Source organism: Vigna umbellata, chromosome 1 (assembly GCF_029865625.1).
Source record: "Vigna umbellata cultivar VRB3 chromosome 1, Vumbellata_1.0, whole genome shotgun sequence".
In the NCBI taxonomy this organism is placed as follows: Eukaryota; Viridiplantae; Streptophyta; class Magnoliopsida; order Fabales; family Fabaceae; genus Vigna; species Vigna umbellata.
This window is the reverse complement of record NC_142165.1, coordinates 106,555,150-106,670,672: the sequence shown is the minus strand read 5'-3', so window position 1 is coordinate 106,670,672 and position 115,523 is coordinate 106,555,150. Positions and strand designations below refer to the sequence as shown.

Sequence of the window (115,523 nt, the reverse complement as noted above, 5' to 3'; positions counted from 1 at the left end):
CTACTGAGTATATCACTAGAAGACGCCAGTGAGCTAGTCACTTGGCCGCCCGGGACTGCTAGTGAGCTGACCACTACAAGACCATGGTTAAGCATCTTCGCATGGCCGCTCGGGATCGCTAGTGAGTGGATCACTAGAAGGTGCAAGTGAACTGGTCACTTGGTCGCCCGGGGTTTCTAGTGAGCTGGTCATTACGAGACCATGGTTGAACGTAAGTCTGGACCTTCCTACGCAAGATATTTTTACTCACAAAAATATGTGTTAAGTAAACACTTCAATATATTATAAGTTATAATAAAAAGTCACTAGAACCTGATAAGGTTGAACGTAGGACTGAATCTTCTTATGCAGTATATTTTTACTTACAAAAATATGACTTAAACAAATATATTATAATTTATAAATTATAATGAAAAGTGGAACCTCTCAACGAATAACAGGACAGAATATTTTTACTCACAAAAATATGAGTTAAACAAATATATTATAATTTATAAATTATAATGAAAAGTTGAACCTGTCAAGGTTGAATGTAGGACTGAACCTGTGCAGAATATTTTTACTTACAAAAGTATGAGTTAAACAAATATATTATAATTTATAAATTATAATGAAAAGTGGAACCTCTCAAGGTTGAACGTAGGACTGAACCTTCGTGTCACAAAATATTTTTACTCACAAAAATATGAGTTAAACAAATATATTATAATTTATAAATTATAATCAAAAGTGGAACTTGTCAAGGTTGAAAGTAGCACTCAATCTTCCTGTGTAGATATTTTTAGTCACAAAAATATGAGTTAAACAAATATATTATAACTTATAAATTATAATGAAAAGTGTAACCTGTCAAGGTTGAACGTAGGACTCAACCTTCTTGTACACAATATTTTTACTCACAAAAGTATGAGTTAAACAAATATATTATAATTTATAAATTATAATCAAAAGTGGAACCGGTTAAGGTTGAATGTAGGACTGAGCCTTCCTAGATATTTTTACTCACAAAAATATGAGTTAAACAAATATATTATAATTTATAAATTATAATGAAAAGTGGAACCTGCAACGTTGAACATAGGACTGAACCTTCTTGTGCAGGATATTTTTACTCACAAAAATATGAGTTAAATAAATATATTATAATTTATAGATTATAATCAGAAGTGAACCTGTCAAGGTGGAACGTAGGACAACGTTCCTGAAAGTTCTTAAAACAAAAGACATGCCTTTAAAAATTATTACAGAATATTTTACTTTTGTTGCAAAACCTGTTATTGATCTAAAGTAGCAATGTCGAGGCCGAGCGCATGTCTACACGTTTGGTTCCTCGTGGTTTCATGGGGATGTCGTTCGGCCCCACGGTGGGCGCCAAAATGTTTCGGTTGAATTGGTCCGAGGGTCATTCGTCCTTCTTTGCTCTACTCTTTTTTGATCTTCAATCATCTCCGAGAATGTGATCCACTCCAATGGGTGGTTGACCTGCATAAGACACTGATGCTCAAGTCAGGTATGTTTAATCATGAGGTCTATATTTTATCATAATAAATTAAGATAGAAAATGCAGTATAAATATACCTGCCAATCATTCATAATTATAATATATATGCATATGATACGATGATTATTCACATTAATTACCCATCAATGCCCTTCAATGTGTTTATCAGGCCGACTGGTACTTTCGTCCAGATGACCGATATACTGTCATCACGTATTTGATCGATCGTCTATGTTCAGTCTCTTATCGGCGGATCTGTATAATTAATGTAATAACTCAGATAAATACAATCTTATTATAACCATGTGAGTAACTTATAAAGCTTATTTAGCACACTCAAGTCAAAAATTATATATCACTATACTTCCAAAATTACTACTTTTGAGTTAAAAACAACATAACATCATCATAATTTAAATTAATCCAACTGTATAGGATTCAAATCAATTTAACTAAAGTACTGATTATATTCTCTTTACAACCTTCATAACTACTTCAAATACGTTATTAATCATATATCATATGTCTAAAATTATTATAAATTCATATATACTCTTTTAAAAGTCTAATATAATTTTATTTAGATTTGAAATATTAAAAACAAGATATAATGATAAAAGTTTGTTTTTTCACTCTATAAAAATCGTTCACTTTAAAAAAAAATCATCGACAAATGATTCATTGAAATCATTTCATCAATATTGGAAATGATAAAATGCTTAGATTAAAATCTAACTATAGACTGTATCCGTGACCTTTGACCAAACCCTATCTCCAATACTATATAAATTTATTATTGTAATAAATAGTAGATATTTCTAGAATATATTATAAAAATTTGAAATTTGGGCAAAATTAAATAAAGTTATAAGATTTCTTTAGCTAAACTCGTCTATAAATCTAATATCAACGAAATGAAACTTCCCATATCATAACTAAAAAAAAAAATACAACAATTAAAATAGTTGTATTGTAACCCAATATGTGCGAGTTCTGTTGTAACAGTAGAATCCTTTTAAATGGTTTGTTTTGAAAACCAAACCTTACAAGAGGACCTAAAAGAAAACCTAAAACCACACTCACTTTACAAGCACCTGCAATGGTTCAAGAGCGATCCGAGAAACCAATGGAGGCGAAAAAGACCATGGAGTTCGAGCGGTTCGACAGTGTTGAGGACGACACAGACCATCATTTTCGAGATTCAAACGGTGGGAAGGGCTTCAACGATTCAAGGAGTGCACTTTACAAAACCATCATGAAAGAGTGGAAGATTCTCCAGAACAACTTGCCGGAATCAATCTACGTGAGGGTGTACGAGCGACGCATTGACCTAATGAGGGCTGTGATCGTAGGCGCCGAGGGCACACCGTACCACGATGGTCTCTTCTTCTTCGACATCGTGTTCCCGTCGGATTACCCGAACCACCCACCCAAGCTGTATTACTACTCCTTCGGATACAGACTAAACCCTAATCTGTACAGGAACGGAACGGTGTGCCTGAGCCTGCTCAACACGTGGCACGGTAAAAAGGAGGAGACGTGGAACCCACGCAAGTCCTCGATCCTGCAAGTTTTGCTGTCGATCCAAGCGTTGGTTCTGAACGAGAAACCCTACTTCAACGAACCTGGTGTGGAGGGTTTGTCGTTTTTCATGATAAACGTGGAGAAGAAATCGTGCGTATACAATGAGACCGCGTATTTTCGCACTTGCAAAACCTCGTATCAACTGCTTCGGAGGCCACCTCGGAACTTCGAAGGGTTCGTGAGTTCCCACTTTCGCGAGCGAGAGGATCGCATAATCAAGGCGGGCAGGGAGTACATGAGTGGGCGCGTGAGGATCGGGTATTACTCGTGCAAGTCGGCTCCGTCTTCTTCGTCGGCGGTGCATGTTTCGCGGGATTTCAAGCGCTGGATGAAGGAGTTTTCCCCTGACTTTGTTGAAGCGCTTCGACTGAACGGTGGTTCAGCTTCGAACGGGGCTGGTTTAACGATTATGAGGAGTTACTTTTATGTCCGGTCCGATAACGCCGATGAAGATCGCATCGATCCCGAGGAATCCCCAAGCAAAGGCGGCGGATTATTCAAATCGGTCATGGGTAAGATAAAAAAAGTCTTTGGGATTGGAAAAAATAATTAAGTGAAGGGGATGGTATAGTTTGTAGGTAGTCTTCAAATTCAAATTAAGGGCTTCGAAATAAACTATGTATGGTTATGGTTCTTCATAATCTTTAGCTTTTAATGATTCAATCATTGTCAATTGATTATAAACTTTGATGCTATTTTGGAATTATAAAAAGGAAACAGAACATTTGTTTTAAGGTATGTTACACGAATACCCCATTTTTTATTCTACACTCATCCAACGTCAACAAAATAACTTTTTTTTTCTCTCAATTTATAAGTCTATTTTTTAAAATAAAAACTTAATCATTTGTTGTAATATGGTTATGAAATCATATTAATAAATAGATTTTAAATCTAATTTAATTCAATAAAATCTGAACAAGAGCATGACATATATTATAATCCATGTATAATAATTTGATGTGTTTTTGAAAGTTTTTTTTTTATACAAATGTTATCCTCGTATTTTTAATTTTATTAAATATTTTTTAAATTATTTTTAAATTAACTCTAACTATATTGTTATTGGATTCTATTTAAACAAATCATTTTTAAATAAGTTTTTGTTAATTAAAAAGTTGAGATTTTAGATATAAAATAGCTAAATATATATTTTCGAAATTTGGAGGAAGAAATTCGAAACTTTAAGTTCAAGAAAAAAAGGTTTGAAAACAAATTGTTCCATTTTAATTAATAAATACTTTTATTAATTAATAAAAATGTTTGTAAATATGATTTATAAATATTATTATATTTATTAACTAAATTTAAGTTTCAAGAGTAAGTAAGTATTAAAAACTATTATATTATTAATTCATATTTTTTATAAGATAAAAAGTAGTTTACGGAAATAGAATCTAATAATATCTTAGAGTTGTTTTAAAAATATTTCAAAAGTATTTAATAAAAATGTTAATTTTGATAAAATATCAATATAATGTTTGTAGAGAATATAAATTTGGTCATGATTTATAAGGAAATCATTAGTCTATTTAAAAAAACATGACTGAATTGAATCAAAGAATAAATATATGGACTTAAATTAACACATGATATGTATTTAACATAGTTGGTATAATACTAATAGAAATTACCTAATTACATCATTTCATTTAAACAAACTACTTATGAGACAAAAAAAAATTACCTACTTGAATTATTTAACCACCAAACTACTAATTTAACTAATAATTTAAAATGAACTAGGAAAATTAAAAAAAAAAATTATTAAGTGTTGAAAAGATATTTTCATATTGAGTGATGTATATCAAAAAATTTCCTTTTTTTAATTTGAACTCCTTGATTTCTTCTGTATATCTTGATTTCTTCTATGACCTGTTGAGTGTGTGCTAGTTCATTCATGAAAGGTTTTTGTGGTTAAACTAATTAGAAGTGAAAAAGTTTCAACATCAACTTTCCAGTTGAAAATATCTCTCTCCCAAAAGTAGCCGGAAAAAGGTTTAAAATATCTTAGCATGAATCAATCACTCTAAATTTATTTTAATAAGAATCAATTTCGTAAACTCAAATTGTTTATATTGTAAAAATGGCATCAATTAAGAAAAAAATTTTAAATATGAGAAGAGCCTCATAAATTAAAGTTGACATTTATTATGAGTCATTACTAACACATATCTATTAGTTGTATTTTGAACCAATCAAGCTTTTAAAGTTTTTGGAGCGAGATGGATATTTTAATTTTTTTTTATAAAATACGTCATACTTTGAATAAATAGTCAAACATAAAATTAAATATAATTAAAAAATAAACATAAATAAACAAGAGCAAGAATTAAATATTATAATTCTTGGTTTAGTTATTATCTGTGTTCACACCTCGTATGTTCTTTTATGTTTTTAAAAGAAAATAAACATAAATGTGTTCATAATTTTTTTTCTCATTTTTTATTTTATTGATTACTTAATTTATCTTACCTTTTTAACTTTTCCTATCCATACATTTACAATATAAAAATCATATTTTGAAATCAAAATTATCAAAACAAGAGTGGTTTTTTTATAGTCACAGTGGTACTAAATTATGTGTTCTTTTTATTATTTTAGTAATAATGATTAAATACATAAATTTTTATAATAGCATTTTGGATCCTTCGGTATTAATAATCTCAAAATCCGTGATTGCTTGAAAATATAAAAAGTTTAATTTTTATTCATGAAAATTTTCAAAAATATGATACTGAAAAATACGTTTTACATTTAGTTATGCTTTACAACCAATTTAAAAACTCTCTACATTTTTATTATCCAAATTTGAAACTCTCACGCATCATTCATACATTAGTTACCTATATTTTATAGTTCATTAATTGATGCAGAAATTTTTTAAAATAATGTAGTATAAAAACTTTATAAAGTAGTGAAGTGAATTTGCAAACTCTGAAATAAAGAAAATAATTCTCGTAATAAGTTAACTCAAACAATTTAGGATGTTTAGTATATCATAATATCACATAATATATATATATATATATATATATGGTTTGCTTGTATCAAATTTTAATTGACAAAAATACACTCATATATTATTAATTTTAATTTTTAAGATTAACGATATTTTTGAATAATTTTTAATTTTTATTTTATTTTTTATTTTAAATAAAAATAAAAAATACTAAAATACCTTTGTTTTTAAAGTATGTCTTTATTTTATAATAAGATATGTTTATCAACTAAAATTTGGCACATAAGTTAACAAACTATATATATATATATATATATATATAGATATATAATATTTATTTTTTTTAATTATATTAATTATCTATAAAAAGATTATCAATATTAATTAGAAACAATTGAGATCAATTTTTTAATTATAAAAATATAACATCCATTCCCATAGATAAAATCCCATTAAAAACATATTAATCCTAAAAATAATATATATATATATAATAGTCATTCATAAATAAAAACAAGTAGTATGAGAAGAGAAAGAAAGCGAAATCCCATGTGGAATTCGTGCTACATGTTCAAATAAAAGACAAAAATTTGATGTAAATTTCATTTCATCTTAAACAGTTCACTAAACATAATGATAACTACAAGTCAATTTACATCTAATCCTTGTTTAAGTGTTGGCATCAAACTTATGTTGTAGATAGAGCGACAAAGGCAAGTGCGTCTTTGTCCTTTTTATATATATATATATATATATATATATATATATATATATATATATATATATATATCATGATATGTCCACTGCCTTATACTACTACGAGAAACCATAACTTCTTATTTTTGTCCCAATTAAATGAAAACTTTTTTTTCTTTGAATAAACAGACTTAATGATTAAAACAAAACAAGGAAAAATTCTAAATACACAATTATATCATTATATTGTATAAGGAATACAACATTTTTTACAATTGTTAGTACAACTTTTAATTACACAATTTTACTTTCTATTAAAATAATTGTATTTAATAAAATAAAATACATAACCATATTATCTTTTATTTCTTAACCAAGTCAATAATCACTTATAGTTCATCAAATTTTATCTTTATAAAGTTATTCATATTTTATTTCTTAAAGTATGTTTTTTTTCATGCATAAATGCGGATGCACATGACATCAACTTAAACTAAGGTGATAGACAACGTTACACTTATAAAATCCAACAGTTAGTCAGTCATAAATATAGATACTAATTACTAATTAGTAGTTGATTGTTAGTTAATCAGGTTTCTATTGTACCTAACACTGTTATAAACTAAATCACTGAATATTGAATTTCTTTTATATTAAATTTACGAGAATTCGATTTTCTCTCCAATAATCTATTCTCTCTATACAAAGATAGGTAATCTTCATAATAGTTATCCTAAAAATCATATAAAAAAATACATTGAATAAACTCATAAATTAATGACAACAGAATTATTTAATTAGTATTTTAATAGTTAATTTACTTTATACAAGACAAAGCCAAACTCTAAAAAGTTTAAAAAGAAATTACACATGAACTTTCGTTAAACACATTTATTGATGAAAAATAAAATAATAAATTATTTTTCTAAAAATGATAAAAGGAAAAATACATATAAAGATGAAAAGAGAACAAAATCAAAATCTTTACCTATTTCGAAACACGAGGTTAAGAATTTTATTATTCAATTAGAGGAGCTCTTACAATTCAACAAATTACAAGTGATAAATTTCATAGTAATTCTTTGTAATGTGATTCATGAAAACTTATTTAAACATGAAATGTCTAATGAGTCAAATTGATAAAATTAGAAGAGTTTCTTTAAAATTAAATTAATATAAAAAACAATCTCCTCGTGAGAAATATGTAAGAAGACATAATTGAAAATTTTAGTTTTGATTTAACTAATGATGAATTAAAAATTTTGAAAAAATGAAGGATAATTTTTTAGACGTGTATGATTTTTTTATATTTATAGTTCTATTAAATTATGTGTTTATTTTTGTTGTTTAATAATAGTGACTAAATATACAACTTTTGAGTATTCCAAAATTATTAGTCAATGTTTTTCAATTGTTGGAAGTCTACATCAACTATAAATAAGGTCAAATTATCTTACAAACCAGTTTTGCGAGATTGACTTAAACTTTAAAAATCACTTTTTAAAGAACATTCATCAACTCTCACACTAGTACAAAAACAGCGTATAACGTCATGCGTTTAACGTTCAACCACTGAATAACCAACTTCAATGATCGATGACATTTTTGTAAATAAATGCAATTATTAAACGTTGTTTAAAATTGTAATTCGATGTAAAATGATATAAAACGTCGAAGGCCCTAACGTTAGACGTCAAAAAGGTTAGTGAATTCAATAAAAAATTAAGTGAGAGATTAAAAATTCATTCACTTTATCGTAGCACGCGAGACCATTTTCTCTTCTCAAACTTTTTTCGAACGAAGTTTGACGACTATCACATGTAATCTTTCATTCATTTGATTCAAATGCATTTTATGTATGATTTTCGTTTGTTTTGACTGATAATTTTCGCGCTTTTGTCCTTCACAGGCGCATTCTGTTTTCTTTGTCATCGGTGAAAACACTTTATTCCAACGAACCCACCTTTTAAAGGTTAGTTTTTGTTTTTGTTTTGAATAACTTATTTGTTGAACTTGTTTTTGTTTTGAAGAACTTATTTGTTGAACTTGTTTGTTATAGTTTGGTTGAACTTGTTTGTTATTGTTTGGTAACTTGTTTGTTATTGTTTGGTTGAACTTGTTTGTTATTATTTGGTTGAACTTGTTTGTTGTTGGATATTGTTGTTTGTTCTTGATACCATATTCATAGTTCTTGCTTTATAAACTTGTTCGTTATTGTTGTTTGTTCTTGTACTAACGTCGTATATTAACAAAATTCGACGTATATTGACAAAATTTGACATTAACTTAACGTCGAAATTTTTAAATTCGACGTCAATTTAACGTCTTCTAATATGACGTTGTTCGCAAATTCGCTGTTAAAAGCCCAAAAATTCGACGTTGTACGCGATTTTTGTACTAGTGTGATCACCTAATATATTTTTTATAGTTGAATCCAGCATTAATAAAGAGAAATGAAGATTTTTATAAAAACAATCTAAATAATTAATTTTTTTATTTATGAATTAAGCCAAAAAAATCAAAAATACAAATTATAAGTGAATTCATAGGAAGGACATAGCTAAAATTAAATGTAAATTTTTATGTAAAATTTGAATATTTTCTTATTAAAATATTAAATTATTTTAGTAATGAATTATCTATCTATCTATATATATATATATATATATATATATATATATATATATATATATATATATATATATATATATATATATATATATATATATATATATATATATATATATATAATACAATGCTTATTTTTGTATTAACTTTTATCACCTCTTGTATCTTGAAATTTATTGTTATTGATATGATATGTTAGTTGGGATATTATAATAAATATATTTACCATTAAAAGACATTCCAACAAACAGCATATTATTATTACCGCCACACCATCTATTAAATAAAGGTGTTTCTTTCATTCACTGCATTTACTCTCATTAGTTTATTCTTTAATGTGTTCTATTTGGTTGGATTAAGAAGTAGAAAATAAAAAATTGAAAAATGCTAAGGGAAATGGTTCATATTAAAAAGGAAAAAAAAAATTAAAAGTGTAAAGAAACGAATAATGGTATTTTTAACGTGATAAAAAAAAGTGATTATAAATTCATATATTTAAGAAATGATTAATGAGATATGATTAAATGTTAAGAAAGATTTAAATTGTTACTGCTTGCCTCGATTAAAACTTTATTCCATTACAAATCGCTATCCATTTGTTATTTGATATTTATATAAATTAATATATAATTTAAATTATTTTTAAAAAGAAAATAATATATTTTTAATATATTTTATATATTTGATGTTTAAAATTATATATATATATATATATATATATATATAAATATTTTGATATTCTTAAAATATTTGTTTAAGATTCGCAACTGCAAATACATGTAATATTGTAAAATAATTTAATGTAAAAAATAAAGTTTAAAAACATTTTTCCTATATCTCTTTATCATTATTTAAAAAATATAACAGTTAAGATTTTTTTTTGTGTTTTTAAAGTTTTTATTCTTTTCTTTTTCAAATTTTATTGCATCTCTTTCATGTATGCGTATTCGCGTCTTAATGCAAGACATAAAGATTAATGGACGTGAACTAAATTAATTATAGTCGTATAAACTTTAACGGTAAAAGTAAAAATAGCAATTTTTGATACATTTTTAGTAAAGTTCTTTATTTGCTGGGCTAAAATTTTGTTAAAAGATTTAAGAAAAGTCACAGGTGAGACTCGTCAAATTAAAAAGTAAACAATTTTATAATTTATAATGAAATTAAATTAATAATAAAAATGTATTATTGATATCTCTTAAATTAAACAATTGTATTTTCCTGAATTCAACAAAATGGACGGGGATGTTCACATTCAGCAACAGTTGGCAGGTCGTGCCTCTAGGCAAAAATAAAAGTCAAACGAATTGAAATGCCAAAAGTATAAGTACAAGGACGAAAGAGCAATAACTAAAAAACAAATCCAAAACTTTTACAGCCCGAAAAGTAATATATATTTTCATTTGATTTTAATTGAAAAGTGATAATTAAATTGCAAATGGAGTTTGTAAATAGTATATCTTTCATTGAAAAGGACTTGTATGAACTTTAAACACTGTTTGAGATAAAAATAAAATTAAAAAAAATAGAAAATAAAAAAAATGAGAAGGAAAATTGTGGAGAAGACACGAAAGTAAAGGGTGTTTGTCCCAACCCAACTAAAGTATGGAATTTGGTTTTATGAAAAAGGAAAAAAAGGAAAGGCATTGAAAATAACATCAGCAAACAGAGTCTTCCCCACACCATCTCTCCCACAAGAGAATGAGCCCGTTGATGTTCCTCTACAACCGAACACACCCCGCCACCACCCAAGGCTAACGTACGCCCCCTCCTTACCCTGCGCCTCACCACCCCGTCTTTTTTTTCCCCATTTTCCTTTTTCCCTTCTTAAGCACCGCGTTTAACCGTTACTTCCCCACTCAGATTCGGAGGATCGGAGCGAGGTTGGCGGTTCCGGCGTTGGAGGCCTTAGGGTTAGGGTTACCGAGCGATGTGGTATGATCCTGGCATTGATGAATCTGTTCTCGCTGTGTTGGAAGCCGTTCGGGCGCGATGCTGATCGATACGATTCCATCGGAGTTATCGGGAGCAACTTCGCCGGGAGAGAAGGCAGAGAAGGTTTGCTCTGGTTCCGCGACGTCGGAAAATATGCCTCCGGCGATTTCTCCATGGCCGTAGTTCAGGCCAACCAGGTTCTTGAAGACCAGAGCCAGATCGAGTCCGGTCCTCTCGGCACATTCGTCGGCATATACGATGGTCACGGAGGACCCGACGCCTCCAGATATGTTTGCGATCACTTGTTTCGCCATTTTCAAGGTTCTTCATTCGGAACCCTCACTTTATAGACAGTTTCGTTTGCTTCTTTTTTTAATTGTTTATTTATATATTCACTTTCACGGTTGTTGCTGTGTGGATTTAATGCGGCCACGTTTTTAGTCTGATCGTCTCTTCATGAATCACGAGTGGCAGTGGCAGTAACTGTTACCAGTGGTTTTCATCAGTTTGCTTTTCCCATGAACCTTTTTTGGATGTGCTTTTATACTCTCTCTTTTTTCTCGTTGGTCTATTGAGTCTGAGATTTCCAGGAATCAAGTACAGTTGAACATTCAGGACAATGGGTAGATAATGTTTGTTTTCGCTTTTTATCGTGAATCGATTTAATAGGTGAATTGTTTGTAGCTTTTTTTTGGATTTCCTCCAATGGAAACGGATTCGCTGTTCCGTGGCACATGGTGCTGTAAATAGTTATTAAAGTGTTTTGGAGTCTCGACTTTTGTGTTGAAGGCCCATGGTTTTGGTGGAGCATGATGCCTTAAATTTTGGTTCCTTCATGGGGTATGAGTGTTGGGTATTGGTTCTTCCATGTCTTGTTCTGTTGTTAAAGAAACAGTTCTTATGCTAGCTGTCTCAGATTTCTTGTCCGTGCAGCAACGTCGGCTGAGTCACGCGGGCTTGTTACAGCGGAAACAATTGAAAGAGCATTTCGCCAGACGGAAGATGGATACACAGCCCTCGTGTCAGGTTCCTGGAATGCTCGACCTCAAATTGCGAGTGCTGGTACCTGTTGTCTAGTTGGAGTGATATTTCAACAGACACTCTTTGTGGCAAACGTTGGAGATTCCCGTGTTGTATTGGGTAAGAAAGTTGGCAACACTGGAGGTATGGCTGCAATTCAGCTGTCTACAGAACACAATGCAAATCTTGAGGCTGTTAGACAGGAACTTAAAGAATTACACCCTCATGATCCTCAAATTGTGGTCCTCAAACATGGAGTGTGGAGAGTAAAAGGCATTATTCAGGTAATTTTTAACTTGTGTCCTCTCGGTCAAACATTTATCCATTCATTCATTATTTTCTTTATTGTTTTCCATTCTTTAAAGTGCTATACAGAAAGGTCTTGGAGGCTACTCAAACGGTGTCCTGAAAGGCCATTTCTTTTGTTTGTTAAAATTGAATGCTACATATGGGCTATGATTTCTGAGTCCTTACATGTCACCTGACCCAAAACACCTAAAGCCAAGGTCATAGATCATAGTTGTTCTTTTACTGTTTCTTGTATATTTTTCTACTGTGTCTTGTGTTGCAATATGAATTACCAACCTGGTTCATATTTTTAAGAAGCTTCTTATTCCTTAACCTCATACTATCTGTATTCATTTTCTGCATTTCACCAGAGTTCCTTAAAAAAAAGACATCGAATATTTCAATTAAATTGTAGTTGTCCCCTATTCCCTTGTGAAGTTATCAGTACTTAAAAATATACCCTATTTTTAAGTGTATTAACAAATCCCTAATGCTTGTCCTTATAGTTTTAATTTGCTATCTTGTTAAGGCATTGTTGCGGTGCCTGTGTGTTTGCATGTGTATTAAAGAACGAAGGTAATCCATGTGTTTAATGATTCAGTCCTTGATTTGTGTGGTTAAAACCAAATCGTATAAATGGAAGCAAACATTTTATATTTGGCTTATGATATTCAATATTCTATTTTCTACATTGCATTAGTGTTTAAAAAAAAAACTACGATGGTCATATGAAAGACAATCAAGATGCTTTCCAGTTTTAACCTCTGCGGTATTTTTTTATTGTTGAAGTCATATATAAATATATATGTGTATATGTGTCTGTGTATATACATACACACATAATTGTTAATAGTTCACAAGTAATCCCAAGGTTCACATCAAAACTTGGCAATATCACATATATACTTCATTGATTGTATTTGGTGCAGGTTTCTAGATCTATAGGTGACGTATATTTGAAACATCAACAATTTAACCGGGAACCACTTAATGCAAAATTCAGACTTCCTGAACCGATGCACATGCCTATCCTGAGTGCTAATCCCACTATTCTTTCTCATCCTCTGCAACCAAATGATTCCTTCCTTATATTTGCATCAGATGGTTTATGGGAGCACTTGAGTAATGAGAAAGCTGTGGATATTGTAAACAGCAATCCACATGCGGTAAGATTCTTTTTACCATGTCTGGATTTTCTTGTACTTATTTCTGTAATGGACGTTACCTATTATATTATTTCCTCGTATGGCCATGAAATGTATGGTTGTGTGTTGGGGGGGGAGAGGGAGAAGTCTTTTAAATTGAACGTGAGAATTGGACGAGGATTAGTCCTGTTTTCATTATGTGGTTTACATGTTGGTCAGGACAAGTTTTAATAATTCCCCCGTACATCTTTGGTCCTTAATTTCATTTTTAGTTCCCACCACGTCTTTGTATCCGATTAAATTTACTGCTTTTGGTTGATTTGATTTTGTCTAGAAGTGAAATGGTTAGTGAATGGAGTTCTGTCTGTACCTTTGCTAAAGTTATAAGCTTTATAATTCCTACTTTCTCCATTCTTATTCCTTTATCAGGAGTTTACCAGATTCTATTTGTTCTAATTCCTTTTGATGATTTAAATTTGCATTTTATCACGACTTTATAGTTATTCGTTAATACGTTCCTATGATGAGTTTATTTCCTGCATTCTTTCCTTTCACAAAGTTGTTCTTTTTGCAACTTATTATGAATGAATATTTCTGCTAATGCTTTGTCGCAAGGTATGAATACCAAGATTTTGTTTCTCTGCCTAGCCTAGGTACTCAAAATTGTGTGTCTGCATGCAGGGTAGTGCGAAGAGACTTATCAAGGCTGCCCTCCACGAAGCAGCAAGAAAACGAGAAATGCGGTATTCGGATCTGCGTAAGATTGACAAGAAGGTTCGACGCCATTTCCATGATGATATATCTGTTATTGTTTTATTCTTAAATCACGACCTTATTTCCAGAGGCACAGTGCTAGACTCGGCACTTTCACTTCGAAGCGCTCTCGATCACTGACGTGTATCATTGTAAGCAGTAAGCAGTCTTGTACGAGTTTTTCCCATAACTGAAGAAGATACGTCCATTCGTAGGTACCTGGCTACAATATGCCATTGTGGCGCATTTGGCTTCTAGTATCCACACACATCATTTTCAGGCACTACAGTTTATTAAATTATAACATATTGTTAGAAATTTATTCGTCAAGAGGAAAAAATAAAAGAAAAAAAACAAAAAACACAGATATCTTATTCCCTTTCCTAACCTTATAGTTTTACCCCAAACACTGGATTTTATTTATTTCTTTATTTTTTTGGCTTCATATAAGCTAATCAAGCAGTATGTTCATTGAGTCCAAATTCAAATTTATTTGACGACAAATTATGTAGAAAATTCATATGTAATACTGCCCGCAAGTTGTTAGACCCGAATTAAAAACCATTTTCAATCTGCAAGCTGAAGTCTGAATGCCAATTTTATCGATGAAAATAAGCAAATAAATAAAATTTCGAATATGTATTGTTGGGTTAGAACTTGAAAGTGAAGTCTACGATGTTTGATATGTAGAGGTTATTTTTCGTACACTACTTGTGTAAAAGATTGTAGCAAATTATACTTGTGCTTCCTTATTATAGCTGTCAAAATGTGCTGCGTCGGATTGGTCTGTCCTTAGAACAGGTTATAATCTTAATTGAATTAAACAAAATGTTGAGAAAAACAATCCTGATAAATTAATTTGTGTTATTTCTAGATAATTTAGTTTGCGACGTAAAGGAGTTTATTGTTGTTTCTGCAATCGAACTTATATGTAGATGATAATATTATAATAAAAGTATAAAAACAATTTGTTTATAATTTAAATATATGTAAATATAATTTATATATTTAATTATTATTGTTAAGATTATAATTAATTTCGTAATTTGAATTTATATGTATATATTAAACTTTCTTTAGCAACACAAAATGTTGGTTTGCTTTAACCTACGCAAGTTAATTAACATTTTGTTTAGTGCATTTTAGTAAGGTTAAACTATGGGGTTAAAAGCTAAGGGACAAAATGCATTGAACTGTTAAAAACTTAATTGAATTAAAAATTAATTTGTTTGAATAAAATTGAAAAATAGATTAAATGAATTAAACTGATTTATTTTTATTTATCAAACTGAATTTTAATATGAATTTAACTAAATTGTTATGAACCTATTTGTTTTTTAACTGTAATAATTTTGAATTGAATTACATTGTTTTTTATCAATTATACTAATTTTAAATGGAACTGTAATATTTTAGAATTAAAAAACTTAAAAAATGTAGTATTTATCTATTTTATTCATTATATAGTTTCCTCGTAAAAAAAATAGATATAAAAAATTTGTATTTACTCAATAACCTATGTTTTTGAGTAAACAAATCTTTTAATAATTCTATAACAATTTATTTTCCTATATGAAATTTTGTTTAATTAAAATCAAGAAAATGAAATTTTCTTTTTATACATTAAGGTTTAGAATTTCTCTTTAGAACTACTTGTAAATATCATAATCATGTTAAAAATACATTGATTGAAAAATGTATGAGAAAGAGTTTACGATATTTGATTCAATTGAATCTTTATCGTAATCAAGTTATACAATTTAAAATTTAGTTATTTAAATGTTTTTATAATTATTTTATCGATTAATTCTAATTAACTCTTCAATAACAATTAATTGAATGGCACCAAACAGTTAAAAATTGGAGAATCAAAAAACAGTTTGTCTGAACACAACTAAATTACCTATTGTTTTAACAAACTGAACTAAAACTGAGACAAGTCGAGTAGGACCAAAGTTTGAGACAAGTTAGGTTGGACAAAACGTAGAAAAAGGTCGGGATCGAAATTTGACCAAATCGGCCTTAGTAAAAAATCGGACAAATTCCAATGCAACGGTAGTGGTTGAAACTCGCTTGTTGAAACTTAGTTGAGTTAGTCACAATCAAAATTTGTTGAATTTGACAAAGTGGTCACGGGTTGAAAAACAATGGAATTCGGTTGGGACGACCACAAATGGTTGAAATAGTCCCAATCGAAAATCAATCAAATTCGATCGAGTTAAAGTCAACAAAAAAATTAATCAAAGTTTAATCTAATTGAAAATTGACTGAATTCAATGAGTCAATTCTAATCGAAAATCAATCGAATTCCGCCAAAGTTTAATCTATTTGGTAATAACCAAACCAAACTTTAATTTTACACACTTTTAAACAAAGTAAAAAATATAACGAATTAGTTTTAAATCAATAAATAAGTAAGATGATGAAGTCCGATAGGTTGATTGTAAGAGGCTTTTGCTTTCCACGTCCCTTAATCACTATTGCGTCTTCATAAATTTGAAAATGATCATTCTAGTCTTCATGTTATATAGTTTTGAATTATTTATTCTGAAATTTTTTCTAAAATAAGATTTATAGAACAAACTTTTAGAAACATGTTTTCCAGAATAAACATTTTAGAATATATAAAGATGTTCTTTGGAACAAAATTTCCCAAACTATACATGAACAATCCGAATGTTTTATAGAATTAAACAATAATTAAGGGGGGAAAAGCTATTTTTTGTCATATAATTTCCTCCAAACTCAATATTTTGTTTCCTCTTCCTTTCTCTTCATTCTCATCTCTTGCATTTCTCTTGCAGAAGCTCTATACCTTCTCTGAGATCCCCGACGAGACTCTTGATTATGTCAGTATTGTCGCCTCAAGACTCGGCAACAAGAGTATAGTGGCGGCACGGATGTAGTGGAGAAGAAGAAGACAATGTGATGCAATGAGTGAGAGCAGTTTAGTCTTTTCAAACCTAACTTGGGGTACAGGTAGTAATTATGGAAATGCAGAAAGCAAAAGTTTGCATGCTATTGGATGGACCGGTCTGGCCTGATGTCGAGTTTGGGCCTGTAACTAAAAGGATCCAAAACATGGTTATTGACATTGGAGGGCAATCTAGGAAATAAGTTGTTGAAATTCGCAGCCATCAGGTCCTGGCGAGTGGATTCCGCAGGCACTCGGAGCATCGTTGTTGTGCGAGCTTTACACATGGCTAATTAATTCCTCACAATCTCGCTGTTGCAGCAACACATGTTCTTATTTCAATCAAATCACTAACAATTCTCACATTCCTGAACTGAATCAACAAACACGAGCGAGGTGATGGCGCCTCGTTCACTCCTACTCGCTTTGCTGAGTCTTCTCCTGACTCAGTCCAATTCGGCGCCGCAAGCCTTCAAGAGAGAAACCGGCCACCCTCAGTGGCACCACGGCGCCTTCCACGACGTCCGCGACAACGTGCGATCCGATGTCCGTCGCATGCTCCATTCTCGCGCCGAGGTCACTTTCTTTTCTCCGTCAAATGAAAATCAACATCAACGTCCAATTAGTTGATTTGTAATGCACGAGTTTGTGGTTTGTGCAGGTTCCGTTTCAAGTTCCGCTCGAAGTGAACGTGGTTCTGATTGGTTTCAACGGAGACGGAGGTTACAGATACAACATCGACGCGCATCGATTGGAACAGTTTCTCAAAAATAGCTTTCCAGCTCACAGACCTTCGTGTCTGGAGACTGGAGAGCTACTTGATATTGAGCATCACATGGTCTATAATGCATTTCATGTAAGCCACGTTTATATGCCTTGTATTCTATTTAGGCTAATTGTTGCTTCATTATCCCTATTTTCTTGCTGATTCAATTTTATTGAAAGTGAAATTGCAGCTCCCAAGCTTTATCGTGGTGGCTACTGTTTAACTGTGACTCTGTGGTGTCTGCTAGTTTGGGAAGGTTGAGTTAAGTGGATCAGTAGAGTTGTAATTACCGATGTTTTGGTCTGAAATTGGATAATTTTAGCGTAGGTCTAAGTTGTGGAATATTGAAATGCAGAGCATGGTCATTGGAGGAAATCCTATTGCTTTCTTGAAATGCATATTCTAAAAGATTAGTTTGGTTCAACTTCTTCGTAAACATTTGCAAGAGATGCAAATAGGAAGAAGATAAAAATGTGAAATGAGCTTTCCTACAGTTAGCTAATTAATAAGTTAACTTTCAGAAGATTTTCATATTAACTTCTTCAAAAGCCTAATTTTAACTTATTCCTAAACTTATTTTAACTTTTCTTTAAGTACTGTGTATGGAGAAATTTATGCAACTAGATCCAAAGTTAAAGGTTTCAAACCACATAACAACTTATGAAAGTTTGACCATGTCCATATTTTTATACTGGAGAAAAAATAGTCAAGATAGGATTCCCAACCGAGGAAGGCCGAGAGAGTGAGCTTTTGTTTAGATGAACTTAAATACCCTTGTAAATAAAGACCAGCCGGCTTTGTTTGAGAATCAAAATGTACTTTAGAAATCTTATGGATCGATTAGACTGTTATATTTTTGGTTTATTGTTGAAGCATATTCTATAGTTGGACATCTTTTTTCATGTTATTGTCTGTTTCTTTGTACAGGCCATCATGTACAAACTGCTAGATATGAACACTAATAATTTAAAATCTAATTTTCACTGTAGGCTGGGCAGCCTGAACTGATAGCACTTGAGAAAGCACTGAAAGAAGCAATGGTTCCTGCAGGAAAAGCAAGAGAGGTAACTGTGTGGTCCTTTCTTTTTCTTTGCCACTTTCTTTTTGTTTTATTGTATATGGCACTTGCTAAAGCTTACCACAACTTGCAGACTGAGTTTGGAAGAGAGGTACCTTTGTTTGAAGTTGAAGCAACAGGTGTTGAACCAGTATTTCAAAGGCTGTACTCCTACATATTTGACATGGACAGTGTGGGATCTTCTGTCACGGAGATGGATAGGCCAGTGCCAAGTGCAATATTTATTGTAAACTTTGACAAGGTATAATCAATAAGCAATACTTTTAGTTGCCAAATATTAGATATACCATACTTCATATTTCCCTACTACAGTAGCAATATATGTTTTTTTTGTTTCTTTTTTTTATTGTTAATTTAAAATTACTTGTAGGTGAGACTAGATCCTAGAAATAAGGAAATCGATCTTGATGGCTTAATGTACGGGAAAATTCCTGACCTAACTGAGGAAGATATGAAAAAACAAGAAGGAGATTACATCTATCGATATCATTACAATGGTGGAGGAGCAACTCAAGTTTGGCTAAGCTCTGGCAGGTATGTAATGGTTTGGTTCTGAACTATTTTCTTTTAAACTTAATTTCTTCTCTTAAAAATGTTTTACTGGGAAAAGTTGGTTTAATTGTATATTCTGTATCTCAAGAAATTATGGTAGACCATTCCTCTTACATATAGGCTAGCCTGACTTTTTTATTTATTCATTCAGATTTGTGGTGATTGACCTTTCAGCAGGGCCTTGCACTTACGGTAAGATTGAAGCTGAAGAAGGAAGTGTCTGTTCTAGAACCCTGCCAAGATTACGAAATGTGATACATCCTAGTAGTTTAAGCACAAGTTCTCAACAATCAAGCAATCATATTTTTCTTGGACAGCTTGCTTCTTTGGTATCAACCACGGTGGAACATGTTATTGCACCTGATGTGAGGTATTGAGATCTATAAGCAAATGACAACTGCTAAGTCTTATCCCACTAGGAGCATCTTCAATAGAGTTTTTTTTAGGGTTAAATATGTTTTTCGTCCTTTAAGTATCACACGATTTTGGGTTTAGTCCCTACTCGAAACTTTGATTGCTTTTAATCCTCTTAATTTTAAAACTTGTATTTTTAGTCCTTAAAAAGTAACGGCGTTAGATTTCCTTATGAGGTGGCTAACGGCAAGCCAGTCCGATGCCACTTGTGTTCCACATTGCTTTTATTTTTTGAAATCAGATTTAAGTGATGTGCCACGTATGTTTTCATTTATGAAATCAGATTAGGGGTTTTTTAGGTTTGAAAATAATTAGGGTTCTTAGCAAAAATCAAAAGTCCGACAACAGCAGCAACACCCCTCTCTCCCTCTCCCACCAAACAACAACAAACTCATTAGATACTAAAAAGGGCACAAGTTCAAATTCTGAATACATCAATTTAACCCACGATTCAATTTCTGCCCCTTCTTAATTCCAGAGTTGTTCTAGACATTCGAAATAATAATAAGCGGTGATGGTTGCCACCATTGAAAAGAAAAAGGAGTGCACAATTTCGCAAGTAATTGAAGTGCTATAGAAGAGAAGTTAGGTTATGATACATGGGCGAATGCGAGGGAAGGAGTGAGAATGGCGAAGAATGGGCCAGAAGTAGAAGCAATTGACGGCCCAGAGGAGAGGTAGAAGAGCGAAGCTGAAATTGTAAAACCTCCGTCGCTTTGAGTCACCTCACTACTGCATCTGATTTTGATTCAGATTGCCTGCCATGGAAAAGAAAAAACCAAAATTCATACAAACACAACTGAAATTCAGATTATTCAATCCTGCTTTTTACTGTTTCCGTGTGTCAAGTCGAGAAGAAAACACAGCCTAACAATGACAGTGGAGGAGGGGGTGGACGCTGCTTCGTTGAAGAGTAGTAAAAGAGAGAAAAAAAGCAACGTGGCACAAAGTTATCAGGGAAAGTGGCATTTGACGTGGCTCGCCGTTAGTCACCTCACAGAAAATCTAACGCCGTTGCTTTTTAAGGACTAAAAATACGAGTTTTAAAATTAAGAGGATTAAAAGCAATCAAAGTTTCGAATAGGGACTAAACTCAAAATCGTGTGATACTTAAGGGACGAAAGACATATTTAACCCTTTTTTTTATCTAACCATTACTATTGAGTTTTCATCATTGGTCCAATCACGGTTTAAGAACTGACCTTGTTTAAGAGCTGATTCTTATCATTAAAAGCCCACAAAACTGATCTTGGAACGGAGGGAAGAAATGCAGGAATCAAGCCAGCTGCTAGCCAGTCTCTTCTGACAAAAAATAATATCAGATCAACCATACACATTGATGTGACTCTAGCAGTTGAAACATGACTAGAATATCATTATTTTTTAAGTTGGAACAAAAACAAATATAATAATGCATATGAATATGTAGGGTATTACATGAGACTCATTTTAAGTTTTTACTAGTTGCACCTGTGCTATAAAATGTTGCTAGGGTTGTTAAATGTAATGTGGAGTAGTTGGGTCCATCCAAAGAATGTTAAGCAACACTACCTTTGTGCCATTGGAGATGCTATCAGCAGGGTCGTCAACTACACAGGGATCCATTGGATTCTCTAACAAACTCAAATTCTGTAAAACTCATATTGAGGTCTTTTATATTATTAGTTTCTCTGGAGGTTATCTTTGTTCTTTGGCCCCTTTTAATTGGATAGCTTTCTATTTGCTTGTCTCACACACCTCTACATGAAACTTTACATCATTATCTCTTCAATTGGTGGCCTCAGAACTTTCTCTTTAAAATATGCATTTATTCTTATTTTTTCTTTTTCTTCATCCATTAACTTATCTCATGATTCTTATCAACTATTTTAGTGGGGATGGGACATGCTTTTGTCGGCTTTTCACTGTTTAAAATTGTCTTGCTTAGCTGATTTTATTGACTTCTGCCTAAATTTTCACAAGTTCATAAGCTCTTTGGTTAAGCAGAACCATTTTGACCATCAAGTTTGGATTTTATACATGGAATCTTAATTGTTATCCCTTAATGTTTTAAGGTGGGTATTGGATGCTTAACTTTTGAAACTTGTGGTATGATGTCTATACCTAATTTTCACCTTCAAATCATTGTTTTAGAAAGTAGAGTTTAAGTCTAATTCAATCTTATATAACCGGCTTGTATGATGTATACTATAATTTAGTTTTATTTATAGTCAATGTGAGATTTCCAACGCTCTCCTTATGCCAAAAACCAGAATTTTGGAGCGTGAAACTAAATATTTGTATGTGGTCCAATAGCAGCTGAATAGGTCCAACTAACCTCATTAGCATACACTAGACTCTTAATGACTTTGATGCCATCTTAGACAGTAAGTTTTACCTAAGTCAATCCTACAAAACTAGTTTATAAAATAAGGTTTGCATCTACTTGTATACTATAATTTGGGTTTTTCTTTTGTCAATGTTGGATCTTCAACACATTGTCCTCATGACCTTATTCTTTTGTTTAGTATTCAATACTTATATGTAATTTGAGCTGCAGTTGTTTCTAGCATGTGAATAATAAGTGCACTTGAATGCTTTGTTGACTGATCACGGAAGTATTAGCTCTAGAGTTTAATTGTATTGTTATTCATTTGTTTAGGTTTGAAACTGTTGATCTTACTTCAAGGCTGCTTGTACCGATAATTGTCTTGCAAAATCATAATCGATACAACATTATGGAAAAGGGCCATAATTACAGTATTGATATAGAAAGAATTGAGGCAGAGGTTTGTAATTTCCTTTAGGGCACACTACCTATTTTTGTTAATTCAGTTTGAAAATTGTCGTATGGATTTTCTAGAATTGTGGTTGTGTAATTTAGTAAGAACATTATGCAACTGCTACATTTTTTCATACCTCAGGTGAAGAGTATGCTTCATGATGGGCAAGAATTAGTAATTATTGGGGGTGCACATTCATTACATCGCCATGAGAAGCTGGCAATTGCTGTTTCAAAAGCTACACGTGGACATTCCCTGCAGGAAACCAAGAATGATGGTCGTTTCCTTGTTCATACCAAGACATATCTGGATGGTGCTATTTTAAAAGAAGTGAGTGCTGACTTGTACTCTTTGTTGCTTAAAGCTACCGCTTTCAACTTCTCGTATGATTTCACCTGGGCAATGTGATTTGTTCATTTTCATGGGGTAATTATTGGAAAAAATTGCACTAACCTTGTAAGTTGTAGATCACGAGTATCAGTTTGTAACCCCTTTTTGTTAAATTGACAAATTTGAATGCTTAGTAGTGCTGCTCATGTCCTTTTATCCTAAGCGATCTTTAGAAGAACCTCCAGAATTCAATACCCACATAGTTGAAGTAAATAGATCCGTAACTAAGATGAATGCAAATTAGTTTTATCACTTTCTTAGCTATTTATATATGGGTAATGGACTTGAAACCTCATTTTACAGGAGATGGAACGTTCTGCCGATGTGCTTGCTGCTGGATTGCTTGAAGTGGCTGACCCATCTCTTTCAAGTAAATATTTCCTCCGCCAGAATTGGATGGATGAATCTGACGAGTCAACTGATTCTATTCTTAAGCATAAGCCTCTTTGGGCTTCATATAACTCAAAATATGGCGGGAAAAGGAAAAAGAAAGTAAAGAAACAAGGGGATCTACAACCAACATATGGAACTAGAGTAATTCCTGTGTGCGTACACTGCTATCTTTTGCCTAGATGAACACTGAAATACAACCGTAACATCATAGTGTCTTTGTTCTTGTATACTCATATTTAATCATAGTTTTATAGAACACCTTCTTTTGTACTTTTATTATTTTCAACCGATCTTCTACTTAGGTCAATTAGGACACTTGAGGTGAACCTAGGCATTGCAGTTAGATACTTTGGACTTCGTGAAGTTGGTACCTAAAATTTGGTGGCGTTCTGCAAAATGAAAAGGAATACTCAAATAATTCGAACTTGAAAGACAAAAAAAGTTATCCCCTAAATATATTGATTATATGTAGCTCCCAACATACAAAAATATATTTATTTCTATTTAACAATGATTGATCAAAGTTGAAAAATTGTTAGAAAAGACATCTTAGAGTTGAACTTTTGTAAGGAATGTTTTGGAAGTAATCCTGTGTTGATCTATTATGTCAATCAATCACCAAATTGGAAGATTTAAATGCTTGTGATTAGATCATTATATTCATTCTGATGGTTTTTTGAAATGAAATGCATCATATTGCAATTGTTATATGAAAATATATTTTGATTGCTATTGATGGCGTAATTTTTGTTTCAGAACCAATTCAACTAAAATTTCCAAATGTAATGCTTTTTAATACGCAGCTTTGTGCTATCACTGGCGGATGTGGATCCAAACCTTATGATGGAGGATGAAAGTATGGTATGGACAAGCAATGATGTTGTAATTGTGCTTGAGCATCAAAATGAAAAGATTCCCTTGAGGTGAGTAATGTTCAGATATCCAGTTCTTTCAAATTGAAGATTAGTACATACTACTGTAGACATTTTGATGCGTATACGGGAGAGGGAGGAAGGAATAAATGGGTTGTGCACTGCTTATTTTGACTAATTCCTAACTGGCAACATCTATACTATTGTAGGCTCTATGAAAACTGTCTTGTGTTTCTATGCGGAACCTCTAATCCTTTTTGTCCACAAAGTTTCCACATCTCAATTTAATAGTTCCAATGATCTATACCTTTTGATTATGTTAGTAGGGAGAGTTGAACTTACAATCTCTCTCACTCTCCTGTTCAACCCACCAAGCCAACCTTATAACTTTCAAATATTAGTAGGGGAGTTGAACTCAAACTCTCTCAAATGTTGCTAATGTATTGTGATACAATCCATTAGTTACTTTTTTAGGAAGCAAAGTCTACTCTCATTTCATGCTGACTGTCTATTTGGATAGTTCGACTCAGAAACCATTTCAAACTCTGCTTTCAATTACCTTCGGTTTCTTGATTATTTATCAGTTTTGTTTTGTAAAAGTTAACACCACTCTTAATTTCCTTGTTTGACAGCTACGTTTCAGAAACACAGAGAAGGCATGCTCTTCCATCTCAGGCACAACGTCATATATTGGCTGGTCTTGCCTCAGTTGTAGGTGGTTTAAGTGCACCATATGAGAAGGCTTCTCATGTACATGAAAGACCTGTTGTAAATTGGCTTTGGGCAGCTGGCTGCCATCCATTTGGACCATTCTCTAATACTTCTCACATCAGTCAAATGCTCCAAGATGTTGCTTTGGTTAGTGCTCTCTCAGTATGCCCAAGTGAATTTTATTTACCAGAAGGCATTTCTCTAATTATCTTTTTGTTTATTGACAGAGGAACTCGATATATGCCCGTGTTGACTCTGTACTTCGTAAAATTCGTGATACATCAGAGGTAAGTCATGCTTCATTTGAGTTTAAATAAATACCTGTACTTGATTCCTGAAATTACCTGTCAATTCTGTGCAGACTGTGCAAACTTTTGCAGCAGAGTATCTGAAAACTCCACTTGGTGAACCAGTAAAAGGAAAGAAAGAAAAGTCCAGCACTGATTTTTGGTTAGAGAAGTTCTACAAGAAAACTACTAATTTGCCAGAACCCTTTCCACATGAATTAGTTGATCGCTTAGAAAAATATCTTGATGTAAGCTTTACTTGAATGGAGTTCTTGACCTGATTTTGCAGACATTTGTATTCTTAACAGATAGCAATTTGTGTGCGTACACCAGGGCCTTGAGGAGCAGCTTGTTGATATGTCTTCTCTGTTATATGATCATCGGCTACAGGATGCCTACTTAAACAGTTCAGATATTCTGCAGAGCACCATGTTCACCCAACAGTAAGTTACCCTGTATTTTAGAACTTCTTCATTTGTGTTGTCAAAATGGGAAGAAGTCATATTCTAGTAAACTGATGTTTTTCCCCTTGATACTGTTCTAGTAGGCTATTTACAATTTTGTGAATTGCAGATATGTTGATCATGTCTTGGCCAGCGAGAGGGATAATATGAGATGCTGCAAAATTGAGTACAAATATCCCGTGCACTCGTCTCAAACTTATGTCTATGGGGGGATACTTATTGCTGGATTCGTTGTGTACTTTGTTGTAATTTTCTTCTCAAATCCGGTACGCTGACTGAAGATTTTGAAATCAACAACCAAAAACTACCAAGGCATATCACATTGGGTAGAACTTATCTTTGCAATACCAAAATCAAATATCGGATACGATTTTGAATTCATAGCGATAAATGCAGGGCAAAAGACATTGGCTAGATTATATATTTTGGTAGGTACTGGCAGGGGCTTCAGCTTTAGTTTCCTGATATTCCTGAAGCAGTAATAGCTGAAGAAATTTTCGTGTGCATTATTCAATTCGTTGCAAACACCTGTGATAACTGAAACCCTAAATTTAATGAAGATTCGAATGAATTTGGAAGCAAAGGAATAACTCCAAAATGTTCATATAATGTGGAAAAAAAAACAACTACAACACGTTTCTGTGCATCTAATATATTTGAACACAAAATTAGGAAAATAAGTAAGATCTTTCATTTAGATATAACATTACTCCATAATCAAATGCTTCATTGACAGTTCCTTGCTCTAACGATGCGTTGTTAATAGAAGTTTAATCTGTTAATAATTTAAGCATTTGGTTTTAAGTGGATAGTGCATGTAATTGTGAGCTTTGACTTTGGCTCATTTGAAGTGTAAATCTGCTAGATCTGTCAAGGTCATAGTTTTTATGGCTTGGAGGGGGTACTTGTAGGAAGATCAAGGACGGCTCCGAAGAGGTACGTACCATCTGCACTGACTGTCATTTTTCGTACTTGTATGAACTTGCAAGATTGGATATCCACTTTGATCAAATAATATATAGTTATAGTGGATTGCATCTAACATATAACTATGGAGGGCTGCATCTGATATATAAAAGTACGGAGGGTTGCAGGTGGGCTAAAGTTATTTCAGCTCTGTCAAAAGTTAGATGTAAAATGAATGATTTTCAGGGAAGACCAAGCACATGTTTTGGGTGGCAGGAAAATAGGTGGTGTATGGTGACGGTAGTTAGGAAGATAGGTTCATTGAAGTAGTGATGTTCGATTCTGATCATATCAGCTACATTTTGTACTGTGATCTGCGTGCTGGGTGGTTGCGTATTCGGCTTGCTTGGAAACCATAATTGTGTCTGGGCTAATAAAGAAAGTGGAGCTAGTGTGGTAAGGGTGAAGTTCTATACTGCGAATCCTTAGGATTGGATGAGTCTAATGTGGACAGTTTTTCTCCTTGCACCTGAATTAGAAGGTTGGTAACTCTTTAAAAGCACTGGGGATATAAAAAATGCAATGGCGGAATAGGTGAGAAAGAGAAATGTAGTGTTGAGGGACCTGCTACGAAATCTTATGTTCCTGAGCTACCCTGCCTAAAAATATAGAATGATAGCAAAATCAGTGAGATAAAAGCATCTCCAGCAGGTGACGGCTTACTGAGGCGGAAGGGAGAAGGAAGGAAAACGTCTCTAAAAAGATTTACAAAGGTAGGAAAGACCGAAAAAATTAGACGGGGAAGACCGGATATAATTAAAATTTCAAAAAATGCTAATTAACTTCTAATTAATTTTTCACAAAATATTAATTCTTTTAATTAATGTATATTAATAAATGATTAGATATATAAATCGGTTTCTCAAATATGAATACGCGAGATTTTTCATTAACAATTTTATAAATATATAGTTGAAAATTTTATTTACTCGTAATACAAGCTTTTTTATTAAATACAAAAAAGAAAGTTAACTATTTATTAAAGATCAAACACTGATACAAGGATCTGTATGCAAGAAACTATATATCATTTCAAGAGTAAATTGGGCATTTGCTCGTAAATGTCATTTGTATCAAAATTATAAATCAAAATAAGTTGTAAAAAGATGAAGTTTGGATTAGGATAATGTATATATTGAAGATATTGAATTTTTTTTTAACTAAAACAAAATTAGGTGTATTTCATTTATATATAATGTGGCGTAATAGAACCTCCATTTTTGAACGAAAACCATTTGCGTGAGTTGCTCCATTAGTTCTTTGTTGCTGCATTTAGGATGAAGTTTGGATTGATGTATCAGAACCATTCTTCTAGCGAATCAAATTTCGGACAAAAAAGAAGATTAAACTGCTTTTGGAGTCAGGATTCAACATCATTGATTTTGTAAATGCATTTTTTTCTGCAAAATGTTTCTATCTATTGGAGCTTTTCAGTATATGTCTATTGTTGTTGAAGCATTTTAGGTATCAAATTGGCAGATCTGTCTCACAGGCTCACAGCGAGTGGGATGTTCATTAAGACAACTGTAAAAATATTAGTATATTTCTTGAAACTGTTTTTTAATGATTCATTTCCTTTTGATTTAAAATGGTAATCTTTTATTAGTACTGCATAGACAAAAATCGCAGTCCAATATACTCATTAACTTCGGCAACTCAGCTAAGTCAATGATAATTTTCTTCCTTGCTTGCGAGTTAAAAATACTACTTACAGAAATATATTTTTATTTCTATACTTTTTTAATTTGTAATTGATTATTATATATTCAAATAAATAAAATTTTAAATTTTGCTGTTCCGTTGCCGAACTTAGATAAAGTTGGGTGCACTGTACCACACATGACACAAATTTGAAAGGCTAATCAATTTCTTCTCTATTTTTTTAAATAGATTCTGCTGTCTGACGCTTTTAAAACTATGTTAAAAAAATAATTGCACATAAATTCAAATGGGGAAGTTCATGGAACTAAATCAAAGGCTCATAAGAAAAATGATAGATAAATTGTGTTCTTTCATTTATATTAAGTAATATAAATGAAAACACAACGACTGCATTCTTTGAAAAGAATAACAAAACACAAAAGAACACAAATATGTACTTAACAAACCACGAAAACACAGAAAAGAAAAGAATAACAAAACACAAAAGAACACAAATAGGTCGTTAACGTCAAAAAATTCGGAAGAGAAAGTAGTAGTCAGACATAGCTTTCTAGGCTAGCATTATGCATCAATATACTGCTCAGAGCCCAGTGCATATTTCATCATTCAGATCTATTTTCCCTTTTCCTCACACTCCCCAAAATCACAATTATACGCACATATTACGTTAACCCTAAATCATAAACCCAAAAACAAAAACAACAAAAAGAACTATACATCTTTGAAGGTTTGGATAGGATCCTCAGCAGTATGCTTATAGTTGTCATCAAATTAGACAATCAGGTCTCAAAGATTTCATGCCATCATTGGATCCCACAACTCTAAAATCCAATCAAATAAAAATAAATAAAGTAATAAAGAGAAATAAAACAACAAAACCAATCTTTTGGAAGATTAATATCTAGAAAAAGGTGATTTGGCAGTTCAATAATTCACTGCGCCTGGAATTAACAAACGAAGGCGAAGCGACTCAACATTCCTGCGAAAATGTACGCCTCTTTCATCATTGATAACGAGATAACCCATGACACATGACCTACGAATCAAAAGCATCTCAAGAGGCAAATGGAAAAGAGAAAAAGAACGAAAATTTCAAGTAGCTTTGTCATTCATAGATTTGCTTGGAATCACAAAAAGATGGGTTTTCTGCAACCTTTGGGAGGTAACCCTGTTCTCTGGTCTGACTTATATAACGGGAGAATTAGAATTAGGGTTTCACTCTCTAGGAATAGACTAAAAAGCCTCCCTTATTTTTTTAGTTACGGATTTGTCCTTTGCGCCTTTTTCTTTTTATTGGGTCCAACCAAAAGCCCTTTCATCCTAGAAGCCTAAACTTTGAATGGGCTGGCCCATTTTGGATTCTGGCCCACAATAATTTATATATTTTAGAGATATTTAAACAATATCTAATTATTTAAAACTTAAAATTAATTATAAAAAACAAATCAAACTTTGGTCCGCCCGTGGATTTATTTCCCACCACAACTTAATAATTTATTTAATAATCCATTGGATATTTTAGACTTTAGTTCATAATTATAATTATTTGCTATCATCCACACTATTCTAAGATTTTGTCTTCAGTTAAGTTTTGGTAGGAAGATAATAATCTCATCACAAACATATTTCAATTTAACATAATCCCATCAAAATTCTATTAACTTGTTCCAGGCAATAATATATTTGAAACCATCTAATTTAATACACATATAAATAAATTAGCATCATACTCCATTTCCTAATATTAAAAAAAAGAAATAGAAAAATGGATTGAATCAATAATAAAGAAAAATGAGAACTTATTCCGATCTTGATTCACATTAATCTATGTAGAGTCGCCTATTAAGTGGTGTGATGTGTTTGTAAAACAAATAATTAATCAATTAATGATCTATATAAATTATATTTCTAGACATAGGAAGTTTAAATGAAGTAAAAACATAATCACTATAAATTTCTATTATTCAATGTTATTTAATATAAATTGTTATTTAACAAAGAAAATATAGTTTTTAAATTTGTTATTATATTAAACCTCAAAAATATTTCATCCTATGTCTAATATTATTTATAATCGATTTCAATCATAGTAATAACGAAAGAAAGTGAAAAATAAGATTGGTTGAATTAGAAAAAAAATTAAACATAATTAGAAAATTTAAGTTATATGTGATTGGTACAATAATATAAAGTTTTTATATATTTCATATATATATAATTTTCAAATATATATTGAAGATAACATAAATTTAGAATAAAAACTATCATTAACTATTAATGAATAAAATGGTTATATTTTAAAATAATAATATATTAAAATAAATTGCTTCATAAAACATGACAAAATTAAATTAATTAAATTTATTTTATTTATTGTTAAATATTTTATTTCAATTATCTGTTTTTAATAAAACATGTATAAAGAAAATATTATATTTATATTATAAATTATTTTAATATTTTATTCTAGTTATTCGTTTATCATAATACAATAAAATATAATAATAGCGTAGTTATTGACATTATTACAATTATGTTATAATTAATTATATTAATAAAAAAATTGATTAAATAGAGGATAATCGATTATACCATTTTTTATAATCATTTATTATTAATCGATTATCTTTTTTGTCATACAAAATTTTCAGCTTTCGTTTTCATTGAGTCGGTATCAGTAGTATTTCAATAAATCTAAAGAGTGTGTAAAAGACGTATTCAATTCAAACAATAAACAAATTAAGAGAAAACCGACAAAAAAGCATAAGCACAAACCATGTGACGTTATTGACTAGTTACGGATTTGCCACGTCCACCGTCTACACGTTTTAACAACTCTTTTCAAGGCGTTTTCTTTTACACAGAAAAGGAAAATATTAAAACGTTTAGAATTATGTTTATGTGCAAAATTTAATAAATTGCAAGGAAAATTAGTTACAAAAGCAGGAAAGTGTAGTGAGGTTTTGGACATTTTATGCGTTTAAGGCAATTTACATTTGGATATACATGAATTATCAAATCACCGCAAAATAATTATTAATGTTTTTAAATTGAGATTAAAGAAAAAGATTGAAAACTATATAATGAATTTAATTAGTTGATAGATGATTAATTATGAAGTTATTATTTTATAAATTAAAAATAATATTGAAATATATTTAAATTAGTAGTTATCATTGAGGTACAATACTTTTCTACTTATCAATTTTAAATAAAAATATATAATAAAAAATTAATTAAAAACTGAAAATTCTGAGTAAATTACGATATAAAAGTAACAAAATTTAAAAATGAACTAGATTACATTAGAGTAACGATATATTTGATTCAATTATAAAGTGTTAAAATGGACTGTAATTTTATTATAAATTTAAAATATTAATTTATATATTATTTTTTATATTACTTTTTTAAGAATTTAAAAAATCATTTTCAAAATTAATAATATATTAAAAATATAAAACATCGTTATTTTAATATTAGAAATTTAAAGTATAAATAAAGTTTTTATAAACAAGTTTTATTATTTATAAATATATTTTTCTAAAAAAAATTCAATAGCGTTCTTTATTTGCTTTAGATTTTCAAATTTCCAGTATAAATTTTTTTAAATTGGAGACTATTAAAATGATAATTGTGATAAAATCTTTATTTCTAACAAATCGCTTTCTTAATTTTAATAAGTTAAATTTTAATTTTTTTTTTATTTTGTTGTTCAAGTTGATTCTTCATTTACATGTAAATTTTTTTGTCTATATGTTCTTTTAGAATCATTTATACAATTCTTTGTTGATTAGTAGTTTTAATGACATACCCTGATCATGATTATATGGTTCGAATGATTGTTTCGTGTTTGATTGTTGCTTGAGTTTATAAGACTATGAGAACTTAGAATATGAGCAATTGAGTAAATTAACAAGTTTCAATAGGTAAAAATTTGTTTTGAACCAACTCGTTGAAGAAGATTTACCAATATAAGCAATTGACCAAGTATAAGTTCACTTGAAATCACAACAATGTTTTGTTATCAACTGATATAACATTAAATGGTGTTGTACAACGTGTTGAGCGTTTATCTGGAAGTATTTTAGCTTCAAGTGGTTAAGTGTCGCTAAACATTCAATTTTGCGAATGCTTTTGATGTTTGGTGGTAGCATGACACTACTAAGTACCATCTTACATTACTGGTATGAAACAATTTAGTTTAAAAACACCAGATGACAAAAAATCAACAAAATGAATAACGTGTCACAAATTTAATAATTTATTAATGAGTATATTTATTATGTTATTAGTATAAAAGTATATAAAAATAATAATAAAAATAAACGAAAAAACATAAATTTACTTAAGATTATTTTTATGTAATGATTTTTTGGTATAAAATTTGTAGGAACAAGTAGTTTAAATTTAATTGGAATTATTGTATAGCTTGTTTCAATCCTTCAATATCACTTTATGTTAGGTTTAACATAGTATATTGGTGAAGACGAGGTTCTTATCCTTCAATATCATATCCTTCTTATTGTTGTTACTATGCATTTAATAGTTTTACATTATTTAAAAAGTAAAAAATAATTAAAAAAATTTAAAAAGTAAAAATTAATTAAAAAAACAGGTGAATGGAAAAATGAAGGAGAAGAGCCTTTGGTCAAGTTCGAGATTGGAGAAACTTTCCTGAAGACTGAATTCTTCCAATTATCACGTTAACATCGTCCAATGAATGTTAACATATTTAACCTTAAAAAAATAATAACACTTGGCTAAAAATATATTTTAATAATTGAAATTTTAACTTATTTTTTAATCATATTTAATACTCGTTCACTTTTAGGTATTTTTTAAATCATATTTAATACTCGTTCTCTTTTACGTCTTTCTGAGCAGTGTCGATGAAAGTTCTAGAATTGGAAAAGAAAATAGAAAGGGCAATGACGTCAGCACATACGTAACATAGTCAGAGCATGAGGTCAAATAACCTTGCAGCTCAAGCCCCGTGATGCCTTCTCCCAAAAATGTGGGCCCTAAAATCTCGGAGTTTCCTCTATTTAACGCAAAGATACCCTTTCTCCTCTCTCAACAACCACACAACCCCAAACACACAAATTCCTGTTCCTCGAATCATCGTCCGAACACCACACAACAAACCATGTGCCCTTCTGGTCGCCTCCTCAGCCCCCACGCCGCTGCCGCCGATTTCCGTCCCGCATTCGAAGTCCTCGACGCCGATCGCGACGGCAAAATAAGCCGCGACGACCTCCGCGCCTTCTACGCCGGCGTTCATGGCGGAGTCGGCGGCGGAGATGAGTTAATTGGGGCAATGATGACGGTGGCCGACACGAACAAGGACGGGTTCGTGGAGTACGAGGAGTTCGAGCGCGTGGTGACGGGAAACGCGGAGACAATACCCGTGGGTGGTGGAGCCATGGAGGACGTGTTCAAGGTCATGGACAAGGACGGCGACGGCAAGCTCAGCCACCATGACCTCAAGACGTATATGGCCTGGGCGGGTTTTCCGGCCACCGACGAAGACATCAACGCGATGATACGCCTCGGCGGCGGCGACAAGAATGGCGGCGTGACGTTCGATGGTTTGCTTCGTATATTAGCCCTTGATTCTGCCGCTGCTCACTGATTGATTTGTTTAACCGAGAACATGATCGGGAAATTGTGTGAACGAATGAATAGAAAATAAAAGTTTTGCTAAGAGGCCATTTGACATTTTTCCTGGCTTCGTGTTCTTAATTTTCTATAACTTTATTTGTGTGAGGACACCATTTTCGTTTGTGTTGCCAGCCGTGTTGCATGTGTACTTGCATCTGGAGTCAAGATAACTATTAATGTTATTTTAATATAAAGTAATTATAATTAAAATATAAATGTTATTTTATTATAATATATAATTAAAGACAAGGTTTTATGTATCCTTTTCTCATAAAAAAAAACCCGGCTTTCTTTAATTTTAACTTACTTTTTATTCGTTTTCTTAAAAAGTTAGTGAATTGCATTGCCTATACTTTCTCAGAAGTTTCTTCTGCGGTGTTGCAATAGAATAGTAGTGAGAAATGGGATGCATGTTAATTGAAAAGGACGTATATATATGGAACCGCCTTTCTCTCTTTCTCTTTTAAGAGATTGTAGCATAAATCAATAAATATAAAATATTTCAATATTAATTAATAGTTAAAAAGTAAAGATATAGTATCTGCCTAAATATATGTACATATTATTTCATTTTTTTTGTAAATAATATAGACAAACAAAATCCTTCCAAAAGTAGGGATGGAGAAAATAATTATTGAGACAGTACTATTTTATTTATGCTACTTTCATTTGACTTCCCTCTCCTTATCAAAATTTAAACAGGTAATAAATTTTACAAATTGTAATAAATAACTAAAAATAGATTCTCTAGATATAATCTTAAATAATTATTCTATTTTAAATAGATGGTGGAAATAATAATGGAGCCTAATAAACATTGTTTTGTAATTAACTTTGGCTTCACTATTTTTTCTGTCAAATTTAATTTTATTTCTTATTATAATTTTATAAATTACTAAAAATATGCTAACTAGATACAAACCGTATAGTTGTTCTATTTTTTAAAAAGAGTCTTGAGAAATATTTGTCAAATAAATGAATAATTAAAATTAATGTAAGTTATGTTATAAACAAGAAATAAAATAATATATTATGAAGAATTATAGAGTGTAATTTTAGATTATATTAAAATGTACAGTATTCAGACATTAAAATCTTTTCTTTGTAAAAAAGTAAATTTTATTTGTTAATACTTTAATAGTTTACCAAAAAATATATTTTCTACGTATAAAATGAAATACTTATTCTGCTTAAAATAGGATTATTTTGAAAATAAATAAATAATTAAACTCGTGATTTATATAATAATTGCAAGTTATAATAAATTAATACCTTTAATTTATAAATTATATTTGAGATTTATGACAAATAATATTTTTTATTTGTTTACATTTTAAGACGAACAATAAATGATTTAAAATAGATACGAGGAATAAAATTTATAGTTTTATTAATGGCTTGAGTTGTTTGTGCGTATTTTGAGGTTGTGAATATGAACTGTTGCACTGTGTTCTGATTGGGTATCGACAAAGGCATTAAATACAAAGTCTCATTTCTGACATTTATTTAACAGTAAACATCAATGCCTACAAACACTGTTGTGTGTTGTCATTTTCTTTGTTTGCCAGCTAGATTTCGTGTCATCCTAGTTTTGAGTTCATCAATTATTTATATTTGATTATAAAATAGAAATTCAATTTAAACGGTATAAATGGAAATTATGTTTTTATACTGGAGGATAGTTAGCTTCGTAACTCTGTATATAAAAAGCATTCTTATATATTTCTCACATGAAAAATATTGAAAAAAAAAATCCTATAATGGTTAGCATCCTAGTTTATTTATGACTATTTTTTAAAGATATTTGTAGATAAAATTTACGATTAATAATTGATATTTATGGATTTTATAATTTATGAATAGTGGATAAAGCGTATTTTAATATTGATTTGTAAAAATAAAATTAATTGTTGAAGGGATATAAAAGCATAGTTTATGTGAAAAAAAATCAGAAGTTGAGATAAAAAATAATTCAATATATTTTTGACCTATAATTTTTAGTAAAAATTAAAATTAAATTTTCTTCGAAACTGTGATCTATAGCTTTTTAATTTTAAAGAGGTGTGAGTTTAGTTTTTTAACTAAATTTTATTAAATTTATTAAATATTTTAAACATATTTAATATTTAATGATAATATTTGAATTAATTACATTAATATATATATCTTTTTCCAATGTTAATTAAAAATATATTTAAAATCACAAATAAATTTAATAAATTTTAATTAAAATGACTAAATTTATGAATTCTAAACTAAATTACTCTAACATTTTAAAAGAAAATTTTTAATTTTCACTAAAACTTAATAAATCAAAATCATATTTAACAAAAAAAAAATGCACTTGCTTATGTTATTGTTCTTTGAAGTTTTCTCATTCCTTCTCATGCTTTTGGGGATCTCAAATCTGCCCAAGTGTGTAAAAGGTTGCTCTTCTTTAATTCATCTTTTTCTTCTTTGTCCAAGCTTGTTTGAAGCGCGTGCTGTTTTCTATGTATTTTATTAAAGTCTGTATCTTTTAGAAACACATTCAAGCAGAAATGACTTATTTGGCGTTTTGTTGTGTTGTTGGAAAGGAGAGAAATTATGGATAGAGGTGGCTTCATGGTGGTTGTGGGAAATGTGTCATTTTGGTAGTGAAACTGTGTCCTTCATGGTATCGTGGTGGTTATGACTTGGTGGATGAAGAAGAATCTCCTTTCATAGACCCTAAAAGAAGACCATGTGTATAATAATAATAATAATAATTATTATTATTATAATAAAAACAATAATGCTAATTACGATAATAATAATAATTATAATAATATTAATAAAAATTATTATTATTATAATAATAGTTCAAATTTCATTTTAACATAAATTACTTTAAACATATTTTATTTTAAATTACTTTTATAATTAAGAAAAAATGGTAATTATTTATTTTTATTAAGGTTTACAAATAAAAGTGGACATATTTGATACTCCCATATCAATTATGCACTATACAGATGTAGAATGTAAGCTCAGTTTTTATATTATAATTTTTCAATAAGAACAATTTTTATATTATAATATTTTTCATTAAGAATTATGTCATGCCATAGAAGGATACAAATTACACCAAATTTCTTAATGTTTTCTCATATGAGAGGGATAAGAAGGAAAAAAGATCCAGAGTTATGAATAACATATAAAAACAGAGGTGTAGACAGTGTCACCTCTTAACATCTTCTAAAAACTCCTTTTTACAGTGTCACCTCTTAATTTTTTAATGATGCTGTATGTGTAATGTAAAAAAAGGGATTTTTTTATGTAATTTGGGAAAGTATTATAAGAATTAATTTATCTGAAAAGGAATTTACACTATTCATAATGGGAGGGTATAATTTAACAAGATCATAAACTTTAGGAAATGTTGTATAACACCAAAAAGGATGCCATATAGACATGGTTACAACAAATCTTAACAAAACATGTATAGTGATCAATTATCTGTATATAACAAAAACTATTCATAAAAGTAATTGATTAACCACATAAAAGTAATTATTTATATTGTTCAAAGTTAAATTGATATAATCATGAATCATTTAGAATTATTAAATTTTTTTCAAAAAGATTGTCAGTAGTATTTTTTTTATTCACAAAGCATTTTAAAATTTGTTCAATATCATGAAAAAAAATTCAAGTATTTCCGACAAGGATTATCGAATGATAATGACATTATAGAGAGGTTGAACATCGAAAATCTAAACTTCTTGCAAAACTCTTAAATGGGTTTGACAGTTTGGGAAGTCTATAATTCTGTGATGAAGTGCAGAAAGAAATACAAATAAAGAGGTGAAGTGATCTTATTGTGATACAAGAAACTTTTGGTATTTACATCTTTGTTTTGTTGGAGAATCCTTTATAATCAAATTTAAATCTGCAGTCGACTAGTTTGACACTTATGACGGTAATTCTCTTTAAACCACAACCCCTTTTGTTTGAATATTGTCCATACATGGATTATTAGGCTCTAAGCAACTTAAATAGGACTTCCGTGCAAATTGTTGTAGAAAATTTGAAATATTTTCTCAATTATGAATAATTATTCAATATTGTAATCAAGTGTTCACGGTGAAATCAAAGATTTAGAGTTAAAGATTTAACAAATTAGTAAAATATACAAAAGGAAATGCTGTATAAAGCATACCTTTCTTAACAAGAAAATAAAAATATTTTTGAAGAATAGAAAATGTGAGGTTTGAAAAAAAATAGATGTCAAAAGATGCACTCTACTTATTCGTGCCTTAATAACTCAGAGTGCCTTAAACATTATTTTATCTTATAAACGCAATGAGTGATTCATTCACATTCAGAAAAAGTCAAATGCAACAACATTCACTGGCTAAAGGGAAAGGACAGCATTTTTTAACATAATAAAGCATAAGAAATTTAAATATATCCAAATGAAAAATAGACGTTTGAAAATGATGAGATGGATTCAAATTATAACTTTGTGCATTGAGCGGCGTATGAAAAGTTTTCCCTCGCTGGTCTTGGCGGTTTGGTAACGGGAATTGGCCAACAGTTAAATAATCATAACTATAAAGCTTTTAGCAACACCAGTGATTAAACTAATGGCGAGTTAAGATAGCACAGGTAACTGCACAAGTCAATGGTTAAAAATGATCCAATATTCAAACAAGGCGATGCCTGATCACTTTCCGTTCTTCATCCAACACAAAATTGGCCCTTGAAAACTGGTTGCTATTGAAGAATGGTTTGAGATCATAGATGTCATGCTCTTGAGCCTGCGCAATGTCAAATAAAGTCAATTCATTGATTACCGCTGTTGGTAACAATACTCAAAGGACAAATGTTCTTTACCTTATTGTACAAATCATCTACTTTAACATCTACATAAGTTAGCCCTGAAGTAGACCCTGTGACAATTTCTTCGAAATGCAGAGCATTTTTTACAAGCTCCCGGAGAATATAAAGCAGCAGTTCATTATAGTCCTTCTTGAAAGTCATGTACTTTCTAAAGCTCTGGGGAACAGCAAACACATTGTTTAAGGGGAGGGCTCAAGGTTATATTTGTTCAGTAAAAATTCCATTCATTTCAAATTGAAAAATAATTGCAAATTGGTACTAGTACGAATATAAAAGAAAAGGCCAAAAGTTGAAAATTCATTCGTAACAAAATATGACGCCACGGAATATCAGGATTTAGGACAATTCCAAGGCATATTCAGAATATTTCTTTATACCTTTTGAAGAGCCTTCTGAACCCCAAACTTCTGTGTGGAAATGAATGATTCAAGTAGAACACGAATTGCCATGTCCACATCCTCTTGTGTAACATGTTGTCTGAGATGCATTCTCGCGTGAGCTTCAGACATCCGTATCATGGATTCGATGTGCCTTACAGCGATAGGGACTCCTTGTCCGTGCTATACAAGAAAACAAGAGAAGCATGTCAACAAATAGAATACAAACGATAACTACAATCTAGTTTGGAAGAAAAGTTTAAGACAGGGTATTACAGAAGATTCCCTCCGCAATTCCGCATATACATGAGACAGTTTATCCATATCGGCATCTTGTAACCTTGGAAAAATATTCAACTTCGCATATGTAATGTACTTCTTCAGTAGTTCTTGAGGAAGTATCTGCAAAAAAGCCAAATAACTCTCAAAAGTCAAAACACAGAAGTCATACTGAAGTTTCCCTTGAAGATCACAAAAACACAAGCAGGTTCTTGGGAAAGACCTCTGGATCAGCAGGCACGGTGGATGCATGGACATCTTTGGACTCACTAAAGGACTTATCATCTTGGTTAGCACCCTTGGGTTGTGACTTGAAGTGACTGTCAACGACAAACGTTGCAAGCATTTCATCAGTGACGGGATCAACAACATCCTGTAAAACGAAGAACGCCCTCAATAAATACGTTCATACGAGGAGGTAGAGAAAGAAGCGGTGAATTTAAATATAACCTTCACAACGCAGAGGACATCAAAACGAGAAATAATAGGATCGGTCAATTCAACATTCTGAGAGAATGTTTTCGAGGAATCATATCTGCAAATGAAAAAAAGTAAAAGTTAATACTATGTTTAGATACTTGAAAAATGGAACAGAACCTTGCAATACTCGTAGTACATCCAATATCTTTCAAACAGTATGAGATAGAAGTTCGAACATTAGCCTGATGAACAGTACAAACTCAGAGCCAGGTGGAACCAACATTAAAATATTTGCTTACCTTCCTCCAACAGGATTTGCTGCCGCAATTACAGAACAGCGTGCCTGAAGAGATGTAACAATTCCAGCTTTTGATATACTAATACTCTGCTGCTCCATGGCTTCGTGGATACTCACCCTGGTAACAAATACATAACTTAGTCTGTCAAGGATAGTTCGTGAGGGTGCAGATTAATAATGAAACTAAAAAATTTCAAGCAATGGTAACATACTATTTCCTAACCTATCTTGGACATTCATTTTGTCAAACTCGTCAATAAGACAAATTCCTCTGTCGGCTAGAACAAGGGCTCCTCCCTCAAGAGTCCACTCCCGTGTGATTGGATCCCTGTGAACAGCAGCCGTGAGACCCACAGCTGAAGCCCCTTTGCCAGTAGTGTATACAGCTCTCTGTCCAGTTTTTTCAACGTACCTTGAAGTATATTTTGAAACGTTAATTTATTGAACACAGTTACAAGTAGAAATACATCAACCAAATAAACTTGATAAATTATACTTGAGAAATTGAGACTTCGCTGTTCCTGGATCACCCAGAAGAAGAACATTTATGTCTCCTCGAAGCCGATGCTTTCCTTCAACATTTTTTTCTTGGCCTCCAAACATAGCTAAAGCGATTGCGGTTTTTATGTCATCGTGACCATAGATTGATGGAGCAATGGACTTCATAATCTGAAATTAAATCAATTAGTAACACATAATGGAACAATATTCCAATTGAAAAAGAGGCACAAACAAAAAATCTCAGGTACATACCCTTTCTCCGATTCGAGGGTCTTTGGCCAAATTCTCAATGTCTGCTATGTCTTCCTGTGTAAGTTTGTAAGCAGAAAACAGGTCTTGCTTTTTCGTAACATAATTTGCCTCAACAACAGTGGCAAATACTGGAAACCCATTTTTTGTGTTTAGGGATAAGTCAAAATTATTGGTATAAACCCCAGTGACCTCCTGAAAAAACAGAGCACAAAAAGATATAAGAATCATCCTATAACAACCAAGACCAAAATAAGTAGGTCCAGGTAAAAGACGATACAATCTCTTCGCCAGGCCGAGCGCAGTCAATAAGATCATTCAATAATATCACTTCCTTGTATCTTGGAAGTCGACCTGCAGGAACTATTCCTGGACTTTCTTGGAGGGTAAGCTTCTGAAAATTCCTATAAATTGTCTACAACAAGCGCAAAAAGGAAAATTAAGCTTATTTATCCTTTTGTCTTTCAAATTCAATGAGCGTGAAATTATTTTGCAACATATCAGTGGATAACCATTTGGTAACCATTGGGTCCAGTTAAAATGAAGATCGGTATTCCGCAGGACATGAGCATTCAAAGATTTAATTTAGACATCCTCACTCTCATCCGTTTCTTAATTTGGATACAGAAAGCATGTACCTGTTCAATGTTGACAGTGAAGGGTCCTTTTGATTGGCACTCAGGACAGGATCCAACTTTCACCTCTGAATAGGAATTCTGGAAAAAGGGTCCCAAAATTGCCCCACATTTGTTACAGTCATACTTCACCTGCTGCAACTGGGGAAAAACTCCGGAGCGCCTAGTTACTACTCCCCCAATTCGGATCATTGTATTCAAGTGGATTTGTCTGCTCCAACGAAGCCAATTCAAAGTTTTTCCAAGTGAAAAAAATATGATAATGAAGTAACACGACAGTTTGTTTTTTATGCTACCTTATATTCCGAATCTGATCGTATACTGGCAAGTTGGTAATGCGTACGTAAATCTTTTGGTGTATATTTCTATAATTTGGATGCAAATCAAAGACAACGCTCTTGGTAACATCTTCCATTACTTCTAAGACAGACTGAGGCGCATCAGCCAGCCAAATGGCGATGTTGGGATGAACATAGATAAATTGTTTATAATCAATCTCCAAACTGCACTTACTAGCTGTATAATAGACACGATGACTAAACTCATGTAAAAACGACATATCTCTCTAACACAAGTACAATGCATAAACACTGTAGAAAATATATTACCTGACACCATATCATTTATCAACCACACATATTCCTTGTCCCGGTGTTCATTTTTCGGATTAACATACGTAAGTAAGAAGTCCTTGAATTTCCTGGCTATGAAGCGGCGCACTTCATCTCTTGTAACCCACTCCCTAAGTGTTCCTTGAACTTGATACATCTCATACCCGTCATCAAATTCATCCTACATTCCATGTACCCAGGTTAATTGTAAAATAAATCAATGGTGTGAACCTCCGGAATATTAATGAAAGAAAAAAAAAATACTCCAAGTAAACAGTACATCATCTCGATCGTCCTCCGTTTGATCCTCCCTTGAGTGCCCTCGTGACCTTCCAGGTGAACTTTGCAGTTCATCATCACTCGGTAAAGAAGCTCTGAAATCAGCTCGAGCCCTTTTAGAAGGCCTGTGACTGCTGTCATCATCCGTATCTGAAATAGAAATCACTAATCAACACCATATATTTTCCACAGCTAACAATAAACAGTTAACAATGCTTATAGCTAACGGGTATTTTAGTATCTCAGTTTATAAGGTTTGTGAAATAGACCAATAATAAGTAGAAATTCATTTGCATCATATGTTTATAAACCACGAACCCATACTTGATCGAGACTTTGCTCTAGACTATTTCATTGATCAATTCAGAAAATCAACTTGCGACACTTCAACTCTTTGATGTATAGCAAAGAAACAATTTTCATCCAATTACAAGCAATTTACCTTGGTCGTGGAGAAGCTGAGGAAGCTTGTTGCGATTGGTAGTGCGACCCTCACGTGCGTCCAGTTCCATCTCCGCAGCCCTTCGATCCTCCATCATTTGATCAAAGTCTCTGTCGTCTTCAAAGGAGTTGTCCAGCCCGAAAGCTTCGAACTGGTCAGCCTCATCCATTCTCCGATAGTCACTGTTCATTCACCCAGGCAGGAAAAGTTGTAAGTATAAAAAAGAATAACGTTGTGGAAGGAAAAAAAAGAGAGACTGACTCCATGAAATTGTCGTTGAAGAGATCCTCTCCATCTTCCTCTTCCTCGGGTTGTTCCTCGAGATCATCTCGTACGATGTCGGGGTCAACGGAAGCCTCGTCGTCCTCGGAAGCTCGGCTGGTGTGGGTGTGAGGAATCTGGTCGGTGTTGAAACCAACGGAAGGAGAGGTTGGGGATTCGGGATCCGGCGAGGAAGGATTTCCTGGTTCCATGCTTCTTTCTCTCTCACTCTACGCAGTTGTTGATTCTTCTTCTCTTGTTTTCCTTTGTAAATTTATTCAGGGCTTGCAAACCGCTCTTTTGTGGGGTACCTCCGTTTGGCGGGAAAACTTTCGCGCCAATTCCCTCACTTGTTGGGCTGAGCTGTGGGCCAAGCCCATTAATATGGGCCGAATCTGAATTTACACTACAAGATATATTCGTGGCTATTTTCCCTGAACTACTTTTTACTTGTTATTACTTTTGTGAACCAGGAATAAAATTTCTATTTATCCTTTCAACACGGTATAATTAGAAAAACAAAAAAAAATGAATTATATAGTTTAAAAACAATTATTTTAAAATTATACAGTTATTTTTCATTTACGAATTATTTGAAAGTTAAGGATAGCTTTCAAATTGTACATCTATCTTTTAAATTTTGCATTTGAAAAGTAAAATAAAAAATTGTTATATCAGGGTGTAGGAAAAAACATATGGGTCATAGGAAGAAACTGTCAATAAGTTATGGAGGGTAAAAGTGTCAGTACAATATATTTAGTTATTCTGGTCTATCATAGTTACACTTGGATCATTGAACCTTTTTATCATCTTGTACCTTCAAACTTTAATAAAATTGTTATTATGACCCTAATTAAAAACTGTTTTAATTTTTTTTTAAACTGAGAAGAATCTAGTCAAAGATTCCTCAACAGTTTCAGTTTAAGAGGAGTGTCAATTTCTGAGGATTTTAGGTTTGTGCATCGCATTTCATCTCACGCAGCACAATACCCTCACAGCATCCTTGTTCTCCTTTCTCACACTCCAGCACCTTCACAAAACCCTTGCTATCATTTCTCACAGAGCACAGCGCATACAACTCTTTGTTTTCGCAGCAAGGCACCACGCACGCAAGGTTCTTCTTTTTTGCAACAGAGGTAGAGAAACACAACAACTTCCTCTTCTTCTCAGTTTTCATTTTTCCTTTCTTTTATCTCTTGCGCGCACACTAACAGCTTCTCATTTTGGCATTTCAGTTTCTCCTTCTCTTTGCTCTCTTTCTCAATCACACAAAGGCACATCGAGGCACAACTTCATCTTCTTCCTCCATTTCTCCTCCATTTTTCGCTGCTCAAGGTTTTTCAAAGGTTGGTTCATGATTTTTAATTTTTTTTTGCTTGCTTTGCATGTTTGTAGATTGGATGATTAGAAAGTGTTTGAATTTGTTGATCTGTAATGGGTGCTTGATCTGTGAGTGGTTTGGTATGATTTGACACACATGCTACCATGACTTTAACAAGAAAGAGGAGCAGTGTGCTCATGATTGCCTTGCCATTACTATAAACACAAACTAATTTTTAGTTTTCACCCTTATAGGATTAACCATTTTATAAAGTGTGTAACTGTCTTTAGTTAAGTATCCCTCGGATCGCGAGCCATGATCCAATGAAGTAGGGCCATTAACTTTGCAAGCACGAGAGGGTACTCCTCCATGTTGCTCCATGCATCTCCCCGTTCTTATTTTATCTTGAGTTGATGCGAATCAACGTCCTTTGAACATTTTTTCTCATGAGAATTGATGTAAATCAACATCCAGTGCAATTCCCACCCCCTCCCTTTTCTCTTTCAACAATTTGTTTTATTTTTTAACAATTTTTTTATACATAAAAAATATTACAAAAATTATTAAATTAAGTAAAATCTACACAAATAAATATTTACAATGTTCAAAAAATAAAATCTAAAAAAAACTAATAAACTAAAAAAAAAAATTAAAAGAGTTGAAAGGTCTCAAGATCCGGTCACATCCATTCAAGGAGTGGCGTTTCTCTTCTTCCTCTTACACAACACATCACATACATTAATTACAGAGCACATATTTAATCACAAAAATGTGTAAGGAAAGAATAAAGTAAAGGGATAGAGTTTGTGTGTAATTAAAAAAGGTAAATAAAGTTAAAAAAATTTAATTTAAGATATTTTTGGAATAAGAAAAAAAATATGAAACAAGAGTTCAGGCCTGCGTATTATCAGCTAAATATGAATGATTGAGAATTATATTGTTAAATAAGTATAAAAATGTGGAGCAAGATACAAGGTGAGACAAGAATAAAAATACAGAATCCCAGGCAACAAAAAAACAAAAGAATTTGGAGATAGAAAGTGGGAGAGAAACACCACACCACATGATGCATCCCTCTTTTGTTTATTGTTAATGTTATAATGGACACACTCACACACACCCGACAATCATTGCACGGAATAGCTCAATGGAAAGCCACCATCATGCATGCACCAATCCAATGGGGATCCAGTTGCTCACTGCTAACCCATCTTCATCATCATCATCCCCATGTATTCCATAGCTTCTCTATTTCAAAGTTAATTACATCAAACCAAAACATTATTACATCTTAAGTAATATACGATGAACTGTAGTTTTTATCCAAAAGATTTCAAATATTCAATGGTTAAAAATGATCAAATATGCAAACAAGGCGATGCCTGATTACTTTCCGTTCTTCATCCAACACAAAATTGGCCCTTGAAAACTGGCTGCTATTGAAGAATGGTTTGAGATCGTAGATGTCATGCTCTTGAGCCTGCGCAATGTCAAATAAAGTCAATTCATTCATTACTGCCGTTGGTAACAATACTCAAAGGACAAATGTTCTTACCTTATTGTACAGATCATCCACTTTAACATCTACATAAGATAGCCCTGAAGTAGACCCGGTCACAATTTCTTCGAAATGCATAGCATTCTTTACAAGCTCGCGCAGAATATAAAGCAGCAGTTCATTATAGTCTTTCTTGAAAGTCATGTACTTTCTAAAGCTCTGGGGAACAGCAAACACATTGTTTAAGGGGAGGGCTCAAGGTTATATTTGTTCAGTACAAAGTCCATTCATTTCAAAGTGAATAATAATTGCAAATTGGTACTAGTACGAATATAAAAGAAAAGGCCAAAAGATGAAAATTCATTTGTAACAAAATATGATGCCACGGAATATCAGGATTTAGGACAATTCCGAGGCAGATTCGGAATATTTCTTTATACCTTTTGAAGAGCCTTCTGAACCCCAAACTTCTGTGTGGAAATGAATGTTTCAAGTAGAACACGAATTGCCATGTCCACGTCCTCTTGTGTAACATGTTGTCTGAGATGCATTCTGGCGTGAGCTTCAGACATCCGTATCATGGATTCGATGTGCCTTACAGCGATAGGGACTCCTTGTCCGTGCTATACAAGAAAACAAGAGAAGCATGTCAACAAATAGAATACAAACCATAACTACAATCTAATTTGGAAAAAAAGTTTAAGACAGGGTATTACAGAAGATTCCCTCCGCAATTCCGCATATACATGAGACAGTTTATCCATATCAGCATCTTGTAACCTTGGAAAAATATCCAACTTCGCATATGTAATGTACTTCTTCAGTAGTTCTTGAGGAAGTATCTGCAAGAAAGCCAAATAACTCTCAAAAGTCAAGACACACAAGTCATACTGAAGTTTCCCTTAAAGATACAAAACACAGGCAGGTTCTTGGGAAAGACCTCTGGATCAGCTGGCACAGCGGATGCATGGACATATTGGGACTCACTAAAGGACTTATCATCTTGGTTAGCACCCTTGGGTTGTGACTTGAAGTGACTGTCAACGACAAACGTTGCAAGCATTTCATCAGTGACGGGATCAACAACATCCTGTAAAACGAAGAACGCCCTCAATAAATACGTTCAAACGAGGTAGAGAAAGAAGCGGTGAATTTAAATATAACCTTCACAACGCAGAGGACATCAAAACGAGAAATAATAGGATCTGTCAATTCAACATTCTGAGAGAATGTTTTCGAGGAATCATATCTGCAAATGAAAAAAAGCAAAAGTTACTAGTATGTGTACTTGAAAAATGGAACAGAATCTTGCAATACTCGTAGTACATCCAATATCTTTCAAACAGTATGAGATAGAAGTTGGAACATTAGCCTGATGAACAGTACAAACTCGGAGCCAGGTGGAAGCAATCTTGAAATATTTGCTTACCTTCCTCCAACAGGATTTGCTGCAGCAATTACAGAACAGCGTGCCTGAAGAGATGTAACAATTCCAGATTTTGATATGCTAATACTCTGCTGCTCCATGGCTTCGTGGATACTCACCCTGGTAACAAATACATAACTTAGTCTGTCAAGGACAAGTCGTAAGGGCGCAGATTAATAATGAAATTAAAAAATTTCAAGCAATTGTAACAGAATATTTCCTAACCTATCTTGGTCATTCATTTTGTCAAACACGTCAATAAGACAAATTCCTCTGTCGGCTAGAACAAGGGCTCCTCCCTCAAGAGTCAACTCCCGTGAGATTGGATCCCTGTGAACAGCAGCGGTGAGACCCACAGCTGAAGCCCCTTTGCCAGTAGTGTATACAGCTCTCTGTCCAGTTTTTTCAACGCACCTTGAAGTATATTTTGAAACGTTAATTTATTAAACACAGTTACCAGTAGAAAGGCATCAACCAAATAAACTTGATAAATTATACTTGAGAAATTGAGACTTCGCTGTTCCTGGATCACCCAGAAGAAGAACATTTATGTCTCCTCGAAGCCGATGCTTTCCTTCAACATTTTTTTCTTGGCCTCCAAACATAGCTAAAGCGATTGCAGTTTTTATGTCATCGTGACCATAGATTGATGGAGCAACGGACTTCATAATCTGAAATTAAATCAATTCGTAACACATTATGGAAAAATATTCCAATTGAAAAAGAGGCACAAATAAAAAATCTCAAGTACATACCCTTTCTCCGATTCGAGGGTCTTTGGCCAAATTTTCAATGTCTGCTATGTCTTCCTGAGTAAGCTTGAAAGCAGAAAACAGGTCTTGCTTTTTCGTAACATAATTTGCCTCAACAGCAGTCGCAGATACTGGAAACCCATTCTTTGTGTTTAGGGATAAGTCAAAATTATTGGTATAAACACCAGTGACCTCCTGAAAAAACAGAGCACAAAAAGATATAAGAATCATCCTATAACAACCAAGACCAAAATAAGTAGAGTCCAGGTAAAAGACGATACAATCTCTTCGCCAGGCCGAGCGCAGTCAATAAGATCATTCAATAATATCACTTCCTTGTATCTTGGAAGTCGACCTGCAGGAACTATTCCTGGACTTTCTTGGAGGGTAAGCTTCTGAAAGTTCCTATAAATTGTCTACAACAAGCGCAGAAAGGATAAATGAGCTTATTTATCCTTTTGTCTTTCAAATTTAATGAGCGTGAAACTATTTTGCAACATATCAGTGGATAAACATCTAGTAACCATTTGGCCCAGCCGAAATGATGATCGGTATTCCGCAGGATATGACCATTCAAAGATTTAATTTAGACATCCTCACTCTCATCTTTTTCCTTATTGGGATACAGAAAGTACGTACCTGTTCAATGTTGACAGTGAAGGGTCCTTTTGATTGGCACTCAGGACAGGATCCAACTTTAACTTCTGAATAGGAATTCTGGAAAAAGGGCCCCAAAATTGCCCCACATTTGTTACAGTCATACTTCACCTGCTGCAACTGGGGAAAAACTCCGGAGCGCCTAGTTACTACTCCCCCAATTCGGATCATTGTATTCAAGTGGATTTGTCTGCTCCATCGAAGGCAATTCAAAGTTTTTACCAGTGAAAAAAATGAGAATGAAGTAACACGTCAGTTTGCTTTTTATGCTACCTTATATTTCGAATCTGATCATACACTGGCAAGTTGGTAATGCGTACGTAAATCTTTGGGTGTATATTTCTGTAATTTGGATGCAAATCAAAGACAACGCTCTTCGTAACATCTTCCAGTACTTCTAGGACAGACTGAGGCGCATCATCCAGCCAAATGGCGAAGTTGGGATGAACATATTTAAATTGTCTATAATCAATCTCCAAACTGCACTTACTGGCTGCATAATAGACACGATGACTAAACTCATGTAGAAACAACATATCTCGCTAACACAAGTACAATGCTTAAACACTGTAGAAAATATATTACCTGACACCATATCATTTATCAACCACACATATTCCTTGTCCCGGTGTTCATTTTTCGGATTAACATACGTAAGTAAGAAGTCCTTGAATTTCCTGGCTATGAAGCGGCGCACTTCATCTCTTGTAACCCACTCCCTAAGTGTTCCTTGAACTTGATACGTCTCATTCCCGTCATCAAATTCATCCTACATTCCATGTACCCAGGTTAATTGTAAAATAAATCAATGGTGTCAAACTCTGGAATATTAATGAAAAAAAAAACAAAAAACTCAAAGTAAACAGTACATCATCTAGATCGTCCTCCGTTTGATCAGTCATATGGACATCCTCCCTTGAGTGCCCTCGTGACCTTCCAGGTGAACTTTGCTGTTCATCATCACTGGGTAAAGAAGCTCTGAAATCAGCTCGAGCCACTTTAGAAGGCCTTTGACTGTCATCATCCGTATCTGAAATAGAATTCACTAATCAACACCCTATATTTTCCACAGCTGACAATAAACAGATAACGAGGCTTATAGCTAATGGGTATTTTAGTCCCTCAGTTTATAAGGTTTGTGAAATAGACCAATAATAAGTAGAAATTCATTTGCATCATATGTTTATCAAACAAGAACCCATGCTTGATCAAGACTGATATTTCACCTCTTGCTCATACAAACGAATATCCATGTCATGCGTAACACAATAAGTCTTCTTGATGTAAAAAAGATTAGTTTTCTTTTCTCCCTATGGCATGGTAAAAATGTATTTTGGGGAGCAATGGGTTGCTTTAGACTATTTCATTGATCAATTCAGAAAATCAACTTGCGACACTTCAACTCTTTGATGTATAGCAAAGAAACAATTTTCATCCAATTACAAGCAATTTACCTTGGTCGTGGAGAAGCTGAGGAAGCTTGTTGCGATTGGTAGTGCGACCCTCACGTGCATCCAGTGCATCTCCGCAGCCCTTCGATCCTCCATCATTTGATCAAAGTCTCTGTCGTCTTCAAAGGAGTTGTCCAGCCCGAAAGCTTCGAACTGGTCAGCCTCATCCATTCTCCGATAGTCACTGTTCATTGTTGTAAAAAAAACTTTGTTAAAAAAACTTTTTCCATTCACCAAAGCAGCGAAAAGTTGTAAGTACAAAAAAGAATAACGTTGTGGAAGCAAAAAAAAGAAAGAGACTGACTCCATGAAATTGTCGTTGAAGAGATCCTCTCCATCTTCCTCTTCCTCGGGTTGTTCCTCAAGATCATCGCGTACGATGTCGGGGTCAACGGAATCCTCGTCGTCCTCGGAGGCTCGGCTGGTGTGGGTGTGAGGAATCTGGTCGGTGTTGAAACCAACGGAAGGAGAGGTTGGGGATTCGGGATCCGGCGACGAAGGGTTTCCTGGTTCCATGCTTCTTTCTCTCTCACTCTACACAGTTGTTGATTCTTCTTCTTCTCTTGTTTTCCTTTGTAAATTTATTCAGGGCTTGCAAACCGTTATGTGGTACCTCCGGTTGGCGGGAAAACTTTCTCGCAAATTCTCTCGCTTGTTAGGCTGAGAGGGCCAGGCCCATTAATATGGCCCGCATCTGAATCTACCGTACAAGTTATATTCGTAGCTATTTCCCTGAACTACTTTTTACTTTTTATTACTTTTGTGAACCAGGAATAAAATTTCGATTTATCCTTACAACACGGTATAATTTGAAAATAAAAAAAATGAATTATATAGTTTAAAAACAATTATTTTAAAATTATACAGTTATTTTTCATTTACGAATTATTTGATAGTCAAAGATAGCTTTCAAATTGTACATATATCTTTTAAATTTTGCATTTGAAAAGTAAAATAAAAAATTGTTATATCAGGGTGTAGGAAAAAACATATGGGTGGGGGTTATTGGAAGAAACTGTCAAAAAGTTATGGAGGGTAAAAGAGTCAGTACAATCTATTTAGTTACTCTGGTCTATCATAGTTACACTGGGAGGACATTGCTTCCTTCACTCTACTTTTTTTCTTTATTTTTTACATAGAGACTTTTAAATTACACAATTCAGAAGTCAAAAAAGTTATCTTATACAATTTGAAAGTTGTATTTTTTTAAAAAAGGGTTTTTTATGTGTAAAATCCAAAAGCTAAAAATAACTTATAAAAATTGAAGAATGTTAAGAAAAAAATTGAAGAATGTTAAGAAAACAAGGATTTTTGAATTTGCATAATCTAAAAGTCATTTTTAGTTTTTGGATTACACTTAGATGTCATTTTTTACTTCCATATTCCACAATACAGTAGTTATTTTTTTCTCCCGAAAATATAGCTTTCGGATAATATAAATAAATTTAAGATTTTGTAAGGAAAAAAACAAATTTATAAGTCATTCTTAATTTTCAAATGATCTAATCTAAAAATCAAATATTAATTTTTGGATGGAAAAGAATTATGATGGTGCAAAAGGAAAGGTAAGAACTTTTAACGTATAACGACAGTTTTGGGCCTTGGATCCCGTTGGGGGTCACTAGGAGCCCAGCTAGCATGTTTTTTTGGTGTCTATTTATGCTGTCATCCAACTTATTCCCAACTGGACGAAGCAACTGCACGCTTCCAGGTGGCTTTCGTGACACGTCAGCTTCTTGGAACATCATTGCCAGCTCAGTACATGTTCCTTCTTATACATGTTTCTTCCTCTTTTCTGGATCTTGGTTGTGCCTCATCGTTAAGCATATTCATTTTTGTTTATTTGTTGTGTTCTTCTCATCATTACATCACTGCCTGATGTTGCCGCCTTAATACTAACAACAAATTAAAACACCTCATATTGAAGTCAACTTTAGGTTTAGGTTTAGGTGATCCAAAGTTTAGTCCAACCCAAAGATTCACACACTCCCCAATAATATCCAAATGTTACCCGTTTTACCACAAAAAAGGTAAATGGAGTTTCCCAACAATAAATCCACATAACCAAACAATCTCAAACAACTACACAAAAATTAATTATTGAAAATAGATTTTAGTAAAAATAAAGAATAATATATATAGTATGAATGTGGAGTTAAAAGTAATCTGGAACCTTAAAGAGAATTTTCGACTAGTCAAATAATAGGATTAAACAAATATTATTATTAAAATACTATTATTAAAGATTTGAAGTATTGTGGTATGTTAATTACATTTTATATGCATTTATAATATTGCTGAATTCCTGCACACTTTTGTAAGTAACTTTCAAATTGGAACAGACAGTAAAAACGAAATAAAAGAAGAACTTTAACCTGAGCGTAAAGTTGAAAAAACGAATTAAGAAAAGAAGTTCGCCACTGTCCCGCAAACCGAAACAAAACACATGATTATGGTTTGATAAGAAATTTAGCTAAGAATAATTTGTAATTAATCTTAATTATTTTGTTGTTGTTTCTATTATCTTTGTCTTTAGGTGGTCTCTGTGTTATTGTGTCTCAAACAAGTGAGGCAAACCTGGCTGGCACATCATAATGCCTTGTGGTGATTTAGGTTTTCAAGATAGTTATCTACATTATCCCCTGTTGACTGAGGTCACACACATGCTACCATGATTTTAACAAGAACGAGGAGCAGTGTGCTCATGATTGCCTTGCCATTACTACAAACACAAACTACTTTTAGTTTTCACCCTTAATTCTCTTAGGATTCACCATTTTATCAAGTGTGTTGTGTAGCTTTGTCTTTGGTTAAGTATCCCTCGAGTCGCGAGCCATGATCAGTAGGGTCATTAACTTTGCAAGCACCGTGATATCAAACAAGAGTCGAGACTTGCTTATGATAAGCTAAACATGAATGATTGAGAATTATATTGTTAAATAAGTATAAAAATGTGGAGCATGATACAAGGTGGCATGATACAAGGTGAGACAAGAATAAAAATCCAAAATCTCTGGCAACAAAAAAACAAAAGAATTTGGAGATGGAAAAGTGGGAGAGAAACACCACACCACATGATGCATCCCTCTTTTGTTTATTGTTAATGTTATAATGGACACACTCACACACACATACCCAACAATCATTGCACGGAATAGCTCAATGGAAAGCCACCATCATGCATGCACCCATCCAATGCGGATCCAGTTGCTCACTGTTAACCCATCTTCATCATCATCATCAAACCCATGTATTAATTCCATCACTCTTCCAATAGCTTCTCCATTTCAAATTCCTTCAAAGTTAATTACATTAAATTAAAACCATAACTTTATTACATGTTAAGTAATATACGATGAACTGTAGTTTTTATCCAAAAGATTTCGTAATTGTTCGAACCGTTTGGCATAATCCGTTTGGCCCTTTTTATATGCATGTCTCACTGTTGTGCATAAAGTGTCTCGATGGACCACCTTTGCCATCTCGAAGAAGGGTCCTTTCGCTCTCAACCTCGCTGGATTTTTCTGCTGTTATCTCCAACTATGAGATAGACATGCTACAGATTAGATGGCATGAGCTTTTATTCTAAATATGTCAAAAATATTCTCATGCGCTCCAAAATATATTTTCAGTGCCTTCTATCAACCACCATTACCCTTTGCCAACCAAAACATTCACCACAACACAACCTTTATATATGTCTCCATTTTTTTACTCCCTTTTTTCTTTCTTAACTGGGTTATGTTCCACTTTATATACATTATTTTATTATTATTTCGAACCCTTTTGGTAGTTTCTTTTTTTATGAAGATTTTCATTAAAGTTATGTATTTAAAACATAACGAAACAAATGTAAACACAGTAAAAGCTATATGAAAAAACCAATACAAAGATTTCATATAAATATAAACAAAAACAAATAAAGTAGTTACATTAGAATTGCCTATTCAACTATAAGAGAACTTGTGATATTGCAAAAGACGACAGAAGATATTTATAAAATGCAAAAATCTTTATGTATACTACAAACTTCTCTTACCTATATAATTTAAACTAAAAGCAATAATTAAACTAAAATAATATAGTAGAGTCAGTTTAGAATACAAACTAACAATAACATGGGGATAACACTGAAATATATTTATTAGCTATATGTCTTCAGGATGGAAGACAACGAAAATTGAGAAATTCAAAATAAAATAACGTACAAAATTTAGAAATGAAATTTGTGACTTTTAGAAAGTATAAAAAAGCTGAATGATTTATAAACAGAGAATCGTCACCGGTTTACAATATGATAGCAACATATGCATTTTATAATTTTGATTTGGAAAAAAAAAAATAGGCTTTACAGGCTGGCTGGGCTGGCATTCAGACAAGTGCCGAAAGCTAAACCCAGTCCAGTATGCCTAAGCAGCCCAAAATAAATAAAACAATTATTCTTTTATTTTTTAAATAAAAATAAAAATAAAAATTAGGACGCGTGGTTTGGCAGTCTCTCTCCATCGCGATTGTGATCCCTTTATATCTCTACTCCACCGTTCCTCTCTCCCTTCAACTCAACTCAAGGGAACACTCTAACGGAACACCTCACCCACCCTGTTCCGTTCCCTTCTATCCTTTTCCCGTTCATCTTCTTCCGTAATTCTCTTTCAACATTCTAATATATTTCTGTGAGAGAATCGTTTTAAGAATTCAACATTCTTCAGATGGCATCATCATCCTCATCGTCAATGATCACAAACCCGCCAACAGCGAGCACGGAGCGGTCACGTGACGCCAAGAGAAGAAAGAAGAAGAAAACACAGGAACGAGAGGACGAGAAGCAGCCCAGGTGGAAATCCCAAGCGCAGCAACAAATCTACTCCTCCAAGCTGCGCCAAGCCTTAGCCAGAGTCAACCTCGGCTCCGCGTCGCCAAAAGGCAAAGCCGTGCGCGAAGCTGCCGACAGAGTCCTGGCCGTGACGGCCAGGGGAAGGACGCGCTGGAGCCGAGCCATCCTCACCAACCGGCTCAAGCTCAAGTTCACGAAACACAAGAGACAGAGAGTGGCGGCGACGTCCCCTGGCCGGTCGAAGAGAGCTCGCGTGAGCGTTCACCGGTTGAAGGCGAAGGGTGGAGCGAGTGTGCAGAGGAAAGTTAGGTTCCTGGGACGGTTGGTTCCCGGTTGCCGGAAAGAACCGTTGCCGGTTGTTCTGGAAGAAGCCATCGATTACATACCCGCGCTTGAGATGCAGGTTCGAGCCATGAACGCTCTCTTTAACCTTCTCTCCGCCGCTTCTCCTTCTTCGTCTTCTTTTCCTTCCTCGTAATGTATGTCACCTCACGTGTCTGTCCATTTTTTAAACTGTTACTATTATTTGTCTCCTTTTCTCTCCACTTAATTTGCTAAGTACATATTTATCTATCTATGTATCTATCTATTTTTGTCCCACTTTAATCTCGGAGAATGTGAACATCCCTTTTAACTATCACCACACCAACCACATTCAGTTCTTGTAATACACATTGATGTGAATCTTGTTTGTTTCTGCTGCAAATGGCTAAATCTAAATAGATTAATTATCATGTCAACAGAAGCAATCTCCACTGTTCGTTTCAACCACGCATTCACCAATGGAATTGACTCTTGTATCTTGCAAACACCAAAAATTAAACTAATAGAAAAACGTATGGAGGAATCCGTTGCAAAACTTTCTTTCCTTCAAAAACAATAGTCATAGAATCCATTCTTTGCCCAAATTCTGATTTTACTAACCGGATCCATGATTGAGCATGTGATTTAATGGTGTGAAGCTTGCAAAAAATATCAGTTTTTTGTATGGGAAAGGAATTTGTGGTGTACGACGTAGGGTAAAAAAAAAACTACTCTGTTTGGATCTGAATTAAAACAGTAGCCTTTTATGTTTGGAAGTGGAGTTAGTGGTGGGTAATTTGGATAGATGCTATATTGGGTGCTAAGGTGGATACGAGACAAACATTGTGACATCACATGCATATTTGTTTGGGGTTACTATTGAATGGCAAAGGTTGCAATGAATTTGAAGTCTCTCCTACTTTTGAAAGTGTGTGTATTTGAGAATTTATTGGTCTTTATCTGAGGAGAGCATCGAGCAATAAGGCTTTATGATACTGTGGGGAGAAATTAAAGTGAATGTGTCAAGGAAATTGAATGGACTGAATGGCCAACTCCACTTCTCCAAACTTTTCACGAAAGCTCCAAAAAACATGCTTATTGGACACAGCAGAATGGCCTAACATGCCATGTGACTTGTCGCCCACACCTTACACGACCCCACTAACATTTCACACCATCTACTTCTCTTCCCCTTCCTTCTTTTTCGTTTCTTGGTTTCTTCCCACACCTTCCAATAACAAGCCATGGATCTCGTAACAAAAAAGTTGGTCAGAATGGGAAAAGAATTTGAATCTGGCCGAGGCGTGCCTATCTCAGATGCTCAGCTTAAAGGCTCACATGCCCTTTTAGATCAGGCAATGGCCTATCAAGGACTCAACATGTCACTTTCTTTAAACTCCTTCACTAACATCTCTCTCTCTCTTTCTGTGGCTCAGAGCCATTAAGACACACGAATGCTGTAGTTTCATCGTTTTCAGTGGAAGCACTCACCACCCCACATCCCTTGTTAGAATCGTAGAGTGGCTTGCTTGGGTTCATTTGTAAGAGGACCACCCAAAAATATTGAAAATTTTCCCCTTCTGCCTTTTCAGATTATGGAGGGTAATTCAATCGATGATTCTGGAAATCAGTAACAGAGAAAGAAAGAAAATTAGTAATTCTTGAGAAAAACTCGATATAAATGGAAATAGGTCTTTGTTGTGTGTCCACATCCAGCACTAACATAAAAGTATGACCATTTACAAAGCAAACGGCAATGGTCACTCACCAATGAATCTGGCCTTTCCTTGATCAAACTCGTGTCACCAACTTCCAACACAAATGTTATTATCATTGTGGAAACATATTCATGAAAACGAAAAGATGAATAAGTAATAACAAAGTTAAAATAAAAATAAATAAAAAATCGATTCCCTTTGTGTTGTCCTTTCCTTGTGGGCTTAGCTCTGCTGAAGATATATTCGATTAACTAATTAATTTACCTAATAGTGGAACAATTGTTATAATGCAGAAAATCACAGCATTTTGACATGAGACTTTTTGACCACTATCAAACCTTTTTATGCCACATTTGATCAAGATTTCATATTATAATATGATGATAAACTTCATAACTCTTTAACAATAATTAAACTATCACATTCCATTACTCAAATAGATGACTATTGGGGTGGAATGCTGGTACATGATCTATATTATTAATGAGAGTTTAAAATAAATTGCATTTTTATGTAAAGACAATATTACTTTATCTTTATTTAAGAACAAGATAACCTTCCTTTCATTGAAAGCATTATTCGTAATTGTATATTATAGGTCCTACTCCAGCACACACTTTATTCAACACACTTATCACTGAGAAACTAAAATACCAACTCTTTAGTGTAGAGTGACCATCATTCAAAAGTAGATTTCAAGGTGATTTCCAAAATAGAACTCCACCTAAATACTAGTTAATGATGATGCCATCTAAAACCAATTCCTAATATTATATATATAAATCATTGAGTAGTGGACATCGCATAAGAAGTTTCCTTTTTTTTTTCAAAAAAAATTAGGCTGAAGTAAATATTAAAATCGTAGAAAATTATAAGGAAGTGAATATAACTTTTGACATAATAACTTGTAAACTAAGATGGATTTATTCAACAGTTTTATTAATATTAAATTTTTGGTTTAAAATATTTCTTCTACGATAAATATGGATTCGTCTAATTTTTGTAATGTTTTTTTGCTGTTTTTATTAACTACTTTTTAATATAATATATGTGATTGAAATATTATACATACTTTAATTCTGATATATCAACAATCATTTCAAGAAGATGTGTAGTGTGAGTTGATGGAATATGTCAACATGTCATGGAGTAATAACAGTATTATCAACTAAATTTTCATGCAATATCATCAGTTCTTTTATATTAATATAATGGGAAAAGGGGACAAATTTGTCAAAAAATATTTGCACTCCATTTATTTTTTGATAAAAGTGAAAACTCAATTTATATAATTCGTTCGTTTTGGATACGGGTGGTGATATATGTTTACATTATAAAAAATACACTTATTTAATAATTTAAAATAATAATATTTTCATTATATTTATTTTGTTTTTAACATAAAATGTCAACATACATTATTGTTTCAGTACGTAGGGTCGAAAATCACACTTTCACAATTTAATCTTATTTTCTCTCCAAACTCTTTTATTGATCAGTTACTACAATTAAATATTAAATAAGATTAATCCAATTGCGAGCCTAAGTCAATTTTTATCTTATTAATAAAAAAAAGGCTTTGGATCCAATAGTCATTAAGTTAGGTATATGACCGTTTATAGTTTTCTCTGGAATTAACTTCCTACATGGCTGACCAATTGTAGGATATTCATTTAAAAATAATGTAATGATAAGACTAAGTTTCTTATTTTATAAATATATTATTCTATAATTCCTTTTAAATTTATTATATGAATTAAATTATTCACCAACTTTTATGTTTTATATATATTTTTATTATTTTTGCTTTAATCTAAAAAATTTATTTTTTCTTTTTTCTAGCACTCACTCAAATCCATTCATTTTATAATACTTTTATTTTTTATTATAAAAATGAATAAGGAAATTAACAATACGTGTATTAAATGATTTATTATGATGTACCTCGAATCAAATAATTACCATTACGAATATTTATGTTATCATTATTTTTCTTATTAGTATTATTAGTATTATAATAATAATATTAATAATAGATAATTAAAAAGTAATGATAAAAATAATAAAAATTATTAAAATAATTATGACAACTAATTTTATGGTATAAATGTAAATTTTGTATTAAAATACTTATAATATAATCAAATAAATTAATTTTTTCTATATTATATATGTTCATTTTTTCTTCATTTCTTTTGGTTTTTATGCTTTCATTTTCTTTCTTAATTTTTCGTACATAATCGGAATGATATTTTATGATAGTTTTTAAGCATAAAAATATTTTTTAAAATTAACTGATAAGTTTGTTAATAATAAACTACTGTTCTGTTAATAAACTTTTAAGTTATACAAATGATTTTTTTTATTTCTAAAATAACAAAATCTTGTTACATAATTATTAATTTAGGTTTTTAAATAATGGCATTGTTATTGATTTTTTTAATACTTCTATTTAATTCTTAATTTAATTATAATTAAAACAAAATTAAAAATTACAACAAAAGTATATTCAAATATAAAGAATAGTAATAGAAACACCTTAAATAGATTATAAATTATAAACTAATTGAAGTAGTATAGATTTTTTCATAAACTTCTTCCAAATAAGTTTTGAATATGATAATTGATCGTGTCAAATATCTATTATTATCGAAAAAAATCATAACTTTCAAAAAATAATCAATTATTTTAAATAATAATGTATTATGTTAAAAAAACCTCAATTCAAAAAACAATCGATTATATTTAAAAATAATCAATTATATTGATTCAAAATATTCACATATTACATAAATAACATATTAATCAATTATATTTAAAAATAAATTATCATATCAATCAATTATTTCAAAACTTCTGTAAAGTGTGATTTAGAAATATTTACGAATATGCTTTTACATATTTCATTTGATTTTTAAAGAAAGGGTTAAATATGTTTTTAGTCCCTAAACTATTGGCCGTTTCTGGTTTTTGTCCCTCTTCCAAAGTAAGGTACAATTTGGTCCTCATTCTTTAGAAAAACGTTCGTTTTAGTCCTCAAAATTTTGTTTTTAGTCCTCGTTTTAGTCCTCAAAACGTTCGTTTTTTCGACTAAAACGAACGTTTTTTAAAGATTGAGGACTAAATTGTACCTTACTTTGGAAGAGGGACGAAAATCAGAAACGGTCAATAGTTTAGGGACTAAAAATATATTTAACCCTTAAAGAAATATTGTTCAAGATAAAAGAGAAGGAAGTGGTCGTATTATAAGTTTTTATTGTAACATCCATCATATTTCATGTGATAGAGTTTTTTTTTACTCTGTATTTGCTCAAGAGTATTGTGTGTTTTAGGTAATTAATTGTACTCATTAACTTTTAAGTTGTCTTTTTTTTAATAAGTATTTTTATGTTAATGCAGTCTAATTTGCATCGGTGGATATTATAAAATGACTTGTTAGAAATATTAGTGGAAATCCACTTAAGGTTACCATGATGAAATTGGATATAAAATTTAAAGAATCCAACCGATATATTTAAACTAATTTTGGGTTTTTTTTAATTAAATTTATGTTAAATATTTGTTAATATTATTATTTTTTAAAAAAGATATAATATTTTGTTGTTGTTAATATTAGATTGTTATGATTGACGGTTTCTTGTTATCTATTAATATTGATCTTGTATTAACTACACAGTCTCACATCTTTAACCATGAAAAATAAGTAACATGACAAAATTTTCCTTAACTAATAAATAATTTAATTAAAAATATTACTAACATTTTTTTAATAAAAAGTAAATTAAAAAACTCAAATTTATGAAAGAATTAAAATTTAATTAAACTAATAAAATTTAATAAATTTTCATGAAATATCAAATTTGAAAAATACTCAAATAATTTGAAGTTTGATTTAATTAGGATATGACAAGTTATTAGGACATGAGATAATTAATGAAAGAGGGTGGGACCCAGAAAGCATAAAATAATTAATGGTGAGCATGTGACATATACCTGTGCCTATAACCAATTACACTAATTTGCAATCAGTAGCTTTGTGGTCTCCCACCCAAGGATCCATCCAAAACATCAATGCTCTTTCAATTCATTCAACACTTAACCAATTTCCTAATATTATTTTTTATACTTTTTCTGTTATATTTTTTTATAATTGAATAAAAAAATTCAAAATCAATTTTTGTGGATTTTTTTTAAAATTATTATTGCTTGTAACAACACTCTTTTAACTTATCTTTTTTTAGTAAAAAAAATACATAATGTATTATGTATTATGCAATTTAAGGTGATTCACATCAAACCATCTGTTATGTATGTACTGTCAATGTTTAAAAATAAGTCGTAGAAAAACATGACAAATAAAAAAAATTGAAAAAAATTATGTTGATCGAGCTTTCATATGTAATATTAATAACAACAATTAAGAAATTGACTTTTAACAACTCAAAACAATTTGAAAAAAGTAATCCAAAACTCTATTGCTATCACGGTTGAAATTGAAAAAAAAAATTAATGAAAAATATAAATGGCTCGCATATTCTGGTTAGATTGATTAATAAAATGATATTTATACGTGCTGATAAAATGTCACAAAAAAACATAAAGATTCGATTAACGAACCAATTTATTGAAATTGGTATGGTTTGAAATTTCAAATGTTTTATTTTAGTCTTTTAAAATATAAACAAAATACCACTTAAGATGTTGTTCTTAAAGAGTTTTGAAAATCTCAATACTGATGGACTTTTCTTATAAAAAGTCTTATATTTTATTTGAAATCCAATTACGCACTCTAAATTTTCTGGATATGGAGAACAATACGCTGAATAACTATGGTGAATATAAACATTTATTTCGTTTATATGGAAATTGAATATTATGTGTAATTAAATTATTACGTAAATAATTATAGAATGCTAAATTTAAAAGTTATATATTCAGAATCCTCTAAAAATCTTAGATGTTTTTTTGATCGATCTTTTTTATATTAATTAGGAACAATTCATGAATAATCTAGCATATAAATGTATATTAGCATTTTTTTCTATTAGCAAATTCTTATATCGCATTACTACTTTTTAATACTAGAGATATAATACTTTACTTTCTATGTATATAGACATATATACACTGTGTTTCAGATAAAAACTACAATCACAAAATTATTAGAGTAAATCAGTGAATATCATTTATAATTTTAACAATAAATGAATTAAAAATTTCAATACAACATATTATATCAATGTATTATATTGTTAAAGTTCTAACAATTTTTTTTCTTCAAGACTATGAGACAAATATCTCTAACCAAAAACCTATAACTTACAATCCCAACAATTGAAGTAAAAAACTATATGTTACAACTTTACAAAATAGAATAGTCACACACACACACACATATAAATATAAATATGTGAATATTACACTGTCAATCAAATTTCATAAATAATTTAGAGCTACGCAACCACCGTCTTAAAAATAAAATATTATAATCATTTGACCCTATTTTTTTATATTATATTATATTTCTTTGAAATATATAGTATTACAAATTAAAACATTTTATCCTGAACGAAAAACTGATTGAAATACTTGAACAAAAGTAGCACTCTACTTATTGCATCTAATTTGCTTTCCCATGATTAACACATTGTATAATTATATAATTAAAGAAGAAAAAATACCAACGCAAAACAACTTAATAGTGACACATTAATTCTGTTCTCACAGATAGAACATAAGATTACATAAAAAAAGATCCGAACGTGAATTGTGGCCTCTTACTTAGCAAGATTTTGGGAATATATTTCTCAAAGATAAGCTAGAACGGCGTGAAAAGTAGAATGAGAAAGGTTTCAGCATCAACCCCTGAAGTTATAATATTTATTTTCTTTCTCTAAAGCAGTTCAAACACCAAAAACGAATAAAAAATTACAAGTACTGTGTTGTGGATAAAGTTAGCATCGGTTTGAGATATATGATCTTCTACAAACGCAACACATCATGGCCGCAAATGGGAAACAAAACAAGAAGACACAATTGTTTAGCAATATACTAAAAAAATGTCCTTGTCCCTCACATGATGACCATTATATTATATTGAACTACTTTATTTGTGATTAGTGGAGTGATGAAGTAGACAGTGAGTCACGCATCCTTTTTTAGAGGTGGGATAAGACTTGTAACTTATTTGAACTTCATAATAGCCCCATTAATGCTTTTTTATACCTCTTTTTCCACTAATTGATTGCCACCGTTTTTCAATCTTATCCTTCTAAATAAATCACCATTTTCTACTTGTTTCCTTCTTTTCAATTCAAAGCCATCACAATGGCCCCAACTAATTCAATGTTCTATATCTTTCTCCAATCATAACCTTCTCTTCTTATCTTTCTCTCATAGCCGATTTCTTGTGGACAACTTAATGCTTTGATCACAAGCTTTATCGATGGATCATCGTTTTCAAGGATATCATGAAGCCACCAAACTAAAAACATGGCTTCGGGAGGAAATTGCTTCCATTCGAATGCTCTTATGAAAACGAGAGACATAACATAAGATGGAGGCTGATTCAGAGATTCCTTGGAATGGAAATGTAAGACATAGATTATTAGAGTTAAGGTTGTTTTGAGAGGTGAGACCCATCGTGTGGAATTTGATTGAATGACCCACCACCCACCACCCGTTGAATCTATGTTTGATTTCTCAGTGTATTGGGTGACTCACCTTCGTGTAACAATAACAAATTTACAATGTACCTACTTTTGCTAACCCTTTTCTTAATCAAACTACAATATAATTACCTAAGCAAACTTTCCAAGGGCCCAAAAGGTCCCAATGTAATGATTTTTTTTTTAAAAATAAAAATATGTCCAAGCCCATTAAGAAAACAGACCCATAGTGAACCCGTAATGAATCTCACTGGACCTTTACCTTTTCTTCCTGCACCTTCCTGATTACTACCAACAAACTACAATTGGGATTGAAATGTATTTAAATTTACAATGTCAACTTTCCAAAATAAAAAATATTAATAGAAACAATGACAAAAATATAATAAAGAAACAAAAAAGGAACGGAAGCAAGAGACTCTAAAGCAAATAAAAAAGTATCTACCTATATTCAACTTACAATGAAAGTCTAAATACAATTAAATTTACAATATTTGATTATCTTGTTCTGTTACAATATAATTTCAGTACAATGTATAATAAATAATTTGTTTAATTATATTATTTTTTTATAATAAAGAAAGTAAAAAAGTAGTATACAATTATATAAATTTTAAAATGTAATTAAAAAGGCCAAATCACGCTGATGTGTTTGGTTTTCATAATTAAAATCATGAATGTTTTTTTATTTTTTTCAAAAGATGATAATATTTGCTCACTTTTTCTTTTAAAGAAAATCAGCTTTTAATATAATTTATGAAAAAGCTATTTTATTTTACTCTCTTAGTTTTTTTTCTTCTGAATTTCCTTGTACAGAGATGTTTTTCAAACAAATCCAATCTCCAAGTGTTTTTACTTTCCTTTGAACTGAGGGTGAGTGTTAGAGACGGAAACAGAAAAATACCCAAAACGAACGAGTTTTGGCATTATATTTTCAAATTTCGGAGTGTTGAGATGAGGAACAACTCAACAGCAATGGCTGCTACTGGTGCCAGTTGCTGCTTATTCGCCCTCTGGAGAGGTCAATCAGGCCTTGATGCCAACCCTCTTACTTTTCTACAAAGAAGGTTTATTCTTTCCCCCAATAATCAATGCACTATTCATTTTATATTTCTGCAGTTGTTATTGTAAATGTCAACTTTATTTCTTTGGCTTCAGAGGACTTCTAGATTCTGACGAACTTTTTATTTATTTATTTAGTTTTATAAAGGATGTTCTATCTGCTGCTTGATTCCTGAATTGATTTTTGCAAATGTGTGAAATTCTCAAAAATTATTGTGTTATGCTGTTTTTTAATGTGAATTTTATACTGCATCTGAGCTGACTCTATTGTGCTTAATTTCTCATTTTTGGATTCACCAACTGCGCACTTTCGTATATTTTACTTCATATTCTTATTTATTATAAAATGGGTCTGTGGAAGCAGTTTCAGGTTATATAGCTCTGAATGATAGAACCTTTTGTTATTGTACAATTACTAGGTTCTTCCTATTTCCTTGATTTTCTGTCCATCATCATTATTGTACATTTTTGTTGCATCATGGTAGTATAAATATGATACCACAGTTCGGTGACTTTTTTTTACTGAGCCATTAATTAAGTATAGGTCATCCTAAAATCTTTCTGTATTAACAGTATGCGTTAGTTCTACAAAAAAAAGTAGGTTTCTGTTTCCTTGAATGTTGAATACATACTTGCATAACTAAAAACTCAGTTTTGCTCCTTAATATGCTGTATACATGAGTATCTGCCATGCAGTCAGCGAAATTTAATTTCTGTTTCATAAAATTTTATGAATCACTGACAACTTACTGCTGCAGGCTTCAGCCATAGGAGTTGATTGAAATGAAACTTTTTTGCTAAACAAAGGGATCTTAAGGTTTCGTTGCCTTATATAATCTATAGATTACAGTTTGCCATTATGCGGACTTCTTAATTTTTCTTGCTATATATGGGTGGTGAAATTTTGGATAGGGCTAGAAAAAAATGTTAATTTAATTTTGTTTTAAGCTACTACCACTGCGAAGGAGTAACATGTTGACTACTATAAGTCTCTAAGAGCAATGTTAGGGGAACCAAACACCTAATTACTCGAACTGAGCATCCAATACTGTTCTATGTGGGATTAAAGTACCCCATAGTATCCAACTTCCTACCATAAATATAAACTGGAAAGACTTCATACTGTTCAGGAAACTGCGTTGTCTTTTCCTAACAGCATAGACTTCATACTACCAGATTCTTAAATCATAAAGATAAGAATTTCTACTTGAATCAGTAACTTCGAAGTGTAAAAGTTTGTAAAAGTATGTGTTTGTATTGGTTTTCTAGGTAGCAATAATATCCTAGTCCCTATCATGAACATAAGCTGAAAAACTCTCTAGCTTTAATTTCTGGCAACTGCTTTTTCTTTTCCTGACGGCATTGGCTTCATAGTTCTAGGTTCTTACCTGACTTAAATCATAGAAATAAGAATGTCTACTTGGATAAGTAATTTCTAAGTGTAAAAATTTGTATTTTGTGTTGCGGTTTTCTCTCCATCTGCACTGACTACTCAATTTGTTTTGTTGTGTTTGTCAGGCAAAGATACCGATTGAGAAGTGCTTACATGTTGGTGCTACATTGCAAGCAAATAGGGGTACTGGTGAGGTTTATTTGGACCCTGTTTTCCCATAAAGTAGATATCATATGGCTGTAGTGGTTGCTCAAGTAAAAGATACTTGTATTTTATGTTGAGGAAAAAGTTTTAGGTATGAATAGCCAAATTATCTTTTATCAGGCAGCTGAAATGAAAATGTGTGCCTCTTATTCTAAGCATGTGGATATCCCCCACCATGTGTCCAATGCTTGATGAATTCTTATTACACCCTCAAGGCTTCCTCCTGGTTCCAAAACTCTCCTTGAGTAAAGAGGGTATATAAAAAGGAGGGGGTGGGGGAAGTGCACAGCTGCCCTGTGTGGTGCCAACCTGCCAAACTAGGCACACTGGAACAGTAGTCAAGCCTCGTACCCTCATGAAAATTGGTATGTTACGTATCTGGTTCATCCCTACCCAGGAAGATTCAATATGTACTTGTTTCCAGTGCAATCATGACTCGCATTGATTAGATGTGCAGAGGTCGGTGGATAATGTACGCATCCAGTTTAGCTGTCTTCCATGAAGCAATTGCCAGCTTGGGTTGTGGAATATAACTGTAAATAGTTCTATTTATTGATCCAAGCGAGATTCAACTTCATTTTTTAAACTCTTAAGAAATAAAAAGGATGGGATATTGTAGATGTTCCATAGTTCCTTACAACAGCAATCGAGTCTTTTCCCATTACGAAGGATTGGCTGCATGGATCAAACAGCAATCATGTTTATAGACAAACCATTGAGTTCTAAATCATGTTTACCTTGTTGATTTAATGTTTGCCCATCGATACCCATGGTCAATACAGATTAATATTTAGGGATAGATATTATGATAGACCCATAAGAAGTGTATGACAAAGAAGAGGCATAGAGAGGGATACGGATGTGGATCGTGAAGGAAAATGGGCGCCAATCTGGGTTTATGGGTGTGTGAGAGGAGAAGGGGAAAGGTAGTGGCAAGAGCAAGGAGGGTAGAGAAAAAGGTAATGGGTAGGGGAGTAACAGAATTACCATGTGGCTGTGTTGAAGAGGAAGGAGGAGTGAGTGGTAATCGTGCAAAGTGTGGTAGAGAATTAGTATTTGGGAGAGGCATTGACAAATTAACAATTGGTATGGAGTTGAGAAGAGAAGTTGGTTCATTCTCTGTAGGAGTGTCATGACATTTTCACTTATATTCTATTCATCCATCTTGTAAGGGAGCTCTGCTCCAATCTACCGTTATTTTCCTGATACATACTGTAAGATGATTCATCCTGTGACTGAACCTACTTTAAAATTGATTTCAGTTTTCTTTGGTTCTATCTCTCTTTATCTCTGGTTGTTATCATATTCCTGCCTTGAATGTGTAGTGTTGCTGCTTGTTTCAACATTTTAGTTTTATGGATCTCTGTATTTTTTCCTTATTGTTTCTGGCTATATTTTTATGTTATGAAGTTTGTAACATATGAAGGAAAATATTCTTTATCTTCAATGATATTGGTCAAATGCTTATCCCTTAGCATTCTTTTCTTCATCTCCAACTGGTGATTGACGTCTGCTTTTATGTGCATACCCGGATACCAACATAACATTGATGCCATGACTAATTTCTTTCCCAGCAATCAACATGGATATTAGAGGGGCATACAAATACATTGTGTTGAATTCACTGCTTTTCTTTCAAATTTAACCACTTGCTAGACTCCTACACCGTTCTGCACATTTCGCTGATGGAATAGACCTTTGTAAGTGGCTTTCAAGGTTGGTCTTTTCTAGGAAGAATCATGCTCAATACTGGTTTAGTCCGAAGGATTAGATGGTTTTTAGTTAGAATGATGTTGATACTCATTTTCATTTTGAACTAGAAAATTTCCAGCGTTAAAATCATCGCATCTGTAACGAGCGTGATACTTTCTGGTTTACTTATACATTTAAAAAGTTTTACAAAATCAACGAATAGTAGTTCTGGGTCATTTTCCCCTCCTATATTTGATCAAATTACAATTGCTCGCGTGTATGATTGGGATACTCATCAACATTGAATCCAACAAGCTGGTGCCTGACCGGTCAAGATTAGCAATCCAAATTTCATACATGCTTCTAAACTTAGGGAATTCATACATGTTGGTTTACTATACCGGTATCTATAAACGTTTGGAAACACTTCATATCCAGTCTCACTGGCATACCTTTTGTTTAATTTGTAGTGCCGGTGTAAATCTTATTTGTATGAGGAAACAGTTATATGAATTCAAAATCTGGGCCTGCAGGGTAGTAAAAAAGGCCCCACAGAATCATAGGCTGAACGAAATATGTTAGTAAAATCATGCAAAATTGAAGGAGGAAGTCATGCAGTCCAATATTGTAAGAGATTGTGGTCTAGACTATAGAACTGGTCTAATAATACAAATTGTGGAAAGCAACGACGTCATAGGAAAGAGGTTAAGCCAGAATCTTAGTTTTAATGATCTTATGTTTTGAATGGTTGAGTTAGGTAAAGTGGCACTGTTATTCATGTGCCTAAACAGGATTCGTTGTTGGGTTCTAGCTTGACACATGGTTGAATATTATATGGTTTGCTGGCTAATTAATTTCATGTGCATAGACTCTTCACATGGGGACCCATAAACAACGCTGAAGTGTTCTCACAAGTCAAAAGCTGTATCAGCCTTTTTTTTCTTATTTTTTTCTCCTTTTCTTTTTGTTTTCCAGTGGCAGATACAAAACTTTTCGCCGAATATCTGCACCGTAGCCTCAGCTTCTTTTCATTGGTATTACTGTTGCCATCATTATTATTGTTGTTGAGGAAGACGTGACTTAACATAACCCTAAACTTTCATGCAACAGAAGATAAACACATTACAAAGTATGCTTTGTCCACATTCATTTCCGTACGTAACTATAGAGGCTCATCTCATGATCGAGACACTGAAATTTACGTAACAAGAGGCTACCTGCACTAAATCTGAAAACAATGCAGGTGCATATCAACCTCAACAATAAATTCAAGCTTATTTACATGTTTATAAACTTCTTAAACTTATTTCATGATCAAACACGTCCTTTATGAAGGCATTGTGTTTATAGTTTGAATTGTGTCTACACTAGATACGTTGAAAACTGGTTGTTTAAAAGTTAGTGCCGGTCCAAGTTTGTCACCTACTGGTATTATTATTTAAGCCGTGAAGTCTATCCTAGATTCTGTGTGGGTGTGATTTACTTTGCTTTTATGGCTTGAAGCCAACTCTTGAATGAATAGTTTGTCAGGTATATATTATTATATTTATAGGTAAGAAAGTTGACAAAGGCTTCGTGGGCCAATGATATGTCACACCATATGAACCAAAAACTTATCTAGAGCTTTTGGTTGGTGAGGCTCTTGTACCTTAAAAATATATAATGGTTAGGGTCAATTCTATCTCTGTCAAAGAACCATGCAAGGCATAGGCGTGGTTGACCTTATTAGACGGGACCTTGGCCCATTTGGTGATGGTCCAATCCTTCACAAAAAGTCACCCACCACCTTCCCCTTCTTACCATCAATTTTCCACCGCTTCTTATTTATCTTTTTGTGCCGTTTTTCCGATTCATTCTGTCCTTCAAATTCAGCTGTTTAGCCTTCATAAATGTTAGTGTAGTCCTCAACAACCCGATTATGGCAATAACAAGACTTTGAATTAGTCCTAATGTGATTGAGGTTTGAGACACTAAGAAATCTTATCAAAAGTTGTGTTCATCCCATCAGAAACAAACTCAGTTTAGTTAAATCTTGGTAGCAAGTACCATTCATTCTTCAAGTGGGTCATGAAACGAAGAGGTCGATCAAGTTTCCAAATTGGAAAAACTGTATAGATCGGTTAAATTTGTAAGTTTGAGATGTTCATGTTTGTATTTATGCAGAAGTTACAGTCAAACTACGAATCTATATTTTTTTATTGATATATCCTGAAACAGGGTATCTTGCTCAATAAACAAAATTTCATATCTAAAAAGAGATTTTGAAGGGCATATGCTTCACAATCATATCACTTTCATTACTATTACAGGAAATTGTTGAGAACGACAATCTGATCAGCGTGGCTTATTCTGAAACACTAACTATTCTTCTCAGATTAAATGCATTCTCATTACAGGGAAAAAAGAAAACAAAAAAGAGTCGCATACGTACCAATAATACATACATCCAAGTTAAGATATTACTCGGAATTGTATTTTATCGAAATTTTCAATTAAGAAGACCCACGTATTTAGGGTGTAGATAAAAAAAAAAAGCATGTATATCTTGCAAATAATTGAGACACGAAGTGACACAATATGCTTTTTTAGTGTAAAAAGAAAACACTGGAATCTTTCTTAAGTTGTAATCAACAATGATATTATTTGGCGTACCTTGTTTGAATACCGATAAAGAACACACCGAACATTAACTCATAATACGCAACGACAGTGGGGTATAAAGTAACCTCCCATATACCAGTATTTGTTTATTCCTAATGTTCTCAACAATTTAAAAATCACATCTCCATTAATAATATATATTCCTACCTCCTCATTTTTTTTATTTAAATTAGGAAACAAACAATTTGTATTGCTTTATTATTATTATTGACCATTTGTGTCGTAATTCAGGAATGAATTTTAGTATAATGTTTCAAAATTGACTGTGCAAACATCAAATATAAATATGAGTAAATGACTTTCCAGAAACGAATCTTATTTAGATCTTTCTATCTAAAGTTTAGTTCAAATAATATTTTTAAATTTCATTAAAGTATCATTTTTCATTTTGCAATTTAGTCTTTAATACACTAAATACTTTTTGCCATATGGCCACCACTACCAGCAAAAATCTACAGAGTATCAGACATTTATTCTCAAGTGCTCGATTCATCAATTATATACGAATTACTGTATAATGTATGGCCTATACTTGAAGAAGAACCAAAGCTAGCATGGTTTAAACTACTTTAATGTCGACATCTCCATTAATTATTCAACTTGATAATTTATATTTGGTGAAGATTTAAGAAAAGTTCTTACTTTTACTTTTATTCCCTGTTTCTTCATTTTGTTTCACTATTTAATTACAATTTGTTTTCTATTTTTGAAGATTTGTATGCAAAAGCAGACGGAATTAAAAGTTTCTTACACACATCTTTAAGCATAAGATAGTAAATTAAAAATATAAGGCTTCATGTAGTAATTGGAAAATAAAATAAATAGCACCATAGTAAACAGCTGAGTTTAAAATATGTTATAAATGGATAGGTCACTATCTGTACTTAGCTTCTTTTCAATAAAATTATTTAGTTCACACTCTCCTTTTTACTTTAACCTATTTTCGAAAAGGATTTTTTTTTAATTTTAACCTATTTTAATATTTTCAATAGTTGTTATTTCAAAAGCAGATATTGTGACTTTTCCACATCTATGTATGATATTTTTTTTAATACCATAAATTATAATATTTTTATTCTACCCCCACGGTGGATATTTAGTATGTGGGTACTCCGTTTTTTTTAATTTGGTTTCTGAATTTCAAAATTTGCGTTCCATTTTTTCTCTTTAATTTATAAATAATTTATTTTGTTCTAAATATGAATATAAATAAAATTGGATGACAATTATAAATCTCAAATTCTTTTAAAGAATGTGATATTTTAAATATAATTCAATTTCTCTTTTTTGGATAAATATTAATTGTTAATATTTTTGTTAATGGGAATAGTTATATTCACTACCTCTCTACTTTTATAAGCTTCAATTTGGATATATATACATTATAAATTGACTTTATTTTTATTTGATGTGATTAAATTCATTCGTTTTTGCTTTTATTACTTATTGCTAAGATTTTAAAGTGGTGATTCATTAAAGAAAAATATAACAAATGTGAGAATTGTTTTCAAACTACATAAGATATTAACATTCTTTATAATACAAAACATTAAGACAATAAATTTATGAGTTGTTATTCTTAATTGTATAAATTTGTCATCGAGATTAATCATTAATTTTGGTATTACTAATTAAACTTCACGGTTAACTAAAGATATTAAAATACAAATAAAACATAAGTCTAACTCATAAAAAAAAGATTAAATTTTAAAATTCTGAACCTTCTTATTTTAATTAATTGTTGACTTACAGTTGAATTTTGAAGTGTTAATATACGTTATGTGAAAAGAAATGTATAGAGGAAAAAGGGGGTTGGATTTTTATACGTTGTAGGCGTTGATGGGGTTCGTGGTTTCCAGCATGGGCATGGCTTGAAAAGGCACAGAGAAAATTGCAGAGACGTGCACGCAATACGATATCGTTTGTCACTTTCTGCTCTACGCGTTCTTCTTCTTTTATTTTTCTCTTTACCATCTTTCATCTTCAATTAACGATGCATTTCCCATTTCCAAATACATTCTTTAATAACACCAATAATATTAAAACCTATATGTGTTGACTTTGACTTCCCAACATCCCATTCCAAGTGAAGAAGCCGTGTCAGTATTTTAATAGTAATTGAAATTGAAAGTTTGAAAGAGAGCTTAAATTATTGGACAGCTTGAGCTGTGAGGGTATGAAGAGAGTATTAGAAAAATTAAAAAAATAAACAGAAAGTGTAATACTTCTTTTTCTGTTGTGGAAAAGAGAAAGATTTCGAGAATACAAAATATTCCATTACGAGAGGCGCCGCAATCACCGCTACCCTCTTCTCATTTTTACTATTTCTATAATCTAATAAATTCTCTTTCCTGTTTATCTACTTAATTTTTCAGTACTAAAAAATTTAGTTTCTTTTAATCTATGGATCGAAGTTAAATTTACTTCTATAAAAGGCTCTAATATCCAAATTTAGGTGAAAGTTTTATCACTTTCAAACCAAATAAAAAATATATCACATTATATCAAATATCAACAACATTAAAAAGTGATAATTAATTTTTTTTATCTTTTAAAAAAACAAATTGTTCTAAGAGTGCTACAACAACTCCAATGACTCAAAAAATCTTTATCTATTCCTACAAATCATAAAAATATTACAAGGGTTTCATCAATAGAAAGTCTTATAAAAAACTTAGATTACATATGCAAACAACAACAACTTACTTTCATAAGAGAATGAACAAACTAGAAAAAATAATATATACTAATTTACTCTTTCGCAAAAAAGCAAAAATATTTTTTGCAAACCAGAGAAAACCTCGTCTCAGTAATCACTTTAGTACTTTGTGATCTTCAAACAGATGAATAAAAAATAGAATACTTTAAAAGATAGTAAAAAACTGATTAAAAAACTCTTATATAATATATTTTAGAGAAATAATATGTTTCTACTTAATGAAACTCTCGTTAACTGAAATTTTATTTATATATTTAAACTTTTAATATTAAAATAAGCAAGTATCATAATTTAAATCACACTTTTACTTGTAAATCACTATTTCATAGACTCTTAGAATAATTTCTATTTTCATATTTATTTCGTGACTCAACTGCAAAAATCACAAATTAGTTTTTATATAAATTTTAAAAGGTAGAATTCACAAAAATAAATAAGACGTCTCTAATCTAATTTGGTTGTAATTTTGTGATTATATAATTTTGTTCTCTATAAAATTGTAATTATATATTTAGTTTTCTAATTTTCTAAACTAAGTTATTTTTTCCCACCATGAATCCAATCACTGGAATATATATATATATATATATATATATATATATATATATATATATATATATATATATATATATATATATATATATATATATATATAAGTATGACATGTCTAAATTTATTAAACCCTTACTACTAATATCTTACATAACTAATTTATACTATGATTACCAATAAATATGTAATATTTTCTATTAATAATTTGATAATTACATTCTAATAGTGAACTTAGATTATTTAATTTTAAAGATTTGAATGATCAAATTTATAATTAAATGTTTCCAAGTTCTGCATTCCAAATACATTGAAACGTAGGTTGTAGCCCAGATAAATACATTTATCTTTATGCAAATGCAAACTGAATGGCTTAATTAAAAGCATGCCATGGCATACTTAATAATTAAATCTAGTCTTGCAAGAATATCTGGAAAATTACTGATAAAATTAGCATCAACAAAATCAAATAAATATAATAAAATAATAATGTGGATCATGCATATTGGTTTGCAATCCACTATATAAGTATGATATTAGCTAGATAATCAAGTTCGTCATTCTAAATAGTTTTTTTTTTCCTTGCTTTACTTTTTCTAATATTTCATAATTCATTTTAATGTCTATTTTTTACAATATATTTCGTTATTTACTTGTAATAAATAATAAATAATTAATCTTTAAGATGGTTTCTTTTAATTATTTTATTAGTAATAATATATTAAAATTCAAGATTAAAAGATTGTAAATAAATTTCAATATATATTTTAGTTTAGGTTAACTAACTTGCAAACTCGCAATTATGATCCCACCAATTCTATTAACTTATAATGTTAACATGTTCTTTTTAGGTGAAATATGAATTACACTTAAAGGAAACTAATTGGCGTGCATTATCACCATAAGAATTATTATATTTAACGAAATATTTAATTAAGTTATACATTTATTTACAAAATTGAGTATTTTTAATTGATTTTTTAATAAAATTTTGTTGTTTATTATATATTATTTTCAGTTTAGTCTTTACCTTTATCTAGTGGAGTAATATGATTGTTATTTTGTTTTGTAATCATAATATTTTGTTTTCACATATTATGATTGATAAAATAATATTACCGTTAATATTTGTTGGAAGTCCCACGTCGACTAGAGATGAAGTCAATTTAGAATACATAAGTGGGTGCAAACCTCACCTTACAAGCCGATTTTGTGGGGTTGAGTTAGGCTTAAAATTCATTTCTTAACATGGTATCAGAGCCATAGTTAGACTCTATCCTAGCGAAATTTGTGTGGACGTATTGTTTCACCCACTATTGGGTCACTATCGAACCACTCATCCATTAATGTCTAGTCTCACCCTCGAGATGATGTTTATATTTCGACGTAAGGGGAGTGTGTTGGAAGTTCCACGTCGATTAGAGATAAGTTCCACGTAAGCTTGTTTTGTGGGGTTGAATTTGACTTAAAGTCCACTTCTTAACCATATTAAATGACAAATGATGAGACAATAAAATAATCACCATGTTATCTAATTAAAGAAAACAAATTAAACAACAAAAATTTAATTAAAAAATATAAAAAAATTGAATCCCTAATGAATAAAAAAATTGAATACCTAATGAATAAAAATAATATTTAATAAATTCTTATTTAAAAATAGACTTAAAAGTTAATTAGAAGTTAAAGGAAGTAGTTATTTATATCAATACACTTCTGTGAATTAATTAGTCTTTTTAAGGGGTATATATAACCCTAAAAAGAAAGCATGCATGACTTTTCCATCTTGAAACTAAATTGATGTGAGTTTTCTAAATGAAATTAAAATGGATGCCCCCACTTAAAATAACATGACGTACGTCTATTTTGAACTCTTTCTGTACAATTATTTAATTCAGTATTAGCTTTGTATGAATTAGTTTTCGTACTGATTTCTTCTATATGAGTGTTGGTCAAAAGTTGTTGAGTTGACCATGAAAACAAATAAGACACATTCAAGACGAGAAAAAACCTCATTGAGAGATAATGTTGGAAGAAAATGTTCAAAAATATTGTAGATTTCTAGATAATCTAAATCAATTATTAAATAAAGTTTTAGGATTAATCTGAGGCACCTTATAATAAAATTTTACTGAAAATATCTGGAAGGAAAATGGAATCCGAAATATGATATAATCTAGTGTGGAAATGATGGATGGTGACACACATCTAGAACACAGCTTTATATTATTAAATCACAAACGGGTTTGGTTAAGATGTTTGGAAAAAGATTCTGACAGATAAAATATATTCGAATCATAGGCATTAAAAAAAATTAACCAGTTTGCTTTCACATTTGCTACAGCCCGATCAATATTCAAATAAGAATATAACGTTGTTCAATGAATAAACTGTTTCTAAAATAGCATTCTCATCAATAACTTTAGGCAAGTTACATGAACCTCAGTAGAGGAATCACAGAACCTAAATCATCAAATATTCTCCAACGTTTTTTATAACGAAAAAACATTGTGTGCACTTCAATTACACAATGGTCGGTCATAGAATAAGGATAACGGCAGTTGGAAGTTTTAAGATTGAGAGAATGAAATATGATAGGGTTTATGTTGTAATTTTCTCCAATAGTAATATTTGCACGTCAACACTAGTTAAAAGAAACATTGCAACTATGCATATATGATTAAACTACAACTACATGTTCCAACTTTCATCAACCTAAGTCAACACGATAGCTTTTATGTTATGTAAAGACGTAAGGAAAAGGAGGGGGAAAAGAAAAAATATGTTTAGAAGGAAAAAACAAATTAATACAAAAATAATGATGAGAAATTCACACATTTTTAATTCTCAGCCGAAAAGTGGGATGAGTAAAATAGAATGAAAATCTTTGTTAAATATTTTTTCTTTTCATCGGTCAGCAGTTTTGTACTGCTGCAAAAAAATAATAATATCATTTTTAAAGTAATAAATTGCGAATATAATTAAAGGTGTTTGCTTTCTCTTGTATTTGTGTAGTTGAACAAGGAGAAGAAAATATTGAAAAGGTTGACGATTGGCATTACGCACACAGAAGCGCTTTTATATAATGTTTTGTTTGGGATTATCCTTTATAGCGACATTTTGGACGGTATCTCATGGAAACCGCGGTCAAACACCGCAAACAGAACTTTAAATCCTATGTCGGTTGTTCCAATGTGATGTAAAATCCAAACAAACAACCGTTTATAAACAATCAACAAACCACGCGCCGCCCAAAGCCACGGTGCAGCCACCTTCCCACCCTCCACCAACTACCAACATGTCAAACCAATACCGTTACATTTCATTGTTTAAAGACAACATCATGTACGTCTTGTCTTTATACATGTAGGTAATTTACGGGAAAACTAAACAATAATATATTTAAAAAAACTAAAACGAAAAATAATATTAATTTATAAATTGGTATATTTTGAGAGAGGATAAAAGAATGTTGTTGCTTACGGTAATCACGCAGTGGATGATAAATACACGCTTTCTTATCTTATATTATCCCAAGAAAACAAATCAGAACACTACTTTTGTGAAAATGGCATTCAAAAATTTAAAGAAAGAAAGGAATGGTGTGAATGATTAAAAAAGTGTCAGTTTATATGGACATAAAAGAGATTGAAAACTCTGATAAGATATAAAATTAAGAAAAAAGAAGAAAAATACAAAGAGGTAAGGTTAAAAAATGAAGAGTATAGTAATGCAGAAAGAAGATGAAGGCATATATGGGTTGTGAAGAGTGTGTTTGAAGCAATAATAGAATATACCAAAACCGCGTAAAGTACGTTTCCTTTCGATCTCGGTTTCGCTCAATTCCACCCGTCCATCAAACACGTAAGAGCCACGCACAATCTCATGCTGCCACGTGTACTTCCACCGCACTCGCCTCCGCACATTATACTTTTTCACAAAATCTTTTATTTACATCTCACTCCTTTTAAAATTAGTTTACACATTTTAAAATAATAGTCAAAATAATGTGATTTCGTTTTTTATACTGAAATAAAAATAACAATCATTCACCTAACTGAGAGGCCCATTAAATTTTAGAAGAGCATTTATGATTCTCAACATTGCGCCTCTAAAAAGAAAAACTCAAAATGGAGGGGGAAAAGTGAAAAACTGATATTATCGAATACAATTTATAAATGAAAATTCAATTAAACACGCATTCAGTAAATAAAATTATTCTTAAATTTGACATTAAACTTTGGTACTTCTATAAATGGAACTAGTTTTTATGAGGAAAGGGTGACGTGGAAATGATGTCACGGAAAGCACGTGCCGAAGCTTCTATATGATGAGACGACGACGGTCTTAACAAGTCGCCACTCACAACGTTGTTGTACGTGTTCATGTTAATTTGTTTTTCCTATATAATGACTTTTAATTTTTCATTTTTTTTAGTACTTTGGAATTTAAGTAACTTTTTCTCGGACAATTTTTTCCATTTGCTAGATTTAACCTTCTAACGTAAGCGTTGTCTGCACGAAGACTCCTTTTCACAGGAATGCCTTTATGTTTAATTATTGTTTTTCTGACAATTAAAAATATTCGTTCTTTGACTCAGTCCAATGTTTGATTCAAATATAATTAAAATCTGCTATAGATCTTGCAGCTCGTTTCTATCTCATCCTATGATGAGTCTCTGCTTTATTTTTAAATCTATTTCCCAAAATAATTTTCCACTATTCAAGCATTATTGTCTTTTGAATTTTACTTTCAAATTAAGAATATTTTTTAAAAAGTGTTATTCGTCTTATTTCTTTCAAATGTAATGTTTTCTTACTGGGTTTTAGAAAATAGAAATGTTCAGGAATATAATTTTTTTAAATGTAAGTAGATTTTAGAAAACAAAAGATCTTTTAAAACAATAAGACGAAATAAATAAACAGAAAGAAAGTGACATATGTAATAAGTAAAGATGATAAAAGAAAAAGAAATAATAAGTAAAAATTAATGTAGTTATATATGATATGAAGCATCATTACTGATTTGAATTTTGAGTTATCAATAATGATTACTATCTTTCCCTATTATTGACTTTTATCGTGTCGAATTGTATTTTATGTGTTACAAATTGGGTAGTGCATTTTAGCCAGATCTTCAAAATGTCATCAACTGGATATTAATTCCCAAAATATATTTTAATGTTTACAACCTCTTAAGTTTGGATTTCAGTATCTCCCTTTAAATACCAGAAAATGTATATTGGTCTATATTCAAATAAGATATATTAATAATATATTAACTTTAGTCCTATATTTTTGTAAAGTTTACAATTGTGGTTTCTAATTTTTGTTTAATAATTTTATATTTTTTAACTTTTAACTGTTCGTAATCTATACTGAAGTTCATTGTTGTTTTTATCTCTTAAACTTTAATAATTTGTAGTTTTGTTCAATTTTTAAATTTCAAACCTTATCGAATCATTATCCAATTATATTTTGAAACAATTAATTGTTAATTTTTCGATAATGTAAAAAAGTCACAAGTATTTTTTATCTCTCTAACTTTCCCTATACAATATCCAAAATCATAAAAGAATTGCGGATAATTGAAAGAAAAATTGTCACTGATATTTAAAAACTAAGAATCAAAATTGTTTGAACAAAAAATAATAACTAAAATTACTAATAATACAAAATTAATTAACTAAGATGATGTCTAAAAGAATATAGAAATCAAAATTTGCAGATTTAAAAAAATATGTTTAAAAATTATAATTAAGCATGAAATCGCTTCTTCTTTGCCTGTAAGATATAAAACAAGAAATGTGGTTGGTATTTTCTCCAGTCAGATATAGGTGACTAAAGTGAACTCGTAATTAAATTTATCTATAATATCATTTAAGTTTATAAAAAAATTAAATATTTTAATTGTCATTTTAAAAACCATTTTTATATTAAACTACAATAAAATCGATTTAGAATTAAAAGAATATTTGACGCAATTAAATGATCTTATCTACTTTTATTATTTTCTGTTTTGCCATAAAGCACACATATACGCGTTTTTCCAGTGCTGTAAATCACCAACTCTTGTATGAACACATATCTATATTATATAAAATAAAATACATATACTTTTCTATTTACAAATATTTATTATTAAACAATGTAAAGTGTTAAGTAAGAGTGAATATTTTTTTTTCCACAATGGTTGTTGACTACAATCCAAATTTATTTAAATTAATAGTTCTTTAATTCCAATCATGCTAATGAAAATCTGTAATGACTTTCGTGGATTTGCGATTTACGAATTCAATCAACCCAAACTAAATTTATGATATATTTTTAATTATTATTATACACGAAGATTAACGATTTTCTTGTTTAATTTATGTATTAAGTACGATAAAATAAATTATGTTAATACTTTCAATGATAGGCACTTTTGTGAAAAATAATTGGATAGAAAATTAAATTTCTCCCACACAGTCACACCTGTCTTTGTTCTGACCACAAATTGCATAAAGTGTGTAGAAAACTTCAATTTTTCAGTTGCAACATTTTTAAGTGTGATTTTTTCTCTTTTTTTTTCTCAATTCTCACCATCATCCATTTTCCTGGTTATTGTTCATATTCTTAATATTAGTTTTATTTATTTATTTATGTGTTTGTCTTTGACCAATTGTTTATTTTAATTGAATTAATTAGTGTTGAAAAAATTCGTTCAGAATTAAATTAACAGTAGAAGTTGAAATTAGGGTTACAATAATTTTATCCGATTCAAATTTCAATAAACATGAATATAAGGAATTAAATGATATTTTATTAATTAAATTCAATCAAATAAAGAAATAATAATCGATATTATATATTGTTTCTCTTAGTTTCACATCTTTTAGAAATCAAAATCTAAAAGTAATTTAAATATATTTTTTTTACACTTTTAAAGACATTTTTAATGATAAAATCTTAAAAAACTCCAATTTTTAAAACGGGCACTCATATTCATGATGATTGATTTTAATCTTTTTAGATAAACTCTCAATTTCTTAAACCTTTAATTATAAATTTAACGATTTTAGACAAACCCTCAATTTTTTTTAAACTTTCATTAGATATGATGCGAACATAAATAAATATAAAAAGATATGATGGGAACATAAATAAATATAAATGAAGTGAAATGTGTAATTATATTTACCTTCTCTTTTATAAATGGTCACCTTTAATATACATTTTTTAAATTGTTTTCTGTTTAAATTGTACAATGTATTTCTTTATTCTTCCTGTGTTTTTTTATAAGAAAGTAATGTGTTTATGTAGACAATTATATAATAATTATATAACTTTTAAGCATGTACAATTACATTTCTTTTAATTTTAATATTTTTTTCTCAAACATTGTAAATGATTAATTATTGCAACTATCTTTTATACAAATATTGGGGATCATCGTAAGTGTGAATAAAAATAATATAAGAGACCTCTCAACAAAGATGTTGTTAAATATATACGTTAAGCTATAAATCATACTCCATCATTTTTTTTTTCTTTTTTTTCTTGCATTCTAGAAAAAAATATTTTTTTCTCCAAAATTCACAAGATATTTATTATTGTTTTTGTTGTACTCTTTATTCTTATAATAACTTTTAAATAGTTTATACATATACTTGCTGTTTTAAATGAAAAGAGAAATGAATAATAAGAAACTATACAGCTATTTTATTAAAATAAAAAATGTACAACTTTTTTGTTTTTACAAAATAATCTTAAAAAGTACATAGAAGAACAAAGGGGCAATTAATATTTTTAAGATATCAATTAAGAAAATTAACAATGATTTTTTTAGAGCAGACTCTCATGATTATTAACGCAGCCTAACTATTTTAGTTTAATTAGTGTCTTAAAAACTTTAGTTAGCAGAATCCATAGGATGAGTAAATTTTTAGAGTAATAAATTTCTTTAACATTGTTTCTTAAAAACATTTCTTTTACTTTAATTTTAAAGTTATTTCATTCAAGTCTATAATAACACAGAAATTCTCTTCACATTTTCACATTTAAAGCGGCATTTTATTTGTTATAATTTTTCCATACAATGTTAGGGTTCTCACCTCAAAATTAAATACTTTGAAAATAAATGAAAATGTTTTCATGAAATGAACTTATTTTTTGGAGGATCCAACATCTTATGGTTGTAGACGAAGAAGGTAACATAGTAGAATTTATAATCCAAAACTTGTAATAAAATTAAATTTTCAAACGCCTTTTAGTTGTATTAATCACCAATATTAGTAGAAAACAACTCAACTATCCATTGTCTATCCTATTTATTCCTTAGTAAGTTCATATTAACCGTCCATTACAAAATATGAAAAATAAAAATAAAAATGATTGAAGTAGATAAAATTTATCTATTTTATTTTATTGATGGCTAGTGATTCGTCCATTATTTTTAAAAATTCAACTTATACTCCTATTTATAATAAATAAAAATGAATTCAACATTTTTTCATAACGTCTTTATCAAATACGTTTTTTCAAGAAATATATTTGTAAAATATGAGTTAAAAAACTTAATTTTGTTAACTTGTAAAAAATATATTTTAACTTCTAAAATGATCTGTTTCATAGATGAATATATTGAATGTCCATTAATGAAAAAAAATTAATGGTTGATTTTTTATCAATAGATTATTAAAGATTGAAAGTTTCAATAATTCAAAATCAATCAATAATTTATTTTCATCTGAATCATTTGATGTAAAATAAAATATATCCATCAGTTTGCAATAAATATGCAGACTTAAATTAGAAATGGTTTTCATTCAATGATTATCTAATTATAACTATTCTTTGTACAATTCATTGTGTGATGAAAATAGTTAAGGAGAGCTATCAATACAATATTTAGAAAGTTTTCAAAAATATATTTATTTTTCTCCTAACACAGTTTTCCTTAAATCCGTTAAATCAAGAGTGACTGACTTTGAATTTTTTACACAATGAAAATAGAACATTATATTAACAAGTTGCATAACCATAGTTTACAATATTATTGTAGTTGTTCATACTAAATAAAATGATTTTGAAAAACAAAAAATGTAGATAATATTTTTTTAAAGAAATATTAAAAGAGAATAAAAAATAAAAAAGGGAAATGAAAGAGGACAGCACCATCACATGCTAACATCAGACCCTAATCTCCTTTTACTTACATCCCACGTGTACACTCCCCCGTTCACACTAATTCCGGTTGCCAGTCAAATATACGCGTTCACTGGGACCCACCGCTGCTCCTCCTTCGCAGTAAATGCTATCGCAATCCACTTGTGAGAACGAAAACCGCCACGTGTCGGTCACTCCCTAGGTGGGAAACCTCTCCCAGCCCAGCCAACCTGTTCTCCAAATTCCCCACCCCATCCAAACCCAACCAAATCAAACTCCTTTCACACACCCAATTTTTTATATATATATATATATATATATATATATATTTTATTTAAACAAAACCCCCTTATTAATTATTAATCTTTATTGAAAATTGAAATATCAGATAATTGAATAATTTGAGATTAATTCTTTAATGATACATCAGTTTCTTTCCTTTCATATATATAAATCTGATGATGAAACAAAACTCCTGGTCAAAAGCTTACAAGACATGGTCTGTAACTAAACGTTTTAGCTTTAAAAAAATAATATTTTTGAATTAAGTATTAATTGTGGTAAAAAGATTGACTAAAACGTTAGAGATGAGTGTGTGAGAGCATTGGACAGTCTGAATAAAATAAGGCTAAAAAAGAAAATAAATAAATAAATAAATGGGGAAGATTGTTTTGGGGTTTTTGAGAAATATTGTTAAGCAAAAAGGGAGAGAGAAAGGGGGGAAAATGAGGAATATGTGCAAAGGTTTTTGTTGATATATAGCACCTACGATAGATTAAAAGCAATGGAGGAGAAGAGAGAGAAAGAAGCGAACTCAAAGTCATCATCCACCATGGCAAATTCTGTGGCATTTTCCGACGAGATTCCCAACATGACCATGACCATGTCCTTCCCTTTCTCCCCTGCTTTCTCCACCATCTTCGACATCATGCCACCTCTTCCTCCACCGCCATCTTCGTCCTTGCCTCACGATCCAAAAGCTTCAAACTTTCCCTTCATGGACTTGCTGTCTGTCCCTGATTATATCCCTTCCTTATTCGACTGGCCCCAAAACACCGCCGTCACCTCACCACCACCGCCACCAGCCCCCACCCAAATCACCCACGCGCTTCCCTCCCCGGCCAGCTCCAATGTCCCCGACGGAGGCTCCGAGGTCCTCAACACTCCTCCGTCTCCCAACTACTCCTCGATTTCCTCCTCCTCGAATGAGGCCGCCGCGGCCGCCGCCAACAAAGCAACTGGAAATGAAGACGAACCGGAGGAGGATGAAACGGCAACAGATGCAGCAGGAAAAGGAGAAGACCAAGATCAAGACAAGTCTAAGAATCAGTGAGTAATGATGGTGATGAAAGTAAATATTAATAATAATAGCGATGAATGAAAATGATTTAGTTTCTTAATTTTAATCTGTTTCATAAAAAAATAATGGAATTAATTCTCTGTCACTGAATGTGCTTGTGTGAAATAATAAAAAGTAATAATAAGATTAAACGAGGATAGATTTTGTTACAGTCGCAAAGACAGACAGGGTTGCCGAGTGGTGAGAATTGACGGAGTTTCTGTGTGTGTAAGTCTGTGTATGTTCATTGAACTTAAAATGGGTTTTCGTTATACTGTCATTTCTTTCCTATCTCATCTTCTTCAGATTTTGATTTGTTGTGTTTGTTTGTTATATAAATATAAACCCGAGAAAATAAGAGAAAGATTTTGATTATTTGCTTTACTAAATTTCCACGGTTAGGCCGAAGCCGAAAAAGAAGCACCAAAAGAAGCCAAGAGAACCAAGATTTGCGTTCAAGACAAAGAGTGAAGTGGATCACCTCGACGATGGCTATAGGTGGCGCAAGTACGGTCAGAAAGCCGTCAAAAACAGCCCTCATCCCAGGTAACACCAATAATTAATTAATTAATTATTTAATTAACTAATGTAGATTTCATTTATCAAATCTTGATTTAAGTAACATTGATTTGTTCTTCTCCTCTAGAATTATTTTGTTCTTTCGTTTTATTATGTATGCGGTGCTTTGGATTGCGACTTTATAATTAAAATATTTCTTGCGGTGCACGCAAAATAATCAACAACAGGAGCTACTATCGTTGCACCACCGCGGCATGCGGCGTGAAGAAGCGCGTGGAGCGTTCCTCGGAGGACCCTGCGGTGGTGGTGACAACCTACGAGGGGCAACACACGCACCCTTGTCCTGCCACGTCACGGGCTAGCCTCGGGTTCTTGCACTCCGAACCAAGCGCGTTCGGACCCACCAGTGGACTCTTCATGCTGCAACAACAACAACACCAACAGTTTCGTCATGACCAAGCACAGGCACAGGCACAAGCACAAGCTCAAGCTCAAGTAGCAATGTTGTACAACTCCACAACCACCAGCACCTCGTCTTCATCATCACCTCTGAATGTTGTTAACTCAGCTACTTGTATAAACGACTATGCCAATACGTCGTCGTTGAGTGGGTTCCTTCAGAGCCAAGAGAATCTGCGAGCTTTTGCGCTATCTAGGGTGGGAGGTCCTCAGGGTTTCTTCAATGGGCTTCTTCAGGACATGCTGCCAACGCAGATGATGAATGAAGAGAGGGGAGATCGTGTCTAGGTCATCATCATCATCATCGTCAGACATGTAGTAGTAGTAGTAGTAGTAATATTTCATCATAGAACTTTTGACATTAATTACTTCATTTTAATTTTAATTATTTGCCTGTATATTAATTATATTCTATTATTAATATCTTGCTACAATGCTATATTATGTATGTAAGGTTGGTTATCTAGCTAACTAGCTGAACATATGATGAAAAGTGAAAACCTCTGTGGCCTTTTGGGGTGTTTTGTGTTTAAGAGATTACCATAGAGAAACCTCACTTCAAATGGCTTGTGCTCATATATATGTATGTATGAAACATTTTGGAGGTTCGAGATTTTAGATATATTCTCGTTTTGCTATTCAACTTTTTCTTCTTTCCTTCTTTATATTGTATATATATTATAACTAGATATGTATATTCGATTATGAGGTATTTTTAATTGCCATGCCTTATTTTGTTTTTATTTTTCATTATTAGCTTCCTGGCAGTGATTATTATCATCATGTGGTCAGAAGTGATTTTTGGCGGTGGAAAAGCGAAGGGTTTTAGGGTTAGGGTTTTTCCTTAATTTGTTGAATTAGACACATGTGGTGAAATGGTTTAGCAAGGTGCATGTTTTGCCACTCCCACTGAGATACTTATGGCAGAGAGACTTTATGTGGGAAAGGGAAAGCCAAGAATGTAAGTTAAGAAGCAATGGAGCAGGGAAGTGTACCTATGATGAGGGAGATTTAAGAAAGAAAGATGAAAACTATGTATGAGAGTGTGTTATGATGGCCTATGACTTGACACGATGCATGAGATGAGGTATGGAAAAAGTTGCAACATTATTACTCTAGCAGTACCCTTTAGCTTTTTGTGTATGATGGCTTTTCTCATCATCTTCCCCTATAAGCTATATACAAAGATGGGCTTCAGCCATTCAATGATGATGTGTGTTTCCTGGGAGGGAAATGGCAAGAGCATGGATTGTTTCTTGTTCATACCAAAACATGGATGATGTGAGATATTGGTGTGGACAAAAGCATTACACACATATATATTGTTCTACCATAGTTTACAACTTTTGTAATACTAGAACAACCCATTGGCCATCCCACTAACCCTATCCCTGCTTCCAAATTTTCCACTTACCAGAACTACCAATATATATTGCACATACCCATCAATCATCTACTTAGCATTACATCAATTCAAACATTACATTTTAATTACTTTCTATCACTTCTCATTAACATGCATAAAATTTAAGTAGAATGTAAACACAAGAGAAAACAAAATTAAGTGCACTTTGTTGATGCCAGTAGTTAGATTAATTATTTATTTGAAGTTCGATATTCTTGATGTAGAAGAATAATCTGAGGAGTTTCTCCTATTTTATTAGATTAACAAAAGTTCATATAATTGTTGTAAAAGTTGGTTTTTTTATGTGGTTCTGATATCTGTCACAGCTTTTATCTTATTTGGAATCATATAATTAATTAGTTATCTTCTTTGTGAAATAAATATATATAAGTGTAATCAATTTATGCTGGCTTATCTAATTCTCTATACTGTTTCAAATTCCAATTCATTAAATGGAGAGTTAAATTCCAGTGATATTCAATGTTTGAAAAAATTATTTATATTGAACTGATCGAAATTCTTTCCCAAAAAGAAAGAAAGAAAGACAAGAATATTTTTTGTGGAGGCTGGGGATAGCAATGTGCTAATTGTTTGTAACCGTCCAGGAATATGATGAAGGAAAAAGATAAATCATACAACAAGATTCTTTACAAACACTGCATGAACTGGTGTATCAAGATTTTATTAAAAAGCACATTAATTAATTCCATCGCTCCACCATGTATGACCAATAATGTATAAGATTTAATCGGTAAAATCACCATCTTTTATATTTTCAACTAAATATTTTTCGTAATTCATCGATGGATCTGGAAAGAAGCCATGATTCAGTCAAGTTCATGCATGCTAGTTTAGGTTGTTTTGAAGTTTTTATCTTTTGTAGTGACTGCTTTAGGTTTTTTAATCTTCAATTCTTGATCATACCTAAAATTAAGGTTTATAATTTATGACACTCTTTGTTTTTTTTTTCTGACAGGTTCAAAGTGAATTTAATATAATGATGATTTTAAATTTATTAAAAAATGTGAGAATATTTTAGATAAGCTCTTGCATAAACTAGAAGTACTTTGCAGGTATATATACTTGAAACTTGTAAGTAAAATATTCTCTCACTCTGTTCCTTTGATTCATACTAAAAAATTATTTGGCAGGAATACCTTAATTAGAACATGACACAGATACAATGCTAGCTGAAAAAGAAATTAAGGTTTGGTGGAAGTCTAACATGTGAATGGTTTTGAAATATTACAGTTGAAACCACTGTTTCTTTTGATCTATTCCAGGTTACATTTTAAGGTTTCTACTTTCTAGAACCATGTCATGTTTGCAACTATATATATATGTTGATGCATATTGTTGATTGTAACATCATTGCAATCTAGTTAAAACCATTGTTTTGTAATTGGCATGCAAGTGGTAGTATGGACACAATAGCAGATAAGGAAGAAGAAAAAAAAAGCACTTTAAAGAAAATGTATACAGAAATTCCATGTGATGAAGCTTTACCCATTTTTCCAAGATGTCGTTGGTGAATGAATATTCTCTGATTGAAGCAATGAAGAAAAATATTTTTGTGATATAAATGAAGGTGGATTTAAAGCTAGAGACTTTTTTTTTTGGTATTAGCTAACTTTCCAGCCATGAAAACTTTATGTTATGGAATTGCAAAAGGCAACAGAAAAGTCGTATCTACTCGTAATCCAACTGTTGCAGTGGGAATTAATTTGATGCTTTATGGAAATCGAATCAATGAAGTGAAAAGAGGTGTAGTCATTTGCATCCAACCCATATGATTCGTTGCAGGCATCTCAATTGAATCCAAACTCAGTACAAAGAATAACTTATTCACTCTTAATTACCACTTTACAACATCAACACTACATTTTTCCATGAAAGCTGTGTTCTCATCTTCATCTTCATGTTTATTCCAATTCTCTAACTCTTCATCATACTCTCATACTGCTCTACATTTCAAGCTCTAGAGAGTTGTTAGGATTTTAAGTATAAGTCTAAGTTTCACATTTGATAGAAATGAAAAAGTAGAGTACCATATAAGATCAAAGATCCATTAACCCATTGTCTTAAAGTTTTGGATAGAGAGTAGTATCAATCTCTCATGTGGTTGGACTCAAATCTCAGTGATATTTGTGTCTCCCTAGTGAACATCCTCCTCGATAGACCCAATAGTGATATCAAAACTCAGACGAATACAATGAATTGAAAGTTTTTCTGGTAAAGAATTCCAAGTAAGCTAAATCTCATTTTCGATAAACCCAACAAGACCCAACAAGAGTTGTATGTGTTCATCAAGATCAAACAAGAATCAAATCCTTAGAGCTAAAGATTAAGGTTTGACTCAAGTCATTATGATTTGAATAATTTTTTAGAAATGGGAGGAACAAAGTTATGAGACATTTGACATGGGAATAACGATACCAACAAGAAATCCAAATGGAAAAAGTATATACAACTGAAATGAAGAAACTTTTTTGGCTTTATATTTTAGTTAAATTAACGGGTATATTTGGTTAGCTTATCATCATCCATGAACACCCATTAAGATAAGTTTCAAAATTGTGGAAAACTTGGGTGATTTATTCACCCTTTAACAATTTCTTTATTCCTTTCTTGTTTTGCAAGTTTAGGAATCTGTCGGACAAAAGAAATGTGTGTTAAAAATGTGGCAACCAAGGACTTAACTTCTTCATGGAAAACTCTTATACTTTGGAAGCCTATTGTCACTTTATCTATTTATGATTCCGAAAGAAAAAAAAAAAAAAAAAAGTCCCCCAAACAAGGGAGGATGGATAACCATCAGTTCTGAGCAAGAGATTAGACAGAAAGGTGGATGATTCTGAATCATTAGAATATTTTGGTGCCAATCTCCCATTGGTAGTTCGAATTATATATATTAGTCTGCTAGGGAAAAAGTTGGTTAGAAATCATAAATTGTAATAAGCATATGAACAATGATTTATGAATTGAAGATGGATAAAATCTTTTCTTGTATCATTATTCTAATTAAATAAATAGATGTTTTGGAAAAGAAGAAAAAGGGGTTCAAAATGGATGTTTATAGTATTTTTTGTGTGCAGAAATTATGGGCTATGGGCTATTATTCTTTGCTGACACTGTTTTTATACATTGTAAAAGCGCTTCACCAAGTAATATATACATTTAACTTTCACTTAATCAAACTCTTCATTAAGAACTCCGCAATTGAGAATTCGAGCAGTTAACATAAATTCATATGTATTTTTAGTTGTGTTTGTAATGTGTAACTAAATGATAAGTGAGACTTTTGTTTGCTCAACAATGATGTAACGTAGGTTTTTGTAGCTCTATGTGCAAACTTGAGGATGAAGGCCTCAATATAGAATTTATATTGCATATATTTATATAATTTGTTTATATTATAATTAATTTCATAGGTGTTAAAAAACATTTTATTTTATTAGGTTTATCGGAAGTGGATAATTTAAGAGATACAACACTAATAAAATCTCGAACTAACCTTTAAGGGGATTGACATTATTTTCAACTCAAAATCTTAAAGCAATGAATTAATAGATCTTCATTCTTATATGATGTTTTACTTTCTTATTTCTATCCAATGTGAAATTTAGACCCACATTTAAATTTTCAACAACTTTGATTATTGTGTGTTTCATGCTCGTTTCGTTTTTTATATAAAGCTTGTATCTAAAATTACTTTTATAACTAAAAGGGCATGGAGAAAGGATCACTAATGTGACATAATTTAAGAAAATTATATAAAGAGTTTAACAAAAATGTACAGAGACAGTTGGGCTATAGCCAAATTTAGTACACCAAGGTTGAAATGTGAAAGTAGTTGGGAGATAGAATGAAAGTTGTAGTGAAGAAGAGGTTGGTTTTGGATGAGAAAAAATTTCATGTTATTGTATATTGAAAGTAATTATGGCAAGAGGACCTGGTTAAATGGCTAAGAATGGTTAAATGTGGAAAACTACAACACTAAAATTGAAGTCTTCAAATGCCTGTAGAAGATTCCTCCTCCCTCAAAAAGTAGCTTTTGTTCAGAGATTAATAATGGATAGAATTCAAATAAGAAAGAATATATGAAAGTGAGATATTATAACCCATTAATAATAGTTTGTTAGTACACAAATTTAAGCTAGAAATACTTGTGGTATTGATTCATGTTCAAGATGATGGATGTTAATGATATATTATTGTGTATCTAATATAGGGATTTAGTTGTGATTTATGTTGTTAATATGTTATATGTGATATCTCTATCTTACGTCTTGCATAAATTATGTAGAGAATTCTTTTTAATGTTTTTACCAAGTTTGAAAGAGACAGTGTTGTTTTAATAGATTAAAAATCGTTTTAATAAATGGTTTTCACATTGTTAGGTTTCTAAGGAAAATGTTTAATATATTAAAATATATTTTGATCAATAACTCATTTAAACCTTTTACATATGGAAATTCTTGTTAGTGTAATAACTGAAAACACATTTTAATAAATTAAAATCACTGAAAGATTTTTCTTTAGTAATTTAAGTGAGTTAAAACCACAAATAAATATCTATTAAAATCACTCAAATTAATTTTTCCAACAACTATAAAATCTATAATTAAGGACATTTTTGTGATCAATAGTTTAATAATTAGTTCAGAAAACAAAGAAATCTATGCGATTTTGTTTTAATTACACTTAATTGACTATATACGAATTTGTTTGAATTGTTTTTTTAAGCAAAGAAAACGTAAAAATTCTTTTTAAGAATCCTATCATATCTTTAAACCTGTAGGGATAAAAAATATTGAAGATACACATTGAATACAAAAAGATGAAGCAGAGTAAAAAATATTACCCTATACAAAGCTATAATAGTCATCTTGAAAAATCTAGAAGAAGATGACTAACATGAGTATAATACAAGCGTCTTATCAAACATACATAATAGTATTATTTTTGGGTGAGAGATAACCTTTGAATCTTTTTATTTTTAGTGAAACCTCTTAAATTGTTTACTTAAGCGAGAATCATTATAACATGAATTAGATAAACTAGTAGAAAATATATTGTATTGCTTATTTTTCTTGCTCTTAAACCGTCTAGTCTAGCTTTTAGCAAAAATATTATTGGCTCTTTTCAAACAACATGTTAAGATATATCAAATATTTTATTAATAAATATTAGATAATAAAATATTGTGTTAGTTATATAATTTAGACATTATTATAATTTGTGTGTTCTCATTCATATTATAGATTATAAATTATTCATATTATATATAATTTTTCCATCATTGTTCTAAAATTGTTATTATTAATGTCAATGGGTCTCATCTCCTATTGAAGGTGTAGGTATTATATCTCTTTCACTCTCCTTATCGATTTTTGATGTTTTATTTGCTCCTACATTAAACTGTAATCTTATCTCTGTTAGCAAGTTAACCAAATCACATTCTCGTGTTGTCTTATTTTATCCAACCCATTGTCTTTTTCAGAACATCCATACCAAGAAGAAGATTGCCAGTGGTAGAGAGACTGAAGGACTGTATTATCTTGAAAATGTCTCACAACAAACTCATAAATGAGCCTTGACTTATCTTGCCAATGATCACATACAAGATAAAAACAAAAAAGAAATTTGGTTACGGCATAAAAGGTTGGGACATCCCTCTTTTGGTTATTTAAAAAAATTATTTCCATCATTATTTCATAAATTCAGTATTTATGATTTTCTTTATGAAACTTGTGTTAAGGAAAAAAGTCATCGTGTTGTGTTTCCTTTAAACAATACAAAAACTCATCTTCTTTTTTCATTTATTCACACAGATCGAAGAAACAGGGGGCTGCAAATGGATATTTACAATTAAGCATAAAGTTGATGAAATTATTGAGAGGTATAAAGCACGACTTGTGGCTAAAGGTTACACTCAATCTTATGGTGTAGATTATCAAGAGACGTTTGCATCGGTAGCCAAGCTCAACATTATGAGAACACTTCTGTTGCTAGCAGCAAACTAAGATTGGTCTCTTCTACAATTTGATGTGAAAAATGTTTTCCTACATGGAGAAATTTTAGAAGAAATTTATATGAATTCTCCACCAGGCATGACAAATTCAATTGGAATGAAGGTTTGCAAATTAAAGAAGGCTCTATATGGATCAAACAAACCCCCCAAGAGCATGGTTTGGAAGGTTTACCAAGTTTATGAAGGCTTTTGGTTATAGAGCAAGTAACTCTGATTACACCTTATTTTTAAAGAGAGGAAAAGGAAAAATTACAGCTTTGATTATATATGTAGATGACAAGGTTGTTACAGAAAATGACAAGGTGAGATTTCTAGTTTACAACAATACCTTGCATCTGCATTTAAGATGAAACAACTTGGAATCCTCAAATATTTTTTGAGTATTGAAGTAGCTAGATCAAAACATGGTATTTCCCTATGTCAAAGAAAATATATTATTGATTTACTATCGGAAATTGAGCTGCTTGGGAGTAAACCATTTATACACTAATTGAACAAAATCATAAACTCTTTTAACGCTCAAATTTAGCAAGCATTAAGAGAGGGAGATACCAAAGGCTGGTAGGAAAATTAATTTATTTGTCCTATATACGTTCAGATATTAGCTATGCAGTGAATGTTGTTAGTCAATTTATGCATGATCCGCGAAAGCTTCATGTGGATGTTGTTGAGATGATTTTGAGATATTTGAAATCCACTCCTGAAAAATGAATTTTGTTCTCAAATCATGGAAACTTAAAGGTAGAAGGGTACATTGATGCAGATTGGGTAGGTTCTAAAGATGATAGAGGATCTTCCTCTGGATAATTTACTTTTTGTGTGTGAGGGAATCTTATAACTTGGAGGAGTAAAAAACAACCTGTAGTAGCAAGATCTAGTGCTGAAGAAAAATTCAGAGGCATGACACTAAGTGTATGTGAACTTTTGTGGATTAAAAACGTGCTATCAGATTTGGGCTTTAAACCAAATGAAGCTGAGTTTGTACAACATGATAGAATAAAACATGTGAAGATCGATAGACATTTCATCAAAGAGGAGCTTGAAACTGGGATAATTTCCTTTCCTTTTGTAAGATCGGAATTGTAATTGACTAATGTTCTCACCAAATGAGTGTCAAACAAATTGTTTAATGAGTCTCTATTCAAGTTGAGAATCTGTGATATCCATGCACCAATTTGAGTGGGGTGTTAAGATAGGTCAAGTATTCTATTAGTAAATATTAGGTAATCAAATATTGTGCTGACTATAATTTAGACATTATTATAATTTGTGCTGATTTATGCAATTGTCATTCTTATAATAGATGTTCTTTAAGTCTTTTTATAAAATTCCCTTCTCATTTTGTAAAATCAATCAAAGCATTTGGAAAAGGTATTAAACTATATTAAGTTTAATTCTTATTTATAGCTCAAAGAAGTTATGCAAAGTTTTAGAGTAATATTTTATTTTTCAATCAATGTGTCACTTAATATCAATTTACCAAATTCGAAGGTCATGGGAATATATAAAAAAAAATGAATGATATTTCTCTTATATAAACTTTGGAGAATGAGTTGTTTAAAGGTGTTATGCTACAACTAAATATGTTAACCATGATCAAGAATTTTTATTAATATTATTTTATTTTCTATTTTTGTTACTTTTATTCAATTTATTCTCTTTTTTTTATACATTTAAATCCTTTTTTTTATAATTGAATTAGTTTATACCTTTCAATTAGATTTGTATAAATGGTGTACATACCACATGTTAGTTTGTATTATTTTATTTTAATTTTTTTTTCAAATACTAAGTTTGTGTGGTGTCAGTATCATGTGTATCACTAGGTAACAATATCAATGTGAGTGACACATAACAATGTTTTGCATTTAATTTAGTTCTTGTATTTATTTTTTTACTAAATTGAGTCCCAATTTTTTTTTTTAAATTGAACAGTATTGTCTCTGTTCACAATGAAACTAAATTAATGTATTGCACATTCATTTATATATTTCATGTTTAAAAAATTAGAATTTTTGCATGAAATCACTCTTCTTAAATATTTAAATTAATTTTATTTTTTAATTTAAATTTTTAAAAAATACCTACTTTAACTTTTAATTTTATTTTTAATTTTGATCAAAATGTTTTGTGTCCATCTTGTCTCTTTGTGACAATCAAGTTGACTATTAAAAAAGTAATTGTAAAATTAGTATTTTAATTTTTAAATTTTAATATTTGGAAAACAAAATGTTTTTTCCTTTATTTAATTATATTTTTTTTCCTTTAAACTAAATTATTAATATATTTTACATCTTTTAACTTAATTTGTCCACTTAAATCAATTTTATAAACTAAAAAATATTTGTAATAATAGAAGAAGTTTTGTAATTTATTTATATTTATTGATAAGTATATTGCATTGAGCTATATTTTGGAGAGTGACAATATATGTACGTTTTTTTTTAAAAGAATGGTGCTCAAATGAACTCAAAAATAAATAAATATATATATATATATATATATTAAATTAAATATTTATTACAGTATCTAAACCTTCTTAAAATAAGTGTGTATTCCTAAAATAGTGATAGTAAACCTAAAGTGATAAGGGTCTAAACAGTAAGGTATATAAAGGTGACCTACCACTAGTGATATATAAATTGGTTACTTTGATTACATCAACAACTGACTTGAGAGTTGAAATATTTGCAGGTATGTCACTCCTTCTAATCCATTAATATATATATATAAGTAATAAAATAATATAAATTAATAAAGGTAAAATTAATTTACATAAATAATTATGAATAGGAGTTTTTTGTAATAGTTATAGATAAAAAGAGTTATCCTAATTCACGTATAAAGTTTTATTTTCTCCCTTCCAATTTTTTAATTAAAAAGAATTAAGATATATTTCACCTTTTACTAGGGACACGCTCTTTATATATATATATATATATATATATATATATATATATATATATATATATATATATATATATATATATATATATATATATATCATTTTCCTAATCTTTAATTTCGTATCTTTTTTTATACATTTTTTTATCTTTATTTTAATTGTTTGACAAATTCACTCATATCTTTAAGGAATTTTTTCTCTGGTCAGAATATTTGTGCAATTATGTTCAAAGGTGTATTGTCAATTAAAATAAATTTAATACACTTTAGGTCACATATTTAATTATTTTTACACATTTCTTTATTATTTATTTTTTTAAGATGAAAATGTTTAATTGTGAATTTCAAGTATTTAGTCATATAAATCATTTATTTACTATATCATTAATTTTTATTTCTTTGAAAGAACTTTTATTTCATTTAAAATAATTTTCATTATCTCTCAACAATTTAATTAATTTAATATCTGAAAAATTCTTTCAGATCTCTAAAGTACTTTCTATTTTATTATATCCTTAATGTATAATTTTATTTAATGGTGTATCAAATTATTTAGAAGGTTTTTTATCATTTTAATTTTTTTAATACTTTTATTGGTTTTTTAGTTTTATCATTCAAAATTATGTTTTCTTAATGATTTTTTATATAATTATTTTTATTTTCTAACTCATTTTTGTAAGTGCAATTTTATTATAGAAGATATTTCATTTACTATAATATAATAAATAATGTCATTGTGATAAATATTATTTATAACATCTAATATAAATTAACGTTCAAAAAATTAAAGATTTGTGTCTAAATTTAATTTATTATTATTATTATTTTAATATTTTTATTATTACAATCTTTATTGGTGCTGTATAAAAAAATCTTTAAAATTTAAAGAAATGAAGTAAATTTCCTTATTGTAAAAATATCGATAAATAATTATATTGTCAAACAACTGAATTCTATAAACCTTAACAAAATAAGAAAACGGATAAAATTTAAATTTTTTTCTCACATATATACATTTAACTAAAAGTGTACATATTAATTAATTTAGTTGACATGCATTTTTAAAAAATAAAAATAAAAAGATATTATATTTTTTTTGTAAGTAATTTAAAATGATAAATTGTTCAATAAAATATATATCTTAGTTCAATAAAAACTGTCTATGAGAAACTTAACTAATTTTTTTCCTAAACATTATTATTGGATAATATTAGTAAAAAAAAATCAAATAATTAAAAATATTATATTTCAACGTCAATTTTTTGAAATCTTTTACTCGCACATAATAATTGATGTTATCTTTAAAATAAACAATTTAGAAAATACTAAATAAAAATTATTTATTGATTACTTTTTTATAATATATCCATATGAAAACAATATTTTATAAAATACACATATCAAATGTCCATGATTTTATATTATTCTCCTAGTTATAATGAATTTAGGTGTAGATTAAACAATAATAGACTTAATATTTGTATATCTAAGTTTTTTATTAATAAGATTTTTCTTTTCAACATTTTTCGAAATTATTGCATTAATTTATAACCGACATTTCAATTAAAGTACTTTGTAGGTGGGTTATAAACCAAATTAAGTCCACGATCACTTCTTGTATTTTTCCAAATTATGACGGTACGGAAGCAATAAGTTGTATATGAAAAGTAAGATTTAAGAATATAATACATAACATTTTTCACAACACAGACTTTTTTAGTATATTAAATTTTGTTTATTACTTCTTTCATACGTTGATCAATCTTCTCCTTTAAAAGTCTTTGGTGAGGGATCTTGGACGTAATAATTGATAACTCAAGTGTTTAGCTTCAATTTTATTAGAAACTATGACTGGAAACATCATTGTAAAACTTGTCTATAAAATTAATGGTTGGGAGTTAAAATATATATTTAAGCAAATATTTTATGGTACAGGAAGATGAGGGAACCATGTTTTAGAATCCCACATAGGCAGTAACTGATACTGAAACCTCAACAATGAGGGCCAAAATAAATTGTTACATTTCACACAACGGATCAAAATGAAGGGGGTTGTGGCCCTCTGCCTCTAAGCATCAGATAACACATTGTGTTCCACCTCAAGCTCTTAAATATGCCGCCTCATCGCCTCATCTTCATACTCCTGGATGTTTACCATTTAAATTATTATAAAAATATTAATAATCCATGTCTCCAACATTCACATTAAATTAACCATAAAATCTGACATTGTTCATATGCATTGTATCATGTACCTGAAGGCTTATTTTTCCACATCAATTCTTGTGTAGAATGAACACCCTGAAATTGAATCAGGAATTACGACAACACATAAGGCTGCATAATAAATTGAAAGAAAAGTATGTTAAGTGAAACATATAACTTACCTGTAAGTAACGTCCTGGATCACCAGCTGAAATAACAGTTGGCTGTAACTGTTTATAACCAACTTCCTAAAAGCCAAACAATTTTCAATCATACACAACAAAAATGAGACCCTGAACAATAATATAATGAGCGGTATAATGACGAAAGTAGTGTTACCTGAACATTTTGAGGGCCTGTAACGCCATAAGGCTGGAACTAGAAGAGAATATGGGAAAAGGAGTCAGTAACACAAAATCACCTTTTAATGTATGTTAATGTCAGAGATGCTTACTGAAGAGGACAAAGGAGGCTGTTGTGCTTGTTGCTGGTGAAGAACTTGTCCTTGGTGATGACTCTGAGGCTGAACCTGTTGGAACTGTGGAATTTGCTGGGCAGGTAGTACCGAAGGTTGTGACTGAGCGTGAGACTGCTGAACAGATACCCTTTGCTGTTGCTGTTCATATAACGTCAACTCCTCAGGTTTCTCCCACTGTAGTTCCCAGTACAGGTCAGCTCCACAGCTATAATTATAATAAAATAATGGCAATTCAAAATAAATTCCTACCCGACTTTCACCAGTGACACTATTATAGTAGTACTTGAAGCCCTCAGGAGATATATGTTCTGTCCAATTACATTTGGCAAGTGCCGAGTTATGGTTTATTGCTGGTAAGGCTGAAGTAGCAAGTATGGATGAAGGGGCATCTGCAGCAGGTGCAGTTGCATGAGTGCTGGCCACTGGTTGTGCTACAGTCCCAACCCATTGAGACTACATCAATATAAAATTGCCACATAATCGTTACTTTGACATCAATCTCTAACACACCAGAAAAATAATGATAAATCCTAGCACCATAACAAAAAACGAAAAAATAATTTTATATCTACAACTAGTCCGTTTTGACACCAAAAAATCTAAGTCTAATCAAATCAATTTAAGGAATACTAAAAGTGAAAAAACTGATATTTTTTAATACAACTAATTAGAACCAAACTTCACAGCATCAGTCCGATCAAAGCAAATGGAGCAATAGAGATCAAATGGAACAGCTAATAGAATTCAAATTAAAAATTTCTTAAAGCATAGATTTTAACCAAACATACATGCTTTTTAGTAGCTTCTGCATTTTGCTGCAATGATAATGCTTGACTAGAAGGCTGCATCATCTGCAGTTGTTGTTGAAGCTGGGAGAAGGCCTGCTGAGATGAATGAAAGCTTGCTTGCAAAGTCTGTGTCTGTTGCGACAGCATCTGGGCTAACGGAGAAGGGGATTGCTGAATAGGCTGTTGTGGCACGGAGGGAGGAACTTGCTGTTGATTTGTAGCTAATGCAGTATTAGATTGCATGCCGGTGTCAAGAGGAGCCTGAGGAAATGCAGCAGACAAAGCATTTGGTTGCGGTTGAGAAGTTGGAAACTGTCCACTTACTCCATGTATCTGCTGAGATTGAAGAGGACCAGCAGAAGGAGGAAGATGTGGCTGGCCATGCTGTCTAACAGATGTTTGTGGGTAGGGAACTGGTGCTTGAGGGTACAACTGATGGGATGATGGCAACTCCTGTGATGATTGAATAGGTTTCTGCAAGGGTGATATTTGTTGATTCTGTGGCGGAATTTGTGGCATGGACTGATTGAAATTCTGAAAGCAAAACAAAATTACTTGTTTCAAGATGCCAAAAAGGAAGTAAACCTAATTATTAATTAATTTCAATCTTAATACACAAATATACCTGTTGTGACATTGATGGCATAGACTGAACTTGAAAACGACCATCTATGGGGCCTCCCAAGCCAGTCATAGGACCGCCCTATATTTGTTGAAATTAGGTATAAGCAACAGAGGTCGTGAATGTTGTGAAGAGCAACATACAGGTACTAGAAAAATAAATAAATAAAAATAAAGGTGAAACATCAATGTTAAATATATTATAGAAAAAACACTGGCATCACACTATTTACAACACCCAATGGTTGGGTGAAATACAATCAGTAAATGATGTTGGTTTCACTCTCCCTTTAGGCAGGCCCTATTTCCCATATAGTGAAGTCCTTTTGTATTTTAACCTAATACTATGTCAAAGTAGTAAAAGGCAAACAGCGGCAGTCAATAAAGTACTATAGCAGGATAAGGGTAGTAGGATGACCACTATTCTGTTTTTTATACTTGTATTGATAATTTAATTTAATATATTTCTGCATATTTATGACATAAGAGAATAAAAGACCCTAAGACCCATCCTATCATCTGCAATCTAGGGCAACCCATATGGAACACACCACACACATGAAAAGGTGGGAGGTGGAAAGACAGGATGCAGAGACTCATCAATAGCAAGAACCAAGAATTAGGTTGCAGAGTTTTTGCTGTTTACAGTGAAGGTTACGGTCTAACAAGGCCCAGGAGGATCAGTGGCAAAGCCAGCAAAACTCCTTGTTTTTCTGCATTTTACCCCACGAATGGTGGAGCGTTAGCCATGTGAGTCAGGTGCTCTGCTATGAGTGTCTCAGGAGAGGTATGGGGCTGCTCCACATTGGCACTGCGATCACATACAATTTGACTATGACTAGGGTAAGTGATTGTCCAACTCTTAAATTAACTCTTACTCTTAACAATTTTATGATACTGGGACAAAACACGATAAGACTTGCTACCATATTCTTTTCCCAACACACTCCTCAAGTAAACTGGTGTAAACTCAAGAGCCAATAAGTGAATTAGTTTAAAATCAAATGTAAATTTTGACACCATAATGACAGTGTTTTAACAGGCTGAAATGATTTAAAGATAGTGTTGTAACCGATGGTTTTAACAAATTATATATGATCTGATCACTTATGTTGCTTGATCTTATTTCCTACAGGTAGTATCACACTTCATCATTGTCGTTTGCTACTACGCTTTATTATGAAGTTGAAATTTAGACTTATTCTTGAGCTAATAGTATTATGATATGCAAATATTGAGCAAGTATATGCAAGCTTCACAATTTTTACACAAACTCCAATGTTTGACATGTGTATGTGTGCACACATGCTTGTATCAGGGTAAAATTGATACTTGTTAACCAATAATAGGATGAACTCATAAAGGAACGGTACCAAAGAATACATTTTAATCTGTTTTAAAATTACTGCAAAATTTGGCCCATCCCCTTTAGCAAATAGACACCATCACGTGATAAAGGGAACCTTCGTGGAGACAATACACTAAAGTGGGATTTGGGGGTAGATGTACAAAACCTCATTCCACAGGCAGAGGTTATTTTCAGGTATTTGACCCAACGACACCAAAGCCTCAAGGTTACTCCCACCTAGGCCTAGGGGGCTTATAAAAAAGTGTGTATTTTTCAATATTGGAACCCGTCGTTGCCAAGTCACAATTCTACACCTTGTTGTTGCTTCAGGCTCTCCATCTTGACCAAGTTAATTCAATTACTTAAGGTAAGGAAAATAAAAAGAAAAGTCAGCCATAAATGCATTTGAAAGTAAAAGTGAATAATGTGCATTACACACACACACACATATATAACATAAAAGTCAAACATTTAGTTTCTATCGTTATTCACATTAGTTGATGTTGTTAGTAGGATATTAAGTGTATACTAAAAGCTATTAGAGGATTCTAAAGATCTATTTGCAATCATTACTTTAGGATTAGAGTTCTCTATATATAGAGGTTGATGTACTGTTTCAAATCAATCACTTGAATAAAAATATTCTTTCATTGAGATTCAATCATTTTCAAGTGTTGACAATAATAAATAGCTATATTCCTGATCTACATGTCTAAACTCTACAGTAGGCTGCAAAGAGCTAACAGTTTAGTAGCAAGAACGCATACCATCCACAGAAGAAGCAAAACTAAAACAACAAAAAGAATTCAGAAGAAAATCTTAAAAAGGAACCAGGGAGGTATTTTGCATTGGAAATTGGGATTTAGGGTGAATAAAAAATTGTACTTACTGCATTTGTAGGCAATGTCATTTCACCAGATCTTGGAAGCATTGGTGGCCCCATGCCATGAACACCAGCATTAGTGGATGGCCCCATATTTGGGGGTTGCATTGGTCGCCAAGCATTAGGGGGAGGCATTCGATCGCCCATAGGATCTGTAACATTGGATGGAAGTCTGCAGAAGGAATTACAGAAGAAAACGTCATAACAAGTCTTAAGTGAAGAATTCATTAGAGGAAGCAAGTGGTAAAAGGAAAGAGTAAAGGTGGGAGGATACCTTGAACCTGGTGCATCAAATCTAGGACCAAATCCTGGGCCTCCAAAGGCCTGACCCCTGAAGCAAACCAAGCATAATTTTAAAATTCCATGTTCATATGTGCAAAATATGCATTTGAATCATACCAAATCTAAAAGCCACATGGTCAGAACAAGCTTATATTTTGCATCAGCATACAGCAGCTGATTCATATTATATGCACACGTGTCAAGAATTTTCTTATGTCTAAGCTCCTTATATAATTCAAGTACAAAATCAAAAGAAAAATTCCTTCCCAACACACTGAGGAACAAAAAGTAAGTGTCAAGGAAGAATGAATTTCTAGGTGTAAGACAAGGAACATGGAAAAATCCCTTATGTCAACTTATACAACAAACAAGCCTTGCTTTAGACCACTTCGATTTGAACAGTGCCTCCTTAAAATGTGGACTAACCAGACTGCTGAAAGCAAACGTACCAGAGCATTCAAATTGAAATTGTCAATCAAAAAGAATACTTCTGGCCTAGGCTTGACTTCATATTCACATCAGATAGCACAGGTCAATTTATTGGTCAAATTTAAAAATTCCATGGTTCAATGGTTAATTAATTATAATTAGCCTTGGAATGGACTTTTATACTTAAGGATTGTCAAATTAGCAAGTACGGACCTGGAATCTCCTTGGCGAGGCCTTTTAGGATCAGCAAACCGGACAATTAGTGGTTGCTCACAACCCTATGCACAAAAGTACAAGATTAACCAGAATGCATTCATAAGCATTATTGAAGTGAGAAAATTATTTTCTTTTCATACTCTCATTGTGTAGAGTCCATCAAGATCCTTAATAGCTGCCACAGCCATATCTCTGTGAGAGTATTTGACAAAACCACATCCTTCAAACAATATGGGAAAATATTATTTGTTCAGTATTGCATCAAATCAAACACAAACATACAAAGACAAAAAAGTAATCCAAGACAAATAAAATAGAATGCTTTCAGACGATGAGAACAGTAAAAACTACTCATTGCACCAACCAAATCAAACTTCCCATAAGAATTATGAAACAGAGAAGTACAGAAACCAACCCCTTGCCCCTATAGATCCACACCCTTCCCCTAGCTGGTTTACAGCTAATATCAGATATTGGTAGGGAACATACCACGACTTTGTTTCTTCTCATCACGCATAAGATAAACATCTTCAACCCGACCATATTTTGAGAAAATCTGGTGCAAGAGAAAGTAAACACCCCATATTAATTTCATGTTAACATTAACCACAGATAATATTACTAGCAGCAATTTACTAATAACATATATTTTCCCTTGTACCAAAGTTCCCCTTTCGAATTGTTAGAATACTTATCCTAATTATCATGATTATATTGTGTCTAGAGTTACCCTATTTATCATCATATTGTGTCTAGAGTTACCCTATTTATCATGATTATATTGTGTCTAGAGTTACCCTATTTACCATGATTATATTGTGTCTAGAGTTACCCTATTTACCATGATTATATTGTGTCTAGAGTTACCCTATTTATCATGTATTCTTGTATCAATTTATTTTTATAAATAGAAGATTATGAGAGGGATCAATTAAGCCCTCTAGAATTATTTTATAGTTTCAATCTCAAGTTGGTATCAGAGCAGGTTGTTTGAGTCTCTTCCTACTGTCTTTGTTGTCGCCGGTGACCAGCACCGCAACCGGCGGCCTTAAAAATTTCATCTTTTCTTAAATACCTCAATGAGCAGTCATGTTCTGCTTTCTATCTAGTCTCCAAACCCTAGTTGCTGTCTGCAATCGTCTACATTGTTTTCCGCTGTCTGGTGTCGTTTGTCGTTGCCTGGCGTCGTTTGTCGTTGTCCACTTGGCACTATTTTTCCAATAAGAGTTGTTCACATAAGTTTGTCACCATCAACCTCTGTTTACTCTGTTTACTGTCATTCCGACGTTGTCCGCTAATGCCCGCCACCAACCACCGCCATAGTTTAGTCCGACGACCAATGGATCTGGATCGCCTCCTTGAGCCATGGTCAACCATGCCTGTGCCGAGGGCTAGTTCTCATCCAAGCACTGCCACATGCACCACATTTGTTCAACCTCCGTCGCCGCTGTCGTCTCGTTTTCTCTGGCGAAGTTAGGGGTTTTGTGCGCATTGAGGAGCGCGACCCATCCCTGGTTGTCGCTACCATTCGTCTCACTGGACCAAAAGAAAGAAAATATTCTTTGTTTCAGCATTGTTCCTTAGCCTCTTTAATGTGTGTTTAGCTTTGCATATTGTGGCAGCTGTGATGTTCCTGATGGCTTGTGTCATTTATTTACAAGTCTCCAAGGAGAGTCAATGCTATTAGTTGGTTAACACCAAGGAATTTCACCACCAAAGTCATAGGTTGAAGGTTCCTCATGGCACGAGAGGAGTCTATTTCTGTCAAGATTCAGAATCTTAGTCAAACAATTTCACCCGTCCCTTGTCAAATCTGTTTTTGGATGCTTTGATGAATAAAGCAGACCATTATGATTTTTCACCTTCACGATTTGTCATGAATGCGTCGTCATTTCCGTCGTTTACCGTGAGGGGAGTATGTTTCCAGCCACTGCATGCCCCATCACAGTGATGGTAGTCCCTGCAGTTTTGTCCTTTCAATCATTGCAAGCCCCCATCACCTCGTCAGTCAGTGATGACCGTCCTTGTAGTTTTGTCGTTTCCAACCACTACAGGCCCCATCAGTTAGTGATGACAATTTAGTCCCTGCAGGCAGTGATGGCAATTTAGTCACTACAGGCCCCATCAGTCAATGATGACAATTTAGTCCCTGCAAGCTCTATTAGGCAATGATGACAATTTAGTCCCTGCAGGCTCCATCAGGCAGTGATGGCATGCAGGCTCCATCAGGCAGTGATGGCATGCAGGCTCCATCAGGCAGTGATGGCATGCAGGCTCCATCAGGCAGTGATGGCATGCAGGCTCCATCAGGCAGTGATGGCATGCAGGGTCCATCAGGCAGTGATGGCATGCAGGCTCCATCAGGCAGTGATGGCATGCAGGCTCCATCAGGCAGTGATGGCATGCAGGCTCCATCAGGCAGTGATGGCATGCAGGCTCCATCAGGCAGTGATGGCAATTTAGTCACTACAGGCCCCATCAGTCAATGATGAGAATTTAGTCCCTGCAAGCTCCATCAGTCAATGATGGCAATTTAGTCCCTGCAGGCTCCATCAGGCAGTGATGGCAATTTAGTCCCTGCAGGCTCCATCAGGCAGTGATGGCAATTTAGTCCCTGCAGGCTCCATCAGGCAGTGATGGCAATTTAGTCCCTGCAGGCTCCATCAGGCAGTGATGGCAATTTAGTCCCTGCAGGCTCCATCAGACAGTGATGGCAATTTAGTCCCTACAGGCCCCATCAGTCAATAATGGCAATTTAGTCACTGCAGTGAGGAGGAGTATGTTTCTAGCCACTAGTTAGACACTAGACAGAGGCCCCAACAAGTCAACGATGACAGTCCCTGCTTTTAGCCACTGCAGGCCCCAATTAGTCAAAGATGGCAGTCCCTGCAGTTTTGTCGCGTTCAGCCACTACAGGCCCCAATTAGTTAGAGAAGTCCCTACAGTTTTGTCGCTTTCAGCCATGCAGGCCCCATCCTTACTTGATGGCAATCTAGTCTTTGCAGATTGTCGTTGTCTACCACTCATCATTCACTTTTGATGGAAATAACTTTGTCAAAGTCATCCTACTTGAAGGTTCATGGTCCTAGATCTCGTGGTTGTCCAATATTATTCTCCATAAGCTTATGAAGAGTCTCTTTGGTTATGCTGGTTTGTGAGTCCAATTTTGTTTATAGACATTCTCTCTTGATGGTCTGGAGCATATGTGCAACTTATTCAAAGCCAAAGTTACCATGTCTATTGTCTCGACATTTGAGACAAGTTCATTTTGTTAGAGTGAGTTTATTTATTCCAAGCTTGGTACATTACATACAAATTTGTATGCTCCAGCTTCAGGGGGAGTGTTAGAATATTTACCTTAATTATCATGATTATATTGTATCTAGAGTTATCCTATTTATCATGATTATATTGTGTCTAGAGTTACCCTATTTATCATGATTATATTGTGTCTAGAGTTATCCTATTTATCATGTATTCTTGTATCAACTTATTTTTATAAATAAAAGATTATGAGAGGGATCAATTAAGCCCTCTAGAATTATTTTATAGTTTCAATCTCAAGTCGAATCACCACACAAAAAATGTCCATTGAAAATAGTATAACAGCCTCTAACGTAAAGTTCAACAACAGAAAGAAACATACTTCCTCAACTTCCTTTACGGGAGCTTGCTTGTTCAGAGAGCCCACAAATAACTTAAATTCAACTGCACCTATTATATAAATTAAGTTGCATGACCATGAAACAGTCAGTACAATCATTAGATGCTAATAACAACGATGCAGTCACAGATACAAAGGCAAATCCATGCATAAATTCTCCCCCCAGAACAGCCTAACAATATTGCTAATTTTTCTCATATATCAACTATTTAGCAGTTGTAAATGTATTTTGGAAAAACAAAATGTGAAAGAATACACAGGATGTATAGTACAAATGAAAAGGGACAAGTATTATGTCCCTAAGTTTAACTGATAAACCCAGACACAAGTTTCCAAACTTAAAAGAAGTTTCAACAATTTCATTTCACATGTTCCCCCCTCATGCACAAGATTTGACAATTAATTTGTAATGAGGAAAAATTACAACTATCATGATCATGGATACATTAGCAGTATTTTTTTAAAAAAATCCTTCTGCATGATATACATATGGGTAAGAATTTGCAACCATAACAATGTCGATAAATATAAATAATTACCAAGGCGTTCCCGTTCACCATCAGCATATCGCACTTGTATAGGACCAACACCCTAAATAATAACATACATGCATTAGAAAATAACAAACTAATAACTATAAGTTGTCCTGACAATTTACAATCTAGGATTCGTAAGCACAACTCACTCCAGGAAGAGTATGTTGATTATGCAGTGCTCTAATTGCCTGATCAGCTTCTTCTGCAGTAGAATATTTTATAAAACAACAACCTGCATGACAAAGATACTTTATACCAGTTTCATTAAATAATACAACACCCCCCTAAAAGGTGTCAATAAATATAGACCCAGAAAGACATTTAGCAGAAAAATAGAAAAGTAAAACTAAATGTGATTTTATTTTAAACCTATTTTGCTTTAAATTACTTAGCCATTACAAACCCAGACAACAAAAAAAAGTCCTGTCATGGTCTTTAACTCAACAAATCAGTACATTTCTTCCAGTGAGATATTTTACTTTGTCACAACTATTTGGCTGCCAAGAGACTATAATTCATAAAGAGATAAAACAATAACCAAACTATATTTTAACACCTACATAAAACCATAAGGCAGAGATTAAGATCTGATAAGCTTCAGCTGATCCCCAAGATAATATCATCACAAGCATGAGGCAAAATCATCCCAGCATCAAGATATCACATGATAGTTCAACAATCTTATTAGAATTTACTTTATTCTATATTTCTCACAAACAAATCTAAAATCAACTGCCAGTTGCAGACCAAACGGCTTAAGTACTCTTACAGCTAGAAAGCTTTAAAGGATTTGAACGGTAATGAAGAATTCTGTAAAGTGCAATTTATCTGCACAAACAAAAAATGGCATGTAGCTAAAAGCTGCTTGAATTTCTACGTCAATAACCACTATAATGCTGATTTATGAATCAGCATTCGATGGGGAAGCTTACAACGCAGCTATGGTCGAAAATATCAGGGTATGACTAGAACATAATCTACTTTTTCTGTTAAGAAAACAAACTCCTACCATTTCAAATCTCTCCTATCAGAGTTTAGCATCATATTCTCCGTGGCTTTATACTTCACCAAAGCACACATGGGTGAAGGCTTTACTAAAGCAACCACATTGTAGAGATCCACACAACAGCATGACAAATACTCACCCCACGCACTAATGTGGTAATAGGCACTATAATATAAAGATGACTTCTGATACAGAATATGGCATTCATATGCATACAGTTAAACACCATCGTGATATAAAAAACAAACTGCTTTTCTCCTGCAACTGGGTATTGTAGAATCTTGGAATAAATTCTTAGTGATAAAACACAACAATAAATCCAACTTTAGTATCAAATAAATAAAGTCAAAAGCACAACGCTACACGATATTTCAGAGCCATGGAGAATCAAGCTTCCCATGATGACCATTTGAACAACTATATTTCCTAGCATAAAACTTTATGCACCGAAAAGAAGTATCATCAACCCAAATGGCAGAGGATCCAGTAACACATGGAAATAGCTATCCAATACCAGCCACAATTCTTAACATAAAAAGGATTTTTAAATGGCTGCATCGAATGCAATCATGTACATTCCATCACCAACACTAGAACTACTTACCTATATTTTACACATAAATAAATGGTCATCATCACGTCTACCACCCACAAGATAGCTAATGGCAAGATAGCTAATGGCGTATGAATTCCAGTAAACACAACACACTGGTATCATAATCATCCATATTTAGTCAACCCAACTTCATACCCATACCACTTCATTAAATCAAAAAAGTCGAATATGACATTCCAAGCCATTTGATCAATAATTATTTCACCAAAATGAGAAACATTAAACCTTCAGAAATACATTGTGATTAACACCGTTCAAATGTAACAATCCAAGTTTATCCTCTGTTCCCTTTGTACAATAACCAACTTCTAAAATTTTGAAGTAAAAAGCCTATAGATATGGTAACTGACACTCCAACTACAATCAAATGTTGGGTAATGCCCCCACTGCTGCAGCTACAATTGCAAGAGCAGGATCTTTAGGTCCTCCAAGATCCCATCTGCAATACAAAGAGCAGCGTACAGGTTTACGTGTTGTAGCTCCTTCAGGTATGATGGGACGGGGAAAAAAGGTGGAACCAATACTAACAAGTCTGAACTTGTGCAAAAACAAACTGAGAAGATGATGAGCTTATTTTCTCTACCATCAGCCTCTCAAAGGACCTGAAATAAAGTGTATATGAATCAAAATAGCCTCAGAATATAAAAATAACAAATACCTTGATGTTGTCCTGTCTTTCTATCTTTGATGAGGGCAACCTCAATCACATTCCCATGTTCCTCAAACAATGGACGAATCTGGCATCAAAAATTGCAACAAGATAATAGTTAATCGTTAATAAACCAAACTAAACTGAAGTCAGTATCATTTAATGTACGGAAGATAAGAAATCATTAAAAATATAAACTTACATCATCTTCAACAGCTGTTCGGGGAACAGATCCAACAAAAAGCTTCGCAAAATTTCCACCATCTAAACGATCTGAAAGGGAAAAATAAGTCAATTGTTTAAGTTACAGCAATGTCATAAAGATGTAATTTATTCCAAACATAGAGAAAAGACAGAACAGTATTGCGGAATTACAGGAATAACTGAAAAAACTCAAGAGCGTGACAAAACACACAACCAACATCAAGCCTTATCCCACCCACTAGTTGCCACCTCAGACAAACCCATCAAGTCAATCACCCTATATTCTTGGGGTTTCTGCCTCCCGCGGAAGTAAATTATAAAATAATATTACCCGCCATGCTTCAGCATCCCAAACACCTTCTAAAGTAAACAAACAAATAAGCCCCTGTTCCCCACAGAAAAAGCTTCCAGGATTGCAAATATCCAATTATTTACCAAACAGATTACAACTCTTAAACCCTAACGCAACCCCATAGTTTAAAGCCTATACCTTTTTTGGATAAACTCCATTGTAAGCACCCAAGGGGAAAAAAATAAGACAAAAGGAATTAAACTTCCCTCATAAAATAATCTCTCCCCTAAGTCACAATCAATTTCTCCTAAGTTAAAATTAACTCGGTCCCTTCATTTTCCTTCTCTAAAGGAGTTTATCGAAACAAAACGTATATGCTACAGGGCGTAAACAATTGATTGCCACAAAAACTAAAAGACATTGATTACTAATATGAAACAGGACACAAGCAACCCTAAAAGCAGGACCCGTTCCAATAAGTTGCAATAATTATAAAAATGACCGCAGCCACGGCAATTCAAATTCGTCGAAAACGAAAGCCACCTATCCAACAATCAATATTCAGCAACCAAAACACGACAAAGGGAAGTAGCTAAAAGAAAACGCACCTGGTGAACCGCCTCCGCGCCCGGCGACAGGAAACCCTCGTTTCTGGCCAACCAGCGGCGGCTGGTGGCCGTTGAATCCGAATTCCCCAGGACCTTCTCCGCCCATCGGCCGGAATCCTCCTCCCCTCCCAGGAGAGCGACGTGGAGGACTGTCGAAGGCGCGGGGGTTAGGGGCAGCGCCAGAGCGGAAACCGGAAGGGCTCCGGCGCGTATTGTGGTAGTTCATGGGAGAATCGGAGAAGCGCCCCCTGTTAGAGTGACGATAGTTATTGTCGTTGTGGAAATCATTGTTGTTGTAACGGTCTCCTCTGTGCCTCTCCAGCTTGTTGTAACAGAGCGAAACCCTAACGGAAACCCTAGCGAGAGAAAGCGAACAGAGAAGTTTGATGTTCCTTTGCTTTGCTCCGGTGGAGTGACACCTTTTTCTGGCAACGATGATGCTATATGCTACACCAACACAACACAGCAATCATAAATTCATAATTAATAAATAACGAATGAGACGACGACGAAGAAAGGAACGACGACTTGACCCGTGTTTGTTTATTGGAATCCACTTTTATTAATGGGCCACCTAGCCCATTCACTCCTTTCGTATCTCGGCCCATTTAGCCTCGTCAATTGCTGTCGTTTCAACGCATGTGACCATTTGTCTACCCGGGAAGACAATATTTTTAAATTACAATCGTTTTTTACTTTTTAAAAGATAATATTTACTTAGACTAACATTTATTTAGTTTTAAAATCTTAAACTTTTACTTTTCGAAAAAAAAAATCGATTTAAAACTTTTCATCATATCAAAAGTATTTTTCGCAATATTGTTGTATATTACAAGTTGGTAAGATTTGTAATAAATGATAAATTTATTTCTTCTTAAAATTTAGTGATGTAATAAATAATATTTTTCTAATCTATATATTATAAAGATAAAAGTTTAGATTCTAAGCTAATTTAAACCACAATTTTGATATGACAACGAGTATAAAGGAAAGCGTCAAAATATTTTCTAAATATAATACAAAAGTTACACCATTAAAATATTAATAAATTCTGTTGTCACTTTCTACAATCATGAATTTAACTCAATCTATGAGAAAATGACACTTACAAGTTTCATTTCTATCAACTTGGTGATCTCTTTAATCTTTTTGGTTGCACCAATTCAATCAATTCTGTCTCATACTGGTTTGTTAGAACAGATATGTGGTCAATCACCTGATTATCATCTTTGTGTTATGACTTTACGATCATCAATTCAGCATAGATCTAGAGAAGACATGGCAGGATTTACTCGTTTAACCCTTCATATTATGAATGATAATGCATCTTCTACAATAGAACATATTCATAAAGATTACTGGCAAATCACAGATCTTAAGGTAAAAAAAGCCTTAAAATATTGTCTTCTTTCATACAACAGAGTAATTGATGCTCATCTGAGAGAGGCTTTGAATGTCATGGAAGAAGGTGATTATAAAATCGTCAAACAAAAAATTCATATTATTAATGTCGAAATTAAGTCGTGTAATAACAAATTTAAGAACCTAGCTACTTCACCTCTCAGAGATACGAATCGATACATGCAAAATTTATGCTCTATTGCTGTATCAGTAGTTAACAATTTGATCCAGCGATACCAACCAACTTTAACTTATTAATATGTTTATTTCATCTTTTATGTACATATAAATGACACTTATAGTTTACTTTCATCATGTAATTTTATATTTATTTTACGTGTGTTGTATTTTATTTTTAATGTATCATTAATTTTTTTTTATATCTTTCTGTCTCTGTAAAGATGTTCATGTTTCTTAAGAGTTTGAAAAACAAAGTTTTATGTTTTACTTTTTTATAACCATTTTTGTTTGAATATGAGAAACGAAGGTTAATGTTAATCAATAATAACTAAGAGTTAGGATTGTTGTTTTGAAAGACACCTGGTAAGAAAGGGAAGCAAAAATTATTTGTAATAAAGATGTATTGGTTTGTTTTCTAATTTTATTTTTTTTATCCACGTTTGTTTTCTAATTTTATTTTTTAAATATATCTTTTAAAATTTAAATATTTATTTTATCAATTTTATCTTTTAAGTGACTTCTAAAAATTTATCTTTGACCTTTTTTAAATGTAATATTTTTTAAAATTATAAAATTACTAACAAAGTAAATAAACTATTTAAGTAAAAAATGTTTTTATATTAAATTATTTAATGAATTCAGTTATGAAAAATATTTTTATATTATATTTATAATCATAATAATAATAAATAATACTATTAATTTATAATATTAATAATAATAATAACAATAAAATAAAAAAATATCGTGACAGATGAAAAAAAAAATTACAACTTATTGACTAAAAATTAAATTTGACATTCAAACTGACAAATGTGAATACAAAGTTGAGAGAAAGAAACGACTATGATTTATAGGTTCATGAGATATTAAGAAAGTGTTTTTTTTAGTGAAACTCACATCAGATCGATAAAATACAATAATCCATAATAATATTTATTTCATAAAATTAAACTAACACCATTCCTTTGTCTCATTTTACTAATAACATTTAGATATTGTAGTTTAAAAACCCATTTTTTTCAAACAATCTTTTATCTTTATAATTTTTTATAAAAATCATGTCAAGAATAATGTTGATATCTTAACATACATTAATCATTTATCGTTACATAAAAATATTGTTAAAATAAATAAATATATATATATAGAATAAATTAAATTAATATTTTAAATATATTTATAAAAAAAATGATAGCACATTTAAATTTTTTTTATAAATTTGAAATTAATTAAGTCATATAAACATATATATTTACATATAAGTTATATAACAACACCTCAATTGCATTTTTAATTATACTAATTTTAAACTTGTGTTGAATTGTATTTGTTTGTCCGTTTATTTTATTTAAAAAGTACCCAGAGGTTGAGAAAATTAATAATAACTTTAAGTTTATAATTAAGTTATGAGAAAAATTATTATAGGTTTCAAAAGGTAATATTTAAAAAATTTCTAGAGGTTGAGAAAAATAATAATAATTTTAAGTTTTATAATTAAGTTTTGAGAAAAAAATATTTATAGGTTTATAAAATTAATATGTATTTAAAAATATAAATAATAGACATGGTAAAAGTCCAAATAATAAGAATGTGCAAAAACACGTATTAGACTTTTATACAAAATATGTAAAGTATCTTTACTAAAAACACAGTAGAAACATTGATTTAATATGTATTTTTAGATTTCATGTTTATATACATTATAATTAATATATAAACACATTTATCTAATGTGTATTATTATATTTATTTAATATAAATAAATTTGTATAATATATTGTAAAACTTGTTAAACAGAATGTATAATATATATTAATAAACTCATTTAATACGTGTATGAATAGATTAATTAACATATATTATTATATTCATTTAATCAATGTGAAAAAACTTTTTTAATATGTATTATAATATTTGTCTAATACGTATTATTAAATTAATGTTTTTGTTATATTCATTGAATCAGTATATAGATATATTTGTTAAACATATATTAAACTCAAAATATTCTTTTGTTATATTAGTTTAACAAATCTATGAAGAAACTTATTTAATGTAAATTATAACATTTATTTAATCAATAATTTATATATATATATATAAAAGAGCGTGTCCTTTGTAAAAGGTGAAATATATCTTAATTCTTTTTAATTGAAAAATTGGAAGGGAGATCACTGTCAGAGAAAATAAAACTTTATAGGTGAATTAGGATAGCTCTTTTTATCTATAACTATTACAAAAAACTCCTATTCATAATTATTTATGTAAATTAATTTTACCTTTATTAATTTATATTATTTTATTACTTATATATATATATATATATATATATATATATATATTTTAGAATTATCTCTTTTAAAACTAATAATTAATTTTATAAAATTATAAAAATTATTCATTTTTTATCTATTTCTAATAACTTTTTTTTCTATTGAAGCAAAATTTTAATAAGCTATAAAATATTTTTTATTAAAAATAATTATGAAATAAAAAAATTGTATTTTTTTATTATATAATTTTTGTATTATAAATAATTATTTGAATTTTAAAAAGAGTAAAATTGAAAAATATTTTTTAATTATGAATAATCATTTGAGTTTGAAAAGGTGGATACTAAATGTTAAAATTGAAAAAGAAAACATGGACAAAAAAATCGATAATTTTATTATTTTACTCTTCTGATTTTATAATTTTTTAAAATTCAAAATCATGTTATAAAATTATATAAATTATTTCTTTTAATTTTTATTTGTTCTAAATTTAATAATAAAA

The 115,523-nt window shown here is 31.6% G+C and overlaps 8 protein-coding genes, 2 long non-coding RNA genes, 2 other non-coding genes and 1 pseudogene across 19 annotated transcripts; 8 read left to right on the top strand and 5 right to left on the bottom strand.

The window, feature by feature from the left end:
* Positions 1 to 2,565: 2,565 nt before the first annotated feature.
* LOC124845893 (putative ubiquitin-conjugating enzyme E2 38 pseudogene) lies at positions 2,566 to 3,680 on the top strand (annotated as a pseudogene).
* A 7,186-nt stretch (positions 3,681 to 10,866) lies between these two features.
* Positions 10,867 to 15,032, top strand: LOC124845878 (putative protein phosphatase 2C 42). 3 transcript variants are annotated; one of them, XM_088105421.1, is made up of 5 exons: positions 10,867 to 11,627; positions 12,240 to 12,610; positions 13,544 to 13,780; positions 14,441 to 14,533; positions 14,602 to 15,032. In XM_088105421.1, exons 1-5 carry the CDS (start codon positions 11,309 to 11,311, stop codon positions 14,704 to 14,706), a joined length of 1,125 nt encoding a protein of 374 aa, XP_087961547.1. In that variant the 5' UTR covers positions 10,867 to 11,308; the 3' UTR covers positions 14,707 to 15,032. The 3 variants fall into 3 exon arrangements, with proteins under 3 accessions (XP_087961547.1, XP_087961546.1, XP_087961548.1); XM_088105420.1 differs by having other exon boundaries at positions 10,884 to 11,130; positions 11,235 to 11,627; positions 14,441 to 15,032; XM_088105422.1 differs by lacking the exon at positions 10,867 to 11,627 and adding an exon at positions 11,640 to 12,146 and having other exon boundaries at positions 12,223 to 12,610; positions 14,441 to 15,032.
* A 2,597-nt stretch (positions 15,033 to 17,629) lies between these two features.
* Positions 17,630 to 26,705, top strand: LOC124845891 (uncharacterized). 3 transcript variants are annotated; one of them, XM_047323084.2, is made up of 15 exons: positions 17,634 to 18,002; positions 18,088 to 18,282; positions 19,182 to 19,256; positions 19,344 to 19,511; positions 19,641 to 19,804; positions 19,974 to 20,192; positions 22,878 to 23,004; positions 23,140 to 23,328; positions 23,692 to 23,933; positions 24,585 to 24,704; positions 25,286 to 25,511; positions 25,592 to 25,651; positions 25,726 to 25,899; positions 25,985 to 26,094; positions 26,225 to 26,705. In XM_047323084.2, exons 1-15 carry the CDS (start codon positions 17,826 to 17,828, stop codon positions 26,388 to 26,390), a joined length of 2,412 nt encoding a protein of 803 aa, XP_047179040.1. In that variant the 5' UTR covers positions 17,634 to 17,825; the 3' UTR covers positions 26,391 to 26,705. The 3 variants fall into 3 exon arrangements, with proteins under 3 accessions (XP_087961544.1, XP_047179040.1, XP_087961545.1); XM_088105419.1 differs by lacking the exon at positions 17,634 to 18,002 and adding an exon at positions 18,372 to 18,448 and having other exon boundaries at positions 18,149 to 18,282; XM_088105418.1 differs by lacking the exon at positions 26,225 to 26,705 and having other exon boundaries at positions 17,630 to 18,002; positions 25,726 to 25,814; positions 25,960 to 26,097.
* Positions 26,706 to 29,276: 2,571 nt separating this feature from the next.
* On the bottom strand, positions 29,277 to 29,353 carry LOC124845896 (small nucleolar RNA snoR118). The gene has a single exon (XR_007029482.1). It is a non-coding gene; the product is annotated as a small nucleolar RNA snoR118 (small nucleolar RNA).
* Positions 29,354 to 29,481: 128 nt separating this feature from the next.
* On the bottom strand, positions 29,482 to 29,554 carry LOC124845895 (small nucleolar RNA R66). The gene has a single exon (XR_007029481.1). It is a non-coding gene; the product is annotated as a small nucleolar RNA R66 (small nucleolar RNA).
* A 4,251-nt stretch (positions 29,555 to 33,805) lies between these two features.
* On the top strand, positions 33,806 to 34,466 carry CP1 (Ca2+-binding protein 1). The gene has a single exon (XM_047323088.2). It carries the CDS (start codon positions 33,893 to 33,895, stop codon positions 34,376 to 34,378), a length of 486 nt encoding a protein of 161 aa, XP_047179044.1. The 5' UTR covers positions 33,806 to 33,892; the 3' UTR covers positions 34,379 to 34,466.
* A 4,317-nt stretch (positions 34,467 to 38,783) lies between these two features.
* On the bottom strand, positions 38,784 to 43,874 carry MCM2 (minichromosome maintenance (MCM2/3/5) family protein). The gene is made up of 17 exons (XM_088105417.1): positions 43,623 to 43,874; positions 43,362 to 43,543; positions 42,921 to 43,069; positions 42,638 to 42,821; positions 42,326 to 42,545; positions 42,033 to 42,240; positions 41,675 to 41,809; positions 41,398 to 41,589; positions 41,141 to 41,313; positions 40,868 to 41,056; positions 40,646 to 40,762; positions 40,377 to 40,461; positions 40,150 to 40,299; positions 39,924 to 40,049; positions 39,648 to 39,830; positions 39,265 to 39,426; positions 38,784 to 39,188 (listed from the first exon to the last, which is right to left on the bottom strand). The coding sequence occupies exons 1-17, from the start codon at positions 43,832 to 43,834 to the stop codon at positions 39,075 to 39,077; spliced, it is 2,781 nt and encodes a 926-aa protein (XP_087961543.1). The 5' UTR covers positions 43,835 to 43,874; the 3' UTR covers positions 38,784 to 39,074.
* Positions 43,875 to 44,560: 686 nt separating this feature from the next.
* On the top strand, positions 44,561 to 51,109 carry LOC148207047 (uncharacterized). Of its 2 annotated transcripts, XR_015783923.1 has the most exons (4): positions 44,561 to 44,758; positions 44,858 to 44,968; positions 50,656 to 50,883; positions 50,970 to 51,109. It is a non-coding gene; the product is annotated as an uncharacterized LOC148207047 (long non-coding RNA). The 2 variants fall into 2 exon arrangements; XR_015783924.1 differs by lacking the exon at positions 50,970 to 51,109 and having other exon boundaries at positions 50,694 to 50,821.
* Positions 44,963 to 51,169, bottom strand: LOC124821926 (DNA replication licensing factor MCM2-like). 2 transcript variants are annotated; one of them, XM_088105415.1, is made up of 17 exons: positions 51,032 to 51,169; positions 50,731 to 50,911; positions 50,146 to 50,306; positions 49,862 to 50,045; positions 49,550 to 49,769; positions 49,259 to 49,466; positions 48,901 to 49,035; positions 48,623 to 48,814; positions 48,366 to 48,538; positions 48,093 to 48,281; positions 47,871 to 47,987; positions 47,606 to 47,690; positions 47,382 to 47,531; positions 47,158 to 47,283; positions 46,882 to 47,064; positions 46,499 to 46,660; positions 44,963 to 46,423 (listed from the first exon to the last, which is right to left on the bottom strand). In XM_088105415.1, the coding sequence occupies exons 3-17, from the start codon at positions 50,176 to 50,178 to the stop codon at positions 46,292 to 46,294; spliced, it is 2,289 nt and encodes a 762-aa protein (XP_087961541.1). In that variant the 5' UTR covers positions 50,179 to 50,306; positions 50,731 to 50,911; positions 51,032 to 51,169; the 3' UTR covers positions 44,963 to 46,291. The 2 variants fall into 2 exon arrangements, with proteins under 2 accessions (XP_087961541.1, XP_087961542.1); XM_088105416.1 differs by lacking the exons at positions 50,731 to 50,911; positions 51,032 to 51,169 and having other exon boundaries at positions 50,146 to 50,607.
* Positions 51,170 to 55,232: 4,063 nt separating this feature from the next.
* Positions 55,233 to 56,201, top strand: LOC124826425 (transcription factor bHLH148-like). Its single transcript, XM_047299251.2, has one exon. It carries the CDS (start codon positions 55,437 to 55,439, stop codon positions 56,037 to 56,039), a length of 603 nt encoding a protein of 200 aa, XP_047155207.2. The 5' UTR covers positions 55,233 to 55,436; the 3' UTR covers positions 56,040 to 56,201.
* An 8,858-nt stretch (positions 56,202 to 65,059) lies between these two features.
* LOC124826424 (uncharacterized) lies at positions 65,060 to 68,186 on the top strand. Its single transcript, XR_007027863.2, has 2 exons — positions 65,060 to 65,317; positions 66,831 to 68,186. It is a non-coding gene; the product is annotated as an uncharacterized LOC124826424 (long non-coding RNA).
* A 16,178-nt stretch (positions 68,187 to 84,364) lies between these two features.
* LOC124826423 (uncharacterized) lies at positions 84,365 to 86,639 on the top strand. Its single transcript, XM_047299250.2, has 3 exons — positions 84,365 to 85,008; positions 85,421 to 85,564; positions 85,765 to 86,639. The coding sequence occupies exons 1-3, from the start codon at positions 84,464 to 84,466 to the stop codon at positions 86,282 to 86,284; spliced, it is 1,209 nt and encodes a 402-aa protein (XP_047155206.1). The 5' UTR covers positions 84,365 to 84,463; the 3' UTR covers positions 86,285 to 86,639.
* Positions 86,640 to 98,202: 11,563 nt separating this feature from the next.
* On the bottom strand, positions 98,203 to 111,660 carry FCA (flowering time control protein FCA). Of its 2 annotated transcripts, none has more exons than XM_088105414.1 (19): positions 111,165 to 111,660; positions 110,263 to 110,333; positions 110,070 to 110,148; positions 107,939 to 108,021; positions 107,793 to 107,844; positions 107,236 to 107,303; positions 104,079 to 104,145; positions 103,730 to 103,809; positions 103,587 to 103,651; positions 102,937 to 102,993; positions 102,669 to 102,834; positions 100,436 to 100,513; positions 99,811 to 100,344; positions 99,272 to 99,475; positions 98,999 to 99,196; positions 98,884 to 98,916; positions 98,727 to 98,792; positions 98,595 to 98,640; positions 98,203 to 98,482 (listed from the first exon to the last, which is right to left on the bottom strand). In XM_088105414.1, exons 1-19 carry the CDS (start codon positions 111,388 to 111,390, stop codon positions 98,475 to 98,477), a joined length of 2,181 nt encoding a protein of 726 aa, XP_087961540.1. In that variant the 5' UTR covers positions 111,391 to 111,660; the 3' UTR covers positions 98,203 to 98,474. The 2 variants fall into 2 exon arrangements, with proteins under 2 accessions (XP_087961540.1, XP_047155204.2); XM_047299248.2 differs by having other exon boundaries at positions 98,884 to 98,922; positions 111,165 to 111,659.
* Between the last annotated feature and the right edge of the window lie 3,863 nt (positions 111,661 to 115,523).

Coding starts and splice junctions, on each gene's coding strand:
- LOC124845878 (XM_088105420.1), top strand. CDS start 11,309: ATGATCCTGGCATTGATGAATCTGTTCTCGCTGTGTTGGAAGCCGTTC. Junction 11,628..12,239: donor CTTGTTTCGCCATTTTCAAG/GTTCTTCATTCG, acceptor TTGTCCGTGCAG/CAACGTCGGCTGAGTCACGC. Junction 12,611..13,543: donor GAGTAAAAGGCATTATTCAG/GTAATTTTTAAC, acceptor TATTTGGTGCAG/GTTTCTAGATCTATAGGTGA.
- LOC124821926 (XM_088105415.1), bottom strand. CDS start 50,178: ATGACTGATCAAACGGAGGACGATCTAGATGAT. Junction 47,691..47,870: donor GCAAATCCTGTTGGAGGAAG/GTAAGCAAATAT, acceptor TTTCATTTGCAG/ATATGATTCCTCGAAAACAT. Junction 47,532..47,605: donor ATGTCCTCTGCGTTGTGAAG/GTTATATTTAAA, acceptor TTCGTTTTACAG/GATGTTGTTGATCCCGTCAC.
- FCA (XM_047299248.2), bottom strand. CDS start 111,390: ATGAACTACCACAATACGCGCCGGAGCCCTTCCGGTTTCCGCTCTGGC. Junction 102,835..102,936: donor TTTGATGCACCAGGTTCAAG/GTATCCTCCCAC, acceptor TTCCTTCTGCAG/ACTTCCATCCAATGTTACAG. Junction 100,514..102,668: donor TGACATTGCCTACAAATGCA/GTAAGTACAATT, acceptor CAACAAATATAG/GGCGGTCCTATGACTGGCTT.
- MCM2 (XM_088105417.1), bottom strand. CDS start 43,834: ATGGAACCAGGAAATCCTTCCTCGCCGGATCCCGAATCCCCAACCTCT. Junction 41,057..41,140: donor GCGAAGTCTCAATTTCTCAA/GTATAATTTATC, acceptor ATATACTTCAAG/GTACGTTGAAAAAACTGGAC. Junction 40,050..40,149: donor CCGTGCCTGCTGATCCAGAG/GTCTTTCCCAAG, acceptor GCTTTTTTGCAG/ATACTTCCTCAAGAACTACT.
- CP1 (XM_047323088.2), top strand. CDS start 33,893: ATGTGCCCTTCTGGTCGCCTCCTCAGCCCCCACGCCGCTGCCGCCGAT.
- LOC124826423 (XM_047299250.2), top strand. CDS start 84,464: ATGGAGGAGAAGAGAGAGAAAGAAGCGAACTCAAAGTCATCATCCACC. Junction 85,009..85,420: donor CAAGACAAGTCTAAGAATCA/GTGAGTAATGAT, acceptor TTCCACGGTTAG/GCCGAAGCCGAAAAAGAAGC. Junction 85,565..85,764: donor AAAAACAGCCCTCATCCCAG/GTAACACCAATA, acceptor AATCAACAACAG/GAGCTACTATCGTTGCACCA.
- LOC124845891 (XM_047323084.2), top strand. CDS start 17,826: ATGGCGCCTCGTTCACTCCTACTCGCTTTGCTGAGTCTTCTCCTGACT. Junction 18,003..18,087: donor TGCTCCATTCTCGCGCCGAG/GTCACTTTCTTT, acceptor TGGTTTGTGCAG/GTTCCGTTTCAAGTTCCGCT. Junction 18,283..19,181: donor TGGTCTATAATGCATTTCAT/GTAAGCCACGTT, acceptor TTTTCACTGTAG/GCTGGGCAGCCTGAACTGAT.
- LOC124826425 (XM_047299251.2), top strand. CDS start 55,437: ATGGCATCATCATCCTCATCGTCAATGATCACAAACCCGCCAACAGCG.